Source organism: Dipodomys spectabilis, unplaced genomic scaffold, assembly GCF_019054845.1.
Source record: "Dipodomys spectabilis isolate Male_0828 unplaced genomic scaffold, ASM1905484v1 ptg000532l, whole genome shotgun sequence".
Lineage (NCBI taxonomy): Eukaryota > Metazoa > Chordata > Mammalia > Rodentia > Heteromyidae > Dipodomys > Dipodomys spectabilis.
In genome coordinates, this window is record NW_024871209.1 from 1,558,614 (window position 1) to 1,684,495 (window position 125,882).

At 51.1% G+C, this 125,882-nt stretch overlaps 2 protein-coding genes across 4 annotated transcripts; one reads left to right on the plus strand and one right to left on the minus strand.

Moving 5' to 3' along the window:
- The first annotated feature begins 4,337 nt into the window (after positions 1-4,337).
- On the plus strand, positions 4,338-5,981 carry Drd5 (dopamine receptor D5). Of its 2 annotated transcripts, none has more exons than XM_042670316.1 (2): positions 4,338-5,628; positions 5,830-5,981. In XM_042670316.1, exons 1-2 carry the CDS (start codon positions 4,338-4,340, stop codon positions 5,979-5,981), a joined length of 1,443 nt encoding a protein of 480 aa, XP_042526250.1. The 2 variants fall into 2 exon arrangements, with proteins under 2 accessions (XP_042526250.1, XP_042526249.1); XM_042670315.1 differs by having other exon boundaries at positions 4,338-5,611; positions 5,795-5,981.
- An 18,115-nt stretch (positions 5,982-24,096) lies between these two features.
- On the minus strand, positions 24,097-91,554 carry Slc2a9 (solute carrier family 2 member 9). 2 transcript variants are annotated; one of them, XM_042670306.1, is made up of 12 exons: positions 91,326-91,552; positions 90,122-90,220; positions 77,540-77,700; positions 69,909-70,033; positions 65,633-65,778; positions 56,241-56,373; positions 48,809-48,996; positions 45,682-45,792; positions 42,180-42,281; positions 41,128-41,203; positions 28,056-28,183; positions 24,097-25,429 (listed from the first exon to the last, which is right to left on the minus strand). In XM_042670306.1, the coding sequence occupies exons 1-12, from the start codon at positions 91,404-91,406 to the stop codon at positions 25,190-25,192; spliced, it is 1,590 nt and encodes a 529-aa protein (XP_042526240.1). In that variant the 5' UTR covers positions 91,407-91,552; the 3' UTR covers positions 24,097-25,189. The 2 variants fall into 2 exon arrangements, with proteins under 2 accessions (XP_042526240.1, XP_042526241.1); XM_042670307.1 differs by lacking the exon at positions 24,097-25,429 and adding an exon at positions 26,070-26,166 and having other exon boundaries at positions 91,326-91,554.
- Between the last annotated feature and the right edge of the window lie 34,328 nt (positions 91,555-125,882).

Sequence of the window (125,882 nt, forward strand, 5' to 3'; positions counted from 1 at the left end):
AACGCTGTGCTCCCCGCCTCCCATCCCATGGGTCGTCCTGTTCCAGCAGGCTGGCGTCTCTCCGAGCCCCAGCTCAGAGCCGACCTGGGTGCAGGTAGGAACTCCTAGAAAGTTTCAACGTGGGGACACGTCTATCAGGTTTTTTTGGGGTCCGGTCATGGGGCCTGAACTCTGGGCCTGGGCGCTGTCCCTCAGCTCTTCAGCTCAAGGCTAGCGCTCTACCACTTGAGCCACTGCGCCACTTCCGGCTTTTTACTTTTTGCTTATGTGGTACTTAGAAATCGAACCCAGGGCCTCATGCATGCAAGGCAAGCACTCTACCACTGAGCCACCTTCCCAGCCCACGTCTATCAGGTTTTGAAACCTCATTGCTAAGATGGCACGGGTGGCTCATTACCTGTAAGCCTAGCTACTTGGGAGGCTGAGATCTGAGGATCACGGTTTGAAGCCAGCCCTGACAGCAAAGTCCATGAAACTCATCTCCAGTTAACTACCAAAAAGCCAGAAGTGTAGCTGTGGCTCAAGTGGTAGAACACTACTCACCTTGAGTGAAATGCTAAGGGATAGCACCCAGGCCTTGAGTTCAAGCCCCAGGAACAACACACACACACACACACACACACACACACACACACACACACACACACACGCACGCACACACACACACACACACACACACACACACACCCTTATCGCTTTTCCTTTACTGTAAGCTGTAGCATATCCTAAAGAACCCTGTGTGGGGGAGGATTGGGAGGGGGGCAGGGGGAGGATGGGAAGGGATGGGAAGGGGAAACAAAGGAGGAGGCTACAATACTTGATAAGAAATGTACTCATTATCTTGCCCATGTAATTGTAACCCCTCTGTTCAGTATTTTCACACACAAAAACAACCCTGTGGGGCAATTGTTTGGGGGCGGTGTACCCAAGTTAGCTGGCAGAAACTCTCAGGACACACAGCCTTGCAGGGGCGGAGCACGGCCGGCAGGGGGTGCGTGTGCACTTCTCATGGTACAGACTCATCTGGGCTCTCCTGGCAAACCAAGAGGCCAGCCTGCGGTACCGGGGTGCAGCCCTGAACTTGCCTGCTAGGTACAGGAGGGTAGTTTCAGCCAGCCAGCCTGCCTGCCTGCCTGCCTCCCTCCCTCCCTTCCTTCCTTCCTCCCTCCCTTCCTCTTTCCTTCCTTCCTTCCTCCCTCCCTTCCTCTTTCCTTCCTCCCTCCCTCCCTCTTTCCTTCCTTCCTTCCTCCCACCCTCCCTCTTTCCTTCCTTCCTTCCTTCCTTCCTTCCTTCCTTCCTTCCTTCCTTCCTTCCTTCCTCCCACCCTCCCTCTTTCCTTCCTTCCTTCCTTCCTCCCTCCCTCCCTCCCTTCCTCCCTCCCTCCCTCTTTCCTTCCTTCCTTCCTCCCACCCTCCTCTTCTTTTCCTGCTCCATTCCCTCTTCTTTTTCTCCTCTCCCTTACTCTGCCCCCTGCCCCCCATCTTCTGCTTTGTAGCGTTCTCAGTCTCCTCCCCCATCTTCCGCTTTGTGGTGTTCTCAGTCTCCTCCTACACAAGGACACTGACAGCCTGCAAAGCCAAGGCCACAGGCAGGATCGCAGCTTAGCCTCCCCGCAGAAAGACGACACGACACCCACCCTTCTCTCCAGCATCTCCACGACAGTCCAGGCACCAGCTCCAGACCGACGCTGGGGGACATGCCTCCACGCCTCTGCCCAAGGCCAGGGCTGAGAAGTTCAGCCTCCAAGGCCTGAGCAGCCACAAAAGAAGGGAGGCCAGATGACAGGGTGCGACACTCCAGCCAGCTTCCTCCCATGGCTGCCAGTTACTGCCACGCGCAGGGCAGGCGGGACCTTGGGTGGGGAGGGCGACCCAAGAACCAAAGGCTTCAGAAGGCCCGGTGGTGGCTGCCGGCCTCTGGTGTGGTAAGATGACATTTTCACCTCCCCCCGTCGCTGGCCTCCATCTGGCATTGGCAAGCTTCGTGTCCCAGGTTGCACACCACGGGGTGGCCTTTGCCACCCTGCTTTCCAGCCACAATACCCCACTGTGATTATGATGGCCAGTTATGTCATATGGTCTCACCAATCTCCCACTAGCTGCTACCCTGAGCCTCGCTCTCAAGAGCCCCCCCCCCCCCCCCCCCCCCCGGCCACCTTGGCCAGCCTGGCCTCCCTCCTGGCTGCCCGTCTCCTGCCTCACCCAGTAAGGCTCATGCATGTATGGTCCATGTCCTGCCCCCCAGGGGGAGGGGACAGAAGCCGCACCTGCTGGGATTGGTCAGGAATGTGAAATCAATTTGAGCCACCTTCTAGGATCTCAGCCTCGAAAGCTGTGTGCTGAGACAGTGGAGGTAGAAGCAGGACCTGGGCATATGCCCTGTGCCATTTCAGTGTTTCCTATCATTGGGGGACACCGTCCCCCCAAGCTTTCATCAGTGGGTCCTAAAGACCGTGAGAGCCGCCTGAACTTTGCTTCTGACATCTGGAACTTAGAACAGATGGTATTGTGGTCACCATGGCAACAGTGCTCGCATACATCTCCACGAACCTGTATCTTCGTGTCACACCTTGCCTGGCTATGACCTTACAGCCCTCGGGAGCCATGCGCCTGCTCTCAGCTTGTGTGTTCACAGATCAGTTCTCTCTGCTGCAGGGCCTTGGCAGCCGCTCATGTCCTACAATGATTCCCCTGACTAAATCATGGCCATCTTTCTGACTGATAAGAGGCAATGGGTGCCGTTGTTAATCGTTATTCTTTTGGTGGCAGTGGTGTGCTCTTGGGCGTGGGCTGGGAGGCAGGACAGCAGCAGCAGCCACGGGCAAAGTCGGGGCCAGGGAGTGATCAGCCCTGGCATGCCTGCCAGGGAACTGAGGCCTGTAGAGCCCGGGCTGATGGCTTTCTAGCGGACAGTACGTGCAAGGTCACAGCCTGGACTTGGCCTGGGGATCAGGGCAGAGCCTGGAAGCTCGGTTGTTCCAGATCAGAGCAAGCCTGGTCTGGAAGAAGGCTGTCAGTGGCTGAGAGGAGGGGGCCAGTGCCCAGGAGAGGACGGGCAGGAGGGAAGCAAGTACGGCTGGCTCTCCAGCGCCTGGACAGGTGGCCTTGCTTTCTCCCAGCAGGGAGCACTGGGCCGAGGGGACCAGGGTGGGAAGTGAGCAGCCAGGGGCTGGGGCTGCTGTCCCAGGGCAGCAGGTAAGTCTGGAGTGCTGAATGCTCAGTCCTCCTTGGCCCCTCTCTTCCCACCCTTCTTTTTATTATTATTTAGGCCACCCATCCAAGCCTCAGTTTCCCCTTCTCTCAAGGTTAAAAAAAAGAGGAAAGAATGCGGGAACGCCCTGCCAGGAGGAGACTCTCAGCTCTCTGGAGGGGGGGTGGTTGTATCCTTCCTCCTGGTCTTCTATTTATCGGAGATTGTTCCTCAAAGGAAAAAGTCACCCCCCCCCCGACCCCCGGCCCAAGATTCAAGGTGATGGGGAGAAAATCTCCTGCTAAGGAAGAACCAGGAGATGCTGTACTGCGCCTCTGCTCCCCCAGGACCTAGCAGGTTCCTTTTGACCCTCCAGGGGAGCAAGAATCAGGACAAAGAACCGAGGTCCGGGCGATGGTGGGGGGGGGGGGGGGCAGGCGCCTGCCCGCGGTGGGAGCGACGGGACTGAAGCCCGTGCCCCGGGCTCAGGTCCGAAGGCTCGGGAGAATTGCCCTTTTCATCCTGCGAGGCGAGGCGCTTCCCCGCCTCCCCACTCCCTAAACACGGCCAGGCCCAGAGCCTCGGGGCTGGGTCAGGCCAGGAGGCTTCCCGTGTGACCCCGCATCGGGGCTGGGGGCTAGCTTGGGGTGTGTGTGTGTGGGTGACCGCTGCCCCTTCTGTGCTGGCCCTGGATCGCGGCGAGTTAGGACGGCGGGGGCCCAGGTGGGGCGGGTGCGCGGCGGGGCGGGAGCGGGGACCCGGGAGCGGGAGCGGCGGACGCGGGGGGAGTGGAGTGGGGGGGGGGGGACGGCGGCAGCGGCGGTGCTGCAGCGCCCGCCTGGCATCCCGGCTCCCGGCGGCTCGCGCTTCCCTCCGCCGGCTCCACCCCAGACCCTGGCTGCCGGTGCTGCGGGCGTCGGCGCCGCGGCCCGGGACCGGAGGGGCTCTGGACGGCCACCGCTCCGGGGCGCACGGTGAGCGCGCCTCCGGGAATCGGGGTTGGGGGGGGGGGCGGAGAGGTCTCTCCATTGCGGGGCCGGGCGCTCCCTTTGGGGGGCGCCCGATGGGGCGACCTCTGGGGTGCCAGGCTGAAGTTGAGACCTGCCCCCGTGCGCCCCCCGCGCCCCCCGCCCCACCCCGAGCCCGACATGCTGCCGCCGGGGCGCAATGGCACCGCGTCCTGGGCGCACTGGGGGCAGCGGCAGCGGCAGCAGCGGCCGGCGCCGGGGGGCGGCCCGCGGGGCTCGGCGTGGCCCGGGCCCGGGCAGGTGGTCACCGCCGGCCTCCTGACCCTGCTCATCGTCTGGACGCTGCTGGGCAACGTGCTGGTGTGCGCGGCCGTCGTGCGCAACCGGCACCTGCGCGCCAAGACGACCAACGTGTTCATCGTGTCGCTGGCCGCGAGCGACCTCTTGGTGGCGCTGCTGGTCATGCCCTGGAAGGCGGTGGCCGAGGTGGCCGGCTTCTGGCCCTTCGGGGCGTTCTGCGACGTCTGGGTGGCCTTCGACATCATGTGCTCCACGGCCTCCATCCTGAACCTGTGCGTCATCAGCCTGGACCGCTACTGGGCCATCTCCAGGCCCTTCCGCTACGAGCGCAGGATGACCCAGCGCGTCGCCCTGCTCGTGGTGGGCCTGGCCTGGGCCCTGTCCGTCCTCATCTCCTTCATCCCGGTCCAGCTCAACTGGCACCGGGGCAAGGCCGGCTCCTGGGCCGGGCTGGATCTTCCGGCCAACGGCACGACGTGGGAGGAAGCCGCGGAGCCTGGGATGCGGGCGGAGAGCTGTGACTCCAGCCTGAACCGAACCTACGCCATCTCCTCCTCGCTCATCAGCTTCTACATCCCGGTGGCCGTCATGATCGTCACCTACGCGCGCATCTACCGCATCGCGCAGGCGCAGATCCGCCGGATCGCCTCCTTGGAGCGGGCGGTCGAGCATGCGCAGAGCTGCCGGGGCCCCGCGGCCTGCGCGCACCACCCGGGCCTGGGCACGTCCATCCGCAAGGAGACCAAGGTCCTCAAGACCTTGTCGGTGATCGTGGGGGCCTTCGTGTGCTGCTGGCTGCCCTTCTTCGTCCTGAACTGCGTGGTTCCCTTCTGCCACCGCAGGCCCCCCGGCGGCGCGCGCGGGGCCGGCTGGCCCTGCGTCGGCGAGACCACCTTCGACGTCTTCGTCTGGTTCGGCTGGGCCAACTCCTCGCTCAACCCCATCATCTACGCCTGCAACGCCGACTTCCGCAAGGTGTTCGCGCAGCTGCTGGGCTGCGGCCGCCTCTGCGCCCGCACCCGGGTGGAGACGGCGCGCGTGCGCGTCGGCCACGAGCTCCTCGCCTGCCACCCAGACGCCGCCCTCCCCCGGGAGATCGCGGCTGCCTCCGTCCACGAGGTCCCCAGTGCGGTGGCCCCCGGGGACAGAGAGATGGAGGAGGAGGAGGAGGAGGGGGAGGAGGGGAAGGGAAAGGAGGAGGAAGAGGGGGAAGAGGGGGAGGAGGGGGAAGAGGGGCAGGAGGAGAGGAGGAGGAGGAAGAGGGGGAGGAGGGGGAGGAGAGAGAGGAGGAGGAGGGGGAGGGGAGAGAGGAGGTGGAGGAGGGGGGAGGAGGAAGAGGGGGAGGAGGAGGAGGAGGAGGAAGAGGGGGAGCAGGGCCCCTTCGGTCACACGTCCCAGGCCTCTCAGAAGTCCCTGGGTGGAGCGCCTGTGGCTGGGTCTGTCCGGGAACTGGACCGCGAAGGGGAGACTTCATTAGGCAAAATTACGCCTCTGAACCCAAATGGATTCCACCAAAGTGCGTGAGAACAGGGCGAAGGCACCTGTGGTGGGGTGCCCGCACGCGTGCGCACGCGCGTCTCCCTTGTCTGTGTCTCTGTGTAGTTAAGGGGCCGCATGCTTAGGAAGCTCCCGCGCAGGGAGCCGACCAGAGGAGGCCGCAGGAGGGAAGGTCGTTCAGAGACACCAGTCAGTCAGCCTCGTTTGTGTCTGGGTTGGTTTGGGAATGGCAGGTTCGTGCCTGGGTGGGGTGGGGGTGGGAGAGGGGGTGGCCGGCCCGATTCTTGTTTCTGTGGCTTCTGTCATTTCTGCAGTCTGTGCAGGGGGCAGAGGAATGCTTCCTGGTGCTCCCTCATGTATTCTGGCATTAATAAACACAGGCTCTGCGGGCTGTGACACCCTCACAAGTTGCTTTGCCAGGTTAATTTTCAGGCTTGTTACTGGAAAACTATGGATTCCCCTAAAAAGCGGCAAGGGTGGAGAGCGTGCATTTATTTGCTTTTACAGATAGGTTAGCCTGAAATGGGGGCCACAGACGCAGAGCTTCTGACATCTCTGATTGTGGATTGTGTATGGCAAGAGACAGTTCCTTGCACTACTAGTCAGAATGAACTTCTGAAACTTGACACTTGGATACCTTTTCTTTGCTTCTCGATTGGAACCTTCCTTTTAAAAGGAAATCAGACACTTCCTGCGACTCCTGAGCAGAGATCAGCTCCTGACAAAGATCACATGCAAAAAACAGCTCACAGTGCTTTCTCACCTCAAATCTGTTGTGTTGTGAAATGTCCTAGCTCTGTAAGCGTGCTTGTGAAGGGCTCGGAGATGTGTGATATCAAAGAAGCTCCCATTTCAACATTTCAAAGCCACTTTGGCTTTGTAGACAATAACGAATTGGTGAATCATTTCAGCTGAGATCTGGAAAGCCAGAGAGGGCATTTGAGTGAACTTGGGATTGGAAAATCTCTAGAGTGAGAAGCTCCCCTGCCTCCCCATCCTTTTGTTTCTTTCTTTGCAGTGAGCAGGACAAGTTGCTTCATTCCAGCACCGTCCCAACATGACCGTTAGACCTCATGTAAAAACCCCAGCAGAGCAAATGGATGTGTCATTTCTGACAAGTCCTTGCGACCTTGCGTGATCAAGGACAGTGCCATCAATTTGGGTGACCTCAAGGATAATTTTATTGTCAGCCTTCCAACAGCCATGTCTTGTTCGCCATAAAATGTGCAGTGCTGGCTCATAATGCTTAATAAACGTGTGCTGAATGAACAGTGATTGGGAGTCGATGCTGGTTGGATGAATAGGTTGAACACAGGTTGTATTTGCTACATTAATTTTCATGTATGATTCCTCTGCTCGTACTGGACTCAGGCATGTGCAGTTTTTTTCCCCTGGTGGCTGGGGGTGGGGGAGGGATTATGTGTTGAGTTTGGGGCCTTTCGCCTGCGAGGTAAGTGCTCTTCCGCAGGAGCTCTACCCCTCCAGCCCTCCAGTCTTTCACTATTTTTCAGATAAGTCTCTGACTTCTTATGAGGGCTAGCCTTGGACCCCAACCTTCCTATCTATATCTCCCTCACAAGTAGAATTACAGACAGACCGTATGTGGTTTGTTCTTTGAGATAAGGTCTCGTTACAATTTGTTTTTCCCGGGCTAGGCTCCACCCTCGATCTTCCTCACTCCACCTCCCATGCAGCTGGGATTATAGGCGTGAACTACCATACCCCACTTGTGTTCAGTTTTTGCCTTCTTAAAAACCGACAGCTCAGCAGACATCATTCATGCTCCATCAGTGGCAGTACAAATGCACTGCTGTGTGACCTTGATTGAGCCTAGGAACTTTTCTGGGCTTTTGACCTTTTGTCTGAATTTGGAGACTGAGGGACTTACGTCATGTTCTTTACAAAAATTGTGCATCATGATGTGTGTTAATGGACAGCATCTATGTTGGAATACAGTCAACCACCTCAGCTCTCTCTCCGTTTTCTCTGCAGGACTTCTTAGAGCTTTCTCAAGCATTATGAAACCCCATGGGGAAAGAATTCATGTTGTGTCTCAGTGCCTCCGACCTTGTGAATCCTTGTTTGGTCCAGTTCCTATTCATATCTCTCTGCAGTCCACTGCTATGGGTATAGTTATGGGAACAAAGTTTGAGAAATTTGAGTGTAACGTATCCAGAAGTTGTTAAAAAAAACAACACACGGCCATTCTGTTCTGGAGAAGAGCTCGGTGTAAGAGAATGCCTTCAGAGCAAATGCTATTCTCACCCAGTTTAAATAAGTTTTAGGTATGATAACCATTTTACCCTCCTCTGTCTGGTGCGTGTTCTGCCATCCAGCTGCTAGGAATGTCATCCCCTCCTCCCCGCCCCTCACCCCTGCAGCCCGGGGACTTCCATTTCGGAGGGAGAGAGATGAGTCCACAAACTCCCTGAGTGGATCTCCACTGTGCCGCACTGGACTCAGCACCGCACACAGTAGGAGGCAGGCGGCTGGGGAATGGGCTATCACCCAGACAGAGGCATTATGGCAAGAGAAAAGGCCCGGATCAAAGATGGGCTGGGCTGAAGGAGCAAGAGTGGTCCAGGCTGAAGGCATGCAGCGGCAGAGAAAGATGGCCGGGGTGGCGGGAAGATGATGGAAGAGGGGGAGCATGCTGGGTCAATGCCGATGGCAGCGGTGGCAGCCACAGGGGGGGCTACTCTTCCTGTCACTCCTCCTGTGTGGGTCTGACACACATGGCCACATAGCGGCCATCACCCCCTCAAGGCTCAGCTGCCCCCTAGGTAAGGAGAATCGGCTTCATAAGATGGAATAGGGCCATTATCTTGCAGGGTTGGTACAGTGTGGACTCATATGGGGGCGGAAGGGGCTCCTTGTAGGCTGGGGCAGTTCCCTGTTCCTGTTTACATGTACTAAGCTGCCTAGGCCTAGAGTTGGAGAGGAAGAACAGGAAATGGTTGTGGGGCTTCAACTCAGGGCCTGGGCGCTGTCCCTGAGCTCTTTTGCTCAAGGCGAGTGCTTTACCACTTGAGCCACAGCACCACTTCCGGTTTTCTGGTGGTTTATTGGAGATAAGAGTCTCACAGACTTTCCTGCCCGGGCTGACTTTGAACCGTGATCCTCAGGTCTCAGCCTCCTGAGTAGCTAGGATGACAGGTGTGAGCCACCAGTGCCTGGCAGATCCGTCTCCCCGCCCCTCCCCCCATGCAGCCGGGGCACCCATGAATTCACCTTCAGCTCTCCCCAGTAGTTTCACGGTGGCTTGGCAGCATGCAGGCTAGCTTGGGGCTCTGGATGAGGTGCCCGAAATGAGGAGGGAGGTGGTGTGAGCCTCCTGGAGCCTCCCTGACCCCCGGAGCCACAGCGGCTCATCAGAAGGGCATCCACACGGCCAGTTACAAGGTCAAGGGAAGGAGGTTGGACATAACCCTCCAGGGGGATGCTGGGAAATTTTCAGAAATGCTTCCTCTTGGATGTTTTAGTAAAACTTTTATTCTGCCATAATTTCAGATTCACAGAAAGGCTGCAAAAGAGTATAAAGAATTCATAAATACTCTTTGCCCAGATCACTCAACATTCATATTTTACTCTATTGTTAATTTGTTCTCCTCTCTCTTTTCTGAATCATCAGGGACGTGGCACCCAGTTACCCTTGAATTCTTTGGTGCCATTTCATGAAAAACGAGGACTTTCTAAGCTACGGCCTAGAGCTTGTTCAGGTCTCCTAATGATGTCCTCCGTTTCAAAGCCATCCAAGGAAGCGAGCTGCATCCAAGCGGTCAAGTCTCTTTCCTCTCCGTCAGTGGGCCACTTAGCTCCTCTATCAGCTCCTGCTTCCTTACCTCTCACAACACTGCCTCTGCCAGTGCTCTGGCCAGGCATTAGTGCAATGTCCTGGTGCTCCTGATTGGATCATGATCTGGTCATCGCGCAGAATATATCAGAAGCCATCTGACCTTTTCTCCAGTGTCCTAACGGGGACCTGTGTTGTCACTCAGTCCTGTACTAACAATGTTCTCATTGTTCTGGGCCTTCCCGTAGTATCCATGATAGAGTTTCCCTTGTACCCCTGTAATGAAGAAATGCCCTTTGGAGAGATGCTTTCAGATTGAAAATCTCCCCACTCCCCTTCTCTTGGCTCTGGGGATTGAACCCAGGGCCTTGAATATGCTAGACAAGCACTCTACTACTGAGTGACATCCCCAGGCCATGTTTTTGTTTTTTGATACTCCATATAGCCCAGAGTAGAATAGAATTTAAGACCCCTGCCCTGCCTCTGTCTCCACCCTGAGTGCTGGGGGTATAGATGCCTGTCAACATGCCCGGCAAAAATAATCAATTGATCCTTAAACTTTTGTCTGTCAGTGTTAGTACCCATTAATGAACCTTCTCTGTAAATATTGTATTTGCCAAGGGGTGTTTGTATTTTTTTGAAAAGATTTCTCTTGCCTTCCTAAATTTACTCTTGGCTTTCTACCATTTGGGAGAATATGCTTTTATTTACATCAACATAGATCCTTGGAATCCTAGTTTTCCCAATAACTTAAAACACATAATTCTCCACAGGTATTACGAGGTTTAAGAGAGGTTTGCAAGGTTTGAGAGCCTTGCAAATGAGCTGCTGTTTTTTGTTGACATGTGTCAATGCTCTTGGAATAGTTCTCTGCTTTTTGATGTGTAACATCACAGGCACATTTTATACACTGTCGGCCCAAGTTCTGGAATCAGCTGCATCTCTACCATGCTTGGTACTTGTCAGCAGAGAGTGGCACTTAGCAATCAGTATCTGGGCACTGGGGGGTCTATTGCTACTGGGGTGTCATGGCTTCTATAACTAGCAAAAGACTGAGATAAGGAATGCATATTGTAATCTATTGCACATCATAAACTATTGAGTTAATTTATACATACACACATATGCGTCTGCACACACCTATTTCTATGCCTAGCTTGTACATGTATAAAATTCCATAGGTTCTCTGTGTGTGTATGTGTGTGTGTATGGGAGAGAGAGAGAGAAAGAGAGAGAGAGAGAGACAGCAAGAGAGAGGGAGACTGAGGATTGAACTCAGGGCCTCACACTTACACACACTCTACCATGTCAGCCACACTCTTGGCCATTTTATTTTATTTTTATTTTTTATTGCTTTGTCGTGTTAATTTTTTTAGATAAAGAGCCTTGCACTTTTCCCTGGCCTGGTCTTAAACTTTGAGTCTGCTGCCTCTGCCTCAAACTGGATTACAGATGTAAGCTACCATGTCTGGCGACAGCATATAGTTAACTCTTGCCAGGGATGGCCTCCAATTGTGATCCTGTGGTCTCTACCACTCGTCTCCAAGTAGCTGAGATCACAGGCCTGGCCTGTCATGCCCTGTCCCCGTAGGTTCATTTGGATACCTTGTAGACAGCTTCTCAAACAATCACCCATGGTTCAAAGGCCAGCTCTGACTTCCTAGCTCATGAAGAGATTGTCCTCCTTTTCCATTGTGAAATGAAATAAATGACTCACCTTGTAGTTCATGATGTCATAGGATGTGCTGTGTCACATGATGCACATGGAGTGTGGAAGGCTCTGTGCTTGTGTCTAAAAACCGGAGAGCCCAGAGCAGGGCCACTCTGTGCTCCATTTTATGGGGCCCTAGTGCCTGGGTGCTCAGGGGAGGGATAGAGTGATCCAGTGGTCACAGGGAGAGAGGACAACACATGGAGCTTGACACGAGGTAATCACTGACCCACAGCCAGAGGGAAGGGAGAGTCTTGAGCACATACGCGGCCGCTGGGTCCCTAGGCCAATTTTGGTGGAAGACACAAAGGAGCCATGCATGTCACCGTCGGAGCCACTGGACGTTGGCAGTGGTAAGTGATACCATGTTGGCATTCCTGGTATGTGGGCCGGGATTGCCTGGATCCCAATTCTAGGCCATTCGCACAATGCTAGATCCAGTGAGATGTGCCAGGATGACTGTTTTCTATTGTTTGCTAAGCCCATCCCTACATTCAAAGCTCTCAGGGAGCCGGGAGGACCAGCACTTCACCATCAGAGGGAGAAGAAAGGGGGCCTCCAGCATGAGCTGACCACGCACGTGGTGAGATGTTTCACAGTTACTGCCTCGCTTCCTACAATCTCAGTCACCTATAAGCTCATCAGTGAGTTAAAGAGTGATGACGTTAGCCCAACCCTTCCCAATACACCCTTCAGCCGGGACCCAGCCTTCAGCTCGTGAGTGTTGCTGGGTGGGGGAGAGGGTCTTTATTGCTTCTGCAAGGAAATGGTACCACTGAGAAAGAAGTATTCTGGCACAGTGGCCAGAACCTGGGCCCCTCAATTCTATTTTTTTTTTTGCTACTTCTGAGAGGTGAGTTAAGGGGTGTCTCTTGGTCCAAGGGCAATCATGAGCACCAAGTTCAGGCCCAGGTATCCCTTCCATGTAACGGCATTGATGGTATTTGTCTTTCCCTCACTGTATCCCCTGTTAAGATGGAGCATCGTTCAGTGGTTGGTGGAATAAATACAGATACGCAGGGATTTTAGGGCCTTGATTCATTCTCAATTAAAAGCAGTGTGAGGAATGATCATTGACAACAAGAAATATGAGCTCTTAGAGGGGCAGAGCAGCATTTCAAAGGCCTTTTTTGTTTGTTTGTTTTCTATATTTCATGAAAGACGGTAGGCCCTTCTGTACAAAGCGGCAGAACTGCCATTTCCAAGAAGGGTTAAAGGCAAAAGAGAATTTCCAAAATGGATTGAAAACAGGCCCAAAGCATCAGAACTTCTCTACTATGAGTTCCTCCTGCAGAGTGAGTGGTCCAAAGTGACATCAAGGATTTAAACAACTGTCTGTCCTCCCTCCCCTTTCTGGAAAAAAAAGGGAGATTTGGATATTTCAAGCAACAAAGAATGAACGTCAAATTGGGAAGCAAAGGACTTGGTTTCAAGTCTGATTCCCATAATTCTATGCAACTGGCTCGACATCTCTTGAGTTCAGTCTGCTTGTCTCTAACAACAAAAGCGATAATGCTGCTATCACAAGGTCATTATTAAAGAGAAAACATGCATCTACTAGAGTTTGACCCATACCAGATGCCATGTTGGGGACTGTGCAGAGTGAAGTCATCGAGTCTCTGTAGCAGACCTTCTGAGGGTTCAGAGAGGTCAAGCTCCTTGCTCAAGGTCGTTCAAGGTGGGGCTTCAAAACCAGGCCAGTCAGGTTTGATACTAGCCCACACAGTAAGACAGGGGTGACAACACACTGCAAAGCAAAACCAAACCCACAGGCTCACTTGCCCATTATGTGTGGTTGTGTTAGGGACCCCAAATTAAAGACGCATCAGAGCCAGGAGCTGGTGGCTCATGCCTGTAATCATAGTTAATCAGGCAGCTGAGTTCTGAGGATTGTGGTTCGAAGCGAGCCTAGGCTGGAAAGTCTGTGAGACTCGTATCTCCAGTAAACCACTAGAAAACCAGAAGTAGAATTGTGGCTCAAAATGGTAGATTGCTTGAGTGTAAGAGCTCAGGCACAGTGTCCAGGCCCTGAGTTCAAGCCCCGCAACTGACAATAAACAGACAAACAAACAAACAACTATGGATCAGCATCAGGGTCTACTTCCAAGAATCCAATACCATGTTCCACGCAGCCCTCAGCTGTGTAGGGGAAAGGGATCTTGATGGCCCCAGGGACAGGGTCTGATGCATTGGATTTAGCTTGGGAATGATAAGTAAGATGCACATGGACCATTCAGGTGGGTATAGAAGGTGAGGAACAGAGCAGAGAGGACCATTCAGGTGGGTATAGAAGGTGAGGAACAGAGCAGAGGTCAGATGACACCAAAGATGTGGCAGATCTCCGTGCTGAGGGTAACAGAGTCCATGGACTGTGCCACTCTTGCTGCATGTGGCTGTGGAGCTTGCCTTTCAAGCACATGGGGGCGAAAGCTGACGCCACAGGGCTGACACTTCTTGGAAGTCATCCCGGGGCTTCCCTGCTTGGTGATTCACAGATCAATCTTGGTTCCCAAACCCTGCGCTTCCGCTCGCTCAGTCTGTAAGAGGTCCCTGGTGCATTTACTTCAGCTTCATTTGAATGCTTCTGGACTGAGCATGTGCTAACTTTTCTTTTTATCCTCCAGAGAACTGGACAACATTTTATGATCCCTAGTCTGAAAGACCACATTTCCCTTAGGAAAATGCTTTTGTACACCAGTGGGGGAACGAGCCCCCTCATTCCCTATGAGAGATAGCAGCAGGAGAATGGGCTGCTGTGAACAAGGTGAGAGGTACATTCCCTGGGCTGAGGTCGGGTCTCTAGCCCCTCCGGGTCTGCTTCCCTATACAAATAAAGGGATTTCTCACGCTCTCTGTCCCTCAAGGAATTCAGGTAGACAGAAGAGCACTCTGAACACAAGGTCATGGCAGTGCTGATCTATTGAGTGCTTGCTACATGCAAAGGCTCTCTGCCAATAATACAAATATGGACTCAATCAATACTGATCCAACAAAACTAATGGCAGGTGATGCTTCCACAGTACTGGTGACCGAATGAGGAACTGACTGTGTGATCCAACATCTCAAAGCACATGCACAGCTCTGACCCCGACAGGACACTCCGAGCCCACTTTTCCACCAAACAGCTTGTCTCTCTGGATATCTGGCTATGCTCCTTTAGGCTTGAGCTCTGAGGGCCAAGAAAGGGCCCTTAAATGCCTCATCCAATGATATCAACCCATTTCAAGGAATCTCATGGGTATCACCATTTGAGGTTGTTGAGATATTTTTTCCCCCTGACAGTAACACTGTGGTAAAGCAGTTCTGAACACCCCCATCTCTCTCTGCTGTCTCCCAAGCTTGGTTTGTGGTTCTAAGGAACACTGGGAACCTAGTTCATCCCAATTCAGGAAGTGAAGAAGAATCACATGAGTGAGGTCGACCAGATGTTTCAGTAGAGTATGCGTCATGTCTGGGACATTCCTTCTTCTGAAATGGAGCCTCAGTCCCAAACAACATCTTTATCACCTGTTCTCATCTCCAGGGACCTTCTTAGGGCTCAGTGAGTTTATCTCATGCAAAGAGGCAGATCTGTTTTGGAGATGTGGAACATGGATGTAAGTTCACCCTGGAGTACACATGACCAACCAGCATTACATCTGTTCATTTCCCCCATGGCTGTTTGCTAGCACTCAGGTGTTGTGGTCCTCAAATTCTTCTACCTCTGAATGTCAGGGACTATAAGTTGAGGAGAGAATCAGTGTTGTGTCAATCATCATTTGTCTAACACTTACATGACCTTGTCCTTATCATGATAAAATTGGCCAAGTGAAAACATATCTCATCTCCTGGTGTCTCACTCCTATATTTCATTCTGTACAAACCTTGCTTGATTTATAGGCCTAAAGTAGAAATCTAACCCATGTTCATTCAATCGACCTTCAGTGACTCCTTTAATCCTGATACAGAACAAAGGTCAGATTTATTGGATTAGCATATGCTTGATGACTCTATGTACTCAACTACCATCTGTCCACAGTGTAGAAGTAATCATGATGATGATGATGATAATGTTGATGTGACAATTGTGATGATAATGGTGGTGATATTGATATAGATGGTGATGACGTTGATGTTAGTGATAATGATACTGATATGAGTGATGATAATGGTAATGATGATGATGACGGTGGTGTTGATTGTGGTGATGTCGGCAGTGATGATGATGATATTGATAGTGGTGATGATAATGAGTATGATGGTGATGATTCATGGTGATGGTAATAATGATGATGTTGAGAGTGATAATAGTGATAATGGTGATAATGAAGAGTATGATGGTGCTATCAATGGTAATGTTATTGACAATGATGTTGATGGTAATGATGATGATGATGATGATCATGATCATGATGCTAGGGATTACTATGGAGCACCAGTGCATGCAGACCTTGTGTTTTGTGCTTTCTCTATATTTCTTCTTGTAATCCTTTTGCTGTCTTAGGAGGGATTTTGCAGGTGAGCAGGCTATACACTCATCCATGGCTCTCTTGATTGGTTCAGGACTTCCTGGCTGTCTTCTAACTCCAAAAGAGTGCTTGTTGCCATGCTACATGCTGTTCCTTTGTCTCAACTGAAATAAAATTTCAAGTCTATTTGGTTGAAGGATTTTTTTCCCCCCTCTGTTCTTGCAGACCTTCCCCAAAGCCTTACTTTGTCATGGTAGCTGAGACTTTAATATTATAAATCAAATAATAAATATAAGAATTGAAACAGGAATCCAAATAAACCACTTTGATGGATGTTGCCTTGGCCACTTGGTTCACTTGAATTTGTTCAAATGTTTCCTACCCTACGTGAGTAATAGGCTTTGCTGTCACAATACCATAGAATGAAAACTCCTATAATGTCGGTGCTAACATTGCTTCCCAGAGTCAAAGGCAAGCTATGGTATCACTAGATGCAGTTGTGCCTGGCTCTAGGCTGCGCGTTAGCTTCTTGTCTGCTGTGCTTGGCTCTCATTAGAGGGTCCAGGAAAGTAGCAACTGCTACTGAGGTATTCTGTGGTATTTGCATCTCATGATAGAGGACAGGATCCCAAGAGACCACATCAAAACAGCAGGAACATTTATTGATTCTGCTTGGATGCAGAGCTCATTAGGTTCAGTCATATTTCATTGGCTAAGGCAAGTCACCTGGCCAAGCCCAATATCGGTAGGGGAGGCACAGCAGTCTAATGGACATGCAGAAGTGTTAATATAAGAGCACAGTAACAAACGTATCTTGAGTGACTGATAGCTCCCAGGAAGCTACCAGAGCACCAGGGATTCAGAGAGGAGTTAGATGTCTCTGTCTTCTGTCATTGTTTGTGTGCTCCCAACCCATCCCTGATAAATCCTTCTAGAAAGTCAGAGAAGAGGTAGGGACAAAAACATTAAACTCATCTGCTCTTTTCCATTAGACTCATAAGCCTCTTCTCATTCACTTATGTTATACTCTTATTTTCCACCTACCAGGTGTTATGGAATGTGGTAATCACAAGGTCAGAGGTAGGTGGTCTTCAGGACAATGGAACTCCCCCTAGCCATCAGAAATAACTAATTTTATTTTTATCTACCCCCCAATGACACAGGTATCACTATCTCCATGTTATATACCGGGGACTCAGGGAAATTCACTCCCTTCCTCTTGATCCCACAGCTAGGAAATAGCTGCATCTAAACCTCCAACCTCTTGGGATTATCCTCAAGGCTTTCCATGTTTTGAATGCTCCTAGATGTAAGTATCAAGGCAGATACTTGGTCTCTGGTAGGACTAACATAGGGACTGACTGAAATTTACATACTATCAGATCTGTCCATTGAGAAGTCTATCTGATTCATACACATACGTGTGTCAATCAGATGTGAGATCTGGTCTGCACATTTGCAAGCCTAGACATTCACTGTGGGGCTCTGCAGAGACAATTCATGCTACCAACTCAATCCAACTGTCCATCCAGGAGCTGCTGTGATCTTCCCAGGTCATCCCCTTCTCCAGCATTTTGGAAGGGTTGAGCCAGGATGAGTGCCAGGCACCAGGGCACTTAAAAGCTGCAGGCACAGAGGAAAGCAAGTGGTGTTCTCCTTAGGTACCACCATTAATGCTGACCATGGAGTGCCACCATCTTTCCTGAGAAGTAATGGATGCGATTTCAACAGCTTCCCTGTTCATTAACCTAAATATTCAACTTATGTTAAGCACCAAGGCCAGCTGATTAAGAATGGCTCCTTCCAGATCTGCAGAAGCATTTGCATGGCCCCCAGCACCCCCGCCATCAGCCTCAATCAGGGCCTGGTAGACAAGGTGAATTGTCCTCATGGGTTATTTATAAGTAAATCACAGAATCATTATGTAAAGAGCATTTATTTGCTGCTCCATCATCTACCCTTCCCCCCTGCAAATGTCGATCTGTCCCTTTTATTTAACCCTCTGGCTGCAGTGAGATGTAATGTAGAGGTGATGGTTTGGGTTTTACATCGGAAGATGCTGAAGGCAAGGGGGGCTTGCCATTCTTATCCTTAAAGACGAAGATTTTAAGTGTCAAAGTAGGATTGTGAGATTTCTAGTCTGGCTCTCCTATGTGATCGACAGAAAAACTTGAAAAGTCAGAGAAAGCATAATTTTACAGCCAGCTGAGGGTGAGTTATTCAGCTGATCATCATGGTGGCTTGACTCTCCTAGCAAGGAAGACTCCAGAAAGCTGGAAAGAAGCACAATAACTGCAGAACAAGGAAGCAGGCTGATGATTCAATGATGCTCACCGGCATTGAGAGACGGTCCCAGACATTCGTTTTCCCAAGCCTCTGGATTGTTGGTGTGAACAACGGTCCCTAGTGTCAGAGAAAGACTTGCGGCGGAAATGGTGAGGCAGAGGGACCTCAGATAAGTCACCATGTACCTCAGAGCTGTCCCGCCTGACAGCTCCTCTCATATTGACTGAGGATGGTGGGTCCATGTTAGCTCCGTTATCAAACGAGAAAGCAGTCATAGAATTCTGGGGGTCAGAGATCGGGGGGATGGCTTAGGAGTGGGTTTGTGCCAGGTTCTAGGTGAGCTGCTGAATAGAACACAGTGTAGGTAACAGTGTGATAGCAAACATTTTAAGCAACATGAGGAAAGATGACTGTAGCAGACAGACTTGGAGCTGGCTTTGGCTAGAGCTATGTGTTCCCTAGCCCATCGGAACAGCTCCTGGTAGGAGGCTGCTGTCTTTCTAAGTGTGGCCTTGCTCCTGCTTCTCTAGTAATAGGAATTACCAGCACAAGACAAATGCTTATTAGCCAGACTCATCTACTCAGAGACCAAATCTTTGAAATGCTCATTCCAGAAGATAAATAGGAAAGTGTGAATCTATTTGATCAGGGACAGGAGATTCATTTGTACAAATGAGTTCTACAGATACTTTCCCTTTTTAAACTAGAAGTTAAAATGAATAATAATGAATTTCAAAGAAGTGATGGACTGTGCTACTGACAGTGAGCGATGCAGCCCTGGACACACAGTCTGGTCCTGATACCATGTCCTTCTGACACACAGGGGGTGGCAGTGAAATGCTTCAAAGGCAAGAGCAGGGATGCTTGCATGGGATAGAATATTCCTCTTGTGGGTGACTCTCGATGCTCATTAACATCTTCCTCTCTCACAAAAGATGTACAACACACAGATCTCATCTTGCCTGACCAGTGTTACAGTTTGAATCTGGGATGGCCCCCTCAGCTTTATGTGGTGGACACTTTAAGAGTGGAGCTTAGTGAGAAGTCTTTAGGTGATTGGGGGGGTGTGTCCTTAAAGGGCATTGTGGGACTCTAGTCTCCTTCTCTTTCTCTCCTCAGCTTTCCAGCTGTGAGGTGCTTGGCTCTGCATCGCCACTCATGTCCACCATCTCAACACAGGCTCAGCGACATGAGGCAAACCCATCCTGAATGGAGACCTCAGAAACTGAACCAAAATGAAATCTTTTTCTTTCTTTATATGTTGGTGACCTCAGGCATGTTACAGTGATGGAAAGGTTCCTTCTTTCCTTCCTTCCTTCCTTCCTTCCCTCTCTCTCTCTCCCCCTCCTCCCCTCTCTCTTTCTGCCAGTCCTGGAGCTTGAACTCAGGGCCTGGGTACTGTCCTTGAGCTTCTTTTGCTCAAGGCTAGCACTCTACCACTTGAGCCACAGTGCCATTTCTGTTTTTTTTTTCTCTGTGTGTGTGGTACTGAGGAATCAAACCCAGACCTTCATGCATGCAAGGCAATCACTCTACCACTAAGCCACATTCCCAGCCCTGGAAAGGTTTCTGATGAACCCAGATTTCCCAAATATACTTTATCATGTATCCTTTCTTAAAGCCTATGCTCAATAGTACTGGGAATCCTTTGTAGACTTTGGACTGTAGGATTTAATCCCAAACCTGTGTCCCCTCAGAGGGGATGGCACCTGGCTGGTAAGTGTAATAGCCTGGGAATTAGAGGGCCTGGAACTTGGGCCTCTTCTTGGCCTTGTCTTGCTATAGGATCATGGTAAAACGCCCAGCTTCTGTTTTCCAGTTGTCTTAGTTCTCTCATTTGTAAAATGGGGCTAACAATGATTGGGCTACTTGGAGATTAAGTGAGATCATGGGAAATTCTTAGAACAGGCTGACACATAGCAGAAGCGGTTACTATGATGGTGATGATAATGATGATGGCAATGATAGGGATGATGATGATGATGATGATGATGATGATGATGATGATGAAGATGAGTTTGGGCTTAGGATGTTTACTATGTTATCTAGTGATATTGTCACTTTGATTGTATATACATCGAGAACTATGATACATCTTTTAGTATATTACCTTGTAAAATCAACACATCCATCAACCCTTAACCTAGGTAGATGAGAAATCACAAAATGAGAAGTGGAGCATTACAAAGTTTATGTAACTTCTACAAGGCCAGAAAACAGCAGAGCTAGGGTCAAATCCTGAAACTTCATACTACAAAAAGAGCAGCCCACTGTCCAACTGTCCACAACTCTCTGAACCCTCACTGCAATATACGGAGTGCTTCTGGCTATTACTTGATATTAAGTCACATTTCAAATGCAAGCATTTGATGGCCTTTGACTATGGTGTCCTTGGTCTTGCAATAGAGACTTGTATAAATGAACCAGTAACAAGCTTATTAAACACCTCCCACATTGCCAGTGAATAGATTAAATCCTACACAGCTAACAGTCACCAGGACAGGCTGTATTTTGTGTTTTGATTAAGCTACGAGTAAGTTATCTAAAGGTTACATCTGTTCATTTCTTCCCTGTCTCTTCCAACAAAATATGAATCAAGTGGAATGCGTTCCTGTATTGTATTTAACAGTTGGTGTCCTGCAAGGAAATCTGGAGATGGCTTATCAACTCTTCTCTTCTTCAAAAAGTCTGTAGTGATAAGGAGAGCAGGAAATGTGAATAGAAAATACAAATGCAATTTTAAATCCTTAGGAATTCTGGGTGTGAGAGGGGTAGATATTCTACCTATTGCAAAAAAAAAGAATAAAAAAATAAAAATAATTCTAGCTGGATCATGAATGTTTTTGGAAGTGGTGGTAAGCACAGGAGGTAGACACAGAGTCACGGCATTTATGGCTCTAGAATCACAGCAGAGGGTCAAGGTTTGAGAAGGAAAGTAGGAAGAGCTCATCACTTCTTTACCTGCTCCTCAAAGTCCTCATTCTCTCTTCTCTGGCTTTTGATTCTCACTTCCTTCACCCAGAGGCTGCTCAGCTGGGCAGGGTCACAGTGAATGTGTGGAAAGCAGCCTGTGTTCAGGGAGGAAGGGGGAGAGGGGTGGTGGGGCACTCTTCTCATAGGCCATTGGTTTATATTAATTTCCTGATTGACACAATTTGCACCGGCCAATAGGCTCTCACCAGGAAGCCCCACCCCTCCCCCTACCATGTCTTTGGTCAAGTGCTGAAACTTTCTTATTGTTGTGTTGAGTCACTTTTCTTCAGGCCTGCCAGCTTCCACATGAGCACCTCACTTTCCAGGGTAGCTCTGGAGGTACCTTCTCTCAGATGCGCTCAGGTTTGTCACAGAATGCAATATTTATTTATTTATGTGTGCCAAATGTGGAGGCAGAGGTAGCTGCTGAGGCGAGCCACATTGTTGGGACAGTTTTCCACGCATTCAGGAGGCACCCAGTTATGGGACTGCTGGAGCTGTGGGCCCCTAGCTCAGTTCTGAAATACTGCCCCATGCTGGCTGCCCACACTTACTGCTGAGAACCCAGGCTCTGCCTCCGCCTTCTGCCAGTGGTAATTCTGAGCTCTAGTTCTTGGCTGAGACAAACTGAAGTCCCTAAGTGCCGTGACTGAACGGGGAGGAAATTTACTGAACTGAATGTACAAATTTGCCAGGGGACAGTGAAGGTGCTAAGGGCAATTACATCCACATCACAGTGGAAATGACAGCCAATGTCTACAGCCATAAGCGGCTGCTGTGTCTCTGTCACTCAAGGCGACCTCTGTTCTCTGGGGTTTGCAACCTGTGAAGGAACACTCAGTGGAAGCCAAATGAGAAGTCTGCTTAGAACGATCTGAACTCCCCGAGCCTCACCGTCCAGTCCATGAAGGGCAGGGGCAGGATCAGGTGTTTTCTGCACAGGCCTGTGTTAAGCAGGAGGTGGACGGTGTGTCCTGGACTTAGTCTCAGTGGTGTCAGCACTCACTTTTCCAGCTCATCCTCCACCTTCATCCTCACAGACACCACAGGGGCCCCCAGCAGTATTGCACCCTCACCTCATCTCTTCTGACTTCTGTCTGGAATTCTTCACCCTTTTCTCAATCTGATGACATCCGTACCCTTATTGGAGATGTAGCCCCCACGTTCCCACTCAGAGCGGCCTGACTTAATCACCCAGCCACACAAATCCCCACCCAGCTCCTCTATCTGCTTATCTTTAGCACAACATTCATTTGTTTTGTCAACATACAATGAGCACCTCACAGGCTCTGGGACAGATCTGGTATGTCTTATGTTAAGGATCTTAGCCCGGACAAGAAGAAATACAAGCCAAAGCAACCACAGCCAAGTGCAAGCAGCAAGAAATCCAACAAGGAATCACAGAGGTCTCTGTTGTAGCCAAAGCCCAAAGCACACAGTCTGGATTGACAGAAAGAGGTCCAGAGACACAAGGGTGGCTGGGTTTTGCCCAGTGCACGGCAGGAGAATGAGAGTCACCACGGAGGGAACCCTGACTGTGGGGTTGGCATCCATGGCTGCTCATCTTCCCAAATTCTTGAAGGTTGAGTTGGGCTTCAGCTATTCTTGCCTCCTTAGTACCTAACACAGGTGTGCAGCAGACACTTAACAAATGTTCGGGAGGTGAATGAGTGAGCTACTCATCGAGAGAATTCATTTTTATTTTATTATGAGTTGACCTGGACTATGAGGTAGGATGACAGATGCATACACCTGTGCCCAGCTCTTTCCGTTGAGATGAAATTTTTCTTTTTTGGAAATTTCTCTTTTCTGGAACTGTGATCCCCACAATCTCAGCCTCACGCAGACCTGGGATGACAGACATTTATTATTGTGTGCCCAGTTGGTTGAAATGAATTTCATAAACTTTTTTTCTGGGCTTAACACTGTGATTCTCCTGATCTGTGTCTCCTAAGTAGCCACAATCCCAGCCCACTAGTGCTGGAGTAATCCAGAGGATTTTAATGTTGTTCTTTTTAGGGTGTCTGAGCTTGAACCAGGACTTGAGACTTTACTGAGAAATGTAACCAGAAATAACAAGTCTCTGTTATTTATTGTTGTCTAATGAAGTATACCAAAAGATGTTGGCATAAAGTAGCAATAATTCATGTTTTTTGTAATTCTCTGAGGGATTTTTAAAGCAGATCTTTGGTTGCTTTCTCCTGGCCTCACTTACATAGCTGCATCAGTTGGAAAGTGATTCAGATCGAGGCTCCCTTACATCTTCAAGAAGGCCAGAGTGAACTTGCCCAAATATACAGCCTTCCAAGAAAGAAAGCTCTAGGGCATACTGAGTGTGTCCTTTTCCCTGACTTACATTGTATGATAGTTCAGTGGCCAAAGAAACTTGCACCAGGTCTAGAGACAACATAGTAGAGTATTACACAACACGGGAGTGCCAGGAGGTGATTTGCTAACGTCATTAATGCTACACTCCAATGTGTAGTCAGCAGTTGTCACGATGCTGCAGTGAAAAGGACTGATACCTAAATGTTGTGCACAGGTCAGAGTCAAAGGCGCAGAATGACAGATGTATTAAACCTGGCTGGTTTGAGAGCTGGAAGAACTGGATTTGAACCACATAAGATGAGCCCAGTAATATTTACTTTCCAGTCATCTCTAGCATCATAAACAATATCATGACAGTATGTTAGTGGACCTGAAGTCCAGGTCAGCACCATGGACAGCTCCAAGAGCCCAGCAAGGTTTATGGGAATGATAACTCCAACTTGGACACAGCTGGGCGCCTCCAGAAATAACTCGCCGTGTGTCTAAAGAATTGGATTTGGTCATACAGTCCCATTTTCCTGGGGCTCTTTCCTAGCACAACCTGTAAGAAAATTGAGTTTAGATTTAGTCATGACTAAGATGCATTTGACTTGAACAAGAGCATTCAAATGTTAAGATTTCACTTTATTTCTTTATTATTATTACTTTTTTTTTACACTTTCGTATCTGGAAAATTTTGTACCTAATCTCCACTTTCTCTGTATATCACTAAACACATCCACACAATCTAGCCATTAACTCTCATTTACCTATTAACTTTTTTCAGGTGCATTTTGCCTGGGTTTGGAGGCAAGCCAAATATCAAATAACACCGCTCCTCATTTCCAGTGCTGGTGAACTCACTGTTTTCCAAAGCAGTATGCTGCCTCTTAGGGTAAGTCTCCTAGACCTGGCAGACATGTGGCACACAAGCTGATTCTTTCATTCCTGCACTGGAGACAGACATCATCAATCAATCACAATGTTCTTTCTCAGCAACAACAGGCGTAGTCTCATAATCATTCTCAGTATTGTGCTTCAGTTGGATAGAGTTCAATTTGTAGTGTCTGCCTCAGTTAGGAGAAAGGTTGTTTTTGTTCTTATACTTGCATGCCTGTTTCCTTTTACACATTGATAATTTCTATATGTGTATAACAGTCTAAAGTCAAGATAGCCCAGGCCTAGCATCTGGAACTCCTGGGACAGCATCACGGTGAAGGCAGAACTTGCAAGATGATGGTGGGGCGTGAGCTTTCCTAAGCCTGGTCCCAAGGCAGAGAGACAGGTGAGTGAAAGACACTTACTAGAGGAAGACAGTCTTCCTACTGGGCTCGGGAGGCCTAGGCTTCAGAGGGCAGGTCAGGGTCCTTAGGGCCCAGATGGGACTTGAATTTCCAAGTATAATTTCCAGCCCCCAGAGTCCTCATCAGACCAGACGGTTTCCTTTAGAGAACATTCCAATGCTATTTCCCCAATTTCCCGTCAAAACCATAGCAATGTCACGGAAGGCCAGCCTCCATGGTACCCAAATGGTCCACTGGCACATAAGGAGATTCTTTCCAGCTTCCAGAAGAGTGTGGGAGGTTGAGCTGTAAAGAGACAGTCGTGTGAGATCGGAAAGGCTCATTTTTAAAGGCTTGTGTGGCTTCAGTCGTTTGAGTCCTCCAAACATGGGGAGATCTTTGGTTGGTTGAAACAGGGAGACCTTTCTATCCATTCAAACAACCCTGTTTTTGACACAGTTGTCCAAAGTGGAAGCCGTTCCGTTCTCCTTCTTGCCATCTGTGGCGGGGCCGGGCTTCTCCTCAGGGGCCTGCACCTTGTTCCGCCTGGCAAAGGCTTGGCTGATTTCGGCGTGAGTCCTGTTCTTGGTCTCGGGCAGGACGAAGTAGAAGTAGAGTGCGCCTGCAACACATATTGCCGCAAAGACGACGAAGCAGTAGGAGTCCAGGCTTTTCTGTGGAAAGGCAGGGACAACACAACCTGAAACCAACCACTGCTTACATTTTTTCTGTTGTTGTTGCAGATTTGGCATTTCAAAGTGGACCATCGCAAAAGAAAGAATATAACATTGGAAGTGTGGTGTCTTAGCTTTCTATCCAATGTTTCCCACATTTTCTTCCCACTTCCACCATACACCACAAGACACATGGGTTGCCAACAGGAAGAGAAATATTCCCAGAGAGCAGGTCAAGAGAACAGTTCTGTTTTGTTTTTCCAATATGTGAAAGATCTAAACTCATGACAGACACTTGGACTCAACCTTGCACAAATGAGAGACTAGAGAAAATAAAAAGACATGGCAGATACAGATGCTGCTTGGTGTCCTGATTAGAGCTGGGAGAGACCTCCGGCTTTGTGGTGACTTGGTTACCTCTGCTGCTTCTGGGCCTTGAGGGGTGTCTGGTTTGCATGAGGCACTCAGCAAGGTTTAGGAGTGAAAGGCTTCCTGGGGAAGCTGCCTCTCAAGGACAAATATCTTGTAAGCCAAAGAGGAGATGATGAAACTCATAAGAACATTTGTTGTCTGCTTTTAGTCAATTCTATTTAATTCTTGTATTTGAAAAACAAAAACAAAAACAAATCCACACCTACTTTTGGAGCATAGCATAGCATTTAGAGCTTGATCTTTTGCTCCACTCTGAGACTGAGCAGACAACACATCTGAGACTCCTCCTGACTCAGATTCAATGGCTGTAAAAGAATAGCAGTGTTGTTAAAGTCAAGTCCTTTGGAGTAGTGCATGCAGGGGCTTTGCTCTGCGTGTGTGGGTGCCTTCCATTGGCCCCTACCATGGGTAGCATGGAGGAGTAGAAGTGGGATCTGTGAATCCAGTGGGATCCAAATTCTTGTGCCGTTTTTTTCATATGTTGCTAACATGTAAGACCTGGCATTTCAGTGCACTGAGCACCATTCAGGTTCCTAATGGGTACCATAATAGTGGTCTTGAAGCTGAAAACGGAGCTCAAATGGGTGTTTTGGTATAGCAGCACAAACTGCTAGGATGAACCTCCACACCCTGCCACACTGAGGTGACTACCCTTGTAGGGCCATAGACCCGATAGCAGATGCATGCTCACCGCCGCTCCTACCTCGTACCCCTGAGCAGAGCCCCAGTCCTGATGGTTGGCTCTGCAGAACTGCTCAGGGAGGGGCCGGTGAGAAGGAGCTACCCAGCGACTCAGTGGGCTGAGCATTTACCCAGCGACTCGGTGAACTGAGTGTTTACCCTTATTGATTTTGGAGTCAGATCTTTGGCAGTGTGCTCCTGTCTAGTTCATCCCTCTTCTCAGAGGAGGAAATCAAACTGCAGTGATTTATGCTACTTGTCCTGAACACCCTGCTAGGATGGCAGGCTGGAGCAAAACTCAGCCTTGTGCTCTTTCCTGGAGCTGTGCTTGTTAGACTGTGGCCTGGGCTGGGGAGGAGAGAGGATGAGGCGGAAGGTAGTGGTAGTGATTGCTTTTGACTCTTCCCTGTGCTATGCACTGTTGATGGGCAGTGCTTGTGCCAACCCTGTGATGTGGGCACTGTTTTTGGATAAGGCAACTAAAAGGGGTGACGTTTGTAGTCCCAGTTTTTGGGCTATGCAGACCAGTTGAAAATGGAGGTACTGGAGGCTCTTTCCTGGACCAATTGTCCACCCTGCCCAGTGAAGAGCAGCCCTCCTCCTTGCCTCTTCCCTTTGCCAGCTGACTTTAAAGCTATTAATGGTAATCATACCACTTCTGTAAATACATCTTTTATGTTATTGAAAATGGCCATGAAAATGTTCCAGCTTCTCAGATTCAGACAAAGATCTCTTTTTCAGAATATAGCATTCATGTTAAAATGATGCTAAAAATAGAAGGCAATTTTGGCACAGTGCTACTTTTACCTTGCTATTTAGATAAAACAAAAATCTCAGCTGTTTCCTACTCCCATGAATGGGAAGTGGGTGAAAGTGTAACAGCTCCTTGGAGCAAGGCAGACAGATAAGAAGGACTTTCTTGGTAATGTGGTCATGGCCTCCTACACATCCTCCTATACTCAGGGACCTTTTGTGGATCAGTGTTTTTGCATGAGTCAGGGGTGAGCCAGGCATAGCCTAGAAACTTAGTAACAAAGCTACTGTCATACAGCCTTATGTCATAATTTAGAAGCAGCCATTCAATCAATTAATCAAAAGCCAATATGTGGCCAGGTGCCAGTGGCTCACGCCTTGAATCCTAGCTACTGAGCAGGCTAAGATCTGAGGATTGTAGTTCCAAGCCAGCTTGGGCAGAAAAGTCCCTGTGGGACTCTTATCTCCAATTAACCACTCAAAAACTGGAAGTGGTGCTGTGGCTTAAGTGGTAGAGTGCTAGCCTTGAGCACAAAGAGGCTCAGGGACAGCACCTAGGCCCTGAGTTCAAACCCCGCATCCAACAAAAATAAATACAGGTGTCAGCCATGATGCCTTGTGAGAGAAGAGGACTTTTAGTTAAGAAGACTAGTATAAGTTGGGGGAGGGGGGAGATCGATCTGCTCTGTCCTTCCAGCTGGCCTCCACAGGTTGTGGAATGCAGGACAACCCCATAGAAGCAGCCTCTTGCCAGCCATACCTGGATGTAGGGGAAGAGGAGGCCCACGGCGAAGTTGGACAGCCAGTTGACGGTGCCTGCGATCATGAAGGCTGCTGGCCTCTGTGACTGCTGGAAGAACTCACCGGTCAGGATGAAGGGGATGCCACCTGCAGGGAGAGCCGGGCAGGAATGAGTCCTGCACCCCTGACTCCATGAAGCAGGCCATAGGACCACCCTGGGGCAGGCATGCGCTCCTGTTAGGAGCAGCTCTGTGGGTGTGATGGTTTGGGGAGAGTTTGCTGGCATTGGAGGACCCTCAGCCCTTAAGCTCTGATGTAAGGAAACACATCTCTGGTCTGGATCATCCAAAGCAGGAAGCCAGCATCCTCTTGACCCTCTGAACATCCCTGGAAATGGCCTGATCACACACTAGGAGCCTTTGATGTCTGAACCAACCGACACTTACAGAGTCTAGAGACCTCCAGCTTGCCATGGAGTTGCACACATCTGTTGGATATATTAAATATCAAAATGGCATCGAATATAATCTAACCTAACTGAAGGATGTGGGTTAGCCCAGTGACCTGGATGCTCAGATCACTTGCTTACAATGTTCACGTGCTTGTGAACCTTTGAGTAAGCATTAAACTGAACATCGCTGCCAGGAAGAGGCTGCGATGGTTCTGACTGAACATCTGGTTTGTTTTGCTTTCGGACAGGCTGTTGTTATTTTTGCCAAGGCTACACTTGCACTCGTGATCTTCTGATCTCAGCCTCCTGAGCTCAGTTTCATACATTATAAAGTCAAAACATCATGAGTCAAGCCATGGTAAGCTGGAAGCCATGTTTTAGGAATATTTTCAACCTAACATTCAGACTGAAGCCACGTAAGCCAGGCTGGGATTGGTTACCGTATTCTTCATTGAGGAAACCAAAGCCCAGAGTGGTCACTTGAGTTGTCCAAGGATACCCAGCTCTCAGCATCAGGATGATAACTCAGGCTGGAACTTTTGCTTCCAAATTCCACGTTTCTCCCTTATAATTCTTACTGGAGAGAGAGAGGACAGAAGCTCCTGCCCAGATGGCTCTCATTTTACCCTTAACTTCTATTGGTTGGGTGTGGGGTTAGCCCTGCCCCTGATTTGGGGGAAGGGTGCAGCCCAGAGGCACCACCACTGACAATTGTCCAAGAGGATGTCCATCATCTCCCCAGTCACCATGGCAACCGGATCACCAATCTGATCACCGGATTGCTCAATTGTAGATGTACTCAGCAGTCCTGATCAAGCACCTCTGAGGTTCTGCCCCCTCCCTCCCTACAAATTCCACTCAGTGGAGTGGACCATTGGTCCCCTGCCCAGACCTGGGACCTAGGATGCAGTGTGGCTTGTTGGGTCCTGGTGTCCCCTCCTCCACTCTGGACTCTAGTGGAGTTGCTACTCTGCCAATCAGATAGCACGTCGGTGTTCCTCAGACATGGCAGGGTGGGGAGTAGAAGGGGAGACACCAAACACAGCTGGAAGACCACCCGGAGGGATTCAGCCATGCTGTGCCACCCAACGATTATTTGCTGGCCGTGGCTCTCCAACAGGGGTGGTCAGCTATGCCCTTGCCTCCAGGGAACTCCTTCACCTGCTAGGGGAGACGAGGAGACTTCTTTTAAGGGCTCGAGTAGAGCCAAGTGTGATTAACACTGAAGGAGACGCACAGGGAAGTGGGATTCAGCTCAGTGGAGTCGGGGGATGCCTCACTGGGCTCCTGAAGACCCAGAGCAGTTCATGACAGGTGGGGAGCTGGCAAGGCGGAGGTCTCGGATGTTCCATCTACTTAGACACACAAAGGAAGGGGAGATGCGGTGATGAAGGCCGGAGGACCGTGTCCTGTTCCTGTAGACCAGGAGAGGCCAAGGACTTGATCATGGAAGAAAACCACTGGGGTTGATGTGGTCGATTTCCACTGCAGACAGAGTGCGCTGCTCCTTGGGGGAAGGACGGAGGGTGGACACAGAGGCTCCTGGGGGAAATCCAGAGAGGGGGTGGCGATGGTTCTGTGGGAGGCAGCTCAGTGGCGGCAGAGGGCAGAGGAAGGGGGGGTAGATTGAGAGATCTCCGGAGCCCTGTGTGTGAGCATGACAGCCTCCCGGTACACAGAGCCACGGGGCCAGATCAATGCCAGTTGGTCCCTTTTGGGCTCACATGGCTGCCAGCAAGCTTTGGGCCCAGATTGATGGAGATGGCGAGCTCGCTGGGCTGCACCGTCTCCCGTCTGCCTGGCTCCGTGGCAGGCAGCAGAGGCGCCAGGATCTCCTTACTCCACTTCGTGTTCACAGCGCAACTTTGAGAAGCTGGGACTGGCCGTGGACCACAGAGCAAGTGTGTCCTAAAGGAATCTACCGGAACATTTTGCCAACAATGACTGCACAGGAGAGGTGATAAAAAGTGGCCTTCAGGGCTGGGGGTGCAGACCGGAAGTTCCCCTGTCAGGGACTGTGTGCGTCACGCTCCGAGCCGATCCTGAAGCTCGCGCCGCATGGCTCCAGGAAGAGAGGTTTGGTGAGGAACGGATCTCCACGCTTCTGCAGCTCACGTGGTGCTGTTGCTGGGTCTCACTTCCCTCCCCGAACTCCTGAAATATTTGGAAGCAGCTGTGGCTCACACCACAGACTCCCGAGACTGAGCCCCTGAGAGGGGCCACCGGCCCCAGACACAGAGGGGCATGAATATGTCACTTCAGAGCCCCGTGGGCAGGATCTGGGCCCTGGGCTCAGTCAGGTGGCCACTGCCACCAGTTCTTCCTATTGGCTAGCAGCTTCTCCCCCTTTGCTTTGCAGTGGGAGGGTGGAGTGCTGCTTTTCCGGAACTTTCCTACAGATGGAGGCGGGTGATGGGGTTGGGGTGGGAGGGAGGCATGGCTGGGAATCTAGGTTCTTCTTTCTTGCTCTGCTTTGCTCTGAGATTTTATAAGGTGATTTGCACCAGAATTCTATCCACATGGCCGGGGGTTTGCTCTGTGTCAGGGCTCTTCTTCCCTCAGATTAGGGCATGGCTATGCTTTGGATATGAAATATCGGCTGCAGGCTGGTTGTTAGCTGGGGGACCCAATCGTTGAGGGGTGAGTAGATTCTGAGGGCTCTGGTCTCTCCAGTGAAATCATCAATTGTTGGATTCATGATCAGATGGGCAGTTGGAGGGGCAGTGCATGGGGGACGTAGGGCATGTCCTGGAAAGACATCCCTGGCTCTCTCTCTCTCTCCTCTTTCCTTGTTTCTTCCCCCCCCCCCCCCCACCTCGCCCCTCCCCTCTCCTGGTGCTTCCTGGCTGCCAGGAGATGGGAAACTCTGCTCCTAGTGCCTCAAGGCCCCATGGACTGCGACGCACCGTGCAGGTGGCCTGCACAGGTAGCCGTTGCGACCTGTGACCTCCCACGAGGCAGGTTCTCTGCAGCAGCAGAAGCTGCACGTGGGTTCTGACCTGAATTTGATCCAATCGATCCCGGGACTTGAAAGAAGCCACACTGCCTCTGGATGTGCACTTGACTCCATTCCTGTGGACCCTTCCCATTGGAGCTCCTCAGACTAGAGTGGTACTGCAGCCTAGAAGGCGCCAAGCTCGTGGAGACATTGCTGGAAACGTGGGCCCCCAAATCCCTGGGTCTGAAGTCATCAACCCCCCCCCCCCCCGCTTCCCCCCCTTCCGGCCCAGCATGGAATGGCAGCTGCTCAATCCGTCACTTCGCGTGGCTGAGGTTCTGAGAGACGGAGAATGAAGTTGTCATCTGCGATTCCTGCGCCCCTGGTGTCTCCGTGTCTGTCTGCTGCAGGATTTAAAGCACTTCCTCTTTCAGAGGGGGCTGGACACTTCTGTGTGGAGCCTCTATGGAGGCAGCTGGGCTGAGGAGCGGCCGTGGGGACGGGGAAGGGGTTTGCTGCCTGTGTGTTTCCTTTGCAGTCCCTTCATTCATTCTTAGGACATCTTTGAGGGTGGTGTTCTCACGGCCATAGTATTAATGCCCAGGGGCTCTGTGACTTGTTGTCCAAATTCAGGTGCTGTTAATCGCTGCATCAAGACAGGAAGTGTGTTCTGAGGCTGTTCCAAGCAATTCACCCATGAAGGAACTGACCCAGTGAAAATGCTAGTGGAGGTGCTAAGCCAAGACGGCAGACCGAGATCCAGGTCTGCTGAACTCCATGGAGGTTCCCTTGGCCAAGGTGAGCGTCTCACCCCAAACAGCACTTCTGAAGTCCTGAGCAACACAGCGTGACCTCTGGTACAGGGGGACAGCAGCTGATTTTTATTCCCCTGTGACTTTTTCCTGGAGGGGCGCATTATCCCTAATTGACAAACGAGGGCACAGAGACGCGGAGAGGAGAGCTGCTGAAGTCGTTCCCAGGACTCGTGGCAAGGCTAGAATCTGGTGCCAGTTTGCTTCCATACCAGGGTGAGGCTGAGAGACAGGCGACAAGGAACCCCCGCTCCTGATTATCACAGGACAGCGGCAAAGGGCAGCGAGTCAGATGGAGGCGAGGGCTGATGGAGGCGAGGGCTGAAGCACTCGGTGCATGCGCGACCTCACCTGGCGTGGCCACCTTCTACTTCTCTCTTGGACTTCTTCCCAGCAGAAAAATGAGCTGAGGTTTCTTCTCTGGTTGTCTTCCTTTATCAAGCATGTCCAGTCTGCAGCGGTAGGTGTCAATGGAGAGAGAGAGCAAGGGAGAGAGAGCCATACCCTCCAGGAGTCAGAGAGCCCTTGCTATAGACCAGCTGGGTGGTCATGGGGGCCAGCTGTGACAAGGGACCTCTCTGCAATGACAGCTGTTTCTTGATTAGGAGGCCGAGCCCTGCTGACAGGAGCTAAATCCTTCCTGCTGAGCACTGACCTGGCAGCTGCTGGGCTGGGCCACTTCCAGGCCTAGATTCTTCTTACCATGCAAAGTGCTCGGGTTTGCAGGCTTTGCTCTCCCACAGCTAGCCTCCTGTGGTACCCGCTGTCTCTTAGCCACCTGGCTATACCGGGTACACGTATCTTTCCTCTTCCATCCACTCCACATCTGTAGGTTTACAAAATGACTCACCTTTTATAATTTACTTCTAGGACTATTGACTGAATTATAAGCTTAAAGAAACCTTCCTCCTTCTAAGCTGATTATCTCCTAGCCACAGAAAGCTGACCCGCACAGATATGATCATGTCAAAGATCTGAAGGAAGTCTGAATTATCAGCTTGAGTCTCAAATACAGTCATACAGATCCTCACAGGGTCTTTGGGACACACATCGAGGAGGAGATGGGGTGAAAACAGAGGCAGAGATTGGAGGGATGTAGTTACCAGCTGTGGTGCACCAGCAGCCTCCAGTAGCTAGGAGAGAGGCAGGAGAGAGATCTCTCATGGAGCCACAGGTCTAGTGCGGCTCTGCTGAACCTTGGTCTTGGACTTTTGGCTTTCAGGGCTGTCAGCAAGTGCAGTTGTGTTGTTTGAGATCACCAGTGCAGAGGACAAGAAATGAACCTCAGAAGATGGTCTGAGATGGAGGGAGATGATTCTAAAAGGCTGGGCATGATGCCAAGACATGGCAAATACAGAGTATATCTTAGCCAGTATTATATTAAAATGCTCATCATAATGGTGCCCAGCTGGGGAGTAGAAGACTTTTCTTGCTCTCTTACAGCTGATTCCTATGGTGAACATGGCAAGTTCTATTCACAAAACCTGTCCAAACCTGTAGTACCTGCAAACATGGCCTCATTTTGCATAAGGACGCGATGAAGATGAAGCAGTAGTGAATCCAACCTTGTGAATGGTGACATTATAAGGAGAGAGAATTTTGAAGGCAGAGAGAGGGCCTTCCCCACAGCCTTTAGAGAAAACTTAGTCCGGGCTGGGAAGATGGCTCAGTGGTAGAGCGCTTGCCTTGCATGCCTGAGGCCCTGGGTTCGATTCCTCAGCACCACATAAGCAAAAAGAAAAAAGCCAGAAGTGGCGCTGTGGCTCAAGTGGTAGAGCACTAGCCTTGAGCTAAAGAGCTGAGGGACAGCGCCCAGGCCCAGAGTTCAAGCCCCACAACTGGACCCCCCCCCCCAAAAAAGAGAAAGCTTAGTCCTAAGACACCTTGAATTTGAGCCGCTAGCTTGCAGACCTGTGTGAGAATATGTTGCTTGTCTCACTTTGCAATGGCAATGCACGCAATCACATTTGAATACGAGGCAGTAAAAGGTCTAGACAGGAGCAGAATGAAGATAAGACTTGAAAAGAGTATCTTACAGCTCTTTGAATGGAATTGACGCGCTAGCCTGGGCCTGATGTGCTCTTTGAAGGTGGCGGTCTTGGTCCCCAGCAGCGCAGGGGAGGTCATGGAGACCTCGAGGGTGAGGCTGAGAGCGAGATTTGGTGACAGGAGCAGTTCTGTTCTGCCATGAACGCAACCGTGCACTCCCTCAACGATGCGCCGCTTAGTCACAGGCTTACAGCCACTCACGGAGCGGAACCGCAGCAAGGGTGAGTCAAAATAACCCTCTTCACTCGTTGATCGCCTCAGGTATTCTATTACAGCCTGGGTGACAGATGGCTAAAGGCTGCAGCTTGGTTTTCTTTTCTTATCCCCAGTCTGTCCCCAGTCCATTTCCCATCATCTTCTGCCTTGCTCTGGGTCCCTGTGGACAGCCAATGTGGGCCCCAGCCTCTGGCTATTTCCTAAGATCACCAACAGGGGGCACTGTTAGCATACAGGAGAACTGTTGGGACTAGAGTGGGGTCTCTCTGAACTGTCTCCCTTTCCACTTCATGGCAGTTCTAGCTAAAGAAGTGGAAGCTGCAGAGACCACCACCACCACCACCAGCAGCAGCACATGGCAAGCCCAGAGAGAGGTCCTTCTCCAGGGACTGCTCTTGCTAGGACTCAGCCTGTACCTCTTTCGCTGTTTCCCTGAACCCTAACCTTCAGCTCTGTGAACATCCCATACAGACCACTGCTACTGAAGTCCCAGCCACCATCTCCTGCTGGACCCTTGGCTAACTTCAGTTCATATATAAGACAATACATAAACTTGATATATAAGACGTTATATAAACAGCTCGCCTCAAATGCTTCCTTCTCCAAGGCTCTCACGGTTGTGGTCTAGTGGTTGGTGACACAACCACAAATTCCTACCGGGAGCTCTCACCACCACCTCCATTTCTAGATCGCTACTGTGAATAATTCACACACGTGATAGCAGAATTAAACAAACTCATTTTAGAGAAATCAGTATGTCCTGAGCAATGACAGCTAATTTTGTTTTACATGTTTTTTTTTTTTTAAATTATGACTACATGATGATTTGGGGTCAGGATGTGTCTCTTAATTTATGGATCTAATTATATTAATGTTTGTATACTGTTTCTCTTACCCAATGATTTCTGCTTGGTCAGGAAATTAATTTACTTGCCATTCTGCTTTGTACATATTTTTCTGACTCCTGAAGGAAAAAGTCATGGGGGGGGGGGCGTGTGTGTGTGTGTGTGTGTGTGCGCGCGCGTGTGTGTGTGCAAGACCAGAATTCAAACTTGGTGCCTAATGTTTTCACTCATTGACTAGTGTTCTACCAACTGAGCCATGCCTCCAGCCCCCATTTGATTTTTTTGAGAAGTGGTAGTAGGGTTTGAACTCAGGGCTTTGCACTTTCTAGATGGGTTCTCTATTGCCTGAGCTATGCCTGTAGTCCTTTTGCTCTGGTTATGGTTGAACAAGGGTCTTGTTTTTCTCCAGTGGGCCTAGAATGCTGTTCTCCTATTTCTTCTTCACTGTAGCTGAGATAAAAGGCACATGCCACTGCACTAAGCTTTTTGTTGAGTCTCACTTTTTTTTTGGCCTGGGGTAGCCTGGAACTTTCATTGTGTCAACCTCTGCTTTGGAGTAACTGAGATTGTAGGTGTTCAGTGAATCACGTGGTTAGATGTGTGCTCGATCTGATGTCCTTTGGTGGAAGCCCAGGCCAGCAGGGGTCTCTCCCAGGAGTCTCTCACAGTTCTAGACAGAACTGTGCGGGTGCCTGTACCCACCGGGCGCTGTGCAGGGAGATTTCTTCTCAGCTGCCTGGGGTCCAGGGTGTGGTCTACTGCAGACCCCACCTCCAGCCCTGATCCCTGGCCAGGCAGCTCAAGTCCTGCTGGGGCGGTGAAGGCTGCTGAATGGAAACCCTCATCAGTGTGGCCTGAAACTCAAGAGTCCAGACTCTACCCGGATCTGTGCCAAACCAGGGACCCAAGCTTGCACGTTTGACAGAATCAAAGAGAGTCACACATCAACAAGGTGCAGGTAATTACAGGTCTTCCCTCATCTCTCTCTCTCTCCTACGGGCCCAGCACATGGTCTATCTCCCCTGTGGGAGGAAGTAGTTGGCAGTAGATGTCTTCCACTTCCTCCTCCGTAGATACGGCAGGCATGTGGCTGGCATTTAGCCTACATCAAGGAAGAGTGTGGTTTTGACTGTTGCACTTGCCTCTTGTCTACCTCCCTGTCTCAGATCCTTCTGGGCTGGATCTGTCTTCCAAACTCTCCATGCTCTGCTGTGCAGCCCAGAGCCTAGCTAGGGTTCTCTGGTCCTCTTAGGCTCAGTACTGGCCAGCAGCAGGGCAGCCTCCACACCCTGGCCAGCGCTGTGAACCCAGTGAACCATGTGAACGCTTTCTGAAGGCTCCACAATGCAGACAATGTATGACTGTCTGCAGTGGGTGTCTGGCCCCGCAGCTCCCCCTCCACAGGTCAGGTCTTCCCTGGTGGTGTGATAAACACACAGCACATCGGATCTTCGTTCCAAGTTTCGGCCACAGAGCTCCCGAAAGCCTTGGAGCACCCCCAAATAACCAGAGTGGCTGCTGATATTTGCATCCAGTCCTTTCCTAACACCTGAAGTTTAGGAGGTGACTGGCGGGGGGGGGGGTGTCCCTTATTGAGAGAGGAGTCAGCCACACTTAGGGCTGGAACTTTGGGTCCCATCTTCAGGAGCTGAGCCGGAGGTGGGCAGACAGAGGCAGGCAGGCAGGTCCACTCCAATGTGAATACACTTGCCCAGTCTTTCCATGGAGTCAGGAAATAACAAATGGAGTTGCTGCGTTTCTATCCCAGTGCAAGGGCGCCATGCCCCGGGCTCTCGGGTCTCGTTGGCACCTCTGCCATCACAGTGGTACAAACTCTCCCTAGACGGCTTCCTTGGGGCTGAGCACACAGTCAGGCCATAGGAGGATTTTTTTTCCAAGCTGGAGTAGACACTCATCTATGATTTCTTCTTCAAAGGTAAAGCTCTCTTATTGTGCTTCATTTATGAGGTATTTCTGCCACTGCCTCTGGGTTATGTACACAAATAAAATATGTAACAGGAGGCTGCCTTCCTTGTTTTCTTTCTTTCCTTCTGCCTAATTTCAACTCCCTGTCAAATTTCCTCACATCGATCCGCTCACCAGAGATACTGCCTGGGGCTCTCTCCCGGGAGCGCCGCTCTTCACACGGAGTCGCGGGAGGCAGACCCCACGGGAGGGTTCTACCTTCCACCCCTCATCATCTCCGTGGCCCACTTGACCAGGGTGACTTCTCTGGGGCCTTTTCTCCCTCCTGTCCATCAAGGTGGAGAGAGATGATCTCCCAGTTTTACATGGCAGCTTCCCTGAGACGAGGAATTTCCAGAGGGCCTTGATCTGTGCAGACAGTGTGAGTTTCCATATTGCTTCTCCAGTCTGGTCCACCTGTGGCCAAGGCTGTGTCTAGTTGTGCCAGGTGAACGCAGGGTGTGTGTGTGTGTGTGTGTGTGTGTGTGTGTGTGAGAGAGAGAGAGAGAGACAGACAGACAGACAGATAAAGAGACAAAGGGAGGATTTGAGTAGTAGATAGTTGGGGGTTAACAACTGATATGGAGTGAGCATCTCAAACTTCAGAGATACAGCACACGACAGCGCTATGAGAGCTAGGTGTGCAAGCAGAGGGTGGAGCCAACCACCATGAGAACACAGAGGGCTGGGGTGGGGGAACAGAAAAGGCAAAGCTCTGAGGGTGTGCTCAGCCACACCCTGGCAGGTCGGTAGATGCTCTGAGGGTGTGCTCAGCCACACCCTGGCAGGTCGGTAGATGCTCTGAGGGTGTGCTCAGCCACACCCTGGCAGGTCGGTAGATGCTCTGAGGGTGTGCTCAGCCACACCCTGGCAGGCCGGTAGATGCTCTGAGGGTGTGCTCAGCCACACCCTGGCAGGCCGGTAGATGCTCTGAGGGTGTGCTCAGCCACACCCTGGCAGGTCGGTAGATGCTCTGAGGGTGTGCTCAGCCACACCCTGGCAGGTCGGTAGATGCTCTGAGGGTGTGCTCAGCCACACCCTGGCAGGTCGGTAGATGCTCTGAGGGTGTGCTCAGCCACACCCTGGCAGGCCGGTAGATGCTCTGAGGGTGTGCTCAGCCACACCCTGGCAGGCCGGTAGATGCTCTGAGGGTGTGCTCAGCCACACCCTGGCAGGTCGGTAGATGCTCTGAGGGTGTGCTCAGCCACACCCTGGCAGGTCGGTAGATGCTCTGAGGGTGTGCTCAGCCACACCCTGGCAGGCCGGTAGATGCTCTGAGGGTGTGCTCAGCCACACCCTGGCAGGTCGGTAGATGCAACCAAGTGGGTTTGTTCAGGGAACTGGGTGGGGAGGAGGGTCAGTCTAATCATGGAGACACAAGGGAGGACAGCTGTTACAGGAAAAGGTAAGATGAGCAGCACCAAGTCCACAGCATATAGCATGACATCCTGGCTATTGGTGCTCTACCGTCCTCCGGGACCCTGGCTGGTGTCTCATTTTTCTCCCTGTGTATCTGTCTCGAGAAGTCCATGCCTACAGATCTTCATGCAGACCTCCCTGGAGCTCAGCATGAAGCAGAAATTCTTAGTGAAAAACCATAGATGCTCAGAGCTCTGTTCCAGCATACCCCGCCTTGCTGCCTCTGAGGGCTCTTGCTGTGGTTCTTGCTGGGTGCTACCTGGAGATCCTGACTTAGCTGGCATCCGCAAGACCTGAAAGTGATGTTTGCTGTGGTGTTTAAAGTCCTAGGGGTGTGTGTGTGTGTGTGTGTGTGTGTGTGTGTGTGTGTGTGTGTGTGTGTGTGTGAGTGCTGGTCCTGGAGATTGAACTCAGAGCCAGGGCACTGTCCTTTAGCATTTTCACTCAAGGCTGAGGCTCTACTACTTGAGCCATACCTTCATTTCCAGCTTTTTGCTGGTAAATTCAAGATAAGAGTCTCACAGACTTTCCTGCCCTGGCTGGTTTCAAACTGCAATCCCCAGATCTCAGCCTTTTGAGTAAGCCACTGGCTAATGTGCAGATTTGACCAAGTGAAGTGAAAAATGAATAAGAAAACCCAAGCCATTTCAAAAACGAACGCCTTACATTCCTGCGCATACATGATGCAGCTCAGTGGATATGGAGAAGCTCCCGTATTACCCACAGTCCTAGTCACCCAGTGCGGAACCGCAGCCTTTCCCTGGAGGGGAACGGTGCCCTCCAGTGAATGGACTTGAGCGAGGGGGTGGAGACAGACAGTGTTGGAAGGCGGTATGCTTTTGTCGGAAGCTGCATGGCATTGTGGGAGAGTAATCAAGCATCCTCAGCGGAACTGAACACTACGCCTCCTGAGTGTGTGCAGTTTTTCCTCCGTCACCATCTTGGATGCCCAGGCTTTACTGTATTAGTTCAGGTTGAAAACCACTGTGCAGCCCAAAAGTTCTTGCAGTTTTTAACAAAATACCTAGCCTGGGGTTCCAGCCCCAGGTTGACTTTCAATTAAGAACTTTTATTTTTTTCAATAATGAGGTTTCAATTCAGGCCTTAGCTTGCTAGGCAGATGCTCTACTGTGGATCTGTACCTTCAACGCTTTTTTGTACTGGTTATTTATGAGATAGGGTGTTACTTTCGGCCTAGGAGTGTGCTTGGACTGTTTTCCTCCTATTTTATATCTCCTCCCGTGTTCCCATTACAGCTGGGATGACAGGCGCATACCACCAAGCCCGCTGCGCTTCGGTGACAGTGGGAGAGAGCTACGCAGTTAGTGTGAAAGGAATAAAATAGCCTCGTTGTGTGTGTTATACCTCGAATGTTCAATCTGGATGAGAATGCACCCTCAGATGGTAAGGAAGAACTGGGGAGCCGTCTTCATGATTTTACCCCTCACCTGTGCCTTGGATTATTTAAAAAATCTGACAGCTTGGTTCTGTGTTATCTTATATTCACACAGTATTGTCTGTGCACCAGAACAGGGCCTGGGACACAGTTAATGCTCAGTAGGTGTTCACTGCCCACACCTCGGATACACAGATGCCTGCAACAAGTGCTCAGGTGCTCCTGCGCCTGCTACTTGCTGCCCCTCCTCCTCCCTCCAACCTCTCAGCAGGAAGTGGGCATGTGTGCGCACGTGTGTGTGTGTGTGTGTGTGTGGTGTGTGTGCGTGTGTGCACGTGTGTGTGCGTATGCGCGTGTGTGGTGTGTGTGCGTGCGTGCGTGTGTATGTATGTATGTGCGTGTGTGCATGTGTGTGTGTACGTGCATGTGTGCGTGTGTGTGTGCATGCGTGCTCAAGGCAGTTCTCACTGTATGGCCCACTCTGACACCCTGTTATCACACCGAGGTCTCCGAGGGGGACACATGTGCCATTCATTTGTCACCAGTGGCCTAGAAGCTGAGCCATGGTGACCCATGGAAATCAGCAATGCAAACAGAGAGACCAAAGTTCAGTTCCACCCCTTTCCACAGGAACTTTGTTTTCCACCCCCACAATAATTAAGCCAAAAGAGCCATGGACACGCCTCACGGAGAGAGAGCATCCATATTCCCCGATGCCCGCATCACCCTATCTTCCGCATCACCCTGTGCCTCTCGGTGGCACAGACCGTACCTTGACTATCTTTGAGCGTCCATCCCAGACCCATCCTCATGGGGCTCACAGCTCGCTGGCGCTGTCACGGTGTTACACGTGACCCGCTTGTCTTTGGGTGAGCACCCTCCTCGTGCTTTCGAGGATGTCTAAGTAAGGGGCAGCAGGGACACGCCGGGCTCCGCTTCTGGGAGCTCCCCCACCCCGTGAGGGGCTCCGGGTGAGGCACAGCGCAGGAAGGCCCCTTACCTGGTCCACTGCAGAACGAGGCGATGGCGGCCAGGATGCACACGATGCTCAGGTAAGGGACCCAGGGGGCGCGGTCCTGTGGGGAAGAGCCATGTGGGCGGGGGCGGGGCTGCCGTGAGGAAGGGGATGTCCCCGCCAGCCCTCTGATCCCTAGGGAGATGTTTCCTTTCTCTGCTGCTCAGTGACTTCCTGCTTGTGGCAAGCCACTGTCACATACTACCGTGCTAATCCCCCATGCCACACATGTCTGGACAGTAAGACCAGAACGTGAGCACCCTGCCCAATTTTTAATTCCATCATTCATTTTTGAAAACGATTGCTGTGAGCTTGGGGTGAATGCTCATTCAAGACACTTAGTAAGTGTTCAATTAATGCACATTGCCTTGCAGGGGCAGAAAGGAAAGAGGTGACATATGAAATCTGGTCTTAGGATACAGTCCCAGCTCTGCCACTGCTGAGTTCTGTAACCTTGGCCATGCTACTCGAGGTAACTATGCACTGGATTCCTCATTTCTAGTGAGGGAGGAAATCAGAATATTGTAAGGATGAAGCATTTCAGCATCCCCTAACCAGCAGACACTCCCTGAGCACCCGTTCCAAGTGCATTTCTCATGGAATCCTCAGAGCATCTGTGTGTGTGTGTGTGTGTGTAGGGGGTTACTGCTCCACTTCAGGAGTGTGGCACAAGAGGAGCTGACACAGTAAGTGGCTTGCCACCCTAAGGAGCTCCAAACGCCAGCCGCAGAGCTCCTGCTGCAGCCAGAGATCATGGTGAGCCAGGAAGGGGACAGCAGGCACCCTCTGGCACCCTCTGCTGGAGGGTGAAGGAGCTACAAGAGACCCCTTTGGGGCCACCGTGTGCAATCTCGTCCACCCCACAGACTGGCAAGCTGAGGCACACAGAGGCAACACATCTTGCTTCAAATCACACAGCTCCTCAGTGGCCGTGACAGGACAGAGGTCAGAGCTCTGGTCTCCCTACGCGAGGATCCACCCACAAAGCCACCAGCCCCGCGCTGGAGCCCCGCCCTCAAGGTGTGGCAGGGCCTCACCTGCAGAGTCAGCGCGGCGGTGAGGATCCCAAAGAAGAGCGCCATCAGCCCGAAGCCACCGATGAGCAGCACCCTCCTTCCCAGGCGCTCAATGACCAAGCCCTAAGCCACGGGAAAGAGCACAGGACGGTGCGTGATCAGTCCCCTGTGGGCAGCGAGCAGAGGGACCTGGCCGAGGGCCAGGGGTCAGGGTTGTCTGACACTGTGACAGCCCAGTCACTGGCCCCTTTCTCCCAGACACACGCAGAGAATCATTCTGAGAAAGATCATGCTGAGAAAGAAGAAGGGGAGGCAGAGAGACTCCATCTAGAGTTGCTGCTGGGGCCCTTCTCTTCTTCCTCTCCAGGAGGAAGTAGACCTGGAAGAAGGACCTGGCCACCCCAGCCCTCTTGCCACCCTCCAAGCCAGCTTGCTTACAGGCAACTGCCCTGAGCTTCTCTGCCTTTAGCTTTTGTGGGGCTAAGATGCCCGGGGCTGGGCATGTGGAGGGAGTTGTGGAGAAGGTTCTCAGCTTCTCCATGCTGCCCACATCTGGACGGTCAGTTCCTGCTGGGTATGTGATACAGGGAGGCCAGGAACAAGGATGGCATCCATCAAAAGCCAGAAAAACAGCGCTAACTTCTCAGAGGACTAAGGAAGCCGGCAGATTCTCTCCCCCTCCAGCAGTGGCTGGGAAGTTCCCAAACTCTTGCCCTCTGTCATCCTGGTTATTTATGCTAAGGTTAGAGCTGGTCGAAAAAGCCTGGCCAAAGGTCATAACTGCTGTATTATTTACAGTGACAAGGATGTAAAAAGAAAAATAAATCCACCAAGACATGAATGGATAAAATATATACTGGAATGTCTAGATGCTAAATATATAGGAATTAACATACTTGTATAGAATTGTGATATATATATATATATATATATATGTCATGTGAAATACAATTATGTTAAACTAATAGACCCTTTACAGATATATACAGGAAGCATTTGTAATGTTTAACTTTGTGAAGACATATGAAAGTATTATTTCACTTGCTGGTGTTTTAGTTTTATAAGTTGAACTTTTTTTTTTTTCACTTACAAGAAGGGGGAAGACAAAAAAAATACCAGAAATAGTTTATGGGGATGCAAATTCCTGTCCCTTGAGTTACAGTCTTCATTCTTTTACCATCCCCAATGCCCACCCAAGCAAACCTTCATAATCAGGTAAAAATATTTTTACTGCAATACAAGGATGATGTAGTCATTCTTGAGGCCCCTAGGGCAGGGTCCAAATAACTGGACTACTGGGAACTTTGTGCCAAAGTGTGTTAGAGGACGTGCGCGTGCCCCTAGTGACCTGAAGCTGACATGAAATCCTCCTCCCCCAGCAAACTCCCACTGCTGTTACTGGAATACCACGGTGCGTTACACTGTAACCGCCTCTAACCCAGGGACATGCTACACTGAGACTAATTCACATTGCAACAGTGGGATGGAAACATTACATCGTCACCCTACAGTGGATGCAACACACGTGCTGCATTGTTACTCTGAGGTAGCACTGTAACTGAAATGAACAGGGTTTGAAGGTTTCTCCAGCTGGGGGTAAAGCTCCTGGCAGAGCACTTGTCTAGTCTGTGTGATGGAGTGGGGATGGGTGTGGTTTTCAAGTGAGCCTTCCCCAGTCTCAGTATTTGTGAATGTACCCCACACATGGAGCAGTTGAAAGCCATTATTTTCTGAGCATGCCCACATCCAGGGCCTGTGTGGGGGGAGAGGCTTGCATCATTTTCCTGATGTCACCTGAGCAAAGTGCAGAGAATGTATCCTCCCTGACAGGGAAACAGCTTCCGGGGTGCCGGGAGCCTTCCACGGGAGAATGTGGACTCAAGGTGAACGGTGCTTTGGAAGTTACTGAAGCCAGCTGGGAGGGGGGGGGGGGTGTCGTCAGAGTCCCTGACTCCCAAGAAAGCCCTCTGGGACTCCTGAGTCCAGGCCACTCAGCTCCCAGCAGCCTGCACCCCGCCTGGAGTGCTGGGAAGCTGGTACCAGCCCTCTCTGGTCTGCCTGGTCTTGGCAGTGATACACCAGCAGTCACATTGTGTTTTCTTGGGTGTGTCTGGGTTCAATCTCCCCTTCTTCTAAGGACAGTCATACTGGATTGGGGTCCCACCAACTCCGGTATAACTCCATCTTGGCTGAACTATTGACATCAGCAATGACTCTATTTGCACATCATGTCTGATTCTAAGGTGCTGAGGATTTGAAAGTATTAATTTTCAAGAATCACAATCCAACCTATCATAATATTTATACGTATCTATTCTAAGCATGATACATTGTGGCATGATCTTTGCAAAGCCATTTGAGATAGATCTGTGATCATCTCCACTTTCTTTAAGAGAAAAATGGCTATCAGCAAGGCTGACAGACTGGCACAAGGTCACCGAGCTAGTCCGTGAAGGTCAGGAGGGCACAGAACCCGAACACTCTCCTGTCCACGTGGTCACCTCCAGCCACTTTCTTCTTTAAAAAAAAAAAAAAGAAAAAGGGCTGGGGCTGGGAAGGTGGCTCAGGTAGAGCGCTTGCCTTGCATGCATGAGGCCCTGGGCTTGATTCCTCAGCACCACATAAGTGGAAAAAGCCAGAAGTGGCACTGTGGCTCAAGTGGTAGAGCGCTAGCCTTGAGCTGAAGAGCTGAGGGACAGCGCCCAGGCCCAGAGTTCAAACTCCACGACGGACAAAAAAAAAGGGGGGGGGGCTAGATCTGTAGCTCTCACCTGTGATTCTAGCTACTCAGGAGGCTGAGATGGGAGGATCTCAGTTCAAGGCCAGCTTGGGTAGAAAAGTCCAAGAGACTCTTATCTCCAACGAATTAGCAAAAAGTCAGAAGTGGAGGTGTGGCTCAAGTGGTAGAGCACTTACCTTGAGCCAAAAGGTGAGGGAGAGTGCTCTGGCCTTGAGTTCACGTGTCGGTAATGGCGTGCGCATGTGTGCGTGTGTGCATGCGCACGCGCACGTGCACACACACACACACACGCGCGCGCGATCCTGAATCCACTAAGGCAGTCCTAGGAAACCTGCAGGTGACAGTCACAGCTCCCAGGACTTAGGCTGTGAACATCTTTAGGGGTCATTATTTCTTGTCAGTTGCAGACAGGGCCATGAGAATGCCCATTTTACAGATGAGCAAATAAACAGAGCTGTTGACCCAACCACCAATCAGCATGAGAGCAAAGACGTGGCTATCCCATGCAAGGGGAAACTGAGGCAAAGAGTATCAGTATCACACAGCTGAGGGGTTCCTGAGAGCCAGGGTTCGAATCCAACTGGGTCTAATTCCAGTCTTGGAAAGGAGGGATTGTTAATGCAGAAGGGAAACGCAGTGGGTGGATGACGTTGTCACCGTGAGTGACATCACATGCGGCGGACGGGGAGGCGGCGCTGTGTGTTGTCTGAGTCCTCGCAGGGCTGCCCCGGCCCGCCGCGCGACCCCCCGCCCCCCGGGGCCTTCAGACCCCCAGTGACTCACCGAGAAGATGGAGGCCAGCGTCTCGATGCCGCCGGTGCTCAGGGTGATGTACGGGATCTTCTCCTGAGCGATCCCAGCATTCCCAAAGATGCTGTTGGTGTAGAACCAGATCTACAATGTGGGAAAGAGCAGGAGGGAGGTCAGCGAGAGGCCTTTGTCTATCTAATTCAGCGCTAGAGCCACGCGGTGCCCTTCCCGGGAGCAGTCCTCACACATTCCTGTGCCCAGCTGATCTCCCTCACCATGAAGTGTGGCCATGAGATACGGAACTACTGCTTGGCTGCCAGGAATCCTCTTTATTATTATTATTATTATTTAAACAGAGCTTTTCACCACCCTTTTGATTGTTCTCTTGCCTTCCTTTCTGCTGGAGGGTAGGTGTGTTGGCTGGAGCATTAGGTGACACTGGGTCAGGATAGCTTTGTGAGAATTAGACTGTGTCCCTGTCCTACCATTTATCTCCCACTAGGAAACCGTCTTTATAAACCTATCAGGGATGTGTGGTGACATTCCCAAGATTGTGCAGCGCGTAGTCTGCCTACCTAGGCCTGGAGCCCCTGGCTTTGGGATGGAAGTGACCTAATCAGTGCTGGAGCAGGAAGTGAGGAAGTTACGCTCTCCTCCCCGATTGGAACCATTGTGTAGTTGATTATCCAGACTTGGGTCCATCTGGGAGAAGTAATAAAGACCTCAGCTCCACGAGGCATAAGACGAGGCCACAGCAGCTCCTCCCCCGCTTCTGAGACAGCAAGCCTGCCCTCCTGTGTAGGTGGCTGTGGGGGTGTCACGTGACGCCAGACCTCCTCCTCCCTGAGGGGAACATGGGCTGCTGGGTAAGAACTTGGAGACGTGGTTCTTTCTCCCACTAGCTGTGTGGCCGCAGACAACTCATTCCTCTCCCCAGGTTCAAACAAAACCACAGAGCCGTCTTGCCTGCCCTGTGTTGTGCCTGTAACTAAGTGAGGTGGTCACGATTCTGTGCCCGCTTTGAGTCAGGGTCAACAGGTGGGATTCCAGACTCGCGTTTGCCACAGGGCGGGCAGGGAGCTGCCCGGCTGGCATAGGTGAATTCGGATGAGGAGGCCTGGCCCGGACCCGGGGCATGCCGGCAGTCTAGCAGTTACTCAGCCGAGCCCGCACTGTCAGAGCTCGCTGTTCCAACCTGTCAGGCGCAGGGGGCGGCTGGCTGGCGTGAACGTCGGCTTTGCTTCTGGAGGGAATGCTTGTTTCTACGATGTTCTTCTTGTGACCAGCACGATTATTCATGATGTGTGAGAAGGGAGGAGATTTAGCACCTAGTTAGCACCTTTTAAGTGACAGAGGTTTCAGGCACACTTAGAAATGGAGCACGAACTGCTGCAGGGAGTTCCTGGTGGGCATCCATGCGTCTATTAATGGGCATGGGTTAACCAGGTGAGAAGGGCACCAATCCTGCGGTGTCAGCCTCTCATTTGGGTCAGCTCATCTTAGCCTCTGTCTTTGGTGTGATCTGGGGCTGTGATGTCTAGAGTCCAGAGTCCAGAGTCCTGAGGACAGCGGTAGCACTATGAGAAAAGCTGACTTCATTCCAGAATGCCTCCGTGTTCTGGAAGCTAGAATGCCTCCGTGTTCTGGAATGAGACACTGGATCTTCCAAAGAGAAGTCTCATGACTGGATTCTGGGATTCCAGAAGTTGAAGAGTCTTTGTGGTGGGCTGGGAAGGTGGCTCAGTGGTACAGTGCTTGCTTAGCATGCTTGAAGCCCTGGGTTCGATTCCTCGGTCTCACACACACAGAAAAAGCAGGAAGTAGCCCTGTGGCTCAAATGGTACAGCGCTAGCCTGGAGCAAAAGAAGCTCAGGGACAGTGCCCAGGCCCCGAGTTCAAGCCCTGGGACTGGCAAAAAAGAAAAAAAAAGAGTCTTTGTGTGTGCTCCACATGCCGTGGCAAATATATGTATATGATTTTGCCGATGCTGCAGCCGGCTCCCTGGCGCCAGGCGGTGGGATGGGGATGGCGGGGCAGAGAACAGCCAACCCGAAGCTGAGACCAGCCAAGCTCAGCCTGCACCGCTGCTGACTGCGGGGGGGGGGGGGGGGGGGGTGAGGTGGGTTTTCCCAGCAGAGTCTGCGCCTCTGTGGCTGCAGCCCTGCCCAGGAGGAGCTCACCCGGCTATGCGGGTCTGGGTATGGGGCCAGGGCTCCCAGAGCTCTGTGTGGAGGAGTCCCAGCTCTAAATGTCTTGCAAAACGCAGAATGTCCTTTAAGATACCAAGTGTGAGCTTCCCGAAATGGCAGCTTCTTTCTCCCATACCAGAGCGTGGGAAACAGTTTGGCTCCTTCCCTCCCCTGGCCCTGTCTGGAGGAGAAAACAGCAGGACATGGCCCTGGCATTCTGTATTCTGCTGACTTTACCGGCCAAGAGAAAGCAGAACAAGGAGCCCTATGGCCTCATGTCACTGTGGCATTTCGGAGAAGAGAGAGCGGTGGTGTTGAACTAAAGCAGCGCGCACCTGCGTGCAACTCCCAGAGGACCCCCTTCCTTGTCACTGTCCCTCCCCTTCCCTCCACACCCCCAAACATACCCTGCTGGCCTGGGTGGGCGCGGGCTCCTGCTCATCCCACAGATTCACAGAGCTGTGCCACCCCGGCTGTGAAGGCCACTGATGGCTGCCCATCTGCCCTCCTCTGGGCTCAGCCATGCTCCCACGGAGCTGACACTTTGCCCGTGTGTGTGTGTGTGTGTGTGTGTGTGTGTGTGCGTGCGTGTGTGTGTAAGGGTCCCCTCCAGGCCCCATCTTGGCGAATGGCCGGCCTGATGTGTGTACCCCATCTTGGATGAGTGACTCAGACCCCAGGGGAATCCCAGAAGCAGTGACAATGACAAGCACTGCACTCCTGGCCCGGGAGACTGTGCCTTCTGGGCACAGAGGGTCCGGAGCCTGACGGAAAGACGTGCACCCAGATCCCAAGACACTATGGAACCCATGTTTGACTCGAGCCCAAGTCGCAACCAGTTGAAGCCAGAGCTCAGCCCAAAGGACTTGTCTGCGCAGGGGCCACTACTGGGCCCGGCCTCCGCGGAGGTGGGCAGAGCAGCAGCGAGTGCAAGCCCCCAGCCGCCCGTCACTCACCCGCCCGTCACTCACCGCGTTGAGGCCACAGAGCTGGTAGCAGGCCATGGTGACGCCCACGGTGATGATCTGCCAGCGGACGGCGGGGGCCCGCAGCAGCTCCAGGACCGGCACCAGGCGTAGGTTCCTCTGCACACGGCTCTCGGCCAGGGCCTCGTCCACCTCCCGCGACACATCTGCCTTCCCCAGGAACGTCTGGAACGCTGCGGACGGACGCAGAGCGCACGGGCTGGAGCGCCACGCACGCTGCCCCGAGGGGACGGGCTCCACCCTCCACGCACCGCCCGCTGCCAGGTTTAAACTGGGAGAAACAGAGGCCCAGAGAGACGCACCGCAGGGCGAGAAGCCGTCCCTGGATTACCCCCCATCGGAAAGAGTGTGGATGATCGGGGTTCATGCATGGGGGACAGGGACGGGGTGGGATGCGTGGCCGTGTCCTGCGTGTCTCCCGTAATGGTTCCAGATTCTATGGCTGCTGAGGTCATCGGGAGGCGGGCTAACTTGGTGACATTGAGGCATGGGACCCAAGAGCCAGGGGCCAAGAGAATGAGAGCTAAGAACAAGAGAATTCAAGGATGGCTGCTGATGAGCGCTAGGGTGAAAACAAACATATTAGATTTGGGAGCGGTGGAGAGGGGAGGGAAGGAGACAGCGGGAGGGAGGAGAGAGGAGAGAAGAAGTACTGTTTTAATAGGCAGCTTGACTTCTCTCATTTCCCCGAGGCTCACCGTGCTTTTAACCTCGCACTAATGATTTGCCTGGAGTTCTGAACCAGCCGCAAGAAGAAAATCATCTGGATAAACTCCTCCCTGGACTAGAAGGAGACCTCGTTAAAGGAAAATATCTCTTAACTATGGGCTTTTTTGCCCTAAACAATTTTTTTTCATTCAACCAAGTTTTCCTGATCCTATTTTACATATAAGATGTGATCTTTTTGGTATTATTGAATGCATGTATTTATTTACTTTGTATTTATTCTCCTTCTTTTTCTTTTTCTTCTTCTTCCTCTTCCTCCTCCTCCTCCTCTTCCTCTTCCTCTTCCTCCTCCTCCTCTTCTTCCTCTTCTTTCTCCTCCTCTTTGTAGGTCATGGGGCTTTTTTTTTCTTTCTCAAGGTTGGTGTTCTACCACTTGAGCCCCAGCCAGCTCCACTTCTGATTTTATGGTGGTGAGTTGGAGATAAGAGTCTTATGAACTTTCCTATTTGAGCTGGCTTTGAACTGTGATCCTCAGATCTGAGCCTCCTAAGTCACTAGGATTACAGGAATGAGCCACCTTCACCCAGTTTATCTTATTGCCTTGTAAATAGTTGTACAAGGAGGTTTCGATTCAACCTGACAGTTGATGAGCACAATGCATCTTGATCCACCCCTTCCATCCTCCTCCCCCATCTCTCCCAGCCTGGCAGATGTTTAAACATGTTTCCCCCATGTCAGTGAAGGAGATGGTATCTCTGGGAATCCCAAACTCGCCTTAGGTTCTAAGAACATATGATACAATTAAAAGAGAGTTGGCACAGCCAAAGGATCAACTTGTCACAAAGGTAACCTGGACAGGACAGTCCGTGAGACTCTTATCTCCAATGAACCACCAAAACCCAAACCAAAACAAAACCCAAGCAAAACAAAACCCAAAAGGAGAACTGTGGTTCAACTGGTAAATTGCTAGCCTTGAGCATGAAAGCTCTGGGACAGCACCTAGGTCCTGAGTTCAAGCACCAGGATGGGCACCACAAAACAGAACAAATTTCTAGAAACCTCCCTGGTTCTGGTGACAGTTATGCCGTGTCAAATACTGTGCATGAACCCCTGGCTCGGAGCTGGTCCTGCGGCAACTGCTCCCATTATGTGCATTCATCGGGCATGTCCTGGTTGCCTTCCCCGGGGCTCACCCGCAGGGGAGGGGTGGAGAGGGTGCCCGTGGCTGCTTGGCCAGCACACTCTGGAGTCAACTATCACCAGAAGGAGTTCTGATTTAATGGCCTTCAAGACCTTTTCCAAGGGGGTCTCCTAAAATGAGCCTCCAGCTCTGCCCTAGAATGTGTATGCCTCAAGTCGAGACTCTCCACAAGCTCAGCTTTCCTGGGCTCAAACTGGGGATGGTGATTTGTGCCATTTCCGGGCTGAATGCCATAAAGTTCCAGCTGCAGGGAAACACAGTTTCCTCAAGATCTTAACTGTGTCCACTTCTGCAGAGGAAGGCTGGAAGGTGGGCTGACATAATGATCGGATCACAGGGGCATGCACTTAGAGCAAAGATTTAAATATTCAGCGCTCTGATAGTCTGCCCAAGGAAAGTGGGGTGGGGGTGGGGGAGGTCCAGATAGTTCCGTGGTCAGGCCAGGCCATGCACAGTGGGCAGCCTCTGTAATGACAAGGCTCAGCACCGTGGGGGGTGTGAAATTGCTGTTCTTAAGCAGGAAAAAAAAAATGGTAAAGCTGTGAAATTCACTCCAGATTTTTCAAAAAGCAAGCTCATCAAGGCTTTGGAGTGCTCTATCCAGCATGGCATTGAACCCTGCTTCCAGGGTCTCATTGAAAGCTGGGATTTAATACTTTTCCTGAGGCTAATTAAAGGTGAAGAAGAGAAGGAACCAAAATGTGTAATATTTCTGCGCCGTGCACTGCATCATCTTCTGTCTAACATGTCTCCGAAGTTCCAAATGCCACATATAAAAGAATTCTAAAGTGTGGAGGCAATAATATATGTCTCTTCCCTTCTTGATGTACATGTTTCCCATGATTGAACAAGAAGAACATTGATAGCATTTCTTTCCCTTTTCACATGGACGGCCAGGAAGCTCTCAGCCAAACTCAACACATGGAATAGTGACCCTCCAAAACACAGAAAAATCCATGCCTAGTCCCTAGAACAGGACACTTCACATGGCCAAAGGGACTTAGCAGATATGGACTTAGCACTGGGGAACACTCAGTGGGCACCTGCGTTGGTTGGGTGTAGCCTATCCGCTTTCCCTGAAGATCTACTTTGCTTCTAAGAAGGCCCAGGCCATCACCTCAAAACATGGGGCAGAAGAACGGTAGCTTAGGTGACTTGTGCTAAGTTGGGCCTCATGGGCAGCACCATGTACGAGCCTTCAAGGGACCTGTCTGGGAGACGCTGGCTGACCAGAGTTCTGGGTTTAGAGATGGAGACACAGATTGTGACTGGGAGGTGGAATGGAGGTATCTTCATCAGCGCTGGCTGCCGTGACAGCGGACAGCAGTGTGTGGTTGGACGGCAGGCATCCGTTCTCCACTGTCTGGAGGCACTGGCTGAAGTCACGTGGAGAGAGGAAATGCGCCCTGGCTTGCAGCAGCTGCCTTCAGCAGTGGCAGAGAGCTGCGGTGTGTTTTCATTAAGCTCCAGTGCCACAACCCAGTTACCTCCTCAGAGACTCATCTCTGGGTGCTCCTATTGGGGCTGAGGCTGAAGCACAGCAACCTGGGGACACAGAATTCGGTCCCCTCAAGTTGCTTGCTGTCATTGTCACAGCTGGCTGAGCCCATTGTCTTCATGCCCACAAGAGGAATAAAGACAGACACATGTTCTTTTCTTGTTTTCCCCCATCAGTCCTGGGGCTTGAACTTAGGGCCTGGGCACTGTCCCTGAGCTTTTCTGCCGAAGGCTCACTTTGAGCTACAGCACCACTTCTGGTTTTCTGGTGGTTCATTGGAGATAATAGCCCCATGTTCTTTCTTGTCAGGGCTGGCTTTGAACCACAGTCCTCAGCTCTCAGCCTCCTGAGTGGCTAGGATGACAGGCGTGAGCCACCGGTGCTTGACGAGCTACACATTCTTGGCCAGTCAGACTCTCAGCCCGGAAGTGCTTCAGCTGGAGGAAGTGGTGACCAGAAGTTGTGCACTTCCTCTCAGACTCACAGAGAACTGGAAGCTGGCGATAGTTCACCTCAGGACCTCAATCACCCTGAAAAGCCTCCCCTCCCCCCTCCCACCACCCCTGCAGCAAAAACATGGGGTGGCGAGAGGCAAGAGAAAAGTAGAGAGGTCCAGGAGACAGGGCTGGGTTCCAATCCTGCTGCTAGTCCGAGGTAGGACCTTGGTGAATCCCCCCCTGCAGCCTCCCACGTCCCCTTCCGCCCTTCCGCAGACCTAAGGAAGGCTGCTGACAACTTAGTGATGTAACACCTGCCGAGCAAACTTGCACCTGCGGCCCGAGTGTGTAACTCAGGAGGAACTGGAGGCTCCAAGGCTGACTCAGGACCACACTGCCTGGCTTTAAATCCCAGCTCTTCCACCTAGTGTGTTTCTGTGCCTCAGTTTCCACATCTGTAGCATGGACAAAATAGCATTGGGACTGTTTAAAATATTAAATGTTGGCATCCATGACACCATTAGAATAGTGTTGACTGTCAGTGAGCAATGAGTACTCTGAATGAAGTAAGGTTTGCAGCAGGAGGTGTTGATGGCCTTTTCTGTTTGGTTGGGAGAGGGGCTATGATGTTATGGATTGAATCGTATCCCCATAAAGATGGGTTAAAGTCCTAACTCCTGGCACCTGTGCGTGCAGCCTTCTTTGGCAAGTCCTCACGGGTAATGGAGATTCCCGTTGAGATGAGGTCATGCTGGACGACAGCGGCCTTGATCCCATGACTCTTGGAGGAGGAGAAGGGATGCAGTGCCTCATGGAGGAGACACCGTGTGCTGACAGGGGCCGAGGCTAGAGTGCTGGAGCCAAATCCAGCGAGGACCTTGAGCCAAGGGCGGCCATTGCCACCAGCCAGGAGATTGAGCAGGGCCCCGCAGGCACCTCCATCTCAGACTTCTGCTCTCCAGAGCTACTGGGGGCCCAATTGCTGCTCCCTGAGCCACCAGTTTGTGGCACTTCCTTACGACAGCATCCGCACTTGGTCATGGGCCACACGGTCCTTTGTGATCAGTACCAACAGGAGAATGGGACTCCATTCTTATGCACAGTGTAGGACTGGCGCTCCTAAAAATAGGCTTTGTGGAGACATTTATTTCTAACTACGATTGGGATTGGAGAGGGAGAAGTCAATGGGCTTTAGGGCATTGCCCAGAACTGTGGATCTTAAGCACGGTAGGAAGAAGGGGTAGAGAGGAAATAGTGGGGCCTTAGATGCAGTTTTTATAGCATTTTATTCTAGACTAACCCTCAAGTCTTTATGAGGAGAGAGTGCTGAGGAGCTACGTGGAGGAGCAGGCAGAGAGCTTTTAGTCCTCCTTTGCTTTTAGCAACTTACTGGTTAGTGAATCTGGGGATGGTAGTGTTTGGTTTCAATTGAAATAATCCTAAGAAATATACAGGTATTCATTTTAGGGATTCCAAAGAAGCCTGTGACCACAGAACTGTGAATTTCAGTAACTGCAGCAGCACAGACTGCAATGGGAAGTGTCACCTCTTCTCTAGCTAGGTACAGGCCTGCTGCTATCCTCTGTGGCCATTGATAGGGCCTAGCAGGGATGTGTGCGTATGTGCGCCTGTCCTGGGGCTTAACCTCAGGAACTGCGTGCTGTCCCTGTGCTTTGCTGCTCAAGATAGAGCTCTCCCACTTAAGCAACAGCTCCACTTTTGGCTTTTTAGTAGTTTATTAGAGATAAGAGTCTCATGACTTTCCTTCCCTGGGCTGGCTTTGAACCACAATCCTCAGATCTCGGCCTCCTGAGTAGGATTATAGGCATGAGCCACCACCAGCTGGCCTAGCAGGGATTTTTTAAAGGTTAAGGCATAATCAATCTATTTCCTCAATATAAAGATGCCATTTTTTTAAATAGAAATTGAGAAACCAGGAACATTTCAGGAGAAACCATGCCAGGAAAAGGAACTATTTGGAAGTGTTTCTACCATTGTATGGATTGGTAGCTCAACTCAATTACTTAGGTCACTATATCAAAGCTATGATATCTTCACATTAAAAAATGCCACTTGTAAAGGGTTTGAGAAAATCTAGGTGCGAGGTGACTTATGGCTGTAGTCCTAAGTACTCAGGATACTGAGATCTAAGAATTAAGGTTCAAAATCAGCCCAGGCAGACAAAACTGAGAGACTTATCTCCAATCAACCAGCTAAAAGCTGGAAGTGGAGATATGGCTCAAGTGGTAGAGCACCATCCTTGATTAAAAATGTAAGGGATAGTGCTCAGACCCTGAGTTCAAGTCCTAAGTGCTGGCATGCACACACACACACACACACACACACACACACACACACACACACACACGTTTGAAAAATATTTTCGTTTAAAAATCTTCCAACTGAAGAGATTCAGTGGGTCTTGCTTGCTAAAATATATGAAAGTAACCTCTTCTCATTATTTTGCCAGGACAAGTGGATAACACTAGAGAAGATGGAAATTCACTGGCTGCAGTTCCACCTCTCAAATTCCTCACTCTAGTGGTTGGATTGCTAGCTGAATACCAAGTGCATTCAGCTCACAGACTTGTTTCCATCTCTTTCTATATTACATGCTCTGTGAGGTTCTCCATCAAGACCATCAAGGTCATTGAAATGACTTGGTTAACATTCTGGGCTGGCCTTGAACCTTGATCTTCCCATCTCTAATGTCATAGTAGATGAGATTAAAAGCCTATGCAACCCTGCCTGGAGACAAAATAGTGCTTTTTATGGGAGAACTTTTTCTACGTGACACAAGGAGAAGGCTCCATCTGTGGTCCAGAGATGAACCCTCCCAGGACACTACACATATGGAACTTGGCTGTGGACATCCAGCTGATGGATTCCTTCATGTACAAAATGAATCTCTGTTGCATGAAAGCCAGCCAGCCTATGGAGCTGCGAGGTCAGATGGCAGTGCCGCTTATCCAAGTCCTCTTACATGACCACCATGCTGCCAACCGGGTCTCAATTTATACAGGAAAACAACTGGTATCTCATTCTATACTGTCTACTTCTGGGCAAATTTGGTTGGTCCATTTGGGGCTCTGTGTAATGCCTCTGATTGTGAAAGCCATTTTCTTGAATCTGTCACTGCACCCCAACATTTGGACATGGAAGGAAAGCTACCTGGGGTCATTCCCAGACTCCCCTCTGTTAGGGGAGGCTTCTACCTATGCCATGCTGCTGTTCATTCTGTGCCTGCATCTTTCTCTGACCTCACTTATAAATGCAAAGGCAGGGGCAGTTGGAAAAGAAAGAAAAAGGTCCATGAGAGCCACAATGTACCTAACCCACTAGGAAACCCAAGTTTGGGTCATCCCTAGAGTAGAGAGTGAAGAGAGCTGGGTCTTGTCCCGTCTCACTCAACATTTCCAGACTCTTTGGGTGTCTCCCCTGTGCTGCTACAGCAGGGCCATTCAGAAAGTTAACAAGAAGGGGGGGTCCTATGGTGTCCAGCACAGTACCTGCAGGAAGGAATCAAGATGGCGCCACTTCCTGTGTCCACTGGCCTAGGTCTCTGCACACCACCGTGCAACAAGAATCCCACTCACAGCAGGCCAGGGCCCCTACCTTTCACAGCTCCCGTCTCATCATGCTTCTCCAAGAGGAGGTAGCGAGGGCTCTCAGGGAGGAAGGGCAGGACTGCCAGCTGCACCACGGCAGGGACAACGATCACTCCAAACAGGTATGGCCAGGTGCTCTCCTGTGGGGAGGAGGAGATGATCATGAAGCAGGTGACCCTTGGCATGATGCCTGGGCTGGGCCAAGAGCCCAAGCGGCTTCATCTCTGCAGAAGGCCTCCCAGCTTAGCACGAGCCCAATGATGGAGAGAGAGCAAAGCTGGGGCAGAGAAGCAGAGGGAAGGAGCAAGGGGAGAGGGAGTTTCCATGCATAATTCAGTGACTTTTTTTCTGACAATATTGGTTTCAACTCAGATCCTCAAACCTCATAGGCAGTCACTCTACCTCTTGTGTCATGCCTCCAGTCCCCTTGCTCTGGTTATTTTTGAGATAATGTGCCTTTTTCCCTTTAGGCAGGCTTGGACTATGATCCTCCTATTTACACTTTTTACTGTAGCCGGGATGGCAAACGCACATCATGAAGCCTTGCTTTTTTCCCTGGGTTGGTCTGAAACCATGATACTCTCAAACTCCCAAGTGGCTAGGATTGCAGGCATGAGCCACCAGTGCCTTGGCGTTGGCTTCCTTGCATCTTTCTCAAGCCCAAGAATTCCCGGTGACCCCCAAGGTTCTCCTGAGCATTGGTTCTAGGGAATCAGCACTTCCTGTTACAGATGGGCAGGGATGGTACAGGCATATAACTACTGTTCCAAATGTGTCTTGGGAGAATGAATGGAGAGGAAAGAGGCTTTCTCACCCTGGTCATTACCAAGGCTTCTTCTTATTTGTAGAGGGAAGGCTCTAGGTCTTTTCAGAGAGTTTGCAGAAACAGGAGATCAAGGAAGAGGAGAAAGAAGAGGAGGAGGCAGCAGCAGCCTGTCCGGTGCTGCGGAGCGTCTTTCCTGGGCTGGTGAGAGCCACATGCTATATGGAAATCTGCCTGTGCTTTGGGGCGAGGGTCCTTCCCCTGCTAGTCTACCATACAGGAAAGATGTGGATAGTTGGCCATTTTTAACTCTCAATAAAAAAATGGATGATCTTGCAAATAACTTATTACCTTTTTCATTTGAAATAGATTTCTGGGTCATATTTCTCCCAGGATATGGGAGCCTTAAGTCCTTTCCATAAATACTGCTTCCCTGGGACCCTACTTGCCTAAAATACCTCTATGGCCCCATGGTTCCAAACTGCTGCACCTGCCTGCACCTTGGTGAAAGAGGCTGTGTTGGCCATACTTCAGTCAGGTTTCAGACCTTCTGTTGGGCCGCTTGTGGGTTTCCTTATAAAAGCCCAGAGACAGCAGAGAACTTTGCCAATGGGTTTAACAGAGTGAGTCCCACAGAGTCCCTCCAGTATCTGATCTCCTTCCATCTAGGTAGACTCACCATCTTCTGCCACCCCTAGGTGATGCTGGATCACCTGTTCAGGAAGAATTCTTTTTTTTTTGGGGGGGGGGGTCTGTCTGATTGTGGGGCCTGAACCCTGGGCCTGGGCGCTGTCCCTCAGCTCTTCAGCTCAAGGCTAGCTCTCTACCACTTGAGCCACAGCACCACTTCTGGCTTTTTTTCTGCTTATGTGGTGCTGAGGAATCGAACCCAGGGCCTCATGCATGCAAGGCGAGCGCCCTACCACTGAGCCACCTTCCCAGCCCATCAGGAAGAATTCTACGGCCAGTTTGGACACGAAGCTTTCTCTGAATCATGTCTATCCACTGCCCACATCCTGCTCCTTGGCTGTAAGCCCATGCTGTCTTCCTCCTCTGCACATTCATTCATGCTGTGCTGTACATTCATGCTCTCTCCATGGTCCAGATCAAAGTCCACGAGTCATGCCTCCTCCCAGATGCCTGGTGGGTGGTCCACTGAGAACCCACAGATTCTCAATCTCAGCATGGTGCTGTTCTTCCGTCCTGGCTCACACATGCCTTCTCCACCACAGCCGAGGTTAGTGCCATAGACTGAGCGCCCACTCCAGAGACCGCTGGGTCCCCTCCAGCCCCGTCTTTCTCTCGCCCACTGTCCTGATGAGATCCCACGGCTTCCATTCCCTGCCTCTTTCTCGCAGGCACCTCTCCACTTTTCTCCTCATGACCCTCACATGATGGCGCTTCTCCCTGCATTTTTTCCCTAGGTTCTCGTAGTGGCCAAGAGCTGTGCACAAATCTTTCTGCCAACCTTTCCTTTCAGCTCACATCCTCAGAGTGACCTTTCTAGAAGGTGAATTTGACTTTATCTTGGGGATAAAGTCAAAAACCTCTTGGCCTTGACTATTAAACTCTCCTCCTGGCTCTTGCTCAGGATGCCAGCAGACACCTGCTTGACACCTACCCTGCCCTGACAAGCCGTGAGCTTTTCTGAATCTTCCACGTCGATCCATGATGCTGTTCCCTCAACGCTTGTCTACAGAGGACCCGGGGCAGCTGCCCTTTCCACAGGATATCCATCAACTCACCCTTCAGATTTTAGCAATTCCTTCCCCAGATGACATCACAAGATGGTACAAAGCTCCACCAGAGCACACTTAACCCTGGTTAGCAGTGGTTCCTTCCTGGGCCTAGCTACCCTGTAGATTATGCCCCCAAGGGCCATTTTTACCTTGCGCCTTTGTGTATCTGCTCAGTGCCTGGCCAATGCCAGGTGCACACATGCGTTTGTGGGCTCCATGCACACTGGATAAGGCTGAGTAGATAAGCCACATGGCAGCATGGAGGTAAACTCTTGAAGCAACACTGTTTTTCAATGCTAGAGCTTTCTGATATGGTAACTCATTAAAGAGCAGGCAGTTTACAGTACTACAAATACTATTCTCTAATGTAGCATTATTGTAATTTCCCATAGAAGATTTGACTTCATTCCTGCCCTTCCTCCCTTCTTTCTTTCCTTCCTTCCTTCCTCCTTCTTTTTCCCCTTTTCTTTTCCTTTTTTTTTTTTTTTAAAGAAACATCTTTTATCAGTCTCATAACACACACCTTATTGAGAGAAACACACATACCTGAAAGCAAAATGCTACTTTGGCCCAATTTGCCAAGTCCCACAAATAAAGAATTTTAAAGTAAATGTTGAGGTGTTAATTATGGACTAGGAGAACTTTGTTTTTGAGAATGACATTTAGGATTTTGGGTGTTTGTCCTTTTGATCTGAAAACTATTCATGTCTTTATAGGAAAATAAAGGATGTGAAAAATGTTTTTTTTTCTTTTTCTTTTTTGTTTCAAATTTTTGCCAGTACTGGGGCTTAAACTCTAGGCCTTGGTGCTGCCCTGAGCCTCTTTGTGCTCAAGGCTAGCACTCTACCACTTGAGCCATAATGCCACTTCTGGCTTTTCTCAGTAAGTTATTGGAGATAAGAGTCTCATGGACTTTCTTGCCTGGGATGTCTTTGAACTGCGATCCTTAGATCTTACCTAGCCTCCTGAATAACTAGGATTACAGGTGTGAGCTACTGGAGCCTGGCTTAAAAAATCTTTTTTTTTTCTTGTCAGTCACGGGGCTCGAACTCTGGGTCTGGGCACTGTCCCTGAGCTCTTCAGCTCAAAGTGAGTGCTCTACCATTTGAACCATAGCACCACTTCTGGTTTTCTGGTGGCTAATTGGAGATAAGAGTCCCATGGATTTTCCTGCCCAGGCTGGCTTTGAACTGCAACCCTAAGATCTCAGCATCCTGAGTAGCTAGGATGACAGGTGTGAGCCTCTGGCACCTGGCTTGAAACATCAATTTTTAAAAATGTGTTTTTCAGGGGCTGGGAAGGTGGCTCTGTGGTAGAGTGCTTGCCTTGCATGCATGAGGCCCTGGGTTTGATTCCTCAGCACCACATAAGCAGAAAAAGCTGGAAGTGGCACTGTGGCTCAAGTGATAGAGTGCTAGCTTTGAGCTGAAGAACTGAGGGACAGCGCCCAGGCCCAGAGTTGAGGCTCATGACCGACAAAAAAAAAAAAAAAAGAAAGTAAAAGGAAAAAAAGTGTTTTCCATTATTCTCAATGAAAAGAGGAGGTGTGAAAGTTTTTTACATTTACTTAAATAAAACTTTAACCAAGTGCTATGGCTCATGCCTATAATCCAAGCTACTCAGGAGGCTGAGATCAGAGGATCATGGTTCAAAGCCAGCACAGGCAAAAAAAAGTTTATCTCCAATAAACTACTCAGAAAAATCTGGCAGAGAAGCTGTGGCTCAACTGGTAGAGTGCTACCCTTGGGCAAAAGAAGCTTGGGGACCAGGCCATTATTTCAAGCCCTAGGACTGGCGCACACACACACACACACACACACACACACACACACACACACACACACACACACAATTAAGCCCACAATGAGTGCCTCATACAGGAGTCTAATGTTCTAACTCTTTTAAACAACTAGCTTACTGTTTAACAACATGAACACCAGGAACCTGGAATGCGTGTTGTCAGGGGGCGGGGGCTGAGGTCAAGGAGAGTGTGTCAATAATAATAATGTAGAGGTTAACCAGTGAATAAACAAAACTTGTACCGTAAATGTAGGGGTGAGAGGGAGGAAGGGGAAAGAGGGATAGGGGTGTAAGGACGCTAAGATTTTGACTGCTGTGGTAAGACGTCAGCGAACAATGTTTAAAGCAAAGGAATCTACAGTACTGTTAGGTCCAACTATGTTTATGCAGGGCAAACACTTCGCACATTTCTGCCTTCACTCAGCCCGCTTCCTCTTCCCCTCCACCATATGGAACAAAGGCTCACAATGGCCATTCTGCATTTCAAGACCGAAGGTCGGAGGAGCCAAGTATCTGCGTAGGACATCAGGAAAATCAAAGAGGGGGTGACACCAATGTACCATCTTGGCTGGATCCTGAGCCTGGATGTGTCTGGCTGTGTGCACTCAGGGTTCTCCAGAAGCAGTACTTACTTATTTATGATGGTGAGCTCGGGACACCCTACTTGAAACATGTCCCGTCTTTTAGCATTAGTTTATGTGTGGTGCATGTGTGTGTGTGTGTGTGTGTGTGTGTGTGTGTTTGTGTGTGTGCGCGCATGTGTGTGTGTGTGCGCGCGCGCGTGTGTCTGTGTGCATTGGAACTTGAACACAGGCCTGGGTGATGTCCCTGAGCTCTTTTTCTTTTTCTCAAGGGTAGCAAACGGTACCACGTACGCTCTGTACGCTCTGGTACTGTACCACGTTCAGCTCTCACCTTCCTGTGTAGCTCGGTTTGCAGGTGTGAGCCGCCAGTGCCTGGCTCTAGTTTTACTTATTTTTCAGATAAAGCCTCATATTTGTGCCCGGGCCCAGCCTAGGACTGCAGTTCTCCTACCGAAGCCGCTCTTGTGGCTGGGGTAAGATGACATCATGACCCTGGGCCAGCTCTTTAAGGTAGGATCTCACCAACTCTTTGCCCAGCCTGTCCTTGGATTATAACAGACATGAGCCCTGACACACGGACTCGGAACCATTATTTCCCAGAGAGAGAGTGGCCTCGAGGTGGGCGGTGGGTAGGGCTGGGCTGAGCTTGCAGAGGGCTGCTGGTCCCACAGTCCTCTGTGACTCCGTGACTGCCCTCAGCACTGGCCCTTCAGCACAGCCCCGGCTACAGGCCACCCACTCAAAGAAGAGCTAACTAGTCATTTTCCCAGAGGCTGTCTTAGAAATAGGACAGCAAAGTTCAGACAAGCTTCAAAGACTTTCTTTAAAATTCCAGTTGACATGACTTCAAGAACTATTAAATTTATCTTTCTTGCTCTTCAACCTTCCTGGTCTGTAGAGGAGACACCAGCTGGGCTGACCATGGGGCTTAAGTGCCCCCAGCCCCGGGCTCAAATCACCACCCAGCAGTAGACATTGTCAGAAATGCCAGCAGGCAGAGCTTCAACAATGCCACAGCCTCTCTGGCTGATGGTAAACTGGAAGTCGGGGCAGGTGGCTCATTGGAACCAAAGCACCCTGAGCACTCAGGTCTGACTCAAGCACTGCAGGGGAGCCTGGTGGTGGGGGTGGAGAGGGTTCTATTGAGCTCTCCTAGAAAAGTCCAGCCAGGCTCCTCATCCTAAGCCCAAAGTCAAGAGGATCATGTGATTTCCCTCCCCCGTGAGGGTCAGCTCAGGATTGTAGATCTGCAGTCGGACCTATGACAATAGAAAGATGGAACCCCTGGCCTTGGGCCTGGGAAAGACAGGCTGCAGAAGACCACTTGAGCAGGGTGCAGAACAAAGCAAATCTAGAAGAGGAGTCTCGTTTGGGGGAGACTGAGGCAGGCACAGTGAATTCTTGTGTCCAATAGGAGTGAAAGCATTAAAGGAAGGGAGGGCCCTTCTCTCTGGGCCTTGAAGGGTGGAACTGTCAGAGGAGATGGAGAAGGAGGCCCCAGGAAGCAAGGGCGGAAGCAGATGCTGTGATCTCCAGGGATGGGATGGAGGGCGGGGGCAGTGCCTTCGACCGTCCGTGTGCATGGGAAATGAGTCAAGGGAGTCTGACAGAAATGAGCACTGTGAGGAACCAGCTTCAGTCCAAAGCCTGGAATGGGGCTGAGAAGCCTTGTTAACAATCTCCACCTGTGCTGCCAACTTACTGAGGGAGGAGGGAGCTGGGTCACAGGGGCTTGACACGTGCCACCCAGTCACGTGCACGTCCAAGCCTCATCCTAGGGAACCCAGAGAACTACAGACAGAGGTAAGGGAGAGGTTTGATGTGTTTAGTTTTCCTCCCCTTCCCCCACCTTCAATTCTTGCAAACAAGCTGTTGACTGTTTTGTAAAGCCAAGGTTGGCTGCACATGGATGAACGATGGGCTTGCAACCGTCCGTATCTTCTGCATTTCAGGGATTTGGCTCAATAGGTATCTGGCAGGTGGGGATGGGAGTCTATACTTCTAGCATATTCCTCCACAGGGTGTTAGGGGGCGGTCCTGTCCTGCCTGCTGGGTTTTGCAATAGCTGTGCGGTCACTGAAGGAAGCAGGTACTGCAGCTTCCAGACACTGGGCCCAGCGCCCTTCCCGTGGGAGAGACTCTGTTAGCAATACAGATGCCACAGCAAGCCAGTAGGACTTTTCCTGGCCTCTGTAAAGATCCTACATTGTCTAAAGGAGAAAACTCAGCATCCTAAGTAAGTGTCATTTAAGGGAAACTGTCCTCTGAAGTGGTGTTGGGAATGTGAAGGTTGGGGCTGGGAAGGTGGCTCAGTGGTAGAGTGCTTGCCTTGCATGCACAAGGCCCTGGGTTTGGTTCCTCAGCAGAAAAAGCCGAAAGCGGCACTGCGTCTCAAGTGGTAGAGCGCTCGCCTTGAGCTGAAGAGCTGAGGGATAGCGCCCAGGCCCAGAGTTCAAGTCCTACGACTGACCAAAAAAAAAAAAGAGTGAAGGTTTGTTGGACCTAAGGGCACATAACTATAATCCCAGATATTTGAGAGATGGAGGCAGGAAGATTGCAAATTTGAAGCAGTCTGAGCAAAGGTAGTGGTGAAAACTCATTGGGAACAGATGCCCTCTTCCCCCCACCATGACAGGAAGCCGCTCACTCATGGCTCATATTGTTCCCATGTCTCTTCAGACTTCAGCCCACGATTTTCATCTAAGTTCCTCCTTTCTTCATCTTTGCAAGAGAAATCATGAAGCAATATGCTTTTTGAAACAACATTTGGAAGCTCCAAATGTCACATAAACATTCCAGCAGCACCTTGTTTTATGATGGGCCGGAGGAAATTCACGCCCCACCCTGAACACCCACCCCTGGCCCCTCTCTGGCCTGGCTCACACATTGCCACCTTCTCACCATTCCCTCCAGCTGCACCTCAAAGGGACTGCCTGCACGGAAGCAGAGCTTTACAACCTTTCTTCCCCCTAAGCTCCGTTATCTCTGTCTTTGAAGGTAAATGAAAATAAATGATTAGACTAGAGAAGAGGAAGTCCTGACCCCCAGTGAAATAACTGTGGATCTCACTTGGCTGGAACACTGTGTATCTCCAAAGAGAGGAAGGCAAAGACTTCATGCGATGTCCTTCCTGGAGAAAATAGTCCAATGGTCACCTTCCCAGAGTGTGAATTTGGAAAATAAAAACAAACAGTAACTGGGCTATGAACACGCCTTCCAAGCCAGGGCCAAGGTGATCTAGAAAATCTAAAGCTTGGGGAAATATTGTTGTTTGGATACAAAATGTCCCTCCAAAGACTCATGTGCTCTGAAAGCCATATTCAAAGGAGGTTTGGGAACTGATGGGATCCTAAGGGCTCTGGCATAATCAATGATCAACCTGCTGATGGCTTATACATTGATGGGATTTTTTGGGAAGTGATGAGAACCAGAAGCTAGGGCCACCTGTAGGAATATCCCTGGGCCTGTGTTTGGAAGATACCTCGCCCTGGCTCCAGGTCCACTTGCTCTGCCTCTCCACTTCCTGGCTGCCATGAGGTAAGAAGTCCCCCTGCCCCCAGCATGCCTGTCCTTCCATGATGTTCTCCCTTACCACAGCCCTTACCACAGCAAGGTAGACAGCCAGTCCTGGACTGAAACCCCAGAAGCACACATCTTTCCTCTAAGCTGTTTTACTCAGGTATTTTTGTCACCTGATTAAACAACTGACCAACGCAGGAAGAAACAGCCTGCAGGCAGCAATAACTTCTCTCAATAACTTCTTCTGCCCCAAGCCCAGGAGGTAGCCTTGGCCTTGCGCTCATTCGTCACCCTCTTCATGTTCACCATCTCCTGACCTCCAACCCCCCAGGTCCCCCCAGAGGGCTCCACTCCATCTTCAGGCCTTTGTTATCGATTACTTAATTATTATTTTTGTTCCCTTTCTTAGGATGTCCTATTGCCCAGCCCCCACCATCCACTGCCTGACTCCTGCTCACCTCGGAGGGTCTGGTTTAGACGCTGCTTCTGGGAAGCCTTCCCGGATTCCTCCCCTTGTTCCCACGTGGATGAGTAGACACTTTTCCCCAGGCCACACAGAAAGTGCACTACTATGCTTAGATTCTAATTCTGGCCTTCCTGTTCCCCAAACATCAAGCCAAATCAGAAAATGTGTGGTGATCATTTATTTAGGGGGAAGAAAGACTCTCGAGTGAGGGCAAAGATGCTCAACTACGTATTGAATGAAATCTGAACAAGGGGTGTGGCATGATTCTATTAAAAAGGCAACCAACCAAATCTGTTTATATGGTTTGCAAGGAAGAAAGGATGGCTAAGTGAACATCCATTGAGTTGTTAACCATAGTTTGAATATGTCTGTAGTCATCGCATGACTCCCAACAGCCTTACCAGTGAGGGAACGGCTCGGACCCCTCAGGAATCATGTGGGTAGGGATGAACTCTGCGGGAAGGACTCCCGCCAGGATGGTAACAGTGAGGAGAGAGCGGACATGGCTGGCCAGGGCGCTATGCTTACCTTTCCCAACAGCTCAGGCAGGCCCAGCAGCTGCCCAGCAAACACGCCAGTGCAGATGAAGATGGCGGTCATCTGGCCCAGGGCGCCGCGGATCTCCTTGGGTGAGATCTCGTTGAGGTACATGGGCAGTGCACTGAGGGCGATGCCTGGGGAGGAGGCGAGCAGCAGTGAGAGAGCCAGACGGGCCTTCTGGTCCCCAGGCCTCCCGCCCTGCCTCTGCGCCTTCTTGATAATGAGCAATGCTCCAGCCGCAGTTACCATTCCCAGCACACCGCACAAAGCACAAGGCCTTCATAGGTGCGTTGTCGTTTAAACCATCAAGCGGGGCTGGGTTGTGTTTCATGGATCAGGATGGAGATAATGGTGGTGGCGGCGCGGTGATAACGATGCTAAAGGTGGCGGTAATCACGGTGATGGTGGGGCTAATGATAGCGGCAATGATATAATGAACGCAAAGATGACGGTCAGGACAGGTTTCCATCAGGGAGATGGAAAGGAACCATCAGCAGCGCTGAAACCTGGTCTGCACCTACAGCCTCTAGGACTATGAAACGGCATACTTCCATGGTTATGAACCTCTCACCCAAAATCAACACTCTTCTTCTTTACGGAGCTATTTCCCGATCACACAGTGTAAATCAATTAGTCCTCCATCTGTTCACCCCATCTGGGGTCCCTCATAGCTTTTCATGTTGTACGGAATTCTCAGGAATTCATCCCAAGAGCTTAGTGGATGTCTGAAACCATGGATAGTACTCAACTCTATACAGAGTCTGTCTTTCCCTATACTTATATATTTATGGTAAAGATGAACAAATTATGTGCAGTAAGAGATTAACAGGCTGGACTTTGTGGTACATGCCTGTAATTCCAGCTTCTTAAGAGACAGAATATGAAGATTACAATCTGAGGCTCACCCTGGGTAAAAAGTGTTGAGACTCTATCTGAGAAATAACAAAAGCAAAAAAGGCTGGGGATGTGGCACAAATGGTAGAGTTCATGCTTGGTGAGCACAAGGTTCTGAGTTCAAACCCCCGTACTGCCAAAATAAAGATTAATAGCAATAACTAAGAATAAAATAGAAAAAATTTAACAATATGTTAAAATAAAAGTTAAAACTTATTATTTCAGGAATTTCCTATTTAATATTTTCTGACAACTGAAACTATGAAGCTCTTAAGGTAGCAGACTTGGACTTGCACCTGGGACCACGGACAGGCCTAGGAAGGCCAGGGCAGGAATGTGTTCAACACAATGATCTCTGCGATCTACATACTTTTTTTTCCCATTACACCATACTGTGTCCTATTTGTGTCAATGTAAAAGATAATGTGTTTGTTTTTCTCTCTGTCTTCTAGAAAAAGTCCACTCCAGGAAGATGTCCTATATTCAAACATTCAGGAGATCTCAGTCCATCAGCAAATGGTTGAGCCTTCTACCTTCTGGAATTCTCCGTATTCATCACTGGCTTTTAATTCTTTACTATGTACACACTGCCAATCTAACTCATGACCAGCAATTCTCCTTTCTTCCAAAGCAACTTCCTTCACCTTACATGCCCTCATGTTCCCTTCTCTGTTCAGAGAGGGTTTGGTGAGAATAAACGACAGCAACTCGAGTTGTGGCACAGCTCCAACAGACCATGTCCAGAGGTCAGGAGACTGTGTTTGTGTGTGTGTGTGTGTGTGTGTGTGTGTGTGTGTGTGTGTGTGTGTGTGTGTGTGTGTGTGTGTGTGTGTGTGTGTGTGTTTAATTATCTCCTATTCTTTCCTCTCTTTCTTCCTGCTTAAAAAAATCTCCTTGGAATGGGATCTAAAGGACATTCGTTGTGAATGTGTGGTGTGTTAAAAGTGGCATCTATCTTTGAATATGGCTTATTTTTAGTTAAGGAAATTCAGAGTGTACCTAGCACCTATAATTGGCATTAGCAAGTACTAAAAGCAATGGAAAAGGATCTAAATGGATAAAATAGAAAATCAAAACCAGCAGAGAACAGATCTTGGAGACCTTAAACCATCCAGCTTTCCTCCAAGGCTGGTGGGTCTGTAAACCAGGCCCCTTGGGTCCAGACCCTGGAGCTAAAGAAGAGTAGTAGCCGCGGCCATCATACAATAACTGCCCTCACCATGTCTGGGCTGCGGACAGGTAAAAGGGTGCCAGATTCTGGAACTGAACCAATTCCTTCACACACAGTAACGGCGTTTTTGTTGTTAGATCACACCACCGGGAGACCCTAGTGTGAGGTCAGTACAGGCCAAGGAGGTGGCTCGGATGGGAGGGAGGTTGGTGTTGCTACTCCTGCACTCACACCCACATCCACAGGGCTCGCTTGGTCCAAGGGATCTAGCGAATGTGCTTCCAAATGTTTCCAAGCTGGGGCTTTCTCTTCCCTGCTTGGGAGCTCTTGGGATTCCACGTGAGGAAGTCTGGGCTGTGGCCTCCAGCTGACGTGCGGCTGACAGCATGGCCCAGCCCAGCTGCCCTGAACAGAACTCCAGGCAGCCGTGGAACTGGGAGCGCAGTGCAAGGTTATTGCGTTCCGCGTTGCTGTTTTATGTAGCCTAGCTTAACCAACAGATTACGAAATCTTCCCAGGTAAATAACAGCCCAGATGATCTGAACCAACTGCCTTCATCTTTCTGAGTCTCGATATCGTCATGGAAATTAGGAAAGATCAGAGATTAAATAACACAAACTCTATGTATTATAAACATAGAAACTTCATGAAATCCAGCCGTTTCATAAGATTCTTTCTTGAGCTGGCCTTTCCCTCTGTGCAAATATTCAGACCACGTGCATGTGTGTTCTATGTTTAGGTTCAGGGTGGGCTGCAAGCACAAGAGTCCTGGTAACCAGGGCAACTGAAATGGATCTGCCCACAAGACATGTCTTTCCTGACCTCCAAAGAAAGGTTTGAGCCTATGAAATAGTGCATCAAATCAGTCTCACCTAAAGGAGGCTTAATAAAGATGCTCATGAAGTTCCTGGGGCCAGGTGAGTTGATGCCAAGTCCTGGTAAGCAGGGTACATTTGTCACATGAACCCCTCTACCCCGACCCTCACTGTGCTATTTGTAGAAGGTGTGATGACACTAAAGTGACCTGTTGGCCTTAAGCACCAAGGAGTTCGGTTCGGGATGATTCACTATGCATGAGGGGCACGCGCAGATGCACAGGAGCTCAGCAGCTCTATCTGCCCATCAACCTGTCTGTCATGGCTCAAATGCTGGGTCATCTCAGGATGACCATACTAACCCTGACCCAAAGGGTCAAAGCGGCCACTGCTCTGGAGCCTTGCTCTGGCCTCAAGGCACATCTCCCTTTCCCTCTAACTGCCTTTCCCTCCCAGGCTCTGACACTTTACATCTCGATTGGATTCATCACTTGCCGGACTTTTGGGAAACAGTTTCATTCTAGCCTAGTATAGCTCTTCCAAGTAGGGATTCTAGGGTGTGGAAAACAAGACTCAGCTATTAAGTAACTGGAAGTCAGAGCCATAAGATGTAAGACGACTTCCCTGATTCTCCCCCCATCCCCCCGCGCCCTCCCCTCCCTCCCTCCCCCTCTCACCCCCCGCCCCTGCCCCCTCCATCAGCCTCAGCTCCCAGGCTCTGCCACCCTTACCAAGCTCCTTCCCCTCAATCTTTCTGGAACGTGCCAAGCACCCTTCCACCTCAGAGCTCTTGTTCTCTCCTTGCTGCTGGAGAACCAATTCCCCAGTCTTAGCTCAGTTCTCATCCTTGGTTCATTCTGGTCCCTGCCCAGGTGTTCTCCTCCAAACACTCTTCCCTGACGGGCTTTTCTAGAATAAGAGTCACTACGCCCCTGATGTGCTTTGCTTTCTTTGTAGCTGTCTGCCCTGGCAGGAGCAGATCTTCTATGGTCCTCCACATACACAACACCAGGCACTATCCTCGCCATTAATGCTGGTGTCTACAGAAAAGAATACATGAGTCAGAGGCCCAGACAGGAACCACAATCCTCGTCAGCACTCTCCAGAAACCCCAGGTAGCATTGGGATATGAATTTTAGGCCTTTTGGACCGACTTTGGTTTATTCAGCCAGTTGGTTTTCAACGAAGGGGATAAAGCATTGCTAGAGGGATGTTCCATCCTATGGGTCTCTCCTGCTTCCTGTGAGGTTCCGGAGTGCTTGGCCCCTGCCCACCGAGCAGCCGTAGCAAGATGCGGCCTTGTGCAACCTTCAACAACTCTCAATTTCTAGTCAACCCGCAGGTATGTATTCCTGCCCACCTCCCCGGTCACGTGACCACTCACCTCCATCCACACCCATGATGAAGCGTCCTATGATGAGCATTTCAAAGGCTCCCGCCAGGAGAGAAAAAGCCATCAGCAATGCAGCAGAAATCCCAAACACATTGTTGATCAGCAGTGTGGACTTCCTGGAGGGAAAGAAGAGGCTTGGTGAGGATGCCTCACGGTGAGGCCTGTCAGTGTTCTGTGGTCGCAGAAGCAGGGACAGCCCTTCCAGAAGGGTCTGCGGAGGGGCGCTCAGGCAACATGGGAGAATAGGAGCCTGGGTCCAGCCCCTGATGGCCACCGCTGGCTGTGTGTGGCTCAGCCAACCATTTTTCACGCACCATTTTCACAGTTCTTACAGTTGGCCACAGGTAATTGGAACTGAAGCAGCAAAACCACAGATAAACTCTCGAATACAGAATACAGCTGAGAATACAGAATACAGCCGTTTGCTTGTTTACCCTCTCATCTCTTCCTCTTTCTCTGCTCTGGTCCATTTCAAAGAGAACTGCACTCCCGGGCTCCCTTTTATTCTGGTTTACTGGTAGGACTCACTGACCCGAGGCCTCGGGAGGGTGGAGAGGAGCAGGGCTCCCTCCCCTACCGCTTGCGTTAGAGCAGCCCCGTCCCCTCCCTGCCCTGGACCACACGGGCCTCCGATCCTGTGATGCTACTTCCTGCCTTTGGCTTTCCATACCAAGAACTTGATTGTAAAGGGGAAAAAAAGTATTTCTTACAAACAAGCAAAGTATCATCCACCTGCTAGTCCCTATTCTACAATTTGAGGTCACACAGAGAAAAAAAAAACAACCAAAAATACACTCCCCCCCAAAAAACCCCAAAACTTTGTTGGTGTGGAAGCTGAAAATATATAGAGAGATTTTCCTCAGAAGTAAGGCAGGAAAGAGCTGTGGATACGCATTCAACGTTCTCGGAAGTTGGGCAAAACAACGGCCCTTGGTTCTGTAAACTTACGAAATAAAGGGCTCGATTAGAAAGCAGAGCTCAACACTTCTTCCCAGATACCTTCACTGCCTATGACAGCGAAACTGAGTTTTTGTTATTGTTGTGGGGCTTGAACTCAGGGCCTGAGCACTGTCCCTGAGCTTTTGTGCTCAAGGCTAGTGCTCTACCACTTTGAGCCACAGCTCTACTTCCAGTTTTCTGGTGGTTAATTTGAGACTTTCCTGCTTGGGCTGGCTTTGAACCACGATCCTCAGATCTCAGCCTCCTGAGTGGCTTGGATTACAGGCGTGAGCCACCAGCCTAAACTGGACATTTGACACTAGATAGTATGAACAAGAATTGTAGAAACGACTCTGGCCTCTTCGAGTATCTCTGAAGCCCAGCTGCTCCTCAGATTTACCACTAGTGTGAGTGAACACGGCCATGGGTCACTTGGTAACAGCCATCCATTCTCAGGAATGTGTCACTAGGCAATTTTCTTTATCACCATGTGAGCGTCACAAAGCATGCCGAATGTAAGCAAAGTGGCATGGTCATCTGGTGACACGATCTTTGGGATCACTGGGGAGACAGAAACACCTGCAAGGAGACCCTCAGATCTACCATCAGAGGCCCAGATCCCATGGGAGACCTCCAGAGTGGTCACCAAAGCCAGGGCTGTGCTACTAGCGATCTCACCTCATCTTTAATGGCAATGTCTACATCAACGGCAATGTCTACATCAGAGCCCTGCCTGTGTGGCTGGGCTCTTCCAGCCTGTGTCTAAGATGGATAGACTCCACCGCCTGGATCCCACCTGCTTCCCCACATTGCCAGCCCCGCCTGCTACTGTCTGTCCACAATCACACGCAAACAGCTCTAAATATTGCCTCTGCAGGGCCTCTCCCACATGGCGGCTACTTCTTGCTCTGTTCGCTTTACAGTGTGGCCCCTTTGGGAACTGCCTGCTCACCTCTGTTCTCCCCCATCCCCTCGGACAGCAGCTCATCCCAGCCTTGGAGATCCGTGTCTACGTTGATGGATCTCGCTGTCCCTTGGCCTTCTGTTGGGGCAGCCTCTCCGCAGCCTCAGACAGAGCTGACTGGGGCCCCTTTGTGGAGACACAGCCTCTTCTGGAACCAGTTCTCTCCCCTCTCAGTGTCTCAGCTCACACTCCCCTCTATGCCCTTTGACCTTAGTCTCTGACTCCAGCCCTTCTCTTCCCTGTTCCCATCTCCATCTGTACTCTGTCCCTAGACCGAGAAGACCTCCAGTCCCTTAAGACTTACAAGTGACCATTCTTCTGACCTCTGTCTCTGGCCCAGACTCAGATCTCACGTCCACCCTGGCGTAATTAATTGTCTGCTAGGCCTTCTACCAGGGGTGCACTGGCACGTTCAAAACTGAACTCTTGGATCATTGCTGAACCCCTCTCCCCACCCCACCCCCATATTCCAACCCTTCCTTCCTCACTTTCCCCTTGGCTTCCTATTGGCTTAGGCCAATAATCTGGGAATAATATTCCAATCTATTTTTCTTCACCACCCGTATCTAATCTATTATAGAGTCCCACGTCCACCACTTCCAAGGCGTAGCCCAAATCAAGCCACGCCCCCATCTCCAGCCCCACAGGATGATGGGATGCCAGCCACCATCCACTCACACCGCAGCCTGCCTCACACTCTGCCTCCGCATGGGCTCTGGTGCACTCTCATCCCCAGATCCGGAAGTGACCCTTTCAAAGCCTTTATTGGGGTGCATCGCCCTGGCAGACCTTCGAATGGCCCCTCACTGCATGCGAATAAACCCTGCCTGGATGCTCTTCACACGTGCGTGGGAGCCATCACTTTTGCTAGGCCATTCCACCATGTGAAATTCTCGCCCTTATTCACAGTGCACGGCACTCATGAAGCTCCTGAAGGGAGCTCTCTGTGGAAACCAGGCCGGTCCCCAGCTCCAGGCCCTCATCCTTGCTGCCCCTCTACGGCTGTCCCTTCCTGCTCCTGGCACGACTGGTCTCACGAGCCTCAGCTCAGGTGTCCCTCCTGACGTTCTACCTGCCACGACTGCTCCCAGCTACATAGCCCAGGCATCCTAAGAAATTACCCTCTATAATTTTTGTTTTCGTGCTTGCTGTCTCCTTCCTCCCACTCATGTAAGCTGGTTTTTTTTTGTCTTGTCACCATGGCCTCTAGCAAGTAACTCAGTTTCAAGCACAGCCCTACATGTACTCGTGGCATAGACAAGAGAGTAATTCCCAGGAGCCAGGCCACGTGTTATCCGGGCAGCCTGGCCCTGTCTGCCCTGGGTCCCTTGTCAGCTTCTAGATCTATGGGTAGGATACAGAGAGGCCTCCACAGAGAGGACTTGAGCGACTCTGCCATACACAAATGGAGTGACGTTGGGCAGGTTTCTTAGCCTTGTTTACTCGCAAAATGGGTAACAACGCTGGTTCTGCGATTTATGTAAAATTCTGAGGATGGCATCTGTTTGAAGCCTCAAGAAATGGAAAAATCCATGAAAATTAATGGTGACAGCTAGCAAACATGGAATGTACAAATCTTTGTGTTACCCTATGAGATTGAATCATGAGATGGCTGGCATCTAATTTCACACATGGAAAAATAAATCTAGCCAGGTGCTACTAGCCCATACCTATAATCCTATCTATCTGCTATGAGATCAAAGAGTCATAGTTCGAAGCCAGCTTGAACAGAAAAGCCCTGGAAACTCTATTTCCAATTAATCAGCAAAGAGTCAGGCTGGACGCATGGTTCAAATGGTAGAGCACCAGCCAGGGAAGCACAAAGCCCAGAGTACAGTAACCAAGGCCCAACCCCCCCCCAAAAAAATCTGAAAGTATCTGAAGTCAGGGTTACACACTAGTAAATAAATGACCTAGCTTTCTAGTAACAGTGATGCTAAGCAACCTATATAGGTAGCTATCTGGTCACTAATAGTCTTTCATTTTTTCCATATACATTCATTCTTCTACTTATTCATTCATTCACTCACATTTATTCATTCAACACAGTTGAGAGTGGACTGGGTGCTGAACATCATTCCAGGCTCTGGCACACAGCAAGGATGACAACAAAGCCTGTAATCCTGTTTTCCCCAATCAACACATATTTTTGTTTATGTTTTCTTTTTGGCTGGTTCTGGGGCTTTGAACTCAAGGTCTGAGTGCTGAGCTTCTTTTGCTCAAGAATATAATTCTATCACTTGAGCGACAGCACTATTTCCAGCTTTTTCTGAGTCATTTATTGGAGATAAGAGTCTCACAGACTTTACTGCCCAAACTGGCTTCAAACCACGATCCTCACATCTCAGCCTCCTAAGTAGCTAGGATTATAGTCATGAGCCACTAGTGCCCAACTCAACAAGTTGTTGTTGTTGTCTTTAAATATAGCATGCCAGTAGTGATAGGTGTTGTAAAGACAAAGCAGAGAAGGGGCGGGACTTTGTGAGAGAGGCCAGGATGACTTCCGTGAGGGGGTGACATGTGAGCACAGACATAAGAAAGAGAGCAACTGAGCCAGTTAGGCATCAAAGACCAGAGGTACCAGGAGCCAGGCTCGGTCTAGTTCAGAAACATCCCTAGGCGGTTACAGCTGGAGACAGATGGCTGAAGGGGAGCCAAGGAGAGGGTGGCCAGGGGTTCCTGGCGGCTCTTCCACCCCCAGGAGGACTGGGTTTCCCTCTGGGTGAAGCGGGCAGCCACGGGAAGATGCCAAGGAAAGAAATGGCACGGGCTGCCTTGTAATTTAACCAGTTGTCTGAGTTGCTCACGGCTGGAAGTGGTTGGCGTGGTCACAGGTTAGACCATTTGGGGAATTATTATAAGAGTTTAAGCAAGAGCTGGTGACTTGGATCAGGTTGGTGGCCACAGAGCTCCTGAGGTGTGATGAGATCCTGTTTTCTCGGAGGCCGGAATGATTGCAGTTTGCTGGTGGTTAGACAGAGATGGAGAGATCGGGAAGTGAAGGGTGTTCCCAGGGCTCTGGCCTGAACCTTTGCCTTGGATAGGCTGATGCCTTTTGTGCTAATCAGGAAATGCTCAACTCGCAGCCATGTCCGGCTTGCACCCTCTGTGCGAGCTCATCACAGTAATATATTCATTCCCGAAATAACCCCGAGCCAGACAGCATCCTAGTGGAGAATGGAAACCTTATTTGCAAATAAGTCACAAACTTGACTCACTGAGGTTCAGAGATGAGGATTGCAATATTGTGTTTCCATTCCCCTGCCCCCACCCTAAGGTAAGCAAAAACACAAAAACAAAAACCAACAAACAAAAAAATCCTGGCAATTAATTCCATAGGGAAGAACTCCAGGGACTCGGGAACTTCACCCAGGACCCTGATTCATCGTTCTGAGCGTCTCCCTTACTGTAGACTCTTTCCTCCTCCCCCCTCCCGGATCATCAGCCCCTAGACAGAAAGGGCAGGTGATAAGGTAGAGAGAGATTGCCATCAGGCTCTTCAGAGAGGCTTGGGGAAAACTTTGTCTTCACAAAGGGAAGGACAGAGAAGGTCTGAGAGCCACATTCTTCCAGCATCCTTCCTAGAACCAGGGTCAATTTGTGAAGGACACAGAGGTAGCTAGTTCTGGTTGAATTGGGGAAGCGTTTTTCATCAGACCCTCGTGAAATGGGGAGCTCTGGAAATACCAGCTGCCCCCATAAGCAGCTGGAACTGCTCAGTAATTCTTTAGCCACACTAGACCTGTGGTTGCACCTTATGCCCATATCTTTCACCCTCTTTGTGTCCATCCATCTCTGCTGCTCCAGCTCCATTCCACTGCTTTTTATCCCGTGAGTTTGGTAGAACCCTACCTGGTTCTACATCATTCTACCATGCATGCGTGTACCTGTGAAGCTCAGCGTGGCTGGAGGAAACACAACCACAGTAACAGTTCGTCTAAAATATATGGCCACCAACCCCATGGTGCTTTAAGGCTCCTAGCATTGGTCTTACAATTTCCTGGTCCATTCAGCACCCTGACCTCCAAGGGGACTTTTTCTCTCTCTCCCTCATTTTCAGTGGATGATCTTGTTTTCAGTCCATTAAAGACACAGAAGTGATCCCCAAACTCTCAACTTACTGCCCTACCTGCAGTGTATCCATATGCCTGCCCCATTCATGTCCCCAGACTGTCCTGACTCTTTGCTGACCCCAGGCCCTGAAGCTTTCTGATGCTTCCCCATTCCTGTTCAGATTTCTCCAGCAACTGTCTTGCTATTACTTAGTCCCTCTCTACTCAAACATCTTATTAACACGTTTTTAAGGCTCCCACCTTAAAAGAAAACACACAAGACACTGAGTCCACACCTTTCGCCTTCTCGCACACTGCTGTCTGTTTCCCTTTTCACATTTCACAATGTCTCCAGCCCTTCTCCTCTCTTGATATCCACGGAGGGATTACTGCCCTTGAAACAACCCAGTGACCAGTGGCCTCCTGATTGCTAGATGCACAGAGCAGATCTCAGTCCTTGCCTTCGATGCTCAGAAGCACTGGGCAATGTTGATGTCCTTCCCCTTTCATTCATTCCTAGATCTGGCCTGTTCATACCTTCATAACTGATCTTTACTTTGGTCCCTTCCTCTGAGCACTGAGGGATACGAGTTCAGATGAATTCCATGCTGGGATCTGTTGAGCACTATTTTGTGTGGATATCATGGGGATACTAAAGATGCTGGACAGGAGTGACAGGCTCTATTTATGAAACTCCTGCTAGTGACATTCTCTCTCCATTCATCTCCAGCGCTTGGAACATTCCCTGGAGAAAATGGAGATCATTGCTACTGATCTCCAATTTTAGAGGGTTGGAAATTGAGGTCCAGATAAATAAAATGACTTGTCCATAGTCACTCCACTAGTGGAAGAATCGTGACTCTGCTTGGACAGAAAATTCACGGACTCCAGTCACACAAGCCTTTGTGGCTTCCAGGAAACTGTTGTTCATAGCAAGGATACAGAGAAGACAAAGAGGAAATTTATGACTGGTCTAGTCTGCCTCAAGAGAAAGCTGCATGTCACAAAGAAAGGCTGGAGGAAGGAGGCTTAGGAAGTAGAGTGGATCTGACTGAGAGGACCTGGGTGGGCAATCTCAGCGTGGAGTTTTGATATTCGCTGCATCTTTATGTGTGAGGTAAACTCTGAAATCGCCTAAATATCTCTCCGTCAGGGAGTAGGCAAGCAAATGATGAGATAGTCATAAAGCAGAAGATAATCTGAACAGACGATCTTCCTCAAAGGCCGATCAACACAAGCGTACGTGGGACAGCCAGTCTCCGAGCTCTGTGCTGGTTCTGCGTTCTCCTCCCTCCTGCCCTCCTCCGCACTCTTGCCGCTGGCTCTCCTGGATGGCTCCCTAGTTTTCTGGCTTCCAGTTGGGTTTGACAAGGGGAGGATCCTACAGAAGCATGGAGGATGGGAGAAGAAGAGGGGTTCTTCACTGTACCCCTCATTTGGGTTTCATGGTTCTAGCACAGACCATCCCCTTCACAGCTCCAGCTCTCTCTCCTTAGCCCTTCATCCTTCACCTCTGTTCACTTCCAGCGCTGACACCCTAGCTCCTCCCCTTCCTCTTAGGGCGTTAAAATCCCTCCACATAGGCTGAATGGAATTGTGCTGCCTGCCGGGACCTTGATGATGATGTAGATACAGTGTGTTCCTTACAGAGGGTGCAGCTTACTGACCTCCCGAGAGCTTTCCCAAGCATCTTCACGATGACAGTCCCCACCAGTCCACCGATGGCGAATATAGACACGGTCACAGACCAGAGCAGAGTCAGAGTGTCCGGGTCTATGGGATGTCCGTACCGCCTTTCCCACACTTCACTGTAAAAGGCCTTGATATACTGAAAACAAACAACAAAACGTGTTATTTCCTTCTGTCCCCTCCTGCTGCTGCTTGAAGAGTTTTGTTTTTAATAGATCACTCTCTTCATGTTCTTCTCTTGGCTGATTCCAGGTGGGCTTATCTCACTAAGCTCTTCTAACAGATTATGGGATCAGTTCCTAGTTTTACCTCATTCTGCATCTGGGAAATGGATCCTCAGTAACTTGTTGAGGATCCTCAGAGTCAGAGGGACTTGTTAGGTGCGAACACTGGGAATCGAACTCAGAGCTGACCGCAAGATGATGACAATTCCGATACTTAAGATTCTTTAACTTAGAAGTAACACCCTAGAAATGTGGCAAAACTTCACATGCCTCAAGGAAGAAATACTTCGGAACAAAAAACCCCAGAACACTAAAACAATTACTGTAAAAGAAAAAAATGATTATTTGGATTTTTATATAAGAAACGAATCTCCTATTGCTTAAAGCATCACGAAATGAAGACAAGCCAGAGGCTAAATTATATTTGCAGTACATTCAACTGTGGAAAAAAAATCTGTCAACAATATATAAAGAACTGAAATATGTCAATAAGAAGAGAAATAATGTAATTACAAATGAGCAAGAGACTTGAATAGATCTTAAATGAAACACAAATGACCAGTAAGGCGGCAGGGTGTTTACCATCAGTGGTCTACAGGGAAATGCAAATGAAAACTAGCTCTAAGCTAGACACAGAGAGAAGCCGAACATAGACCCACATCTCAAAGACATTTCAGACCACCATAGCTGATAATGCATTAACCCACTATAAGGATGCCCTTGGATACCAACTCAGAATAGCTCAGCAACAAGGATACCTAAGCCATGCAAATTCACTGGGGTGATAAATTTCAAGGACTATTGATCTGTTGGCTCACAACTAATCAATCAACACAGTCAGAATACAGATGCTTCTACAGCATGTTTTACTCTGTCTGCTTCCATAGCTTGATTTCCTCCTATAACTTCATCCACTCACGAGCACAGAATATTCCTGGGGTAATTGGGCTGTGTGCTTTCCCATTCACAGTGTCTGGGGAGATAGTAATTGATGGTGTTAAAAAGACTTTTCTTAGAAGCCTCTAGCAAGCCACAAGTCTTTCGGTCCTGGCTTAGGCAAGATTCCTTTCCATGCCATGCTATTTGGAGCTTGGGGATCTGTCCTTGAGTCTTTGCAGGTGCTCAGTCAGAAGGTATAAATGTATCTTTCACTCTTGCCTTTGGTCAACGTTCCTCAACCAAGCCACCATCTTTGTCCATTGTGATCTGGATTATGTCCCCCTTCATTTGTATCTTAAGACCCCTCAGCACCTTAGCATGTAATGTGACCTAACTAGAGTCTCCACAGAACTAAGCAAGTTCAAATGAGGTCTCTAGGGTGGCTCATAACTCAGCATGACTGGTGTCCCTTTAGAAAGGGGAAGTTTGAACTCAGGCAGGCAAGGGAGGGAAGACAAAGTCAAGAGCACAGGGAAAAGATGGCCATCTTCAAGAGTGGTATGGACTAGACCTTCCCCTCACAGCGCTCAGAAGGAGCCAACCCTGCCCACACTTTGATCTTGGACTTCCAGCTTCTATTACTGTAAGACTACCTTAAAAATGGTGGTGGTGGGGGGTTAATTTAATTAGCATCTATTGAATTAAGAGACACAAATCAAGCACTAAGGAAAAGCTACTCCAAACAAGCACATCCTCGAAACTCCTATTTCCAAGTTCTCAGGCCAACTTGTGGGGAGGGGATAATTTACCAAGCTTGTTTCCACTGTGTAAGCCACTTACTGGATGGCACTGCTGGGCGGCCCTCCCAAGCTGAATCACTGCCCTACGGCCAAAAGACCTCACAGCTTCCACCTCTCAGCCAAGTCTGAACACCTAACCCTCTCATGGAAGCTTCCATAGCTCTGATGTTTGGGACCTCACCAACATGCTCAAGCAGTCTCAAATGGGTCCCACACTCCCTGGCTGTGGCCACTGACAACCACCAAGTTGAAGGGAAGGCTTTGCATGTGCCAGTGGGCATTTGTCACTCTTTTGCGGGTACTCAGATTCAGATGCCCCCTATCTATGTGGGAAACAAGGACTACTGATCATCACAGAGGCTGTAAATGCCAGATGTATATTCTCCAAGCATCCCTTGAAGCTAGGGAGTGATCATATGACCCAGCCTCAGCCAATCAGATGCCTGGACTTTGCATAAGGTGCTGGTGGGACCAAATCAAGGGCCTGTGGTGGTGGTGGTGGTCTTTGGTGCAGAGAAGGCAGTAGCAGCCATGCGGGAAATAGCAGGGTTCTGTGCCATCAGAATATTTCACAACAGTGGTGGCTGCAAGAGGCCCCTCAGACCAGCTCTGGGTGTGGTCTTCTCATTCAAGCTGTGAGCAACTCACTATTTTTTAAAACAACTTTTTAGCTTCACTCTGATGAAACTGTTCATCTTCCCTACAACTATGGAAAGTTTACCAAGACACCTGAGTAACTGCATCTCAGCTCTGAACAACCCTAGAGGTGGAAGCCTTCGCTTCCACACTAGGGGACCAAGAGTGACACACTTGTCTTGGTCACCTGGCTCGTGTGCGGTAGGTAGAGGGGCTTGTGCGCTGGAGCTGCTGACTTCACCGCCCCCACGCATTCGCTCCACTCTCCAGACTCTTCCACGCACCTCAGAGGAGGGAAAACCGAGCAGCTAAGCCCAGAGGTCACCGATTTAAAAATGAACCTCCATCAGTCAGTGGACCCCATGAAGTTCAAGGAGCATGAAGTCTACCAGGAGAGACGGCGACAGCCACTAAGACAAGGGATCAGAGGTTCACAGGAAGGCAGGGGGTGCAGGACACCCCAAGGGCCACAGCAAGGGGTCAAGGCCCTTCGGAAAAGCGTGTGTAAGTAATGAATGCCTAGAAATTCTCAGGTACTCGTTCTGTCTACACTGTCCTCAGAAAGACAGCATCGCCCCACACATAGACAGTCCTTCTTGAGTCTCATTGTGAGCCTGTGCTGATTCAAGCAATTGCAGCTCCTTGAAGAGCCTCCTCCGACCCATCTGCATCGCCTCCTGCTCCCGTACTCGTGGCAGTGTCGGGTGTCACGGAGGTCACCACAAGATGCTGACTGCACCACTTTGCATGGTGTCCCGGCGTTCATGGAAGGACGTCACGTAGTTAAGCATCTGTTTAGTTAAGACGCTGACTGCGTTGCACTGCCCCGTGTCCTGGCGCTGGTGGAAGGACACTCAGGACACTGACTGCATTGCCCTGCATCCAGGAGCCCCTGGGGAGAAGCTGGCTTACTCATTCACCATCTTGCCGTGCTTTGAGGACTTTGCGGTGCTCATCCCAAGGGTTAACTGGCAGGTTCACAGAGATGTTTCACCCCATCTTCAAGATGGAAGTTCCGGCCCCCTACCTTCAAGGAGCTCAAGGTCCAACGGAGACCAGCTGAGTAAGTACCCATGATGACAAGTGGACACCACAATGGCAGGAAGCCCAGCGGGTGATGGCCAATCCCTCGGACCAGGTGGGCTGCAAGGTGGGCTGGGCTCAGGTGGACAATGTGGACAGAGGGGACTGAATTCTCAAGGTTCAGAAGCTGGTGACCACATGTGGACATCAAATTCCTGAAAACGGCTTCACGGGGTTGGAGGGTATCAAGCATCAGGAGGAAGGCTGGAGAGCAGGGCAGGGGCTGTTTATACCTGGGTTTGCCCGTGGTCTTTGGAGCTCATGGCCCCTTAGGAGTCACTGGCTGGCTGGGCATGGAGCAGTAGCTCTGATGTGTGGTTCAAGATATTCATTGTATGTGTAGCATGAAGACCCCTTCACAGCTACTAAAGCCAGTGAGGAGGCTCCTGCATTTGGTATGAGACAATGAGTAAGATAGATGATTTGTGTGTATGTGTGTGTATGTGTGTCAGTCCTGGAGCTCGAACTCAGGGCCTGGGCACTGTGTCTGAGCTCTTTAGTTCAAGGCTAATGTTCTACCACTTGAGCCACAGCTCTACTTCTGACATATCTAGGTAGTTCATTGGAGATAAGAGTCTCACTGGACTTTCCTGCCCAGGCTGGTTTTGAACCTTGATCCTCAGATTTCAACCTGCTGCTCAGATTTCAGCCTCTTGAGTAGCTAGGATTACAGGCATGAGTCACAGAACATGGCTGACAGAGATTTTTTATTAAAAAAATCTATCCAGGAGTATTTACAGTATGACTTGTACTAACTAGAGCCTAAACTACAAAGATATGAGTAAGAGTCTACATAGTTAAAGGAAACCAAAGCGTTGACAGTCCTGGGTTCAAGACTTGCTAGCACCATGGAATTCTGTGACCTTGGCCATGGGACTTTGGCCTACTCCAGCAAGGTGCTCTGGCCCTCTGGGAGTGTCTGCCATTCAGGACCCTGAGCATCTACTTTGTTCCATTCTCACCCCTGCCGTCCACTCTCTGCTGGGTGATTGAACAAGTCGCTTAATGTTTTGAGTCCTTGGTTCCCTCAACTGTGAATCACTGCCTTCTTAAAGGTATCATTGGGAAGATTTGTGCGAGAAGAATATGAAGACAGCTCTGGCTCCATAGACACACACACCAGAAAACAGAAGTTGGTGTGGTTGGTTGGTGGTGCTATGAATACCATTATTTCTTGATTTGTGAAAGAAGGCATCTAGACATGTTTATTTCTCAGGTTTAAGAGCCTATAAATAATTCACCATTATCTCCCAGCCTAAGAACTCAAGGGCTATTCTTCTGGCAACAAATTAAACTCTCAGAATCCCATCCTCCACATGGCATGGAAATTGCCAGACAGTGGGCGACCAATTACCTTGTAGCCTGCCTTGCCACGGGAAAGGCTTCCTCCTGCTTCCTGAAGAGCCCGCCATGCATTCATCTAAAGTCATGCTCAGTGTCATCTACACAGTGTGCAGAATAGCCGGTGGCCATTCGTGGCACACACGTGTCACAAGAGAGAACAAATCATACCACATAGAGCGTAAGCCTTGAGCTGAAGAGCTGAGGGACAGCGCCCAGGCCTAGAGTTCAGGCCCCATGACTGGACCCAAAAAAAAAAATCATACCACAGCGCCCCGAAGGGTCTTCAAAGCCAGGAGGCACAGTGAACTCACCGCTCCCAGGAGGAGAATTGTGATTAACGAAGTCTTTGTAAAGATGTCTCTGTCCAGACAGGCTCTTCGACATGGGGACCATGTCAGCCCCATGGAGCCACTTAATGTCACCCAGCTCCCTACACCCAGAACTCCTGTGTGGACAGGCTTTCACAAGGCAGGCCTGAGACTGCGGTCCTTAGAAAGGCCTGCTTGTGACTGGGACTTGGTTTTGGGAAGGGGTATCCTTCTAGAATAGACATTTGGGCAGAATTGTGGTTGGTTCCTGAGCTTTATATCTGCTTTTCTTCTGGGAGTTTGGGGATTTCTCTTCCTTTCCCCTTCCCTCCCCTCCCCTCCCTTCCTTTTCCCTCCCCTCCCCTCCATTCCCCCCTCCCCTCCCCCCGCTTCCTGGTACTGGAAACTCAGGCACTTGTACTCTAGTTTGACATTTTTTGCTCAAGGCTGCTACTCTGCTCCTTGAGCCATGCTCCACTTCCAGCTTTTTGCTGGTTAATTGGAGATGAGAGTTCATCAGGTTTTTCTGCCCCGGCTGACTTTAAACTAGGATTCTCAGATTTCAGCTTCCTGAGTCACGTCCTAAGGTGCAGGCATGAGACACCAGTGGATTTACGTGATGAGGAGAGGGCCTCACGTAGTTGGTGCCAAATAAACCTGCCTTTGGTCTGTGGGTCAGAGCACGGTATTTAGGTTTTTGTCTGGGCTTGCTCTCGCCCGCAGGCCTTCTCCCTCCATGATTCGCCACCCCCCACCCTTGTCCCTTGTGGATTCATCAGCCTAGCTCTCTGACTGAGCAACTTCTGCCCTGCCCTTTAAGCAGAGCATCCCAGAGCCAGGATAGGCTCCTAGAACATCACGACATGAGACAATTCTGAATCAAGTATGCAGGCTGGCTGGATGTAGAAGCATATACCTGTATGCACTCCCAAATTCCTTAAAAGGCCTGGATAGGAAGATCAGGATTTGAGGATAGCCCAGGAAACGTTACTATGATCATAAACAAACGAACAAATACAGGAATGAATAAAGTAAAAATAAAAGGGCTGGGGGTGTAATCTCAAGAAGTAGATCACTTGCCTAGCAAGCATAAGACTTTTGGTCCAATCCGTAGTACAGAAAAAGGAAGGAAGGAAGGAAGGAAGGAAGGAAGGAAGGAAGGAAGGAAGGAAGGAAGGAAGGAAGGAAGGAAGGAAGGAAGGAAGGAAGGAAGGAAGGTGGGAGGGAAGGAAGGCAGGCAGGCAAGTGGGCAGGCGGGCAGGCAGGGAGAAAGGGAGGGAGGGAGTGAGAGAGGAAGGAAGAAAGGTAGCAGGGCTGGAGGTGGTAGTGATGTGTCAGTGAATGAGCAGAAGTGTCAGATACTGAGTTTCAGGCCCAGTTTTGGACAACAAAAGAAAGAGAAAGAAAGAGCAAGCCACTCAGCTCTAATAAGCTGAAAGTTTCAGAGAATGAGCAGGAGGCTGGTGATACCCGCAGCCTGGGACGCCCCGATACTGACACCCCAGGCCTCCCGTCAGCCAGCAGCCTTCCCAGCACTGATTCAAACCAGACCAGACCAACACATGACTCAGAGGCCCCGTCAGAAAAACTCAGCAGCACCTCAAACTAGAGAAAAGTCAGAAACAACAGAAGATGCACACGTTGGGGACACGGACTGCCTGCAGGACACTAGAAATCCCAGGAGGAAGCCTTCACCCAAGAGGGGAGACGCTCACAATGTAAACATCAAGCAAACACACACACACACACACACACACACACACACACACACACACACACAGAACACAAACTAGCAGACGTGGATGGCCTTTAGAAATGAATAGATTTAGAGGAAGAATTCAGAGCGGCGCCCCAGGGGCCCAGCCCAGGCTGGGACTGATGTATGTCTTGTTTTCATGGCCACGGGCAGCACTTGATCTCCCCCAGGTTTGTGAAGTGGGTTATTATCCCAGCGCAGGGTGGGGAGACACACACTCGGCCCCTGACTCAGAGGTGACTCATCCAGGAGCTTTGTGATTAAATCCGGGGGGTGGGGGGGGGGTTGCTTTCCTCGCCTACTAGCAGCCTGTTGCTTCCATAATTGGTCAAACAAGATGAGACTCTCGGCAGGAGCCGAGAGACTGTGGAGCCTGGAGAAACCCATTTCAGCAGCATAATTGCCCACTGCTGCCACGCTGACGGAGTGCGAGGGGCTTCCTGGAATCCCAGCCCTCTCCCTCTGACGCCGAGCCCTGGGTGCCTCTGTGCCGCCAGGCGGGATGGATGGACGGCCTGGCCGCAGCGTCTGGGCTGCTCGCCTTCCTTCCTGCTTTCCACCGAGACACCACCAGGAGCACACCTTGGCTCTGTGCGCAGCCCGCAGCACGGGGTGGGGCTGTGCAGAGTCCAGATGTGGGCTTCTGGGTTCTTTTTATTTGTCAGTATGCGGGTTTGAACTTAGGACTTGGTGTGTACTAGTGAGAGGAAGAAAGGGGAACTTTTAGGTAGCTAGGAGATTAAAAAATGGCGCCCATACCAGGCACAGACAATCCGTGGCCCACCGTGGTGCTTCTTGTTCCCATAAGGCCCTGGGCTTGTGCTCTAACACTTCTTCCCATAAGGCCGTGGGATTCCATTCAACCAATAAGAAGAGCCAGGCTGGCAGGTGCACAAGCCATCAAGCAATGAGGGCAAAGCCTCTGGGGAAGCAGACCACAGCAGAGCCCGTTCCCAGGGTCCTCTCTAAAGGACGTCGGTCCTCCACTTCCCCATTCAATAAACTTGCTGCTTCGCTACTCCTCTGCCTCTTAATTCTTTACCTGGTGGAGAAACAGACCCCTACCCCAGCCCTCGAGGCCCTGAGCCATATTTCCCAAATCAGAGCAATGGCGACAGCAAGACACAGGGAACAGAGACCCAGCACTGTTTGGAAGCACGCTCTGGTCTATGGAATCCTGTCTGTGAATATCTGCTGAGGCTTCAGGCTCCTCCTGAACTACAGGCAGCAACTGTGCAGCTGAGAGGTGCTCTGCCCTTCCCTCCTCCCGCAGCTCCCAACCACGCCTCCCCCTCCCCTGACCACAGCCCTCCCACTAAAGTTCTTCACTTTTTCTCCCCTTCCTTCCTCCGTCTCCCTCCTCCCTTGCTTCCTTCCTTCCCTCCCTCCCTTCTTCCTTCCTCCTTCCCTTTCCTCTTTCTTCCTTCCCTTACTTCTTTCCTTCCTTCCCTCCCTCCTTTCTTTCTTCCTTCCTCCCTTCCTCTCTCTTCCTCCCTCCTCCCTCCTTTCTTCCTTCCCTCCCTCCCTCCCTCCCTCCCTTCCTTCCTTCCTTTCTTCCTTCTTCCTTCCCTTATTTTGTGTCTAGTTAAAAAAAATTTTTTTGGCACTAGTGCCCAGGGCCCTGGCACTGTTGCTAGATTTTGTATTCAAGGCTAGTGCTCTGCCACTTGAGCCACAGCTCCACTTCTGGCTTTTTTGGTGGTTAATCAGAGGTAAGAGGGTCATGGACTTTCCTGCTTGGGCTGGCTTTGAACTGTGATCCTCAGATCTCAGCCTTCTGAGCAGCTAGGATGACAGGTGTGAGCCACCATGCTCAGCTGACATGCCGACTTTATACCATGGTCATGTGTTCTGCTCACCTCCAGTCCTTCCGGTGGCTTTTCTTCTTCTTTCACCCGTGGCCATTCTGCCTAGGCCAGCTGTTTTCTGAGACCCTCACCTTGCGGGCTCTTCCAGCAGTGTAGTGGTCTCACGTGTCCCAGCTCGGGAGTGCATCCCAGGCCCCGCTCCTAGCTAGAGGCTCCCCTTGGATTGGCCAGTCTCATGCCTCAACCCTCCCCAGCCTGGTGACTCGTCTTTGCTAGGCCCTTTAGACTGGAGCCTGTGCTCCACATTGTCTGTCCTGGCTCTGCCATTGCATGTCTTCAGAACATGGCTTCCAGGATCTCCCGTGGACTCTCTGGATGATGCTCATACACGAGACTGGCTTTGCCTGGCCCAGTCCTGACAACCTCACTCCACCCAGGCCTGCGCCACACTGCCTGCCTGGGTGGAGACCTGCCTCTGTTCCTACAACCGGCTTTGCAGCCAGAAACCTCACGGCAGCTCTGCTGACTCCATCCGGTGCCTCCGGCCTTGCAGGAGCTTCCAGACCCCCGGGGTCCGCAGGCACCCAGTGACGTCTCCCTCCCACCGTAACCCTGGGCCCACAGGCACGTAGTGGACCCCTTCTACTGCCACTCTGGCAATGACAGGCTATTGGGGCCATCCTGATGAAGCCGTCCAGGGAGACTGCATTCTCCTGCTAAAGGTCGATGCTGAGATGGCAGAAACCTCGGGCCACTTGCCAGGTGTCAGCCCACGTGCGTGACAGCTTGAAAATTCAGTTCATTATCACACCTTCGGTGGGTGTGCAAAGTGGCCTTGGAAAGGTCTCTTTTACGAGTCATCAGAACGCCTCTGAGGGGTAGCTAGGCTGGTGAATGGACACGGGTGATAAAGAATAAACAGAGAATAGATACATCTACATAGAGGATAGAGATGACAGGTCAATTCTATGTCAATTACAATTAGCCACTGGAAATAGAAAGGCCTAGACAAGCACCAATACATGGGCAAAAGAAGGAAAGACGCTAGAAAATAAGCATCCCATTTTCTCCCTGATTAGATGCTACAGATCACTGGTGATGGACTAACTGTCCAGCCAGCTTGCCCTCTGCCCCGAAGGCCCACATCACTGGCACGTCTCCCTTTCCTAAAACTCAAACCCAGGAGTTAGACAATAATTCCTGGCCCACACCCATTTTGGTAAATAAAGTTTTATCGGCACACAGCCCTGCGCATTCGTTTACAGATTGTCTCGGGCCCCTTTCACACTATGAAGGTAATGTTGAACACTTGCAATAAGACCCTAAGCTCTGCCCAGTGTAAATCAGTCACCGTCCAGACATTACAGAACGAGGGAGCTGACCTGAACGGTAGCACGTCAGCCTAGGAAGCAGGAAGGAGCATTAGATCTGGGTCCAACACCTGCTCTGAGTACAGTAGAGGTGGTGCTGTCACCAGAGTCGGGCCAGAGCTGCAGTGACCACAGTCTCTTGTGTCTAGCAGCGCCCCCTGGTGGCAGCTGCCGTTCATCTCTGCAGGCAGCCGCTCTATGCCCAGTATGGGCATCTTTTCCATCCCACAACTCCCTCCTTCCTGTGAGCCCCAGTGAAGACTTTGCTTGGAGTTTCTGCTCTGTTCCCAGCCTCCCGGGGTCTGAGATTGGTTCCCCAGTCCTACAGTCACTACAGGGGAAAGGTATTGAGAGTGACCGCTGGACAAAGGGTTGAGTCTTGCCTCTGCTTCCTTGTTCCCATCAAGTGATGGTAGGTCTCTACTCTCAAAGCTCCAGTAAGAGCCTCTCTCTTCCCCAGGTAGAGGAGTACACTCTTAATCCGGTGTTCACAACTTCCCCTCCACCATGTCTCACTGTAATCTCTCTCTCTCTCTCTCTCTCTCTCTCTCTCGTCTCAATACTGGGGCTTGAACTCAGGCCTCACCCTCTCATTTGGTCTCTTCATTCAAGATTGGCACTCTACTACTTGAGGCACATGGTTTTTTCTGGTTAATTGGAGATAAGAATCTCCAAGACTTTTCTTACCCAGCTGGCATTGAACTGGGATCCTCAGCCCTCAGCCTCCTGAGCAGCTAGGATGACAGATGTGAGCCACCAGCACCAGAGTCCATGAAACAATTTTGGAACCTCATCACTTGCAGGGGGTAGAGCAGGAAAAGGGTGCTGTGGCCAGGCCCTCAGAAGGGAGCAAGCTTTGGGGGTGCTGGCCTAACTGAAGCCACTGTGCATTCTCTGTTGGACCACACGGGGGCCTTACATTACTCCTTGCACTGATGGGGACGGGGGCTTTGTCAGGGTTCAGACGATCGAGGGTCACCGTTGTGATGTCACTTCAACCTCAGCGAGGTTTGTCCGTGACCCTAGAGTCATGTAAGGAGAACCTAGCACTGGCATCTGCGGCCTGGGCCTGGCAGGAAACAGCTCGCTCTGTGTGTGGTGCGGCCTCTCAGAGCCTCATGTTCATTCTTGCCTTCGCTGCCTATGCCAAGACTCCCAGCGCGCTAAGCTTTTGAGGTTTGGCACCGCTGGCGGATGACAGGGATAGGAAAGGCCTGAGCTGGCTTTGGGCGGACGAGGGTTTGAATTCCAGCTATGAGGCCTTGAACCCCTTCCCCCATGGTGAAGTGGGGGCAACATCCATGGGCTGAATTGGGCACATTCCCATGGGAAAGCCCCAACACTGCACGTCTCCCCGACACCTCAAGAACCTGCTGTGGCTCTTCACTGTCCATAAAAGAACGCTGCCTGGCTTAAGGTCTGAGCTCCTCTTCTGACTCCAGCCTGCTTCTCCACCTCGCCTTCCATCTCCTCCCCTCCTGACCCATGAGCCTGATGGGTCACACTTCCATGCCCACTACGTGCCACCCCCCCCCCCCCGGTCTCTCTAATGCCTTTGGAAACCCTGTTGCCTTTCAGGGCTCAGTGTAGATGCTACCCCTTCCATGCTGCCTTCCTGATATTCAGCTTTGGGCCTTGTGGAAGGAAGGGAGGAAGGAAGGAACGAAGGAAGGAAAGAAGGAAGGAAGTCCCATAGTCCCTGCCTAAACCCATATCCATTCATTCCATGTTAGAGTCTCACCTGTCTCTTCACCCATAATCCTTAAGTTCAAAGGACCACCTTTCCTCTCCACCCCCCACAAGCTGGCCACACCGCAGAACTTTCAAGATGAAGATGCCAAATCCCCAGTCCTCTGTCACTCAGACAACCCCGGAAAATCAAGTCCCCTTCTCAGAGTGACAGCGAAAGGTTAGAGAAAATGGATTGCTACACAAACCTGGAACTCGGAGGAACTTCTACAGTAATCCTGGGGGCTCTGAGAACACCTAGAGACTTGCCAGCCGTGTTCCCCTGTGCTTGGCGATTAGGATATTTCCAAATGAGGAAAAGCCCCAAAGCCTTCCCGGCCTGCCCAGCCTGGCTCCTGTCTGTGCTGTGCTCCAGGTATCTGAAAAAATACCCTCATTGCTCGGCAAGATCCGGAATGTCAGGCCATCCCTCCACACGCAAGGCTGGGCTCAGGCATCACCTGCTGTAGTACCTCAGCGTCCAGCACAGAGTCCAGCACAGGGTCGGGACTCCCCAGCCCCTCTGAGCTGCCCAGCTGCAGGTGGCCTCCTGCCAGCTAAGCAGGTGCCTGGAGGTTTCTGTATGGCCGCAGCGCCCTCTGCTGGGCGACGCAAGACACTCACCGGGGTTGGAGCGTTCACCACCGACAGGTTGTATCCATACAGGAATGAGGAACCGAAGGCGCCCACCAGAGAGGCCACGACCAGCCAGCAGGACCAGTCCTGGGAAGAGAAAGGAAAACGCATCCATCAGTCACGGTGGAGACGGCCGCTCCGCTGGGGGAGCCCATCAGAGGGCTCTGGACCTCCTCCAAGTCCCGACATTCAGTGTTGTTCGTTCGTTTTCAGTATGAGGATTTGAACTCAGGGCCTTGCACTTGGCAGATGTGCCCAGCTTGAACCATGCCCTCAGTCCCTTGTCCTCTGTTTTACTCTATTTCCCCCCTCTTCCTCCTTTTTGTGTTGATACGGAGGCCTGGACTCAGCTCTTGCTTTTTCCTCATAGCTCGTGCTTCACCACTTGAACCAGGCCTCCAGTTCCTTTTAATTTTTTGCAGGTCAACTGGAGATGAGTGGCTCAGATTAATCTGCAGACCTCAGCTTCCTGGGTGGCTAGGATGAGGGGCGTGAGTGGTCACATGAGACGCAACGCGTGGAAGGGGCCCTGCGCATTTTGAGCACTTGCAAGTTCTCTTCCGTCCAGCGGAGACGTTGATATGGAGACTGGAGTTAAGCTGTCTCAGACCAGGGGAAGCCCAATATTGCCACGAAGCCAGCTCTGAGAACAGAGTCATGGGATGACTCCCCTTCACAGCCCACGGGCAGTTCAGTTCCCAGTGTGAGCCTTCGGGATGGCGAGACACAGCATTTCTACTGTTGAGGCTCACAGTGTATGGTATTTGCCAGGGCAGTGAGTTCTCACCAACTAGCAGAAGGTAAGAGGGGCGGGGAGAAAGATAGACAATGTGTGGAGAATATAAAGACTTCACGTGGCCGGCTCCCCTGTCTGCACCCGCCCGCGGAGACGCAGAAGGCCTGGCCTAGGGTGGAAAGTGGTGGACGGAGCTGTCTCTTCAGCCTGGCGGTCTGCCTGTCCCCCTCCTCCTCCCATGGCTCCCTCCCCAGCAGAGAGTGCCACAACCTGATCGTTGGTGTCACTGCCTGTTTTTATGTCACTGCCTGGTGACCTGGGAGGGGAAGGAGAGGGACGGCTCTCAGGCACAGTGCAGAACTCTCCATGGAGGATCTGTTTTGCAGGCGGCTCCAGGTGGGGCCTGAGCCCTGTCTCTCAGTGCCCACCCAGGCCCTGAAGCCATTTTGTGTTTACCTTTCCGGTCCTTCCACCCGGAGCCTCCCTCCTAGGGCCGTCCTGTGTCAGAGGTGCCAGGCTGAGGTCCTTGGAATCCATGCTGAGTTTCTTCCCAAGGAGCCTGGCAGCCCAGCTCTCGGCTCCTCGCTGCCCCAGGACTCTGGACTCTGCCAGGGCATCTCTGTGGGTAAGGAGGCAGAGTCCACAGCGGGAGGGCAGGAGTCCCCAGACAGGAAATGGAGCAATCTGCTCAAGCCCCAACAGGAACCACTTGCATTTTCTGCCCTGCCCCCCACCCCCTCCCCAATCATCACAGCAACTGAAGACTCTTAAAGGAAAACCTGGCCTCTTCGGAGGTAACAGGAAGTGCGTTCCTCCCTCCCCCCTGGCATCCTGCAGTGTCTGCGGCTCTCCACGTGGAGTGACTGGCGTTGATCCAACACACTTGTGAATGGCTGGGACTGGAGGGAGGAGTCCCCGGCCTTGCCTCTGACGCCTGCATGAATTCCAGCGCTTTACTGTGTGTCCTCATAGTGCACCTCTCTGAGCACACTGGCAACATGGCACATTGATCTTCTCCAGCGGTCCTCCAGGGCTATTCTGCAGCTCGATGGGAGCACTCAGCCGCTGGCCGCGCTGGGGATGCACGTGGGCTGTCTGGGGCTCTGGAGCAAGCCCACCACGTAGGTTTGGAGAAGGCAGAGCTGGTCTCTTGGTTATGACTGTGTTCTGCCCGCTCTGTCCGGGGCAGGCCGCATCCCTGTGCAACCTGAGCTGGCTCGGGACGCGCCATAGGGAGACAGGGCCCTGTGCACACGGGAACATGCTAGAATGCAGGCAGCGCGGGCGCGGGGATCGCAGTCACCAGCGCCTTCAGCCCGGCCGCACAGGCTGCCCGCGTCCGCTCCTCCTTCCAGCGGCAGCCAGCAGGGCGGAGGCAGAGCCGGCTGGGTACGGCCGGCCTGCGAGGCGGAGGCCTGCGAGGCGGAGGCCTGCAAGGCGGAGGCCTGCGAGGCGGAGGGAGGCCTGCGAGGCGGAGGCCTGCGAGGCGGAGGCCTGCGAGGCGGAGGGAGGCCTGCGAGGCGGAGGCCTGCGAGGCGGAGGCCTGCGAGGCGGAGGGAGGCCTGCGAGGCGGAGGCCTGCGAGGCGGAGGGAGGCCTGCGAGGCGGAGGCCTGCGAGGCGGAGGCCTGCGAGGCGGAGGGAGGCCTGCGAGGCGGAGGCCTGCGAGGCGGAGGCCTGCGAGGCGGAGGGAGGCCTGCGAGGCGGAGGCCTGCGAGGCGGAGGGAGGCCTGCGAGGCGGAGGCCTGCGAGGCGGAGGCCTGCGAGGCGGAGGGAGGCCTGCGAGGCGGAGGCCTGCGAGGCGGAGGCCTGCGAGGCGGAGGGAGGCCTGCGAGGCGGAGGCCTGCGAGGCGGAGGGAGGCCTGCGAGGCGGAGGCCTGCGAGGCGGAGGCCTGCGAGGCGGAGCAGGGCGCCGCCCGCCGGGAGAAGGCAGGGTGGGTCGTTAGGCCCGGGCTGCGTGAGTCACGCACTCAGCGCCAGGCGTGCCCGCGCGCGCGGTCAGGGCTTGCTGGGGGGGCTGCACTCACCTCAGCTGCATCCGGGACTCCTTCCAGAAGCATCAGCTCCTGCTGCGCCCCGGGAGGCGAGGCCCAGGACAGGGGCGGGGAGGCGAGGCCCGGGACAGGGCAGGGGCGGGAAGTTGAGGCCCGCGGAGAGGTGAGGCCCGGGACAGGGGCGGGGAGGTGAGGCCCGCGGAGAGGTGAGGCCCGGGACAGGGGCGGGGAGGTGAGGCCTGCGTGGAGGTGAGGCCCTCAGGGAGGTGAGGGGAGGTGAGGCCGTGGGCAGGGGCGGGGAGGCGAGGCCTGCGGGGAGGTGAGGCCCGGGACAGGGGCGGGGTGGTGAGGCCCGAGGGAGGGTGGGGAGGTGAGGCCTGCGGGGAGGTGAGGCCCGGGACCGGGGCGGGGTGGTGAGGCCCGAGGGAGGGTGGGGAGGTGAGGCCTGGGGGAGGGCGGGGAGGTGAGGCCCGCGGGGAGGTGAGGCCCTCAGGGAGGTGAGGGGAGGTGAGGCCTGGGCAGGGGCGGGGAGGCGAGGCCTGCAGGCAGGGGTGGGGAGGTGAGGCCCGCGGGCAGGGGCGGGGAGGCGAGGCCTGGGGCAGAGCAGGGGCGGGGAGGCGAGGCCCACGGGGAGGTGAGGCCCGTGGCAGGGGCGGGGAGGTGAGGCCCGAGGGGAGGCGAGGCCCGTGGCAGGGGCCGGGAGGTGAGGCCCGGGGCAGGGGCGGGGAGGCGAGGCCCGGGGCAGGGGCGGGTGGGGGGAGGCGAGGCCCGGGGCAGGGGCGGGGAGGCGAGGCCCGGGGCAGGGGCGGGTGGGGGGAGGTGAGGCCCGGGGCAGGGGCGGGGAGGCGAGGCCCGGGGCAGGGGCGGGTGGGGGGAGGCGAGGCCCGTGGCAGGGGCGGGTGGGGGAGGTGAGGCCCGGGGCAGGGGCGGGCATGGGTGGGAGGCCCGTGGCAGGGGCGGGTGGGGGGAGGCGAGGCCCGGGGCAGGGGCGGGTGGGGGGGAGGCGAGGCCCGGGGCAGGGGCGGGTGGGGGGGAGGCGAGGCCCGGGGCAGGGGCGGGTGGGGGGAGGCGAGGCCCGGGGCAGGGGCGGGTGGGGGGAGGCGAGGCCGGGGGCAGGGGCGGGTGGGGGGAGGCGAGGCCGGGGGCAGGGGCGGGTGGGGGGAGGCGAGGCCGGGGGCAGGGGCGGGTGGGGGGAGGCGAGGCCCGGGGCAGGGGCGGGTGGGGGGAGGTGAGGCCCGGGGCAGGGCGGGCATGGGTGGGAGGCCAGGGGCCGAGGCCCGATTTTGGCAGGCTTATGTGGGAGAACAAACGGCCGAGCAAGCTTGAGGCCTCACGGTGCTGGGGAGGCCAAAGGAGGGGCAGGAACTGGCCCAGTCCTATCCGCGAGGGGCTGTCCTGAGGGGGGCTGCATATCTGTCATCTCCGTCCTCCTCCTCACCACCCCCCTTCTTCCTAGGGAGCCTCAGTTTCCTCATCTGCAGTAAAAGCCTTTACCACGAGGTGGCGCTCAAGTCCACTCTGTCCCCGGTGAGACCCCCTCGCCCTGGGGCGGGGTCCCAGGACCGTTCCCCTCCACACAGGCCAGCCCACACCTCAGGCAGACGCCGGGCTGGGCTGGGGTCCCCGCATCCCGGGGCACACAGCGCTGGCACTTCAGCTCACTCTGACACACCCCATTCTTCATTTTTCACACCAGTAGTTGGGGATCCTGCGCACCCCAGTCTCCGGCTCACGCACAGGCCCTTCCTCTCACCGCCCTTAACCTTGTCCATCTTCGATGCTTAGCCGCTTGCCCCCTCTTCTGGGAAGCCCCCTTGACCTCTGCCAGCCTGCTGCGTGTTCCCCATCTTGCCCCTTGACTACTGTGCCCCCCCCTCTGGGGAGGAGGGGGCGGGTGGCGGAGAGGTGGGGGACGCAGGGTTTGGGTTGGAGTCAGGCAGGTGGGAAGGGATGGAGGAGATGGGGAGAGGTCGCGGGTGGTGCTAGGGGATTCCAGGGACACGTAGAAGTGACTGAGGTGGACAGGAGTTGGGGGGAGGGGAAGAGGTGGGGTAGGGTCTGGGAGGTGGGCAGGGGCAGAGACAGCGCAGTGCTAGGGGTTGAGAAATGAGGGACAGTCTCAGGGGTGGGGGCAGAGGGGTGTGTTCAGGGGTGGTGTCAGGGGTGGGGGTAGTGGGGTGTGTTCAGGGGTGGTCTCAGGGTGGGGGTAGTGGGGTGTGTTCAGGGTGGTCTCAGGGTGGGGGTAGTGGGGTGTGTTCAGGGGTGGTCTCAGGGGTGGGGGTAGTGGGGTGTGTTCATGGATGGTGTCAGAGGTGGGGTAGTGGGGTGTGTTCAGGGGTGGTCTCAGGGTGGGGGTAGTGAGGTGTGTTCAGGGGTGGTGTCAGAGGTGGGGGCAGAGGGGTGTGTTCAGGGGTGGTCTCAGGGTGGGGGTAGTGGGGTGTGTTCATGGATGGTGTCAGGGGTGGGGGTAGTGGGGTGTGTTCAGGGTGGTCTCAGGGTGGGGGTAGTGGGGTGTGTTCAGGGGTGGTCTCAGGGGTGGGGGTAGTGGGGTGTGTTCAGGGAGGGTTTCAGGGGTGGGGGTAGTGGGGTGTGTTCAGGGGTGGTCTCAGGGGTGGGGGCAGAGGGGTGTGTTCAGGGGTGGTCTCAGGGTGGGGGTAGTGGGGTGTGTTCATGGATGGTGTCAGGGGTGGGGGTAGTGGGGTGTGTTCAGGGAGGGTTTCAGGGGTGGGGGTAGTGGGGTGTGTTCAGGGGTGGTCTCAGGGGTGGGGGCAGAGGGGTGTGTTCAGGGGTGGTCTCAGGGTGGGGGTAGTGGGGTGTGTTCATGGATGGTGTCAGGGGTGGGGGTAGTGGGGTGTGTTCAGGGAGGGTTTCAGGGGTGGGGGTAGTGGGGTGTGTTCAGGGGTGGTCTCAGGGGTGGGGGCAGAGGGGTGTGTTCAGGGGTGGTCTCAGGGTGGGGGTAGTGGGGTGTGTTCAGGGGTGGTCTCAGGGTGGGGGTAGTGGGGTGTGTTCAGGGGTGGTCTCAGGGGTGGGGGCAGAGGAGTGTGTTCAGGGGTGGTCTCAGGGTGGGGGCAGAGGGGTGTGTTCAGGGGTGGTCTCAGGGTGGGGGTAGTGGGGTGTGTTCAGGGGTGGTGTCAGAGGTGGGGGTAGTGGGGTGTGTTCAGGGGTGGTGTCAGAGGTGGGGTAGTGGGGTGTGTTCAGGGAGGGTTTCAGGGGTGGGGGTAGTGGGGTGTGTTCAGAGGTGGTCTCAGGGTGGGGGTAGTGGGGTGTGTTCAGGGGTGGTCTCAGGGGTGGGGGCAGAGGGGTGTGTTCAGGGGTGGTCTCAGGGGTGGGGGCAGAGGGGTGTGTTCAGGGGTGGTCTCAGGGGTGGGGGTAGTGGGGTGTGTTCAGGGCTGGTCTCAGGGTGGGGGTAGTGGGGTGTGTTCAGGGCTGGTCTCAGGGTGGGGGCAGAGGGGTGTGTTCATGGATGGTGTCAGGGGTGGGGGTAGTGGGGTGTGTTCATGGATGGTGTCAGGGGTGGGGGTAGTGGGGTGTGTTCAGGGGTGGTCTCAGGGTGGGGGTAGTGGGGTGTGTTCAGGGGTGGTCTCAGGGGTGGGGGCAGAGGGGTGTGTTCAGGGGTGGTCTCAGGGTGGGGGTAGTGGGGTGTGTTCACGGATAGTGTCAGGGGTGGGGGTAGTGGGGTGTGTTCAGGGGTGGTCTCAGGGGTGGGGGTAGTGGGGTGTGTTCAAGGCTGGTCTCAGGGGTGGGGGTAGTGGGGTGTGTTCATGGATGGTGTCAGGGTGGGGGCAGAGGGGTGATGTCAGGGGTGGTCTCAGGGTGGGGGCACTGGGGTGTGTTCAGGGAGGGTCTCGGGTGGGGGCAGTGGGGTGTGTTCAGGGGTGGGGGGCAGTGGGGTGTGTTCAGGGAGGGTTTCAGGGGTGGGGGTAGTGGGGTGTGTTCAGGGGTGGTCTCAGGGGTGGGGGCAGAGGGGTGTGTTCAGGGGTGGTCTCAGGGTGGGGGTAGTGGGGTGTGTTCACGGATAGTGTCAGGGGTGGGGGTAGTGGGGTGTGTTCAGGGGTGGTCTCAGGGGTGGGGGTAGTGGGGTGTGTTCAGGGCTGGTCTCAGGGGTGGGGGGCAGTGGGGTGTGTTCAGGGAGGGTTTCAGGGGTGGGGGCAGAGGGGTGATGTCAGGGGTGGGGGCACTGGGGTGTGTTCAGGGGTGGGGGCAGAGGGGTGTGTTCAGGGGTGGGGGCAGAGGGGTGTGTTCATGGATGGTCTCAGGGGTGGGGGCACTGGGGTGTGTTCAGGGAGTTGGCAGAGGTCAATGCAGGGGAGTGCTCACTGAGGCGAGGTCAGGTTCAGGGAGGTGGGTGGTGTGGGGAGGTAGGGTGGAGTCAGGTGGGTGGAAACAAGTCAGAGAAGTGGATGGCTGGGGAGGTCACAAAGGGGGAGAGGGCTTAAGAAAGACAGCTAGAGGGCGTGGATGTGAGGGTCATGGAGGTGTTAAGGGTCATGGAGGTGAGGAGGGTCATGGAGGTGTTGAGTTTCATAGAGATGAGGCAGATCATGGAGGTGAGGAGGGGTCATGGAAATGGGGAGGAATATAGAGGTGAGGAGAGTCATGGAGGTGAGGAGGGTCTTGGAGGTGGTGAGGGTCATGGAGGTGAGGAGGGTCATGGAGGTGAGGAGGGTCATGGAGGTGGTGAGGGGTCATGGAGGTGAGGAGGGTCATGGAGGTGAGGAGGGGTCATGGAGGTGAGGAGGGTCTTGGAGGTGAGGAGGGTCATGGAGGTGGTGAGGGGTCATGGAGGTGAGGAGGGGTCATGGAGGTGAGGAGGGTCATGGAGGTGAGGAGGGTCATGGAGGTGGTGAGGGGTCATGGAGGTGAGGAGGGTCATGGAGGTGAGGGGTCATGGAGGTGGTGAGGGGTCATGGAGGTGAGGAGGGTCATGGAGGTGGTGAGGGGTCATGGAGGTGAGGAGGGTCATGGAGGTGGTGAGGGGTCATGGAGGTGAGGAGGGTCATGGAGGTGAGGAGGGTCATGGAGGTGAGGAGGGTCATGGAGGCGAGGAGGGGTCATGGAAGTGAGGAGGGGTCATGGAGGTGAGGAGGGTCATGGAGGTGAGGGGTCATGGAGGTGAGGAGGGTCATGGAGGTGAGGAGGGTCATGGAGGTGAGGAGGGTCATGGAGGTGAGGAGGGATCATGGAGGTGAGGAGGGTCATGGAGGTGGTGAGGGGTCATGGAGGTGAGGAGGGTCATGGAGGTGGTGAGGGGTCATGGAGGTGAGGAGGGTCATGGAGGTGAGGAGGGTCATGGAGGTGAGGAGGGTCATGGAGGCGAGGAGGGGTCATGGAAGTGAGGAGGGGTCATGGAGGTGAGGAGGGTCATGGAGGTGAGGGGTCATGGAGGTGAGGAGGGTCATGGAGGTGAGGAGGGTCATGGAGGTGAGGAGGGTCATGGAGGTGAGGAGGGATCATGGAGGTGAGGAGGGGTCATGGAGGTGGTGAGGGGTCATGGAGGTGGTGAGGGGTCATGGAGGTGAGGAGGGTCATGGAGGTGAGGGGTCATGGAGGTGAGGAGGGTCATGGAGGTGAGGAGGGTCATGGAGGTGAGGAGGGTCTTGGAGGTGGTGAGGGGTCTTGGAGGTGGTGAGGAGGGTCATGGAGGTGAGGAGGGTCATGGAGGTGAGGAGGGTCATGGAGGTGAGGAGGGTCATGGAGGTGAGGAGGGGTCATGGAGGTGAGGGGTCATGGAGGTGAGGAGGGTCATGGAGGTGAGGAGGGTCATGGAGGTGAGGAGGGTCATGGAGGTGGTGAGGGGTCATGGAGGTGAGGAGGGTCATGGAGGTGAGGGGTCATGGAGGTGGTGAGGGGTCATGGAGGTGAGGAGGGTCATGGAGGTGAGGAGGGTCATGGAGGTGAGGAGGGTCATGGAGGTGAGGAGGGGTCATGGAGGTGAGGGGTCATGGAGGTGAGGAGGGTCATGGAGGTGAGGAGGGTCATGGAGGTGAGGAGGGTCATGGAGGTGGTGAGGGGTCATGGAGGTGAGGAGGGTCATGGAGGTGAGGGGTCATGGAGGTGAGGAGGGTCATGGAGGTGAGGAGGGTCATGGAGGTGAGGAGGGTCTTGGAGGTGGTGAGGGGTCTTGGAGGTGGTGAGGAGGGTCATGGAGGTGAGGAGGGTCATGGAGGTGAGGAGGGTCATGGAGGTGAGGAGGGGTCATGGAGGTGAGGGGTCATGGAGGTGAGGAGGGTCATGGAGGTGAGGAGGGTCATGGAGGTGAGGAGGGTCATGGAGGTGGTGAGGGGTCATGGAGGTGAGGAGGGTCATGGAGGTGAGGGGTCATGGAGGTGGTGAGGGGTCATGGAGGTGAGGAGGGTCATGGAGGTGAGGAGGGGTCATGGAGGTGAGGAGGGTCATGGAGGTGGTGAGGGGTCATGGAGGTGAGGAGGGTCATGGAGGTGAGGAGGGTCATGGAGGTGGTGAGGGGTCATGGAGGTGAGGAGGGTCATGGAGGTGAGGGGTCATGGAGGTGGTGAGGGGTCATGGAGGTGAGGAGGGTCATGGAGGTGGTGAGGGGTCATGGAGGTGAGGAGGGTCATGGAGGTGGTGAGGGGTCATGGAGGTGAGGAGGGTCATGGAGGTGAGGAGGGTCTTGGAGGTGGTGAGGGGTCTTGGAGGTGGTGAGGAGGGTCATGGAGGTGAGGAGGGTCATGGAGGTGAGGAGGGTCATGGAGGTGAGGAGGGGTCATGGAGGTGAGGAGGGGTCATGGAGGTGAGGAGGGTCATGGAGGTGAGGGGTCATGGAGGTGAGGAGGGGTCATGGAGGTGAGGAGGGGTCATGGAGGTGAGGAGGGTCATGGAGGTGAGGAGGGATCATGGAGGTGAGGAGGGGTCATGGAGGTGGTGAGGGGTCATGGAGGTGGTGAGGGGTCATGGAGGTGAGGAGGGTCATGGAGGTGAGAGGTCATGGAGGTGAGGAGGGTCATGGAGGTGAGGAGGGTCATGGAGGTGAGGAGGGTCTTGGAGGTGGTGAGGGGTCTTGGAGGTGGTGAGGGGTCATGGAGGTGAGGAGGGTCATGGAGGTGAGGAGGGTCATGGAGGTGAGGAGGGTCTTGGAGGTGGTGAGGAGGGTCATGGAGGTGAGGAGGGGTCATGGAGGTGAGGAGGGTCATGGAGGTGAGGGGTCATGGAGGTGAGGAGGGTCATGGAGGTGAGGAGGGGTCATGGAGGTGAGGAGGGGTCATGGAGGTGGTGAGGGGTCATGGAGGTGAGGAGGGTCATGGAGGTGAGGGGTCATGGAGGTGAAGAGGGTCATGGAGGTTAGGAGGGTCTTGGAGGTGAGGAGGGTCATGGAGGTGAGGAGGGTCATGGAGGTGGTGAGGGGTCATGGAGGTGAGGAGGGTCATGGAGGTGAGGGGTCATGGAGGTGAGGAGGGTCATGGAGGTTAGGAGGGTCTTGGAGGTGAGGAGGGTCATGGAGGTGAGGAGGGTCATGGAGATGAGGAGGGTCATGGAGGTGGTGAGGGGTCATGGAGGTGAGGAGGGTCATGGAGGTGAGGAGGGGTCATGGAGGTGAGGAGGGGTCATGGAGGTGAGGAGGGTCATGGAGGTGGTGAGGGGTCATGGAGGTGAGGAGGGTCATGGAGGTGAGGAGGGTCATGGAGGTGAGGAGGGTCTTGGAGGTGAGGAGGGTCATGGAGGTGGTGAGGGTCTTGGAGGTGAGGAGGGTCATGGAGATGAGGAGGGTCATGGAGGTGAGGAGGGTCATGGAGGTGGTGAGGGGTCATGGTGGTGAGGAGGATCATGGAGGTGAGGGGTCATGGAGGTGAGGAGGGTCATGGAGGTGAGGAGGGTCATGGAGGTGGTGAGGGTCATGGAGGTGAGGAGGGTCTTGGAGGTGAGGAGGGTCATGGAGGTGAGGAGGGTCATGGAGGTGGTGAGGGGTCATGGAGGTGAGGAGGGTCATGGAGGTGAGGGGTCATGGAGGTGAGGGGTCATGGAGGTGAGGAGGGTCATGGAGGTGAGGAGGGGTCATGGAGGTGAGGAGAGATAGGAAGGTGGCGCACAGCCCATGACCATGGGTGACTTATGGGATCAGTGGCATCCCTGGTTCATGTGTTGAGATCTCGAGTCTCCTGTTTGGAAATAGGGGACTTAAAGGCATAATCAGGTCACGTGAAGCCACGTGGGTCAGCCGTAATCCAATATGTCTGGTGTCTTGTAGGAAGAAATAAGGACTTGGGCCCACCACGTACATATACACACACATACCACATATATCACACACACGCACACGGGACACACACACACAAGCGCTGACCACATGAGCAGATGGGGAGAAGACAGCCATACAGAGCCGAAAGGAGAAGGCTCCGCCTTCTATTAGCTAGCGTAGCCTCGGCCAGTGAGATCATGTCCAGTGAGCCTCTAGGCTGCCTGTCAGCTGGGGCCCAGGCTGCCATCACCCTGGCGTGGCCGAGAGACCCAGACATGGACCGTCCAGCCCAGAACCCCATCCTAGGCACACGATACTTGCCACGGAGCCTTACCACCAGCTCCTCACAGTCTTCTCCCTGCTGCCCCTACACTAGCCTCACTTCCCTGGAGAAAGGAGGGGAGGGGGCCGAGAAGGGCTGGCCTTGTGTCCCCAGAATGCTCATACAGAGAAAGACAAGAGCAAGGGGAGGTGCAGACAGGGAGGGAACAAATGCACTCACTGGACACATGTTGAAAGTGAACTGTACAACTTGTGGGTGGGACAGGAAGGGAAAAAAGGGGAGAGAGTGACGGAAGGGAGTGACGGCAACCTTAACCCCTCTGCATATCACTTTTTCTTGGGTCAGTGGCGGGGCTTGAACCCTGGGCCTGGGCGCTGTCCCTCAGCTCTTCAGTTCAACGCGAGTGCTCTACCACTTGAGCCACAGTGCCACTTCCAGTTGTCTGGTGATTTATTAGAGATAAGAGTCTCACAGACGTTCCTGCCCAGGCTGGCTTTGAACCTTGATCCTCAGATCTCAGCCTCCTGAGCAGCTAGGATGACAGGCGTGAGCCGCTAGAACATTTTTTGAAAAAGAGAAAGACAAGAAACAGGACTGACCGCTTTTTTTCTTGCCAATTCATTTTCTTTGCTTCCTGCTGGGTCCTGTTCACTGACCGTCATGGTTAACAGTTCCAATCTTGGATCTCTGCTGGTCCTGAGAAAGAAAGACAAGAGGCTATTAGACACTTCCGGTCCAAGACGAGGTGACCCTCAGTGACCTTTGCTTCAAGGGACACCTGATGAAGACCCGGGATAAGATACAGTAGATCCTCCCTTGGACCCCAGGTGCCCTGGAGACCCAGCACGGCCCTGTGTGCATCAGGTCATGTGTCAGATGGTCATTGGGAGCAGGTGTGTTTCCCACACTGGTCTCCTGGCTGCTGAATGCAGGAAGCTCCTCCCACTATTCTCCTTCAGAAGGTCGCGATAGACTGTCTGTCGCGCAGAGGTGAAAATGAAGTCAGTGGAAGCTGAGACAAGTACCAGCCTCGGGAGTTAAGTTGGAAACAGTCACCAAAATTGTACCTCAGAGCACTGGCTGGCTAGAACATGGAAACTGCCTTTTCTGGAGTTTGGACATAGGTTTCTATAGACAATATGTTTTTTGGTACTATTGGGGTGTAAACTGAGGACTTCACACTTGCAAAGCCAGACTCAATCACAGAGCCACGTCACACGGAGAAATACATTTCTAGAGCCACAAAGGCATCGATGTCCTTTGGACTAACTAATCCACAGGTGAAAATTTATCCTAATGCATGGATAAAAATGTGCATTAAGATTTCAGTCGTAAAATGCTCATTGTAGCATTTTACGTGTTGGAGACATGACATCCATAACAGGAAAAGTTTGGCTACATTATGGTATGCTCATAGGTTGATACATTCATGTCATCCTTAAACTATGCTATCAGAACATGGGATGCCAGGCAGAAATGCTCAACTCAACTGGCTTGACAAATAAAGGTATATTCATGAATGTACATTATTCAACATTAAAAATAGATGCATCGATACATGTGCAATATGAGATATTGTAAGAACTTAAACTATGTCTGTGTGTCTTTCAAATGAGTTTGAACGGTAGTACACATTAAATATTTACTCAGCAAACATTATGCCCTTAAAATTCTAATGATGGGGACCCAGGTCAGAGCCCTGACTCTGCCATCTCAGAGCTGGCTTTTAAAAGAGGAGATGATCTTGAAAGAGCCTCCAACACCATATAGTCAATTTCTTTTCTTTTTTTTTTGTCAGTTGTGGGGCCTGAACTCTGGGTCTGGGCGCTGTCCCCCAGCTCTTCAGCTCAAGGCTAGCGCCCTACCACTTGAGCCACAGCTCCACTTCTGGCTTTTTCTGCTTATCGGGTGCTGAGGAATCGAACCTAGGGCCTCATGCATGCAAGGCAAACACTCTACCACTGAACCACCTTCGTAGCCTGCCAGTTTCTTAAAATAAATCTAGACACACAGATTGTGTGTGTGTGTGTGTCTGTGTGTGTCTGTGTGTCTGTGTGTGTCCATGTCTGTGTACACACATATTCTCCTGGTTCTGTTTCTCTGGAGAATCGTGACTAGTCACCCCTATACTTCTCACACTCAGGAGCCACAATCAATTCACTTGTGTCCACAGTCTGATGGCATGGCTGGCCAGATGTTCCCAGCAAGCAGAACAGATGGAGTAGAGTGGAAGAGAGGGAAAGAGGTAAGGCAATAGGTCCCATGTGATAGAAGGGGGCAAAAGACAGGAGGGGACAGTATCCCTGCCCACCCCCTGGGACCCACTCCCACTCTAGTCACTGTAACTCCATGACTGTGGTTTGAACAGTTGACACTGTAAATATCCCTCTTGAATTATGCAATGTGCTGGCCCTACCAGTGCCACTCTTAAATGACAGATAAGTAAGAAAGAGCCAAAGTTCAAAAAGATAGGAACAGAGTAGAAAGAGCAAGGCCACTAGAATCAGCAATCTGGGTCCCAGGCCTGGTTCTGTTAGGGTAACCTAACAGAAAATAAGAGACCTGGGGACGGGAGGATGAGGAGTTCCATTTAGGAGTTTTGAGGTTCAAAAGTGAACATATCAGGTGGACAGTGGGAAACAAGAGTGGAGCTCAAGAAATGGGCTCGGTGGAAAATGAGTTCCATGGTAACTCATGCCCTGGGTTAGGCAAGGCTCCCGAGGGTGAGATCCCTAAGGACCTCCGGCTGGAAAGAGAAGATGGGGCGCATCAGTAGTGAAGGAGAGTGAGCTGGGGAACACGAGCAGGGTGATGGGACGAGGAATGGAAGCAAGAACGCTACGAGATGAGGGAGCAGCGTGCTGAATATTGATAGAGGGTGAAGAGAGACAGAGGACAAGGATCCACGGCCTATGGCCACACAGAGGCCACTGATAATACAAGAATGGTGGTTGAAGTGGGAACCACAGAGGAGCCCAGCTTGATGAGGCTTTCCAGCGCATAGGCTGTGAGGATGCTCAAGAAGTGGCAGGTGGAATCTGGGCATGGGGTCAAAGGACAGAGCCCGAGTCAAAACATGGTGATGACAGATTTGCAATTGGGGGAAATGGAAGGCTTCTGTTCTAGGACTTCTACATTCGAACACCATCTATCTTCTGCCTGGGGCCACCTACAGCGTTCTGAAAATGCTGTTTGCATCCTCTCTAGTGCCACCTACGTCATTCTGTCTAAGATGTCTACATTTTATCAATGCCAACTACATTCCATCTAGTGCCACCTACACATTCCGGATAATGCCATCTACGTTCTATCAACGCCAGCTACATTCCATCTAGTGCCACCCACACATTCTGGGTGATGCCATCTACATTCTATCGGTGACATCTACATTCTATCCAATGCCACCTGCGTTGTTCTGTTTAGAACTAGCTCCATTCTGTCTAATGTTATCCGCATTTTATTTAATGCGCCGATGTTTTAATGGCCATCTACATTCTATCTAATACTACCTATGTTTTGTCTGATGCTGTCTACATTCTGTATAATGCCATTGCATTCCATCTAACACTATTTATATCCAATCTTCTGTGTCTATGAGATGTGTGAGTTGAAGCAATCAAGGGCAGGAGCAAGAAGGGGTGGAGCAGCCTCAAAGGAAATCTAGAACTGAGACTTAACGAAGCCTGGCTGGGCACGGGCTCTTGTTGAAGGTCCACACAAGGCTCAGTGCTGGAGATGGAAGATAGGGACCTTCAATACTTCCAACTAGGGTTTTAAAGTTGACAACAACAGGAAACACATGACTCCAGCTGTGGTCCAAGCGTGGCTTTCACAACTATCCAGTGTTGGAACCAAAGAGCAGGTGGATGATCACACAGGAGGAGAAAGCAGGACAGAAGTGGGCATGTGGTGGGAAGGCACCGAGGGGTCCTTTGTAAATCATGATGTGTTTCATACTCCACCAGCCTCCAAACAGTTCTCCCTCTCTACTGAGAGAGGTGGAAGGCGCAGGCTGGGGAGGCACCTGCACACGCTTCCTAGAGAATGTGCTGTAGAACAGGAACGGTGCTGACGCCGGAGGAGGTGGGCGGTGGCTTGTGCTTCTTTCCCATTCACAGCTAACTCCAGCTGCCCCTACTCCTCAGACGGCAGGCACTGGAAGGAGGTTGCTAAGTCAACAATGCCTGCTGCTAAGAGGAGCTGCACCAGCAGGAGCGTGAGACTATACCTTCCTCTTCCTGGCAGAGCCCAGCATGCCCCCAGTAGCCCTGAGATTCCCTGTTATAGTTAGGAAGCTGTGGGCCTCTGTGGTCCAAGGCCCCTGAGCCAGCTCGTGTCCCAGGCAGCATGGGCTGGCTCTATGGCTCAGGAGTTGTGAGTGGAGAAGGGTTAACTTTTTCTCTGTATCTTGGGAGATTTCAGGGCCAACCTTATGGGGCTGCTGTGAGGATGAATGAGGTTCTCATGTGATGGATGCACCTCACTAGTGCCATGCCCATGGCCTCTCATGATCTCCGCCCAAGTACAACAAACAGCCTCGGTAGCTTGTGCATGGGATGCTCTCCAGTTATCAGGAGGTTTGGGGAATGGATGCCAACTTAGAAATGCTTAAGACAGCTCTTCTGTTTGGGCTCCCTGGGTGTTTAACTAGAGAACCATCAACTCCCTTAAATTACATGAGCCCTCCCTAGAATAATAAATAAATACATCAGGTAACCACGGGCTGTGTGCCTGGGAGACTGTCCCATCCTCAGTAACAATACTTCACTGCCGCAGGAGACTGAACTCTGTGGCTGCCAACCAGTGTGGCTGGGCCAGTTCTTCAAAGAACAGAAGGCTTCTGTACCCATGGGTGGAGAGCCACGTGCCCCAGCCCCCCGAATGCCCATCTGCCATTGTGGCATCCCATGCGCCTCTCTGCCAGGCCGCCCTGCAATCCAGCAGTTCCGGGGGTGTCATCTGACGCAGCCAAGCACCAGGACTCTGTTCCCAACAATCTGCCTGGCCCCTCCCCATGGCCGTTCTTGGATTGAATACTCAGAAAATCACCTTTGTCACCGCTATCATTGCTGCTGCTCTAGCAGTGCCCAGCCCCTGCTAGAAAGAAAGCAGCCAGAGTTTGCAGAAGTAACTTTACCCACACAACCTGCTGTAGAGCTTGGATCTGAGCCCCTGGAGTCGAAACTGAGACCCTCACTCCTGTCCTGTGCTCATAAAGGACAGAGGCAAACAAAAGGCACTCACCAGCATCACTATGCCACCCACGCTGGGCCAACACGAAGTGTGTGTGGACTTTCTCCCTCGCCCAGCCTGTGCAAGCTGCAGGGAGCCCCCTTCCCAAGTCCCTGAGGTCACCCCCTGTGCACTGTCCATCCTGACGTGTGCCTGTGCGGAACAGACCACGTGGCAGCCACGCGCCACTACCTGACACTTCCAGACAGAAAACTCCCAGCGCAGCCTGGCTCTGCGGTCTCCGCGGGACTAGCACTGGACCGGCTTTGCCCTTGATTTTCTGGACTCTTTCCTCCATTTAGCATAAAAGTAATTCTTTAAAAAAAAAAAAAGAAGGAATTTAAACAATGAAAATAAAGAATGAATGTGGAATAGAGGGAAGTTTTAAGAGAGAGAGGAGGAGAGGGGAGAAGAAGAGAGAAGAAGGGAAAGAAGGAAAGGAAGGGAAGGAGGGAGAAAATAGAAAGAGAGAAGGAGAGAGGGCAAGAAGGGAGAAACAGGGAGAGAAGGAGGAGAGGAAGGACAGGTGGCAGCGGACAATTGGACATTGTCAGATTAGCCATCACCATCAGTGCTCCATCAGTCTTACACCAACACTCGCCGGACACCACAGTAAGTACTTTGCCTGTCTTCACTTAATCTCCCCCAGGCCCCCGTGAAGCTGGCTCTCAGATCCCTGTCCCGTCAAATCCTCCTGCCAGGCTCTCTGGAAAGTGTCTGTCATTGCTGACCCAAGCCTTCGAGCAGAACTCACCTGAATCCTGCAGCTTCCCTCACCTGCTCTAGTCTAAAGAGCAGATGCAATACGCCTTATACAGAGATCACCTCCCAGTATGAGCAGACAGAAATCCACGCGCTTGTGAAAGAACTCCACATTAATGACTACACGGCACCCAGCTGTTATTATAAACAAGTCTGATAAGCTATAAATGATTAGCAGCTAATTGTTGATGAATAGCTCAGGTAGGGCAAGGGTGCCCAGGTGTGTGGCCAGTACACACCTACAGGAATCTGCGGGCGGAAAAGAGTCTTGGGGAAGCCGTTGCTGACTCACAGGCTGAACTTGGCTTTGCCGCCGCAGGTATCCGATCAAAATTAACATGAGGAGTGAGCCACAGAGAGCAACCTGCCTAAGCTGAACTGAGGGTTAAGTGAAATGATCAGGAGCGGTCACAAAGCTAGAGTAAATTCAATGTAGGCACCTTAAGGCCTGAGCCTGGGTGAACCATGATGACCAGCTCTTGTGACCCTCTCCGGGCTGGAAGGGACTCAGCCATGGAGGAAACCCCAGAGCCACTCACTACCTGTACCCTGCTACTCCTATGGTCCCTGTCCTGGCTGATACCTTGTGCACACCTGTGCATACCTTGTTGCCACCCTATCCTAGCTCAAAAGTGACAGAGACACACACTGATTCTTTTCATTCCTTAGCACCCTGAGAGGAATGGAGGGCTGGAGCAGGAGAGAGGTGGGGCTTGTGGGCAAACTGGGCAATCTCAAATTAAGTTTTGTTTATTCATTTTCAAATGCATCCAGGACATCTGCTGTGGGTCCAGCACAGGCTGAATACTAGCTGCTTTTATCCAGTAATTCACAATGTGGTCGGAAGTGTGGAGCAATCAGAGGAAACTGCAGCTAGCAAGCACTACTGTGTGTCAGGCTGAGGGAATGCGTAGCCTCCTGGAGTCCCACAGGAGTGCGCTGGGGTGTTGTCTCCATCCTATAGCAGTGGCTGCTGAGGCGGATGAGGTTAGACCATGGGCTGAAGCCCCATGTCTGTGGGTGAAGAGTTCGGGGCTAAAGCCAGACGACTCACTGCCTGATTTCTTTACTCCTTCTGTTGGTGTGCCATTGGGTCCTTACCTCCACCCCCACCTGGGATCACACATCTGTCTGCTGAGGAGGTCTCTCCCCAGGGATCCTGAGACATGCCCATCGGCTCAGGTCTTTCCTTCGGGCCTTAGCAGGTCCCCAGTGAACTTTCAATCTTCCTCTCCACATCTGCTCTTTCTCCAGTCCCTCTCAACCTCTCTCTTTCAAAAGCTAAGACCCGTTGGTTTTCCACATCTTCTGCCCATCAAAACGACCACAGTGCTGCAGTCCTGCTCATCTGTCCTTCCTCTCACCGGAGTGCGGGTCACAACCTCCCGACGCCTTCCCTGACTGCCCCCTGGCAAGACGACTCTCTGCTGCAGCATCCAACTGACTCCCAAGATTCAGGCCCCACCTCCCACCCAGCCAAAACCCCCAGTGCCCGCTCCTAGCCCCTCTACCCCAGGGCCTCTCTATGGGCCTGACTCCCGCCGTCCTGGATCATCCAGGCACTTCACTGTGTCCCAGGGGCAGCTCTGCTGACATCATCAGCCGGGGGAATCAAGCAGGTCACCACGGCCTTGGTGACTGGTCACATCTAAACCTCCATCACTCTCCACATCTCCCCCCCCAGACCCCCCGCCCCCCAACGCTGGCCTTCCTGCTATCTCCCCAGAAACCACACTCTCCTGTATTTTTTTTCTCTCCCAGGAAACTCCTTCTAGGACTCTTGCTGGGTCCTCCAGGCCACTAGGGGTCACCCCAAATGCCTCCTTCTGCAAGATGCTGCCTTTACCCAGACCACAGCCACTTCTAGCAAGGGCTCCTCCTCTGTTCCTCTTCTACCTTCCTCTCCTTCTTCCTCCTTCTACCCTCTGCCTTCTCTTCCTCCACCACTTCCTCCTCCTCCTCCTCTTCCTGCTCTTCCTCCTCCTCCAACACCTCCTCCTCCTCCTCCTCCTCCCCCTCTTCCTTTGCTCTTTCTCAATACCTTTTTCTTACTCTGACCTGTTGATCAGGTGTCTGGCTCTGTGTAGCTGTAGGTTCTGTGGCATGTACCCTGTGGGTATGTTCTCTTTCAGCTGGCCTAGAGCCCCACCGAGGGACAGGCAGGAGTCAGGGGTGTGAAGAGAAAGAGGAGGGGTTCCTTCCCTGTTCCTTCTGCTCTAATTCCATGTCTCTGACAATAGTCATGTCTCCCCACTGCGGCTTCCAGAGGGCTCCTCGCTCTTTTCTCCTGCCCTCCTCCTTTCAAGAAGGATGGCTGTGTTCCTGTACCCACACGCCCCCCTCTCAGAGCCCCTCCTTCAGCCAGGACCCAAGCCTTGAGTTCCTCAAGAACACACTGTTTTAAACACTCAAGAAGTGGTATTTAATTGGCAGAAATAAAAGATCAGAGACATCTAAAACAGACGAAGACATGATCAAGCATACAGGGCTCTAGACATTCACACACAGTGAGACCAAAGAGGATATTCTTAGGGGAGGAATACAAAGGCGCAATGCCTGTGTGCCTCTGATCCTACAAGATGATACTTACCAAAATGCATTTCAGAAAAGGGAAACATGAGGTTTTAATCTTTGTTGGTGTTTCTGTTTTCTTTTTTCTTTGTCTTGTTTGTTCATTTATCTGTCTTTGGGAGGGTAGGCGAGGGACAGAAATGGAGGGACAAAAGGTGAGCAGGTGCAGCCGTGGGACTCACTAGAAGAGAGCAAGGCCAGGGGTGACAGCGTTGAAAAGGAATGGGCTCATGACCTGACCTGTGTGTAACTGTAACCCTTTACAACATTTATATTTGTCGGTTGTAGAGTCTGAACTCAGGGCCTGGGCGCTGTCCCTCAGCTCTTCAGCTCAAGGCTAGCGCTCTACCACTTGAGCCACAGCGCCACTTCTGCTTATGCGGTGCTGAGGAATCACACCCAGGGCCTCATGCATGCAAGGCAAGCGCTCTACCACTGAGCCACCTTCCCAGTCCCCCCCGCTTTATAATAATTTTTAAGACAATGGAAAACAATGGGCACATAGCACTTAAATGCATGAACAGACACATTTATGGCACACCTTCGAATGGAACACAATGATCAACAGAAGTAAAGGAGTAGCAATCTGCTGGAGTCTGTCCCAACAGATCTGTAGCCCCCACTGAACTGAAGAGTCCAAGGGAAAGCATGAGACACGCCCACTCGAGGACAGAGCACTTGTTCTTCCTGTCCTTGGGAGCCAACGGCCATACTCAGAAACACCTCCCCACCCCAGCACTAAGCACAGGGCTCCTCACCGTGGGCCAGAGCACCAGTGTCACAGCTTCTGTGCCCTCCTGCCCTGGGATGGGGCAGGGTGAGGCTCCTACTCAGCTCTTCCCATTGCCAAACACCAATAGACGGGTGAGTCCTCCGCTGGCCAATGCCCTCTCAGTCCAGCTCTGTTTCCCCTGGAGATGTCTCCAGCCCTCCCAGGCATGGCTTTGACCTCTCCCATGCTCTGGGGAAGACCAGAGTCAGGCTGACTGAGCAGGGCAGAGATTTTCTGGCTCATTCTTTGGGGTGGTGACATAATGGATCTAGGATGGGACAGGGCCTGTGAGCCTGAAGAGCATCCACCCTTCTTTACCCCAGACAAGGCTCATTTGAAGCCTCCAAGCCAACCATGGTTCTTGGGGGCTGCCTGAACTCTCTCCACCTCCCAGATCCTCTGCCTCACGTCATTTGATCTGTCCCTGTGACTCAGTTTTGGCTGAGGCAGCAGCGCTTGACTATTAATGCCTTACAGAGAATGTTGTCTAAAACCCCAATGCCAGGCCTCTCATTAGATGGGGAAATATAGTTTTTCAAAGCTCCCTGGTAGCTGTAAGGTGTGGCACTGGTTAAGGACCACTACCTCAGTAATGATGTGTCTGAAATGTAAGAGATAATAGAATGCATTTCTGGAAGAATATGCACGTGTATGTGGCCAGAGGGCACAAGGCATCAGACAGGAGGATAAACTTCAGTGAGCTCTTACATAGCCTGGTGACCACAGTTCATAAGAATGGAGCTGGGCACTGGTGACTCACGCATACAATCCTACTTACTCAGAAAGCTGAGATCTAAGGATCGCTGTTCAAAGACAGCACAGGCAGAAAAGTCTGTAAGACTCCTATTTACAATTAACCAGCAAAAAGCCGAGTGGAGGTGTGATTCAAGTGGTAGAGTGCCAGCCTTGAGTGAAAAAGCCAAATGAGAGCATAAGGCCCCGAGTTCAAGCCGTCATAATGGCACCGAAACAGAACAAAACAAAAGGAGGCATCAGGCCAAAGTCTAGTGTCTGCCAGGGTGTGCACAAGTCAGTTCACGGAACCTCTTACTCAGTGCTTCTGCGGAAATTGCCTGGAGCCTGGAATGTCCCTTGGAAGAACTGCTTTACCGGAAGTTTCCAGGATGTGCACATGGTGCCAGGCAGCCCATCTCCACACACAGGCAGTGGGGGCCTTGTAGATGATGTGTGGGGGTGGAGGGGGAGGTGGGGGCACCCAATGGCACAGGCAAGGAAGGGAAAGCTAGAGGAAACGGAGAGTGCTGCAAAAGGATATGTCCCTTGAAGCTCTTTTTTGTTCTTTTTGGTCGGTTGTGGGGTCTGAACTCTGGACCTGGACGCTGTCCCTCAGCTCTTCAGCTCAAAGCTAGTACTCTACCACTTGAGCCACAGCGCCACTTCTGGCTTTCTCTGCTTATGTGGTGCTGAGGAATCAGACACAGGGCCTCATGCATGCAAGGCAAGCGCTCTACCACGGAGCCACCTTCCCAGCCCCCTTGAAGCTCTTAAGTACCCACAAAGGAGAACTTTTGTCTCCCTTCTTCCTTCTCTTGGCATAAATGCTACCATATACCCTGCTACTCCCTGTACCAGATGACACTCAAGTAACCTGTCCTTCTGCCCTACCTTTTTCCCCACAGATTATTGTACTAGCATAACCTTCCTCAGAAATACATATAAGAAATGCCTATGATCTGGACCCTGAATATCTCCCTAAGCCTATGTGATAGAGGATTTGGTCTCCAGAGTGATGCTCTTGGGAGATGGTAGAAACTTTAAGAGCTGGGGCCTAGTGGGAGGTCTTTAGGAGATTGTGGGGTATATTCCCCAAGAGGTTGTGGGACTTGGCCCATTTCCTCTCCTTTAGGCTTCCTGCTCCTGAGGTGAGCAGATTTCCCCGATGCCCACCCACCATGCTACCTCATGACAGTCTCCAACACAATGGGGTCAACCAACCATAGTCCAGAACATTCAACATGGACAACTTAAATCCACCCTTTGATGATCTCAGGTATTTGTTATGGGGATGGAAAACTCTGTCCTCACTCATTTTGCCCTCGACCAACTGGATATCAGTCTTCTGGGCCCCCAGGGTCTCCCAATGGCTGAGCTCCACAATTGGAGTACTCTTGCTCAAAGGCAGGTGGCATCTTTGTTCAGAAGTTGAGTAAACTTCAACTTAGAGAAGGAAGTTTTGGACAACTACTCTGTAGCTTAACAAAATGAATACTAGTTTAACAAAATGAATCTGGGCAACATGTGTTGTTTGAGAGGAGGAGATAAAGGAAAGGGAGGATAGGTGGATGAGGGAGTGGGTGAATAGGGTCGTAAGGTTCATTGTACATATGTAAAAATAGGAACAGATAACTTGAGGGGATGAGCAGGGCTGGGAGAGAAGTGGGTGAACATAGAAGGAGTGACATTGATTAAGATGCATTGTAACAAACACTGTAAATAGAATAAGCTATATAGGTAATGATACACAATATAAATATTATATGGTATCATTTTATACTTGTATTTTAATATAAAATTATATATAATTAAATATAAACTGTTGAACAACTTTGTACAACTCCCCAAAGATAGTTAAAAATTCATCATTAAAATAGATAAATAAAATAAAGATGGAAAGAAGGGAGGAAGGGAGAACATAAAGTAGAGGGAATGGAGGGAGGGTTGTACAACTCCGTATTTGCAACAGCCTGTTCTGTGCCAATGATGTCACCTGTGTCTGGCATGTGTCCTGCTAACACCTCTGGATCCAGGCACAGAAAAAGCCCACATTTTAGAATACCTAAGCCCTTCTCTGTTTCTGTCATGGCATATGGTGTTCCCATCAAGAGCCCCTTCCTGTCTTCCGCCCCTAGCCAGTTCCTGCTCACATTCTGATGCTTCCTTTGTAGACTTGAGGGCAGCTACATGTGGAATAGAGCTCCATATGCCCTGGGGTCTAGGCCCAGAGTTAACTCAGTCAATAGGAAACTGAATCAACAAGCAGCCCTGGCTGCTACAGTGAAGAACTGAGTTTGACTAGGATTCGACTGTCATGTCTGCATGATTCTTTAGTGTAGTGGGTCACTCTAAGCAGACACTAGAAGGGCAGCTGCCCTCATGCTGTGAGAAAGTAGTCTGATTTCCAGGACACCACTCTTCTCCCTGGGAAAAAGGCTGGCATCCATCATCTGCCCAAGTATTGTCCACTCTGCCTCACTTACTCCTGTGCTAGAGCGACACCACTGTTCCCACAGATCACAGGAACAAACAACATTCAGAGAGGTAAAATAACTTGTTCAAAGTCAAGCAGCTGAGAATTGCAACCAGCATATGGCAGCTTCTGCTCATTCCCCTCCCATGCCAGGCCACCCTCAGAAATAGAAGAAAGTGTCCTCCAAGTGATGCACACCAGCCACCAACACAGTAGTACCTGCAGAAGTAGGATTTTATCTAAACTGTAGAAAATTTTCACTGGAGGAGTTTGAGACCAGGTGCTCACTAATAGTGTGTCATGATAAGTTTTAGTCTCATGTTGGGAGAATTTGGAAAGGAAGAGCCTGATCTCTATGCTGTTCTCTGGGGGGAACTGTGGCACTGTACCTGAGAAACTTTTGAAGCACTCTCAGCAATAGGCTGTTGCATAAGCTATAGAGCCGATTAGCTACAGGTCCAGACACAGACAAATCAAAGTTCAACACATCTCTCCAGTAGCAAAGTAGATTTCAGGTTGTCCTACCTTGGAGAGTTGAATGAGAGAAAGCTCAAGTCCCCTTGAAACAGCACTTGCCCAGTGCCACCTTGCTCCATGGCCACAGAGAGTCATAGGTTTTGAACATACTTCTCTGTATTCTTAAGAACTGAAGTATTATGGGTGCCTCTCCTTTCCAGGAGGCCTGGGCCCCAGCTCGATGCTGTGACTGCTGGCAGTCCTCTCAACGATGCCAGGTAACACTCAGCAGGACCAAGTGTTTCCAGTCCTAGTTTCTGGTAAAACACCTGCAGGGGCTTTTCATTAGAACTAAAAATCAGGCTCATTGTTCTAACCTGAAACTTGCTCCCCGCCTTGCATGCTTCTGTCCCAGGCAATAAAGAAAAAAAAAAAAAAGGAAATAGTACTCATTACACAAGCAAGAAGAATGACGAATACCAGATGACCCCGAGGACTCAAGGACTGGCAGATGTCTGAAAAGTTGCAAGAAATACCATCTGCATTATAAGCTGTTTTCTCTCTGCCAAGTACAGAGTCAGGAAGGCAGTTATCATAACTATGCACTGTGGTTTATAATAATCTATGAGCGGGACAGCCAAAGTTCTTGATAAGTGGACAGCTAATTATGAAGCACCCTTTGAACAGTCAAAATTTCACAGTATTTTTGAATACATGCAGGTAATTATTTGACATGGCAGGCCCGTGTATGCTCTTCTAATACATAATTTTGAAAATGTACAAAAGTTCAAGAGTTGAGTAAGTTAGAAGAAATGGAAAAGTTGGGAGGCATGAAACTATCAAAACTAAATCATGAAGGAAAGAAAACAAAAACAAAAACAACTGAGCAATTTGTGCCATGTGAGTAGATTCAAGCTGTAATCAAACTCCTGACCAGATGAATTCTAACCAAACTTTTAATGAATAACACCAGTTCTTCTCAAACTCTTCAGAAGAATACAAAGGAGTGGTATGCTCCCAAACTCATTCTATGGGGTCAGAAGCAGTACCCTGACAAAGCCACAGAAGATCACCCAAAGACACTAAAAGAAAACTAAAAACCAATGTCCCTGATAAATCATAATGCAAAAGTCCAGAACAAAATACTAGCAAACAAAATTTACACTACATTATGGGTATTGTACAAGGTGGCATTAATACCTGGAATGCAAGGATAGTTCAACATGAAAATCAGTGTAACATAATGAAGGACAAAACTACATGATCATCATAATTGAGGTAGAAAAAGCATTTAATAAAAATAAAATAAAAACTAAAACCCCCTCAAGTCCATAATATAAGGAAACTACCACAATGTGACAAAACTTGTTCACAAAACTCCCATTACTAACATCATAGGTGGCCAACAACCCACAAATGGATAAAGAAAATGTGGTTCATATATATAATTATGTCATTTTCAGGGACATAGTATTGGAAATCATTGTATTGAGATAAGCCAAACTCAGAATGACAAATACTGCCTGTATTCATTCATATGTAAAATTGAGACCTAAAACATGAACATAAGAGGGGGATTATTTGAGGAAGGCCAGCAGGAACTGAAAAAGGGGAGAGAGAGACGGAGAGTGAATATAACTAAGTTCATTATCTAGTTATGAAAATAGCCTAATAAAATCACAGAAACTACTTAAAAAGAAAGGGGCTAGGACATTGAGGGGTTATGACAGAGTAATATAGATCAGTGAATTTGATAAAAGTACATTGTATGTACACATGTAAATATAATGAAGCCCCTTTATATCAATATTTTTTAAAAATATTGTCTCTTTTTTCTATATTTATTAGTTTATTTGTTGTCATTGTAAAGGTGATGTACAGAGGGGTTACAGTTACCTGTCAGGTTCTTTTTGAATACTGTTACCCCTTCATTTGCTTTCTCCCAGTTTTCCCCTTCCATCTCCACCCATAAGTTGTGTAGTCATATTTCATTTTCAACATAATGTCCAGTTGAGTATCATGGCTGCATTTGTTCACTCTGTCTCACCATTTCTTTGTCTCCCTTTACCCTCCCAAAGACAGATAAATGAAAAAACAAAGACAAAAAGGAAACAAAAACAGCTGCAAGTAAAGAATAAAACCTCTTGCTTCCATTTCCTGAAGTTCATTTTGATAAATATTATCTTATACGATCAGACACTCATTGTTTCTTATAGGTATATTGGTTTATAGGTTTATAGGTTTCTTATTGGTATATTAACCTCCTGCCAGGTGTACCTTGTAGCAATTACAGAAAAATAGTGTGGAAGTTTCTCAAATCATTAAAAGTGGGCCATCCAACTTACCGTTCCCACTTGTAGGTATATACCCAAATGAACTGAAAGCAAGACTTCCAAAAAAAGTATTTGCACCTTCATGCCCAGCACCACATTCACAATAGCCAAGATCTAGAAACAATGCAGCTGTGTATCCAGATGAGTGGCAAAGCCAGTGTGGAACATAGCAGTCTCTATTAGGCAGAAATGTCATTTTTTGTTTTGTTTTGTTTTGCCAGTCCTGGAGCTTGAACTCTGGGCCTGGATGATGTTTCTGAGCTTTTGTGCTCAAGGCTAGCACTCTACCACTTTGATCCACAGCTCCGCTTCAGGCTTAAAAAAAAAAAATTTTTAATGGAAATAAAAATATCACACTTCCTTGCCCAGGCTGGCTTCAAACTGAGATCCTCAGATCTGAGCCTCCTGAGTAGTGAGGATTTACAGGTATGAGACTGGCTATACTATGTAATTTTGCAAAATCAACCAGAAAATGCATGCATGTTTGTGCTCATATGTACATCCAAACAAAAATGGAAATCCTGTCACACGCTATGACATAAACACCAAGGACATTGGACTGAGACCCATGCTATGGGATTCCATTCATATGAAGGAGCTCATTATCAAGATCAGAGAAAGTAAAAACGGTAGTTAACGAAGGGTGAGAGGAATTAGCAGCTAAACCATGGATTGGTGGATAGATTAGTAGAACTAGAGGATAGACAGTTTCAACATCGCAGGATCAGAAAGTTCTTGAAACTGCTGGCAGAACAATGTGAATATTCTCAACACTATTGAGCTGCACACACACAAATAGTTAAGATAATGAGTTTAATGCTATGTGGTGGTGGTGGTGGTGGTGGTGGTGGTGGTTTTAACCATGAATAGAGTGAAGGTTAATGAACACATCTTTTTATAAGGTATTAATTGGAAAGGCAAAACCTGCTTTCTTTGGTAGGAATGTCACCCGTCCACAGGAGGAGGCTCAGGTGAGAAACATCGCTGTCATGGTGACATCCTGGATGGAAAGTGCAGATGGACGCTGAGAGCTTCTGACTTGGTAGGTGTAGAAGGAACCAGTGGTGGCACGGGTGGGTGTGAAACAAGCGGTTGCTGTTTCCCTCTTTTTTTCCCAGAGAAAGCAGTTGAGAATAGGGAAGCATGGATAAACTAGGCTGCTGTGTCCTTACACCAATCCCTCTCTAACCCCAAGCCGAGCTAGAAGAACATCCATTCACTCATTCTCTACTAGTAAAAAGGGTCTGCCAAGCGTGGGTTTTCCCTGAAGGGAGCAGCTACCTCCTTTGCTCTCCAACAAGCTCATTTGAGAGCAGTCTCCTGCCAGCCTGTCCTCTTCACAGAGGAGGAAAGATCAAAATGGTGGTACCTGGGACCTGCTCCTCACTGGGCTGTGCAGGTCCCCAACCAATGCTGGAGGAGGGAAACTGCCCCTTGCTGCCAACCCGGGATATTTCAAAACAGACCCAGCCCTTTTCTTGGAGAGTAGAAGGCTGGGAGGCAGCGCGCCCTGCTGTCAGAGGCAGGGAGCGAGGAAGGCTGCCAGTGCCAGGGCTTCCTCAGCATCGTGGCTCTTAGCCCAGGACACAGCAGAATGCAGCTCAGTCTCTGCCCAGCCACGATCCACAGCTGCTCTCTGCTGTTTTCAGCTGAACACTGCAACCCAGGACCTCGGAAAACCAGAGAAAAAGAGGACTCCATCCAGAAAGGGGAGGAGCACCCACATCTAGGCTGGTTGGAGATAACACCAGTTCCAAGCCAGTCTCTGCACATCCAGAGACCCAGTGAACCCAAAAGGTGGGCCGGAGACCTCCATACTCCCAGGCTCCAGGCTGGATCTCACGTCCTCCCCTAGACTCTTGTGGATCACTGGGCGGGGCGTCATCTCCCCCAGTTCACGCAGCCCTGCCATCCCTGAGTCCCTCGTCCAGACTCTCCCACCACTGTAAAGATGCAGTGAAGGGACTGGGAAGGTGGCTCAGTGGTAGAGCACTTGCCTTGCATGCCTGAGGCCCTGGGTTCGATTCCTCAGCACCACATAAGCAAAAAAAAGCCAGAAGTGGCGCTGTGGCTAAAGTGGTAGAATGCTAGTCTTGAGCAAAAGAGCTCAGGAACAGCACCCAGGCCCTAAGATCAAGTTCCATAACTGACAAAAATGTTATTTAAAAATAAAAGTATGAAATTTTTTTAAAAAATCCCAGCATGTAGACTGCTTATGTGAAGAGCACTTTCAAATGGCAGGTATATGATCACTTTCCTGATGGAAGCAGAAGATGTCAAAGATACAGAATGTTGGACCTAAGAGATGGACACCAAGTTTGCCACCTTGACTAAATGAATAAATGAATAAATGATAGAGTGAACTTTCAGTGAAGACGTAAAAAAAATCTAGTTCATCAGTTCATTTTTCTTAAAATGTTGGTCCTAAGGCTTAAATTCAAGGCCTGTCCCTGAATATTTTGTGCAAGGCTAGTGTTCTACCACTTGAGCCAAAGCCCCACTTGTGTTTTTTTTTTTTGCTGGTTAATTTGCCTGGGCTGGCTTTGAACTGTGATCCTCACATCTCAGCCTCCTGAGATTACAGGTGTTAAGTACCAGTACCCAGCAGCCATTTTTTTCTTTTCTTCCTTTTTAAAGAAAATTAATTGATCAGGATCACAAGCTGTAAAGCTCTCTGCTAATGACAAAAAGTGCACTCTTTAAAGAAAACATGAGCCCTTCTCTGAATCAGCAGTGTTGTTCCTGGAGCTTGAGTTGCTGCTGACCAGCAATGATAATGTCCTGGACGTCCAGGACAGTCTCCTCCTCAGGACATGGTCCTTGGGGCAGGGGGCTGTGCACTACTTCAAGGATGAGATTTAGACAATTGATATGGACAAGAACCAGATAGAAAAGGTTTCATTCACAAGTTTTGTCAGCAAGAGCTGAAGAATTGGTGCCTATGTGCAGCAGAAAATGAAGCAATGGTTGGGGCGCTTATGAAACATGCCACATAACCCTTTTAGTTACTTGGGTGTCTTGTGGCCAAGACAGCAGTAAGGGCAGCTTTGCCTCCAGGCCAAACCTGGTGATTTGTGGTCATTGACAGTTGCCAAACCTGAGTATTGGCTTCACTTTGGGGAATAGTGCTTCCAAATTTTCAAACACTATCAATGTTGTTTCCAAACCTAAAGCCTAGTGAGGCACAGAGAAAGGGAGGGATTAAAGAGGCACAGACATCCAAGTCAGCAGAGGAACATCGCTCAACCTGCTTTGTATCACATCCGACTCAGGGTAAGCCAGAATGCACAGCACAGAGGCCCTGCTTCTCTGGAGCATCCCAGCAGTGTGATCTTTCCCAATGCCAAACTGCATTTAACAAATGACATCTCCGTGAGGCCCCATTTAAATTTCCATCTCATCACAAGACACAAAAAGCTCACTGCAGCTCGATTAGGTGAACTTTAAATGAACAAATAATGCGAAGAAGTCAAATACACAATACATCCATCGTTTAAGGAAGAAAATGAATCTATTAGGGTCCCACAGTTGTACGCTCTTCCAGTGACAACAGACTTTAGGATAACAAAACAAAGTGTCCACCTCTGAATTAGCAGTGTTGAGAAACATTCCTTATACTCTCCTCTTCCTCCTTTTCCTCTCCCCACTCCTCCTCATTCTCTTCTCTTCCCCCTCACCTTCCTCCTCTCTTTTTCTTGATGAGAGCATTTTCTTCAGGGAAGTTGGTATTAGATTGAACTGATTTGTTATGCAACACCATAAGCCCCATTATGTTAAGATCTAATTCCATGCTTATGCACCTCAGTCATCCTATGTAATAAATTCCCCCCCCCCCCAAATCTGGCTTCCCTGCACCTCCCCATGCCCTGTAGAGCACATGGGGAGTGGATACTGCAGACTACCTACCCATGGAGGCTCAGGGCTCACCACCAGCTCATCCAGATAACCCAGCCGATGAGGAGCGGGTGCAGCACGAGCAGCCATTCTTCTGGGCATGGCAGCAGCACACATTAGGGCAGCATGTTGGGGTCTCCACTTGTCTATCACTGAAGGTTTCTGCTGACAACTCTGTGCACATCTACTTGCTTTGAGCTTCATTTGTCCACTTTCCTGTCCCCTGAGCTAGTCCTGAACTCACTTTCCTCTGGCATCGAGAAGTTCCAGAAGTGGTAAGACTTGTCCATCAGGGATGCCCAGCCGTGAATTTCCAAGATGCCTTCATTCTTCCAGCATCAGCCACTGCCAAAACCATAGCTTCCCCTCAGTTCCCATTCCCACTGGTGGAAATGGAAAGGCCGATGCTTCACTGAGTCCTGAGGCCTATGGGAGAATCAATTCTGTAAAAGGACTGTGTGAACCATTTCCCCTGTGCAAACCAGGCTGGCATTTACAGAGAACACACCAGTGTGACAAGTAAGGTCCTTTTCCTATTCATCACCTTCTTTGAAAACAAGTAGAGTTGTTAGGCATTGGTTGCTTGCACCTGTAATCCTAGCTAAGCAGGAGATTGAGAGCTGTGGTTCAAAGCTAGCCCAGGTTAGAAAAAAAAGTCTGAGACTCTGTCTCCATTGTACCAGCAAAGAGCTGGGCTGGAGGCATGGTAGAATGTCAGCCTAACAAGAATATAAGGCATTGAGTTCAAACCCCAATACCAGCATAAATAAACAACAGAAATAAATAAAAGACAACTGGGACAGTCATCATCTCTTTCCTTGCCATTAGATATAAGTGGCAAAATGTAACAAAACCTAAATTAAACAACTCAGTCAAGGTCATTGGAGATGCTGTAACTCAAAGGATAAGGAACCCAGACCTCCTAGCACACAGTCTCTCTACTGTCTCCTGGTCTCTTTGGTTTATTTTGTCCAAGATCATTTTTTCAAAATTAGTCAATTATTACTAACTCCTAATATGAACCATATTAATTCATATTCACTAAGAATAAAATATTAACATTTAAATTATTGACTTTATGCCAATACACAAATAGTTGATTAATAGTACAGTAATTGATTGTTACTCTCCCAGCAAGAACACATCGGTAGTGACAGTTAAAGTGCAGACAGTAACAGGGTGGCTAGAAATGCTGCAATGGAAAGCACATTTCCAATGCTTCTAACGTCCTTGTCTAACAGGATTTTCTATACAGTGATATCTCTCAGCATTTTGTCCATTGCCTCCTCTCAGTCTGTTTCCTAGTAGCTGTTAATTAGGATGGCAATGATCCCTGATTTTAGACGGGCTCATGACAGCCTGGATAAATCAGAAAATAGGAGACTCACAGAAATCTTGGATGAGATACAAGAGTACAAGCAATTGGTGATTGTGTGTGTGCGTGTGTGTGTGTGAGTGTGTAAGACTTGCTATTTCCCCCAGAAGGGATGAACAGATGACACTAGGTGCTACCACTGGCCACAGGGTGATGATGGAACTCACAAAGACACCTGGTAAACCGTGGGAAGAATAACAGCAGATGTGGGAAACCCCTTTCCTGGAACCTCAAAGATGGCTATCGCAGAACCTGGAGGTAGATTCATTTTGGTTTTGGAGTTACTGAGCTGTGTAAAGGCAGAAACCAAGTTGCACCGTTGCCTTCGTTCAGGAGGCAAATAACAAGGCCAACTCCTGCAGGGCCCTATGTGGCTACATGTGACATCAAGTTCAACTCTCCCTTTGGACAACAGGCTCACCAGGTGCTGGAAAACCAAAGCTATCCCAACTTGATATGAGTATCTCAGCCTGATGGAGACTGGTAGAGTCTCTCAGAAAGGTGTACGGAACAGGCTGCTCTAAATCACGTCATGATGTACAGAACAGGAGCTTTGGGACTGCTCCTGTTTTATAAAACAGCAGGTTGTTCCATTTTGAGTGCAAATGATGAGGCAGTGACTCTACACCTTGGGGTGTTCTCTGGGGCAGGGGGGTAAGGGAAAGGGATTGGTTGTTTATTTAGGCAGTCCTGGAGTCTTTACTCAGGCATCCTGTGCTTGTTGCTAGTCAAGTGTTCTACCGCAGACTCGTAACTCTAGACTGACATCTTGTTTATGCAACTAAACAACTACCATCCAAACAGGCTGACTTAATTTTGCAAATAAAATATTATTCCTGGAGTCTTTAACTGCTATCTCCCACACAGGGAGCAGGAAGTGTTTCTTTTCCATTTTCCCCTACTTCTCCCTAACAAAATAAAAACGTGCTAAAACTTAAAAAGAAATACATGTAACCTCATCAAAGTAAATCAAGAACACATGAGTGCGCAGAACTCACATCAGAAAGACCAGGTCCATGAATGTATCAAACACACCAGAATAATGCAGGAATAATAAAGCCCTCTCGTCTGGTTCATGTGAAGAACACACACTTAACACTGGAGTATGGTGGCACCCTGACCTGTCATCAGACCATCTGGTGTGCACATCAAGGATGAACAGGTGACCAGAAACTCCCAACTCTGTCCCCAGGGCTTCTGCTCAGCTTGGTCCCTCTTGTTTGACATGACTCATCACTGACATTGCCAACTGTCAGGATCCAGTAGGCCCAGAATCAGCTCAGCCTCTGGAGCCAACTCTGCCTGGAATCAACCCTGCACCTTGAACCAGCTTTGTGTTTTGACCACTGCACCTCCGCAGCTCCACACTGGCTTGCCTATTAGTACCTAAGTGCCCTCAGAGACGCCTCCCATCTGTATCCACTCAGTGTTCAACATGGCCTCTTTAGACCTTGCTGTTGAAGCCTTAACCCTTTCTTAGCCATCTATTGTTATGAAGTGTTATGGGTGATCTGAGAGTTAATATTAGTATTTAGTATTGGAACAAAAGAACTTGTGTGTCATGTCAATAGTACATGGGAAATTAATGCCAACAAAGTTGACAGAGCTTGTGAACTTGCTACTATAAATTCTGGCATTATGGAGAGATAAAACATGTTCTGCTAACAAAAGATGAGCACAGCACTGTGGGCTCACAGAGTGAAAAAAATCAGTTGGGGGTGGAGTGCTCTGTAGAAGTTTTTAAGTTCCAGGGTGACCATTTTTATGTCACTATAGTACAATATAAAAACATAGAACAATGTGTTAGAGACATGTCTCAAGGGGTACAGTGCAGCCAAGCGAGCAAGTCAAGCAAGTGTTGTCTTGAATTCAAACAATAGTACTAATAGAGAAAACAAAAACAAACAAAAACCAGACAAGCAATAAGTGGCAACACCTGTAATTCCATCTATTCAGGAGGCAGAGATCAGAGGATTGCAGCTCAAAGACAACCAGGGCAAAAAAGGCTATTGAGACTCCATCTCCAAAATAACCAGCACAAAAACAGGCATGACTCAAGTGGCAGAGCTCCAGCTTTGAGAAAGCAGGAGGCCCTGAGTCCAAGCCCAGTACCAGCACAAAAACTACAACAGTGCCCTGCCTTGGGTATTCTCTAGGAACGTCACATCCTGAATCCACTTTGGCACTCTGACTCATTCTCCCTACCTGCCACAGGAAGCCTACCCTGACTTCCCTGCCAGAGGCAGTCCTCTGAATTTCTCCAGGACCTCCCTCCTGTTGGGGCCTGGGCACTGCTGGCTATTTATCATTAGTTGGCACGTACTTTGTGTCTTGCTTCCATAGTGCTAATGTACCAAGTGTACATTACTCAGCGGTTGCCAGTAGCCTTTCACAGCTACACTAACCCTAAAGCCTGACATTTATGATGATCACTGCAGCCCAAGTCCATTCTTTTGTATTGGTCAGCATAAGACAGACTCTGCTGTGGTGACAAACATAAAGTCCCATAGATTGATAAAATAGGCATCTACTGCTTATTTACACTAGTCTGCTCTGTCTGGTGGCCTTCCTCCGTTGCAAATCCAAGTCAATGTGGAACATGTGTCCTTCAAGTTCAGGGTTGGGGAAGGGAACCATGGATGCACCACCTCTGCTAGGGGCAGAGGCGCCTCCATCTCCTCCTCATGAGCACAAGACCCCAGCTGCACTGAAGGCTGGATCGTGTGGGGATAAATCCATATTGTTTGAGCATGTATTGGCTTTGCCAAGTGTCCAGTGGCAGCGTGTTCTAAGACAGCGCATTCAAGTCTTCAGCACGCACTGTGTCAGCACAGCTTTATCTAATGAGACCCAAGCAGAGGTCAAGCATCACTCCAGGAAAATGGTTTACCGCCCCCCCCCCATATTTGCACACACCCCTTCCTCCTCCTTTCTTCCTTTTTCTGGAATGCAGTCACCGCATAAGAGGGAGAGGGGCTAAAAGTGGAGCCAAAAGCAATAGAGGATTCTCAAGGATTCTTCATCAGGCAGACTTGTTTTCTACTATGTTTTGTTCCACACAAGTTTGATTAATTTGCCCAAAGTAATACCATTTCAGCCTCTGCTATGTGGGGCGACAAGATATCCACACCTCACGGAATAACGGTGAGAATTAAGCAATGTAACAACCCAGGAAGGGTGATCAGTTGGCTAGCCCAACAATGAACGGATGCCCAGTTAAACCTGAATTTCAGATGGACAATACCATTTTCTGTACTCAGTGCAGTATTTTGGGACATACTTATACTAAAAAATAAAAGTCATGTTGAGGTTCAAACATAAATGGGCTTGGGCCTCTTTTGCCTGGTCTCTAGGACACAGCAGCCATTATGAATCCTAGCCCAGGACTGCTCTTAGCCCAGTACTTGACATAATGCTCAAACTCCAGCAATCCCAGTAAATACATTTGGGCAGTGCAAGACTCAAGTGCCAGTGGCAAATGGCTATAGTCCTAGCTATTCAAGAGATGGAAATAGGATTAAGGTTTGAGGACTTCCCTCCCGCCCCCACCCCCTCCCCCCCCAATCTCAACCAAGAGCTGGGTGGTGGTGTACACATGCCACCTCAGCTATGGCCAGAGCATCAACAGGAGGATCACAGTCCAGGTTGGCCTGGGTGCGAAGGACCTTTCCCAAGGGTCAAGGGCAGAGGGCCTGCCTCATTTTAAACTCCAGTACTACTCATTTTGCTCCAAGTGTCAGTGCTGCTGGAGGCTTCTTCATGTACACCAAAGGCCCACACAAACTAACAAACCGCCTTATAGTTTGGTTCCTTCATGGCACTAAGTCAGTCAGGGGCAGAAATGGATGCAGGACCCCTGGCATGGTACAGCTTTCTTCCTACTACAGTATCTCCCCTCGGGTGAGAATCTGGTCTTTGGGCAACCCTAAGCTATCCCCCAT

What these genes read in the sequence shown, in the direction of transcription:
- Slc2a9 (XM_042670306.1), bottom strand. Translation starts at nt 91,406, where the DNA reads ATGGATTCCAAGGACCTCAGCCTGGCACCTCTGACACAGGACGGCCCT. An exon ending in CTTGGGAAAGCTCTCGGGAG is followed by an intron (nt 70,034 to 77,539) that starts GTCAGTAAGCTG and finishes CTTTCCCTCCAG; the next exon opens with GAAGTCCACACTGCTGATCA. An exon ending in CGCTGGCCTCCATCTTCTCG is followed by an intron (nt 42,282 to 45,681) that starts GTGAGTCACTGG and finishes CCCGTGGCTTAG; the next exon opens with GGCTTGGTCATTGAGCGCCT.
- Drd5 (XM_042670315.1), top strand. Translation starts at nt 4,338, where the DNA reads ATGCTGCCGCCGGGGCGCAATGGCACCGCGTCCTGGGCGCACTGGGGG. An exon ending in GCCCCCGGGGACAGAGAGAT is followed by an intron (nt 5,612 to 5,794) that starts GGAGGAGGAGGA and finishes GGAGGAGGAAGA; the next exon opens with GGGGGAGGAGGAGGAGGAGG.